This window comes from Microtus oregoni, unplaced genomic scaffold (assembly GCF_018167655.1).
Source record: "Microtus oregoni isolate MIOR12 unplaced genomic scaffold, Mior012 000043F_ref0000047, whole genome shotgun sequence".
NCBI lineage: Eukaryota > Metazoa > Chordata > Mammalia > Rodentia > Cricetidae > Microtus > Microtus oregoni.
Window position 1 is genome coordinate 1,139,849 of NW_024543210.1, and position 144,179 is coordinate 1,284,027.

The 144,179-nt window shown below is 44.9% G+C and overlaps 4 protein-coding genes across 4 annotated transcripts; 3 read left to right on the forward strand and 1 right to left on the reverse strand.

The window, feature by feature from the left end:
- Positions 1–4,568: 4,568 nt before the first annotated feature.
- On the reverse strand, positions 4,569–107,140 carry Tdrd9 (tudor domain containing 9). Its single transcript, XM_041633413.1, has 36 exons — positions 106,914–107,140; positions 92,447–92,553; positions 85,399–85,496; positions 83,915–84,136; positions 83,313–83,435; positions 73,985–74,065; positions 73,276–73,440; positions 68,226–68,329; positions 60,990–61,054; positions 57,001–57,055; positions 56,782–56,866; positions 55,839–55,896; positions 52,443–52,547; positions 50,394–50,491; positions 49,117–49,248; positions 48,199–48,364; positions 48,057–48,120; positions 47,920–47,983; positions 47,586–47,630; positions 46,898–46,951; positions 33,803–33,919; positions 32,303–32,410; positions 30,070–30,170; positions 28,726–28,899; positions 26,324–26,435; positions 25,036–25,248; positions 24,384–24,473; positions 22,955–23,215; positions 19,298–19,453; positions 18,015–18,085; positions 16,690–16,799; positions 15,892–15,988; positions 12,773–12,911; positions 10,608–10,726; positions 6,118–6,190; positions 4,569–4,670 (listed from the first exon to the last, which is right to left on the reverse strand). The coding sequence occupies exons 1-36, from the start codon at positions 107,138–107,140 to the stop codon at positions 4,569–4,571; spliced, it is 4,161 nt and encodes a 1,386-aa protein (XP_041489347.1).
- Rd3l (RD3 like) lies at positions 100,067–101,792 on the forward strand. The gene is made up of 3 exons (XM_041633414.1): positions 100,067–100,174; positions 100,523–100,828; positions 101,158–101,792. Exons 2-3 carry the CDS (start codon positions 100,530–100,532, stop codon positions 101,450–101,452), a joined length of 594 nt encoding a protein of 197 aa, XP_041489348.1. The 5' UTR covers positions 100,067–100,174; positions 100,523–100,529; the 3' UTR covers positions 101,453–101,792.
- A 5,244-nt stretch (positions 107,141–112,384) lies between the features above and the next one.
- On the forward strand, positions 112,385–118,860 carry Atp5mj (ATP synthase membrane subunit j). The gene is made up of 4 exons (XM_041633294.1): positions 112,385–112,541; positions 116,164–116,287; positions 117,712–117,735; positions 118,691–118,860. Exons 2-4 carry the CDS (start codon positions 116,164–116,166, stop codon positions 118,723–118,725), a joined length of 183 nt encoding a protein of 60 aa, XP_041489228.1. The 5' UTR covers positions 112,385–112,541; the 3' UTR covers positions 118,726–118,860.
- An 8,875-nt stretch (positions 118,861–127,735) lies between these two features.
- LOC121434395 (aldo-keto reductase family 1 member B1-like) lies at positions 127,736–128,963 on the forward strand. The gene has a single exon (XM_041633304.1). It carries the CDS (start codon positions 127,741–127,743, stop codon positions 128,689–128,691), a length of 951 nt encoding a protein of 316 aa, XP_041489238.1. The 5' UTR covers positions 127,736–127,740; the 3' UTR covers positions 128,692–128,963.
- Positions 128,964–144,179: the final 15,216 nt, after the last annotated feature.

Here is a 144,179-nt window from a genome sequence, read left to right on the forward strand (position 1 = left end):
CTGTCAAGCTTCTTTCTCCTGTAGTGGTGATTTACTGAGTTAATGGTTTCCTAATCCATGTTTGCTTGCCTACTCTTCTAAGTGATGTCCTTTCTTATATTCTCATATTTATCTTGCTCTCTCTTCTTGGTATAGAAGTCCTTTAATATCTTTTATAATGCGTCAATTCCACTGGCTTATATTTTTCATGGAAGATCTTTATTTCTCCTTTGATTTTGAAGAACAGCCTTACTGGACACAGTAGCCTGTATGTTGGCTGTAATTTTTAATGTTTTTTGTTTCGTTTATTTTTGTCTTTGACATGTCTATTTGAGGTGTCTACATCTTCCCCAACATTTAGGAAATTTTTTATTATTTTATCAAGTGGGTTTCCTAATGCCTTTATGCCTATAGCTCCTTGTCCCTCCTATTCTATGTGTACTTAAGTCTTTCGGTGACGTCTCATGGGCCATGCATGCTGTTCATTCCTATTATAATCTGAACGCTGAGGCTTCACCAGCTTGCCTTCGGGCTTGGTACTCATTCTTCTGGCTGCTCTGGCCTGTTGGCTTTCCACAGTCTTCTCACTGATGCAGCCTTTCGCAGACTCTTTAATTGCTCTCTCATATCCTGTACTTCCTAATTCATTTACCTGTTTTTATTTTTCTTTTTGATTTTTTTGCAACAGGGGTTGTCCGTGCAACAAACAGCTCTGCTGTTCTGGAACTAGTTTTGTAGACCAGGCTGCCCCCAAACTCACAGAGATTTGCCTTTTTTGTTTTTTGTTTTTTTTTTGTTTGTTTTTTTTTGTTTTTCGAGACAGGGTTTCTCTGTGGCTTTGGAGCCTGTCCTGGAACTAGCTCTGTAGACCAGGCTGGGCTCGAACTCACAGAGATCCGCCTGCCTCTGCCTCCCGAGTGCTGGGATTAAAGGCTTGTGCCGCCACCACCCTGACTCATTTAGCTATTTTGATTATATTCAAAAATAAATTTTAATAAAATCTTTCTTCTGAATACTTGTCCAGCATTTCACTTTAAAATCTTAGCAATCACATACTAGAGAATTATGAATATTCAAAGGATTCATGTTGCCTTTTTCCATACCTGTTTCTATGTTGAAATCTGTCTATGTCAGGATGCAAGCTCTCTCGATGTTATGGAAGGGCTTTCTTGGGGAGCCATCTTGTCAAGGGTGTGATTGTGGTTAGGTTGTGTCACAATGCATACCATGACAAAGTCTCCATGACACACTTTCTCCGTAGGTCTGACAGAAGTGGAGAACCTCTGAAAATCCATGAAGGTACGTTTGAAGTGTGAGATTATTTGGGGGTACCGTCCATGGCTACTCTTCTAGTCTTACCAGTAATGTGTGATCTGAAAGGGCCCAGAAGCAGCCTGTGCACGCTAAGATCTGTCTAGGTGCGGAAACCATGGGTGTTCCTCTCTATGGTTGTATGAGGGTGGATGGTGAGAAGCAGGACTTCAGGCCCCTCGACCATGCCTTGCTGTGGCCAGGCTGTGAGATGGCGGCTTTCCTCTTCATTGTTCTTCAAGTTGAAGTAGCTATCAGTGTTTGAGTGGATCAAGTTATGGCTGTGCAACTTCTCTCCGCCTGTCAGAAAGTGCGGCCCAGTGGGCGAGCATCTGTCTAAAACACCTGAGGCGCAAGGCTCGCTTCCTGCACTGCTCAGGAAGAAACAACCATGATACCAACCAACCAACCAAGATGCAGAAATACAACAACCACCAAATACAATCACTACAATATAACAAAAGGGCAAAAATAACTAGATAAACTGAAATGTTAATACAAGTAGAAAATTGTAAAGGGGGAGTGAAGAAGATTCAATTACAGAAAAGGAAAAGGGAAATGGAAAAGTATTAGGATAAAAGGGAAAGAAGGCGACAGAGACGGCTCAGCGGGTACAGGCAACTGCTGTCAAGCCCAACATGCTGAGTCCAGTCCCAGAAGCTACACGGTGGAAGGGACTGATCTCCACATGCGCATTGTGCACATGTGCGTACATACACAAAACAATGTGAAAATATCCAAAAAGGAAGAACTCAACTGTATATACATGCAAACAAAGCGGGCACGTTTCCTTACCAAGGAGACTGGCACGTCACCAGGTGCACTCTGTGCAGCCACCCGAGCTACACACTAGCAGGGAGCATGAGGCTGTGTTTTTATTCTTTCCCCTTTGCTCTGTGGTGTTTGCTAAGAACCAATGAGAGTACCCTGCATACCCCGCAGCAGGGCTGACACCAGTTGCTGCGGCTCAGGAGTCTCTGGCACATTCGTTGTGTGATGCTGCTGAGTTGTAGCCATCTGTACTGAGCTTCCTAAGCTGATGGCCCTCACAGGGAAGCAGCTTTTGTGTCACTTTGTGTTCTAGGCTGGCCTCCTACTATGTGACATTCTCACAGGCTTCATTTCAGAGTGGCTCTCCCCGCCGGGCGGTGGTGGCGCACGTCTTTAATCCCAGCACTTGGGAGGCAGAGGCAGGTGGATCTCTGTGAGTTTGAGGCCAGCCTGGTCTACAAGAGCTAGTTCCAGGACAGGAACCAAAAGCTACGGAGAAACCCTGTCTCGAAAATCAAAATAAATAAATAAATAAATAAATAAATAAATAGCAAACAGAGTGGCTCTCCTGGAATGACAAACGGTTTCTCAAGGCAGATACTGGCTGGCTCAGATACTTGCTGTAGGTTCTCTGGAGACAAGAAAACACCCTTGACTTCAAAGGCCGCAGGACCATCACGGCGAGTGTGTGCTGGTCGACTCTAGCCCTTCCCTTTACCTGCACTTCAGTTCTGTGCAGTGATGTGGGATTCCCCTCTGTATGCTGTGAATATGCTTTATTACCATTGGTTAATAAAGAAGCTGCTTTGGCCTATGGCAGGGCAAAATAGAACCAGGAGGGAAAACTAAACTGAATGCAGGGAGTAACAAGGCAGAGTCAGGCAAACACCATATAGCTGCCAAAGAAGAAAGATGCCAGAACCTTACTAGTATAGGCCACAGCCCCATGGTGATACAGATTAATAGAAATGGGTTAATTTACGATGTAAGTTAGTTAATAAGAAGCCTGAGCTAATAGGCCAAACAGTGTTGTAATTAATATAGTTTATGTGTGATTATTCGGGTCTGGGTGGCAGGGAATGAAAGCATAGTCTCCGCTTACACCGCAGTGCAGCTGGCATGGGCTACCCCATCTCACCATCCTTGTACACCATCTACAGACTGTTTTCTAAGTTTCCCTGCACAGCTGAACACCAGCATTCCCCAAGCCGCTCACCTCCCTGGGTAGTTCTTGGCCGTTTGGTAGGTTGATTTTGGCTCTTTGTTCTCAGGCAAGCATTGCTAAGCCTGTCCCTCTTGCCTTCTGCCTCTGCCCGTGTGCTGTGTTATAGCATGAGCCCTCACAGCTGCTTATCTCAACCTGTCTTCCTTCTGTCACAGAAAATGGCAACAGATGCTTCTAAAGTACATGTGCATCCTCCGAGAGAGGTCTGTGATCTCTTTACCAGTTTTATAAACAAATCTTTTCAGACTGAAGTACATAAGTGTGGTGGTCTGAGTAAGAATGCCCCCACAGGCGCATACATTCGAATGCTGAGTCACCAGGGAGTGGTGCCGCTTGAGAAGGACTGGAGGCTCAGGAGGCGTGGCCTTGCAGGAAGCTGCCACTGGGGGAGGGCTCGGAGGTTTCAAAAGCCCAAGTCAGACCCAGATTGCTCTCTCTGCCTGCAAATAAGGATGTAGCTCTCTCTCTCTCAGCTGCATCTCCAGCAACATGCCTGCCGTGTGTCACCATGCTCCCCTCCATGATTGACTAAACCACTGAAATGGTAAGCAAGTCCCCCAATTAAATGCTTTCTTTCTTATAAGAGTTGCCATGGTCACAGCAAAAGAACACCAACTAAGAAAATAATATGTCCTCTAACAAAAACTATCAGAAACAGAAACAGTGTCTAATGCTTTTATTGTTTCCTCAGCTATGCCAGTTGCCAGGTCACGTCTCTGATTTCCAGAGGCTTAACTTCACTACAAGTCCTAAATATACAAAACTGAAGTTGTACCAAAACCACATATTTTCATGAGGAAAAAAAAATCAGAAAATGCCACATGGTTTTTAGACACACACACACACATGCACATCTACATGTATTTGGGGGTGGGGGGGGTCCATGTGCTGCCCCATAGTTAAGCCATCAATCCAGCTCTCTCCAGCACCCCAAGCTAAGCCTGTGACAGACAGGCATACAAGCACATCTGGAACCTTGTTCCCTGGGACTGGCTACTCAGAAGTACCTGCATACATTTTAAGCAAAATACAGCTTTTTCACAAAACAAAATCTTCTTTCAGAACTATGCTTTCCAGAGTATTTAATACCATGACCCCATTCTAGAAAAGACTAGACTTTCCAATTTTCCCCACCCAAACAGAAACCCTGCTCTCCACTCTGAGCAAAAGTGGTGATAAGGAGAAACCTCTGGGCAGAATGGGCGGGGGGGGGGGGGGGGGCTGCAGGGGAGCCTCTAGCTGACCTCAGCCACCGCCCACAGGGCACACAGGCCCCAGCCAGTCAGGGACTGAGCACGACAGGCCTGTGGAGTTGGTACAGGAAAGTGTTCTTCCCTTGGCTGCCTTCCCTATCAGCCTGCTCCATGACCAGCTTTGGATCCACCTGGGAGGACAGAGAAGAGAACCAAGTCAGGCTCTTGGAGAGATCTGCCTAGACACCAAATCCATAAAATTATGTGCACACAGATGTGGACATGTGAGACAAAACTGTTTTTTCCATTTTACAAAACAATCTGCAGATGCTTCTTCATTTTCATAATTCACCCCATACACTGATCATCCATTCGAATAGGCACTGCAAGGGTTTTAAATCTCATTTATTTGTGTGTGTATGTGCATACATGCACAAATGCGCAGGTATGCATGCATGTGCCACAGCACGTGTGAGGTCTGAGGACGACCTGTGACAGCTGGTTCTCTCCTTCCACCATGTGGCTGCAAGGGGTCATCAAGCTAAACCATTTTGCTGGCCCTTGGCCCTGATCATACATTTTTAAACTGATGTTTAATAATAGGGTAAAATAGGAAACCTTTACTGAGAAATCTCCCATACACTCTGTGTATGTGGGAGCAGTGACTGGTATACTTATTTAAAAACATTTTCTCAAGCACACTACTTTCAAATACAACTCTACTTTCAATTGTTTCCCATTATTGTGCCAACTTGACGGACCCTGCTTGACAAACTTGGGGCTGCACACAGAAGTCTGGAATGGCGGCTGGCACAGTGATAGCCCTGAAGAAGCCACAGAGAAGCCATTCAGAGGAACATGGAGAGGCAGAATGTATTAAAATGGGAAAACCTTGATCTCAGGGTAGAAACAGAACATACTGAGGGGCACAGAGTGATCAAAGGACAAGGAAAGCCCTGCCCAGCTCACAGAGGCATCCCTGACCCTAGGGCTGAAACTGACAACTCCCTTCTGCTCCCCAGCCTCAAACAACTCACTCCGCCTTCTAAAGCTTGCAGAGATGGTAGGGACATGAGGGGCCACACCTGCTGCATAGCCGACTTGTGCCCTGGTGCTGGTCTTTAGAGTAACAGGACCAGGGGGTGGGGTCTCTAGAGTGGCTAGGGCTAGAGGAAGAGGACACTGGGGTCAGCACCCTTGTAAAAGACACCACGGAGCTCTCTGGGGTCTTTGTGCCGCGGAAGCACACAGCAAGGCAGTTATCCCCACAGAGGCACCAGATTCCACCCTGGGGCACACCAGCTCACAAGTCCAGTCCCCAGAACCAGGAGGCGTGTCACAGTTTCTGAGCCAGTCTCCTGCTATGCATTGCTCTAACTGTCTGGCAGACACAGGGCGCCCAGCCACCATGTCACCCTGCATGGCAGGCATGACAAAGTGACTTTCAACATTACCAAGTGCTGCAGGTCCCTTCCCAAGCTTCCTCCTCCAACGGCTGAGCAGACACGGCACTCAAACAGCTGTCTAGCCATCTACTTTGCCTGGAGATTCTTGCCCTGGGTCTGAGCCCATGCCCTTCCAGGTACTTTCCCCCCATCCAGCAGCAGCTGCTCCTCCAGGCATCCAGCGCCCACATACCTGGTTCCACTCATAGGGGTTTTCGTGCCATTTAGGAATAATCTTCTCTCGAGGCTTCAACCGGCAGAACAAGCTACAATTTTTAAAAAGCAAATCAAAGGTTTTACTGTTGGCTACTTTTGCTTTGTAGCTAAAGGATGGTTTCAGATTCACTATCTAGTCCAAGCTGGTTTCAAACTTCTGATCCCCTTGCCTCAGTAGTCTCCCGAGCTGGGGTTATATATGTGCCACCACATCCAGCAAATTATTTTAATTATTCATTAGCACGAAAAAATAGCCAGATGATCTTTTTTAAAAAATGTGTATGTGTGCTTAAAGTCTACAAATGTCCCAAAATTAGAACTGTGATAGGCTTTCAAAGTCTCAAAATGTATATAGTTATGATAATATTTTAATGTATAGTTCATTTAAAAATGAAGAAATAGAACACAATAGACTTTAGGGAGATTATTATATATATTACCTAAAATTTCCAAATTTTCAACAACAAAAATGATAAGACATGCCAATCAGGAGACAAGATCATGTGACTCTATTCAGGAAGAAGGAGCAGGGACAGAGGCTTAGTGAGCAGATGCAGATGAGGGATCAGTACACAGACTTCAAAGCAGGCATGACATATACACCCAGAATTACAGCACACTACACTGAAAGGCTTAAAGCATGACGGCAATACAATAGAAACCATACAGAGAAAAAAAATACATCAACCTTAAAACGGAAAACTATGTAAACATAGAAATTCTATAAGCAATAAGCAAAATAATTGAAATGGAAATTCCCCAGATGTTACTTTTGAAAGATCAAATACGATGTGAAAAGATACAATCTGAAAGAGAGTGGGGAAAAAGACTGAAGAAAAATGATCACGAGAGCAGAGCAGTAGCTGGACGAATGGGCCTCTGCTCAAAGACCGTGTGCAGGGCACGTGTACAAAAAGGTATGCAGTGTAATGCCCTCATGAGCAGAAACAGGTAGAGATGAGTGCCCTTCCTGAAACACCACATCTATACCACTACCTTCTAAGGCTCAGAAAATACTTGGAAGAGGGAACAGAAAGAGTGTATCAGTGGGAAACCAGGGAGAAGAGCTGTGAAATCTCCAGGGCATGACAGCTCTCCAGCATGATCCCACAGAAGTGGCAGCTGACTGTACCAGGCCTGCACAAGATGAAGCTGTCAACAGTCAATCTCGCGTGATCTTGGAGGGGCCACTGGCCCTACCCCTCCAGGACAGCGCTGTTTTCAGTTGTGTACTCAATGGGGAGCCCACCAGGCTCCAACGGACAGTTCCAAATGTGTAGTCACACAAAAAGCCCTGATTAAAATCACTGGGTCACAAAAGAAAGTGGCATAAATATGGGCTACAGGGTGGGGTGGGGAAACATGGCTGCAGTGGTGTATAAGTGTGAGGGTAAACAGAACATACTATACATTTTATCAAACTGTCAATGAGGAAACTTAATTGGTTAAAAAAAGATTAAGTTTTTTAAAAGCAATTTTAGGTTACAAGTAGAATAGAGAGTTACACTATGAAAATACCAGCCCAGGGGAGCAAGAGTAGCTGTATTAGCATCAGACAAAATAGACCTTAAAACACTCCTAACGCTGGAGACGAAAAGAGGTATTTCACAATAATGATAATGAACTTGCACACAGAAAATCCTGCAAACCTGCTAAAACTAACCAGTCATGTTAAGATCACAAGAGATCCACGTGTAATCACTCTTAAGAAATGAACAAATCATAATTAAAACTTTTATTCACAGTATCATCAAGGAACTAATACACTTAAAAATAATTATACAAAAGCCCAGGATTTGCTTACTAAAAACTAAAGCAGAGTTAGGAGAGGAAAGAGGGACAGGGAAGATGCCTCAGTGGATAAAGCACTTGCCATGCAAGCATGCAAACTGGATTTGAAATCCTCTGGACACACATAAAGCTGCATGTAATGGGCCCATGTCTGTAATCTAACAGGCCTATACTGAGCACGCAAGCCTGGCATGTGCAGGGTCAACAAGAGATTCTGCCTCGAATAAGATGGAAGATGAGTACCAACACTTGAGGCCATGCTCTGATCTCCATATGCACACCACGGTGCACACATACACCATGCCCCACTCACACCACAGCACACTCATGCACATGAACACACACATACAAGAAAGAAATGAAAGACCAGCCAATAGTCCTGCTTTTCTACTAACATGGCAAATTTCTGTCAGGTTGTGGTGGAGTACCATTAATCCCAGCACTAGGATCTCTGTGAGTTCAAGGCCAGCCTGGTCTACAGAGTGAGTTCCAGGACAGGCAGGGCTACACAGAGAAATCCTGTCTTGAACGCACACACACAAATGACAATTTCCCAAATTCATTAGAACACTGTCCCATTCTAGTGAGGCTTTCTGTGCAGACTGACTAACCATTGACGCCGATGTGGCCATGGGAGGCAAAGACTCTGGCCAGTAGACACAGCCAAAGGACACGAATGGGAAGACAAATGACGGCTGGTTTCAAACTTACTAGGTAGCCACAGCAAGACAGTGAGACTCATGAAATCTGCAGGCAAGTGGATGGAAGTAGAAAAAAAAAATCAGCCTGAGTATCCCAGACCCAGAAAGATAAATATGGTACGCACTTGCTTACATCTAGGTACAATAACAAAGTAACAATCCACAGAACTACAGAGGAAAGGTAGAGAGTCTGGGACTGGAGGGGACAGACACATCTTGTTAGGAAAGGGAGATAGATAGATAGATAGATAGATAGATAGATAGATAGATAAATGGTTGGAAGGGGGAGCCAGAATAGGAGGATCAAGTAGGGAGGGGCAGGGAATATGGAAAGACAGCTAAATCAAGGAGCATTTGATAGTATGGAAACCTAATTTAGTAGACACTTCTTACAATATGTACATATATGAAGCCGATCTGAATAAAATCACCAAATAATGGGGGAGACAGAATCCCAACTGGTCACCTCTGTCACACAATGAAGTTTCCAGTACCAGAATGGGGTTACATCTAATTGAGCTGTTGGCCAAAGGGGCCCCATGGGAGTCCCCAAACAATCCAGACTGTTGCCAAGACTATAGGTTGCTCTCCACAATCTGACAACAAGACTCCATTGCTGAACACAACATCTGGACTGAACATGGAGCTGTTGAGCTGGTGCCTACATGAAGCCTTCACCCTGTGTTCCAGCATCTTTGATACAGAAAGGTACTTCGCACACTATCAAAGGAGTAACAACACAAACCAGTCACAAACGCTTAATCTACCGTGGTGTCCTGCCTGCAAGATGTGCTAGGGCAATGGTGTTACAAAGCTTGTGGGAGGAACCAACCAATAACTTATCTGACTTAAGCCTATGCCATAAGGTGTAACCCCTATCTGACACTGCTTAGGTGACCAAGAACTGGAGACTAGATAACCCAAGGACCTAGGGGAAAACCAAGTAACACTGGCCTAAAAATGGGGGGATGTAGTGGTAAAATGACTTCACTATACTCATAGATCAGTGCCTTGCTCAGCCATCATCAGAGAAGCTTCCTCCTGCAGCAGATGAACAAATACAGAGACCTATGCCAGGCACTACACAGAGAAGGAGAGAGACCTTCAGTCCTAAATGGGATGTCTCCATCAAATCCCTCCCTTCAGAGCTCAGGGATCAATCCCCTCAGAAGAAGAGGTGGAAAGAGTGTAAGAACCAGAGAAGGAGGAGGACATCCTCTTATCAACATGACAAAGCTCATATATGAACTCACAGAGACTGAGGCTGCATGTTGTGTGTGGTTAACAGTGCCATAACGAAGCCACAGGAGATTACCAATACTCATTGTTCATGACCTGGATGCTGGCCCCATGGGCATATATTTATAAGTAATTTATGTATATAAAACCTCAACTCAAGCTTGACATACACACACTCAGCAGTAGGGAGAGAGAGGGAGGGAGAAAGAGAATACAAAAACCAGATGGTACGGTGGCACATTCCTATAATCCCAGCACTTGGGAGGCAGAGGTAACCCATTGAGGGCGCTAATACACACCCCTTGACCTCTGAACTCTGGTTGTGAATGGAGCTGCTAGTGAGAGATGAAAGGTACAAGGGAGGATTGGTCAAAGGACCACCTAGTCTCCAAGGCACAGACTCCACTTCTCTCCCCTGGGCCCCAATCTTTACCTAGTGATGGGGATATCGCACCACTCTGTGGTCCCTGTGTCCTGCCCTGCTACATAAAATAATTTCTTTACCATGATTTCCTTAAAGGTCACATGGATGATGATTATTCTGCCTTGTCTGAGTCCCCGACCCACAGACATGACACCCAGTACCTCCAGAGGTGCCTCAGCACTGGAATCCCACTTAAGTCTGTCATATCTCCTAAATAACTTGAAACATCCAAACAACAAAACAACACACATACACACACACAGGCTGTATACTGCCTAGCATACCTTACCAGTATGGTACCACATAACTTACCCTAGAAGTTTCTGACGTGCATTCTCCTGTAACTGTGCAATTCTTTCAGGCCCAAGATACTTGGATCCATTTGGCCCATCACATACTAGCTTGTTGATAGCAGCCCTGAGAATGTTAATCTGTAAAGGAACAGTGACAGACTATGTGGCTACATACAGCTGTATTTCATCCCACAGTAAACAGGTCACAACATTCAAAGCTGTGTTCTTCGACTCACATCAGTCAAGTTTAGAGGATTGGCAAAATGACAGAAATAACAGCAGAGAACAGACAGGACCCATCAGCTCATATCCAGCCTCTCTCACATTTGTCACAGCTGAGATGCCAGCCATGGATGTAGATTGGACCCATTTTCTATTAGCATCCCATTTCGTCTCCAGGACCCAGGCCCAAGAACCACTCTCAACTTCCCATGTCTTCTCTGGTGTAGGCTCATCAGGCTTGCCTGTCCTTAGAGATCCACATGGCCCACCTCAACTCCCAGTAACTTTATAAGAGCTAACTATTTTTCTCCCAATTGTCTATTTCTCTAACTAGACATGTGGCTATTTTATATTCCAGGTTATAATTCAATACATGTACTGTGTTGCTCAACACTGTTCTGCCCTCTCGCTGGCTCCTCTATCCTTGGATGTCCTACCCTGTGTGCTTCATGTGCTTCCTTCCTGGGCTATAAGATGCTCTGGGCACCGACATTTCCTGCTCCCTTCTTAGAGAAAGAAGTTTCTTCAAGGAGAAATCCAACCGGGTAATCCCATTAGAAACCAGACGCTGAGTGTCAGCTATGCTCCCAGAGCTGGACATCACACACTGACCTCTAACTGTTTCTCCACCCAGCTGCCCTACAGCACTAGCTAACCTTGAATCCACTCTGGTGTCTCTGGTTCTAATCCAGTACCCCAGAAGTCACACTGGCCTTTCTTACTCACTTTTAATTTCCGTTTAGTAACAACCATGGTCCCCAAATCCATTCCCTTATATTGTCACCCCAATAATATGGAAAACACCTTCAGACCCGCTGGTTTGTGCCTCCCTAACCCCCAAAGCTACCAATTACAGGGTAGTGTTCAAATAGAGCCTCCTTTTCCTCTCTTTCTTCCCCAAGCTCCTTTTCTCTTTACTCCTTCAATATAAGTACGTGTGACATTTGCCACAGCTACGCCTGCTGTTCCTTTCCACAGACGCATCCCATGCTGGGAGCCCTGATATCCCGTGTTGGGTGTGTGTCATACAATAAAAGCCCACTATCTGGAGACACCTAGAGGTGGGCAAGTGCACAGCCGTGTCCTCTACCTTCATCCCTTTTGTCTTCAAGATCCTAGATGCTCCCAGTGCATTTATTCACTTCCCTATCTCCTAGCAACTACGCATCTGCTTCTTGTACAGATGTCTTCCTAGCAGGTCCACACAGATGCACCCCTAATTGCTGTAGTAAATGCTTGTAGGATTTTATTCATACTCTTATATGAATCACTCATTTCTTTTTACTGTCAAATACTGCTCTGTTGTATTACCACAGCTTGCTTATACATTCCCCTGTCAAAAGACATCACTAACAGCAGCAGTTATGAATGAAGCTGCTGACACTCACATAGGCTCTCTGAGGACACACATTTTTTACATCTTTCAGCTTTTGAGTGGCATGAGTCAGCAGCTCCTTCCTTCCTTCCCTGCCCTCAGCTACACCGGGCACTTGTGAGAAGGAAAGGCACTCTGCAGTGGCATTTCTTCATGAATTTTAGAGAAGGGTCAGTTTTCAGGTATTTTGTAAAATGCAAAAAGACATGAATTACTAGAATAAGGAAATATGAAACAAAAAAAGAAAAACAAACATTTTTTCATTGGCATCTACCCACTTGCTGGGCATACTCTAAAAGCTGCCACAGAGCCTGATAGCTGCTCTCCAGGAAACCAGCACCCAGCCTGCAGCACCAAGGCCAGGTGCCAGGGCTTGTTTCTTTATCTCCCTGTGTGTACTAGCAGGAGGGGGACCACAGAGTCTATGCAAATGAGAGCCCGGAGGGCATCAAGAAGCCGCATGCACTGGTACAGCCCACGTGGGAAGCAGGCAAGCACATCTAGTAAAGCAGTGTGGCAGATGCTAAGTCACATGGGTGCAAAAGCAAGCAGCAGAGAATTGCTATCCATGACTATGCCACACGTACCTCAACAATGTCCTCCACGTTGAAGCACACGTCAAAGGCCAGCTCAATGTCGTGTTCTGGCAGTATAGGGGCCTCCGTAGTTGAATTCCATCCCAAACCACAAAGGACCCCAGTATAGCATTTGCCATCACGGTCAACTCTGAAAGGCATTTAGAGGAGTTCAGCTAGGCCACTGTTCCAAGGTTGGACATGTGACTGCTCAAGTGACCTGGTGTCTCCTAGCACTGTAATTAAATCATGTGACTCCTCAGTTTTTACACAGAAACACAGACTAAATATCACTAAGGGATGATCAGTTAAATATGCGCATTAACACAAGGTTGGGTTACTTATACACATTTTCAAAATTTTATGTGTATGGGTGTTTTGTCTGCATGAATTATGTATACCACATTCATGTTTAGTGCCCTCAGAAGTCAGAAGAAGGTGCTGGAGTAACAGATGGCTGTGAGCTGCCATGTGAGTGCTGGGAACCTCTGGAAGAGCAGTCAGTGCTCTTACTCTCTAAGTGATCTCTCCAGTACTTAACGCTGGGTTTTTAATTCTCTTTGTAACAAATGAGACATCTCCATCATCAGCCAATAAAAGCAAAAGGAGATCCTGTGTATAAGTAACCGTAGACGCTAAAAACAAGAGTTCAGACTTAGAGCCTGGGTTTTGAGTTAATCCCATTGTAAAGCCATCAGAAGTGTTTCTTAGGTCCAGCAGGAGACTCGGAATAAGGCACCTGCTGCCAAACCCAACAACCCGATTCAATCCCAGGGGCAAAAACAAACTCCTGCAAATTCTCCACTGACCTCCACATGCACACTGTGGCAAACACATGCAAAAATATGTAAATATATATATAAATAGAAGATGGGCTGGAGAGATGGCGCAGCAGTTAAGACCATCAACTGCTCTTGCGGAAGACCTGGGGTCTGTTCCTATCGCTCACATGGTGACGTCAAACAATCAGTAACTCTGGTTCCTGGGGAATCTTAAATCCCCCTTATTCTGACCTTGCCTGGCACCAGGAACGCATACGGTATACATACATGTGTACATACATGAACATGCATGCAAAACACTTATACACATAATATAAAATAAATAAATCTAAAATATTTTCTTAAATGCAATAAAATGTTTCTCTAAAATCTTCTATATTATTAATGTAATTTATCATTATTTCAATTTAAAACCTTTTTAGAACAGAGATAAGAAACACGTTTTATTAGATCATCATGGCCCCTCACCTGTTGTTCTCATGTAGAACACATACATTTCAGCTCATCTTCTTTTTTGTTTTTGAGACGGTCTGGCCCAGCAGCCCACATCCAGCCTTTAACTTACAGCCCATCATTCCCCACCCACTCTCAACCCTATGCTTTACAGGCACGTGTCACCACACCTGGGTTCTGCTTCATTTATGTCTTAATAGGTAAAGGAATGCAAGCAAGCAGTGCAGTGTGATCTGAGTCTCAGATCCTCCCCAAAGAGCACTGTAAAGTTTTAGTCTGCTGCCTGTGGTCCTTTGGGAGGAGGCGGGGTCTAGGAGAAATCTTGGAGAGAACCGAGACCCTGGCCCCTTCTCTCTCTCTCCCTACCTACTGCCTTGGGTGGCTTTGTTCCGCCACATGTCCCATCCTAATTTTCTGCCTTCCTATAGGCCCCAGACCACAGTCACATGCGTGTGTGCTGAAGCCTACGACACTGTGAACGGACACAAACCTTTTATCCTAAGTTGCTTTTCTCAGGCATATTGCCATAGTGATTGTCCTGGGTAGTGTTAGTGTCATCCAAAAGGAGGGACCTCAGCTGAGAAAACCGCCTCCCTAAGATCCAGCTGTAGGGCATTTTCTCAATTAGAGATCAACGGAGAAGAGCTCAGCCCATTGTGGGTGGGGCCATCCCTGGGCGGGTGGTCATGGGTTCCATAAGAAGCAGGCTGAGCAAGCCATAGGAAGCAAGCAGGTAAGCAGCACCCTGCATGGCCTTGCATCAGCTCCTGCCTCCAGGGTCCTGCCCTGACTTCCTGTGAACTGTGAAGCATAAGCAGAATAAACCGTTTCCTTCCCAAGTTACTTTGGTCATGGTGTTTCCTCACAGCAATCACAACCCTGACTAAGACAGCGACCAAAGTTAACTCTGTTTCTCCCTCCCACAGAGAATGTATGAAGCAGCAGAGTGACTTTCTCATCTCAGGGCTCTGGACTGAAGTCTGTGGGGAATCCGTGTTGGATATCTGCACAAGAGCTATGATCCAATTAGTGGTTCACTTCTTTACTCCCTCGTTCCCACGGGAAGAGAGGCTCACAGGATTCCTCACTGGCACTCGTAGACAACAGGATGCCACTTTTATCTACTATTCAATTTCTAACTCCATGTCATATTTCTTTTGTCTGATTTAAGTTCCCTGGAATGCTGCCTGCACTCTGACAAGCGTCTGAGCTGCTCTTTACAGAAGTCAAAACACAAGATGTCCTTCTCCTTCCAGAGGACCATCACAGTGATAACACCCGACAGGAGCAGCCTGAGTGCTGGCGTTTACTCTTGTTCGGTCTGGGGGTTCAGTCAACTGTGGTAGGAACAGGGTAGAGTGACAGCTGCTGGTTCACACTGTAGCAGGCAGGAACTAGAAGCAGAGGAAGCAGGCAAGAACTAGAAGCTGCTATGTCTTCCCACGCCTGGCTCCAGTGATCTAGGCCTCAAGTCCCAAAGGCTCCACAGTCGCCCAGGACAGTGCCATCCAAGACTCAAGCCACAACAACATGCAAGCCAAAAATACCCCAAGTGGAAAATGCATTGTTTACACTCAGCCTTCTGAATATCACAGCATACAGACATGTTGGCCATCATGCTACAACAGCAGCCTGGAGCTTGCTGGCATCACTAACCAGAGAGCCTAAACAAGTGTTACTTTGGTATCACCACAAAACTAAAACTTAAGAAGTCAAACTCTCCGAAGTCAAGGGTCATAAACAATAGCAAGACAGAATCATGCGGAAGCAGAGAAAACTGAACCAATACAAGATGGGTTGCAAACCAATTCCTCCGCAGATTCTGTCATTTTCTTTGTCCCGCCTAGACTCTGGCTGTGAAAGCTGCACACAGACCCAACTGAGGTCCACACCTACCTTAACTCCATCACTGGCGCGAACAGCATGCTGAGGAGCGCTGGGAGGCCTGGGATGTGAGGCATCAGGGACGTTTCTCTCAGGAGCATGGTAGACCCTGCCATACAGCAGACAGCCAGCGTCAGACCTGCATCACACACGGCTTAGGGTGTGACGGGGAGAGCCCTGCTGACCCCTCCTAATCCAGCTGGCTCCTCTTCTGTTGAGTCTGGCCACCTGGGTCCCCTCCAAGGAACATATGCCCTGCCTTTGCCTCCTACAGATAAACTCGTGGCCATGCTTAGGTATTTATCCCTGAAAAGAGTAACTCATTTAGTTACTGCTTTCTTTATTCTCTTGTGAGGCTATCTTATCAGGATTTTCAACAGCCAAGAACTCTGTAGAAAAACATGGAGGAACAAGAATCATTTAATTCCCACATCCTTCTATAAAATAAAAAGTAGAAATATTTCATTTATTAAATTTGCATTAGCCATTGCACTCAGAAGATAGTTTAATGGAGGTTAGAGATATGGCTCAGTGGTTCAGAGTGCTTAGCTCGGCAGAGGACCCAGGTTCAATTCCCAGCACCTACAAGATGGGGATCCGAAGCCTCTTCTGACTTCTATGGGCTCCTGTGTATATGTATAATACACACACTTATAGACACAAGCAAGTAAAACAAAACCTTTTTCTTAGAAAATATCTGAACAGTGTAATACATAAGCATAATTCACCCACTAATTACAGGTTATACTGCCCCAAGTAATGAAGCCAAGGACAGGAGAGAGCACACGGACAGCGGAAGTCATCTGTTACCAGTCTCATTAACGGAGAGTGAGGCCGCAACCAGCATCCTCTGGTGCAGGTCAGCAGGGCTGTCACTGATGACGACAGAGTTGATGCTCTCCTTCTCGATCCACACACATCTGGGAAGAAGCAGCAGGGCACAAGCTGTTGCCCCACTGGCCAGGTGGTGGGACATGCCAGCCTATAAGTGAACCTCAAAAGATGATTGCACAGGCAAAATGCCACATGCACAGGTCCTGGGCCCCTCCCTTGTGCCAGTTCTCCCCTTCCTCTAGGTACCACCCATACCCGAGTTCTCAAATCTCTTTTTGTTCCCTTGTTCCATCAGTAGCCACAGAAGTTACTGCCTGCCTTCCGGCAGAGTGGGCATGGTGTGGCCCACCATCTGCCCCACCACCCCACTTCCTCTGAGTAGAGATATCAAGCTTCTTGTCTGTCAGCACTGCCTTTAACTTTGTCCCATTTCTGAAAGTGCTCGTGAAGCTGCCGGTGTCCACACCTCTTCTCCGCTTCAGGTTACACTAGGGACCAGGCTCACAGGCCTGCTCTTGCCAAGAATTTAGAGTACGTCCCAGCCTTCACTGTGCACGAGGCCTTCTGGAGACAGGGCCTGCGCACCTGAACCTACTGCCAGTCCTCAGAAGCGCCTAGAGGAGCTAGTGTTGCCCAGAGCGGTCCTTAGAAAATGTACGTTTAAGCTTTTCAACTTTGTTCCGATACATCTGAAAAGAGACTTATGAAACTTGCTATCTGTCAGCAAGTCTGCACTCCCTTCTCCCTCCACCCAATTCTCTGGTTGTACTTAATTTACCCAAAGTTCTCACAGATACAAACTCTCAAATTTAGGTCTACACACTGTCACTAGGACCACCCCTCAACCCTCACCCTCTCCCCTACACTACATCATAGCAACACCTTGCAGTCTTTGAGATTCAGGAAGTTCTGGAAAACCTCAAGTGGCCTTCAAAGGGTAGCCAGGCCCCTGTGGCCCCACACTGCCACCAGTTTTCTGTCACCACTCAATCCACAGGATTATTGAAGATGACAACTGAATTTTATTCACCACTGTTTCCCAGATAAAAATGCTTCCAGAAACTCAACAGTCCTGGCACCTGCTGAGTGACAGCTATGACCAGAATAGAAGAAACTCAGAACTCCACTGTCGAGCTGTTTCCATTGTCAAGGGAAAGAATGTCTCAGATCTGATAGAGGAGGGACATCAGGGATGCGCTAAAACACTCTTGCAGCTTATATACAAAGTCAAATTCGTTCCTGATGAGGTCTACAGATAAGGAAATAAAAATATTTCATAGGAAAATTAATTTAAGTCATACCTGAATTTGGATATTCTGGTCAGACTATGGCATTTCAGCTCATAAGGGTTAAAGGGCCCATGGAGAACAGCCTGCACATACAAAATATATGTTACCATCAAACAATAAGCCACTAAATATAAATGGTGGCAGTCCCCAAGTTGGTTCATACTTAACAAGATTAGGATCTGGTGGAACAAACCAATCCTTTTCAGCACTAAGAAAACTGAGGCAGGAGGATTATGAGTTCAGGCCCACTTGAGCTAGCTGACATAACTCCCTCAGAAGAAAGAAGGGAAAAAGTAATTTGCATTGGGGAAACAGGCTCAGAGGCAGAATGCTTCTCTAGCACTGCAAAAGACCAAAAAGAAAAAGGGAGGAGGAGGAGAAGAGGAAGAAAGGAAAGGAAGAAAAGAGGAAAAAGGGAAAGAAGAAGAGGAGCAGGAAGAAGACGACAAAAGGAAGAAGAGGAGGAGGGGTTGGAGAGATCTTTCTTAGGAACACAGATCCCGCTGGGGAATACAGGTCCCGCTGGGGAAACCCAAAGCATTCAGATCATGGAAAGAGCAGCGGACTCGCACTGCTCAGCAGGTGAGGGTACCTGCTGCCAAGCTAAAGGACCTGAGTTCGAGTCCCAGCACCCACATGGAAGACAGAACTGACTCTCACACACAAACAACAACAACGATAACAAAGGTAAAAACCAAATAAGGAGAATGAGGTGTCGTGGCACAAGCTTATGATAGATGCAGCACTCAGACACTGAGGCCAGATGATCACCACTGCAAAGCAGCCTGGGATACATAGTGAAACCCTGTCTCAAAGAGTAAAAAGCAAGGCTGGGAGTTGTCCAGTGGGTAAAGACATTTGCTGCCAAGCCTAAGGACCTGAGTTCAATCCCCACACCCCACATGGTGGAATGAAAGAACCAATTCCACGGGCTGTCCTCTGACTTCCACAGGCACACCATGCCACATGTATGACCCCACAAATACATACAAAGAGACCCCAAAAAATGTAATTAAAAATTAAAATAGCCTGGCAGTGGTGGCGCACACATTTAATCCCAGCATTCAGGAGGCAGGCAGATCCCTGTGAGTTCAAGGCCAGGCTGGTGTACAAAATAAGTTCCAGTACAGGCTCCAAAGCTAAACAGAGAAACTTCGTCTCAAAAACAAAATAAAAAATGAAATAAAATACAACAGGAAGAAAGAAAACCCATCATAGGTATAGCCCAACCCTTGGCAAATAATGCAGAATGAATAAGTTTTAAGAGCACATTTTAAATAGGTCCTACGAATCACCTTGCAGTTTGGAGCACCCAGCCGATTGGAAGCAAAGCTCTCCAACAGAATCCGGATGAGATGCTTCTCGTCATCCTTCATAGGAGAGGACATAGAAGCATCTGGCATGGTTTCCACTGACTTAGCAAAGAAACTCTTGAGGACTTCATAGCTTTGCTGAATGGAACAAGAAATGTTTATTTTATTAAAGGCAAAATTGAAGGAAAAGAATGAATTTCATATAGATATAATCTTATTCTAATTTGAATGCCATGAATATACAGGGAAATAATTTTTATCAAGTTCATTTTTAAATTCAAACAAAAATAAAGACTTTAACTACATTTCTAACATGATAGAATTTTAGAGGATCAACCAGTTTTCAGAAAAGAACACACATTAAAAGCAGCTACCTAATAAGAGTGATTTATTTATGGGCTGGAGAGATGGCTCAGTAGTTAAGATACCAGCTGTTATTACAGAGGACCTGAGTTCAAGTCCCAGCACCCTCAAAGCAGCTCACAGCCATCTGTCACTCCAGTCCGAGGGGCTCTGTGGACACCAGGCATGTATGAGATACAGACACACATGCAGGTGAAACATCCATATGCATAGAATAATTTTTTTTAAAGACATGATCTCCTATAGCCCAAGGTAGCCTCAAACTTGACTATATAGTTGAGGATGGCCTTGAACTTCTGATCCTTCTGTCTTTATCTCTTGAGAGCTGGGATTTGAGGCCTGTTTCACGGGCCCAGTTTACAGATTCTTTTACTTTTTATTGTGTGCTTTATTTACAGACAATTTACTTCCCTATGCTGGAGTGGGAATGCCCCCTTCAAGAGCTACTGACTAATGAAAACCTCAGTCCCAGGTATAAGAAATCTCAGAGTTTTTGATCAAAGGAGTCCAAGAGACTCCCAAAACAATATAAGCTATTGCTGTTGGCTTTGGTTGCCTCCCAGAAGTTGAAGGTAAGTGTCACTGCTGAAGACACCAGGTACTTCAGACACGGGACTCAGGTGAATTGAACTGGATCTGACCTGAACTTCTCCTCCTGGAGGAGCAGCTTTCATAGTCCCAGAAGGTGCCATACAAGCTGCCAAGGTAGAAAAGCAATCACTAGTTCTGCCCAGCTGTGACGCCTGTGAGACACAATGACCAGCACAGCAGGACATTCCTAAAGGAGCAATAGTGGCACCCACATCTTAGTGGTAATTGGCAATCAGTAGTTAATTGGACTTGAGGCCCACTCAACAGGAAGGAACTTATGCCTGGTACTAGAAACTTATCCAAGTAAGTTCCTGTGGCTACTGAGGTCATGGATCAGAGAAGAACCTACTCCTAGCCTGGCGGTGGTGGCACACGCCTTTAACCCCAGCACTTGGGAGAAGGAGGCAGGTGGATCTCTCTGAGTTCAAGGCTAGAGAGAGTTGCAGGCTCCAAAGCTACAGAGAAACTCTATCTCGAAACAAAACAAAACCCAACAAACAAACAAACACAAGAACCGACTCCTGCCACTGTGGGCAGTAGAGGATGTCTTGAGTAAAGAGCAGATGAAGTCCTGAGTGAATGCATATTGTTGACATGGGCATGGCCTGAGACCAGTGAAAACTGGCAAAGTCTTCTTCTGCTCCAAGTCCCTAGTGCATACAAAGGATTGACAAGTGCACTTTCCTCTTCCTGGGACATTTGCAGCCTGAGACCTCTCACCTACAGACCTCCTACCGAGACTCTTAACTCCTCCCCAAAGTGCTGTACTTAACAAAAGTGCTGAGGGCCAGGTGGTGGTGCACACCTTTAATCCAAGCACTCTGGAGGCAAAGGCAGATGGATTTCTGTGAGCTCGAGGCCAACCTGGTCTACAGACTGAGTTCCAGAACAGGCTCCAAAGCTACAGAGAAATCTTTTTTATTTTATTTATTTATTTATTTTTATTTATTTATTAAAGATTTCTGCCTCCTCCCTGCCACCGCCTCCCATTTCCCTCCCCCTCCCCCAATCAAGTCCCCCTCCCTTGTCAGCCTGAAGAGCAATCAGGGTTCCCTGCCCTGTGGGAAGTTCAAGGACCACCCACCTCCATCCAGGTTGAAAAAAAACAGGTGCTGGGGGTCCCGGTTGTTGCTGTGATAGTTGGGGCCACTCCGCCACAGTGGGCACAGCCACCTGACCACCACTTTTCTGTGCATATGCATCTGTTCTTTTCTCATTTCCTCACCAGCCAGTCAGGTTTCCAGACCCAAGTCACAAGGAACACCATATGCCACTGTATAAAACTGGTATATCCCCTAAATTCATTCTAATACTTATGCCTACAGATAATTATAGCTCTCACACCTCATTAGCAAAGCACCTTTTGCAGCAGACAGAGATCATTTTAGAAAGCCACAACTGGATAAATGCAGAGGACAACTCCTCAGCCCCAACTGCTATGTCTATAACACAAGACCCACACCTAAGGCTCGGGGACCATTGTGGGAGCTGGGGTGGAAAGACTGTAAGAGCCAGAGGGCCTGTAATATGCTTCAAGGTAGCCACTCTAGAAACAAGAGGGAAGCTACAACCATAAAACCTCAACAATACAACTGCTTGAGCAGCCTGAAGACCTGAGTGATAGCCACACCGATAGACATGCTACCTTGGAAAGGGGAACCTCACAGGGCCCCACCTCCAGAGGAAGAGCGATAGGAAATCATTGACTCCAGAGGGAAAATTAGTCTTCATGGGGATGAGCCCCTAACTGACCATCTAATGCTAAGCAGCTAGCCCTGCAAACATACACGCACACAAGCAACACTACATGGACTCAGCGGGTTGTATTTACATGTGGACACACTTACTATATATGTAACAATAGCAGAGATAGAGGCTATGAATTCGAAAGGGAGGGAGGGGGAAGTAGGGGAGGAACTCCAAGGAGAAGGAAAGAAATGATGTAATTATATTGCAATTTTTGAAGATTTGTAAATAAAAATCTTAAAAAGAAGTTAAAAGAAAATTTGAAATGGTTAATATACATGAGATGCTCACTGACTACTTGCATTATGGAAATAATTTTTAGATTCCATTTAAAAAATAAATCTCAAATATAGAATAGTTTCAAATTAATTTCCACTTCTAAAAGAAAATAATTGATTAGGAAGCTGCCCAGAATAGCATGCATCCAGCATAGCACAGTCCTTAGGAAATGAAGAAGACACTTAGAACAGTGGGTCTTGACCCCTTTGGGGTCACTTATCAAATATTTACATTGTGATCCATAACAATAGCAAAATTACAGTTATGAAGTAACAATAAAAATAATTTTATGGCTGGGGTCACCATATGACAAATGACATTAAAAGTTCACAAAGTTAGGAAGGCTGAGAACTCCTGCTTTAGATGACTCCAAAAACTCAACAATCAACACCTCCATCATGACCTACTCTATTCCTCAGTGCTAGCTGACAAGAAGAAAGCATCCCATTCCCTCCCTCCCAACCTGCCCAGCCTCCCAGCATGCACTTGTGCTCTCACAAAGAAGAACCCCACCGTAGTGGCATGCGCCTTTAATCCCAGCACTCGGGAGGCAGTGCTCTCTGTGAGTTTAAGGCCAGCCCAGTCTACAGAGAAAGCTCCAGGACAGGCTCCCCAAACTACAGAGAAACCCTGTCTCGAAAAGCCAAAAAAGATGCATACTTTTGACTCATAGGACTCCTCTGCGAGCTCAGCGTGGCCCTCCCTGATGAGAACGTCCCTGATGTTGACAGCATCCTGGGCGCCCGAGTACCGGTACACGTCCACATGCAGGACACTGTGCACAACGGAGAACACCTTCACCAGGAGAGGACAGCCGCTGACCAGGGAAGTGAAGCGCCCATTGGCCCCACCACTCCAGTGCTCTCCACAGATCAGAGACTTTGCTGACGGCCGCATTTTGCAGATTTTGAATTCCAAAGCCTATAGAACAGAGAGAAGTTTTACAAGTGAACAGAATGCAAGCACTAGAGTCTACAGAAATGTGACTGTTAGTCATCCCAAGAACAGTCTGAAAACTACGAGGACTGAGGGTTCCCACTAAGTAAACGTGACGGCTTCATTTTTTTTTTTTTAAATTTATTGTGGAGAGAGTCTCACTATGGCTAGCTTGGGACACAGTATGTAGACCAGGCTATAATGAATTCACAGAGATCCGCTTGCCTCTGCTGCTCTAGTACTAGGATTGTGTATGTGTCAGCACACCAAGCTGGCTTCACTTTTCTTTCTTTTCTTTTTTTTTTTTTTTTTTTTTGAGACAGGGTTTCTCTGTCTGACTGTCCTGGAACTCGTGCTATAGGCCAGACCAGGCTGGCCTTGAACCCACAGAGATCCACCTGCCTCTGCCTCCCAAGTGCTGGGATTAAGGTCGCGCACCACCACCGCCACCTTGCCTGGCTACATTTTTATCCGTAGCATTAGTTTAAATAAATTTGAGTGTGTTCTTGCTGGGAAAAGAGCATGTGAGACCAGTCCCCAAACTACTACACCCAGAGCCAACAGAGCCTGAGCAAACAGCACCAGAAGACACCAGCAGTGGTTTGAGTACAAATGGTCCCCCGTAGGTTCATAGTTTGAATGCTTAGTCATCAGGGAGTGGAACTTTTTGAGAGGAGTAGAAAGATTTCTAGGAAGTATGGTTTCAAAACCCCATGCCAGGTTCTGTCTGTCTCTGTTTGCAAATCAGGATATAACTCTCAGCTATGACTCCAATCTGCCTGCCACCACACTCTCTACCATGATGACAATGGACCGTGCCTCTGAAACTGTCAACAAGCCCCCAATTGCATGATTTCTTTTATAACAGCGGCCTTGGTCATGGTCTCACAGCAGTGGAACAGTGACTAAGACGACACCACTGATTATAAAGTTTCTCTTGCTCAAAGTCAGAGCCTCTGTACATTCTGATTTCCTCCAGGGCTAATACTGGCAGCAATACTCTGGCACTGTAATTTTTAAGAGGAGACGCCAAGTTTGGCTAGTGTAACCAGTCCTTCTCTGTTATGGACGTCAGCTGTGACGGCCAAGGTGACCTCTGGCAAATTTTCTTCTGGTATTCACCACTCACTCCACAGAGTCTTCTCTACCTTACCTGAAATGGAAGCTCCAGAAACTGGCAGGGGATCTCCCTCAGCAGATCTAGGTCGACATGAGACCTATTCCCGTAGTCTACAAAGAACACCTATAAGACAAAGAAAACAAATACTCAGACTCTGCAGAGAGGATCTCAACCTGGCTCTCTTTGGACAGTGGGAACGCAGTGGCCTTCGCTGCTCCTGCAGCTGCACAGATGGTGCTTTTCAGCCCCATTCTTTATTTGCTTTTTTAAGAGACGGTATCTCTATGTATATAGCCTTGACTATTTCGGAACACACTATGTAGATCAGACTGGCCTTGAATTCACAGAGGCCTGCCTCTACCTCCCAAGTGTCGGATTTAAAGGTGTGAAACACTGCATCCGACTGTTAATTTATGTCATTTCATTCCTACCTTTAACAACGAAAGATTTTATACTTTTAATATGTGTGTGCGCTACATGTATGCAGTGCCCATGAAGGCCAGAAGAGGGTATTAGATCCCCAGGTTGTTAGCCTCCATATGAGTACTGGAAATTGAACCTGGGTCCTCTGGAAGAGCAGCTAGTGCTCTTAACCACTAAGCCATCTCTCCAGTCCCAAGATTTTCTATAAATTTCTAGGCATATTTCCTTACTTGCTCAGTGATCTGTTAACAGAAAAACATACCTCAGCAGAATGTCCAGAAACATAAAGGATTTGAGCTCTAAAGTAGTAGTTCTTGTTGTGGTCAGTAAAAGGTGCCAGGCAGACCAAGTCTGGATGTGGGTGGACAGGCAGAGGGACTAGTTCTAGCCGGTTTATCTCAGCAGTCAGTTTTTTCAGAAGCTCTGCATTCCTTTCATCAATCCTGTACCCCCAGAAGTGCCCGACTTCTACCACCTGGAAGGGAAGAGGATGCACAGATATAGGCTCCAAGTGGGTCTGCACAGCCCTTTGAGCAGGCTCCTCCCTGCATCCACCTGTGCTCACAGGTTTCCAACAGTCTTGATGAAGGAAGGAGGGGCTTCTTGCGATCAAGAGCAACAAGTGTATGCACCATGCCCTGTCCTCGGAGGTGGACTCAGCAGGTCCAAGTCCTGAAGGCTTTGAGAGGTCTGGATTTAGCCCAGATAAGTCAATACCACAGAGACTCTGGTGCCCTCTGAGCTGCTGAGTCCATGAATAAGAACAGCATGTGAGTCTGGAGAGAAACCCAACACTGCATTAAGACCCCCACCCCTGGGACAGCTTCCCCATGGCTGCCTCAGGCCACAAGGGCCACAGTCACCAGTTCCCACCTGTTTGGATTCCAGATTTCTACATGAGATTTCCCAAAGAAGTACAGCTGTAGATTTACTGGAAAGAGTACATACTTGCTTATTTTTTTGTGCTTGAGTTTAAACCCAGGACCTCATATATACTAGACAGGAGTTTCACTTCTGAGATTCATCCCCCAGCTCAATGCAAGGCATTTTATTTTAAAGAAATAAAAAACATACCCAAATAATACTTTCAATACTAGTTTTGTTGATGCAAACAATTATGCAGCATGTATCATGTCAACTAATTTTTTAAGTTTTATCTTGTCCAATGTTTAGGGTTTTTGTTTGTTGCGGTTGTTGTTGAGGTAGGGTCTCAGTGTGTAGCTCTGGCTTGCTTAGAACTCTCTCTAAAGACCAAGCTAGCCTTCACAGCAACCTGCCTCTGCCACCTAAGTACTGGGATTAAAGGTGTGTACCACCACAGTGGGCTAGTTTAGCATTATTTAAACCTCGACATTCTAAAAATTAACTTTTATTCAAGAATAACTTCTTGCCTTCCATTTTGTCCACATTCTAATTTCACAAGCACAGTCATTCATATTCGACCGCATGCACCAGTCAGCGCACAGGTGCACACACATGAACCTGCTTCATAACCAGTTTCTACAGATGTGGGGGTGGGAAGCGCTCTAGGGACCCAGTGGCACTCTCACCTCAGTGACATCAACTGTCAGGAGGAGATCAGCAACTGTCCGAGGTCTGTCCAAGGTGTTGAACGAGACTTGCATGGGATCTACAGTCTGCTTCTGGAAGTCCACATTCACCCTGAGTAACGAGTTGGAAAAAAGAAGATAGATATTAAGTCTGTAAGAAACACACATGTGAATTTCCACCTGACCTGCTCTAATACTTCCAGCACTACAGTCTGGTTCTTCATCCTCCCGAGGCCCTGCCTGTGGGGCTACTGGCAGGTGGTAGAAGCTTTGAGAGGTAGGGTCCAGGCCCCAGCTAACAAGACCAACCAACCATGGACTAAAACGTCCAAAGCCATGAGCCAAAATAACTGTTCCTCTTGCAAGCTGATCATCTCAGCTATTTGTCACAGAAATGGAAAACTGACATAACCAGAAACATTAAGTTTGATCTCACTTCAAAAGGGAATTTTTGGCGATTTCTTGGGTTGTCCTAGAAGCGGTGCATACCTAATAGTAACCATTCCCCTCCAGGGATACATTCTAAAAGATACACTCTATTTTCAAAAATATAAATTCTAAATCTAGGGCCTGCAATCATTTTTCATTTCAGAAAACTAACTAGAAAATGAAGTTTGTAACTCAGTTGGTAGAGGGCTTGCTTGCCTGGGTGTACCCCCAGTATAGCATAAAACTGGGGGAGGGGGCATGCTGTGATCCCAGGAGGCATAGCTGGAAGAAGGGGCTAGGGGGAAGGTTAGTGGTTAGGAGTGGCACTGTTCTTTCAGAGGACGGCACTCACTGCTGCCTACAACTCCAGCTCCAGGAGGACCTACAGCCTCTGATCTTCACAGGCACCCACAAATAGACACATAAATATGCATAATTAAAAACAACAGGTAAGCCAGGCAGTGGCAGTGCATGCCTTTAATCTCAGCACTCAGAAGGCAGAGGCAGGTGGATCCCCGAGTTCAAAGCCAGCCTGATCTACAGAGTGAGTTCCAGGATAGCCAGGGATACATTGAGAAACTCTGTCTCAGAAAACAAACAAAAGGAATAAATGTTTGTTTGTTTGTTTGTTTTTATAAGGTGGAAGCAGAAAGAACAGAAGTAGTTCAAGATCATCCTCAGCTACAGAAGTTTTTGAGACCAGCCTAGGCTTGACTTTAAAAAGAGCCCACACTTGGCTCAATATTATGTTACTATAAAATACATGATTATCTAACAAGCACTAGAAATATCATTCACCTCTTAGAGCAGTAAGACAGCAAATGTTACAAGATAGGAAAAACAACTTTAATAAACATAAAATTTTCCTCTTGACACTTTTATCCTAAACTACAGGGAAAGAATGGCAGGAGAGAGCTGAGCCAGTGCCCCCCGTTCTGGTAAGTAGGCTGGCATCACCTAGCATCAGGCACAAACGTCAGCCGTCTGGCTTTGACAAGGACAGACAGGTCTTGGAAGACTAAACCTACCCTTCTCCCAAATGATCAGAAGCCTACACCTGGGCTCAGGCATGGCTCCGCTGGTAAAGTATGAGGATCTGAGTTCTCATGGATCCCCAAACCCATGTAAAAACCCAGAAGTACCGCTTATAACCTCAGCATTGGTTGAGGCACAGAGACAGGCAGGCCCCTGAAGTCCATTGGTCAGACAGTCCAGCCAAATGAATGAGCTTCAATCTCACTGAGTGACCTTGTCTCAAACAGTTAAAAAGACAGTTCACTGCCCCCTGTCCTCCACACCCTGGTGTGAGACAAATGTCAATTATATTTTAAATAAACACTGATTGGCCAGTAGCCAGGCAGAAAGTATAGGTGGAACAATCAGACAGGAAGTAGAGGTGGGTCAATGAGAGCAGGAGAATTCTGGGAAGGAGGAAGCCCATTCCTCTGCAGTCTTTGCCCAGCCACAGAAGCAGCAAGATGTGACTGCTTTGCTGAAAAAGGTACTGAGCCACGAGGCTAACACAGATAAGAATAATGGGCTAATGTAAGTTATAAGAGTTAATAAGAAGCCTGAGCTAAGGAGCTAATCAGTTTATAACTAATGTAGACCTCTGTGTGATTTCTTTGGGACTTAACAACTGCAGGAACTGGGTAGGACAGAAACCTCAACAACACCCATACACTAATAACACATAACCACATACACCAAATAAGCAAAAACCCAAAACTCCACATACTGGGTGGACCTAGAGTAGTTAGATGAAGGCACCCTCTCCTTCACCAGCTGCTCATATGCATTCAAGAGCCTTCCTCCTAGATTTACAAAGATTATACAGACGAAGGATAAATTAGACTTTGAAAAAGCAATAAATAAAGCTAGGCATGGGATCTCTGTGAGTCTGAGCCCAACCTGGACTACATAGTAAGACCTAGTCCAGCAGTCATGTGGTCCCAGTGGAACGCTGTGAACACCTTGTGTTCCTGAGCTTCGACACCGACCCGCCCTGCACTTTCCCTTCGATCTCCTCTGCAGCATGGACACTGAGCTCAAGAGGCAGCTTTAGTTGGGACATCTTGACTGCCAAGTTCACGGCAGGGAGGGTCTTGAATCTCTCTGTCGGATTCCGTGAAAACTCCACAAAGGCTCTGCTCCGTAAATAGGAATTAAAACATAAATTTATCAGATATCTAGTAAATAAGAATCATATACTAATTTCTCTCAAGGTTAGGCAGAAATTTCTCAGTGAATACTCCTCAAAAAGCTAATAACTCTTCATCTTAATTAATCAATAGAAATATTAGTTGGATTAAAGACAGATTATTTGCTGAGAGAAATTATTTACAGTAATAAGTCATTGAAGCCAGGCCTCAGTATACCACAATGCAGAAAGGACACAGTCACATGGGAGTTTCAGTGAGGGAATCTTAGCTTTCACAACTTCAGGGCAAGACCTATTTCCTGTTTTAAGACTTAAAACATGGATGTACAGCCCAGTGAGTTTGGCAAGACCATTTTAAATAACTACTAGTTAGTAATGTCAGCAAAACATCCCACCCCTTACCACACTCCCCAGGGACAGCCTGTGCCTCCACAGCACAGCTTCTGCAGAGCAGGCTGCTATATGGGGGGAGGACCGCCATCTTTATTCTCTGATTGCCGCTTTATGTCTCTAACTGGTCCCAGCATAACCAAACAGAACACAATGGCTTTCCCTGAAATACTGGTGTGAAGTTTCTATCGTGACTAAACAGCCAAAACCACGGGGAATGCACAGGGCTCTGGGGTCAGTCCTCAGCTCTGGGGGGGGACAAAAACAAAAAACAACTTTTTTCTATTCAATTTAAAAACTGTAATCTTAGGCACATAAGCATGTCCTTTTGGAAACAAAAGCTTCTGGTGACTCTTTTAACTAACCATTTGTTACTGACCTGCTAATAAAATAGGGTCAAATTAACTTCTGCCCTCTGTGTCTCCCAAAGTTACTCATGACAAATATGTGTTTAAAAAGCGCATAGATAAAAGGTATCCTTTGAGGCATCCCCCATGGCTACAGAGAACTAGATTAGTGATTTGGCATGAAAGTCTGGGGATGGGCACTAAAGAGAAGACCCCTGTGGAGAAGCAGGACCTGTCACAGTGTTACAGACAGACAGGCCACCAGCAGAGTTCCTTTAGGACACCCAGCTGGAAAGAATGCTAACTGACAACAGGACAAACCAAAGTCCCCTAGGGAGACCCACCCTGCACACACCCAGCCCTAAGAAGAGACCTCATTCACAGGTAAAACAGAGCTGTGACAGTCACTGGCTACTCACTTAGTGCCATCAAATACAATGGATTTGACTTGCCCACACTGTCTGAAGAGAGACTGCAGTTGTTTGTAGTAAAGAAATCCGTAGGGAGGAATGTGCTTCAGCTGTAAGACAGAACACAGTGCACGTCAGAGCCATTAGCAAGGACTCCTGAACAGTCCTGACACCAGGGGCAGAAGGGCTACTCACTGCTCTTCTTTGCAAGCTCAGCGTATACAGAACACACTCAGCCCATCAGTTACCTAACAACTGCATGTCTTTAAATCATAACACAGTTTTAAGCAAAAAATATGTAAAATAAAGGCTGGTTTTTCTCTTGCTAAAACAGTTCAAAAGTCAAATGCAGTAAAAGTTGCTCAGTTTTGGTTTTTTTTTTTTTTTTTTTTTGCTTTCATGTTATTTTAAAATAATCGCACTAACTACAGCTTCCTGACACATCACACTTCTGATAAAGAGTGACAGGAAAGTAATGAAAGAAGAAGGTTGCTCATCACCAAAGGCTGTTCCCTCCTCATGGCAGCAGAGCCAGGCTCCTACCCAGCAGTCTCAAGTCCATCTACTTCAAAGCACTGCCTGTAGGCAGTGACTGCTCTTTTGTTCCAGGCTGCCCAGACCTGAATAATGGCACAGAAACTACATTAATTAATAGACCCTGCGTGGTTAATAGCTTAGGCGTATTCCTAGCTAGCTCTTACATCTTAAATTAACCCATTTATATTAATCTGTGTATCACCACAAGGCTGTGGCCTATTGGTAAGGGTTCTGATGCCTGTCTCCTTTGGCAGCTACTTCGCATCTCTCTGACTCCACCTATTCTTTCTCTTCCAGCCTGGCTATATGTTCTGCCCTGCTATAGGCCGATGCAGCTTCTTTATTGAACAACGGTAATAAAATATATTCACAGCATGGCAAGGGGAAATCCCCCATCTCTGCCAGTGCTCTTGGCCCTCCGCAGGCATTATGGTCTCCCATGTTCTAAGCTCTGGTTCCACTGAGGTATACACTGCCAGTCCCTGAGGAGTCAAAGTCTCTACCAGCTGCAGGTGGAGCAGGAAGTAAGAGCACAGCCTGCACCCAAGTCCAAGTCCATGGAGTTGCTACCTCACAATGCTAGGATGATAGTTAAGCTTAATTTTAAAGGTCAATGTGAAGCTCAGAGAAAAATAAATATAAAAGCACCTGGCTTCTCACAAAAGTGCTAAAGCAAACTAGCTATGATTTAGTTTATATGACACATGATCAGTCCTGTGTCAGGTGACTGGACTGGTTGGCACCGGTAGTGTGTCTGAAGTAGGGTCCTGTGGGCCTTTCCACTGCACACAGCTGAAGAACAGACCCAGAAGGACGACTGCAAAAGAAGCTAATCAAAGCGCTTTCTCCACAGAGAGCCACAGAGGCTAAGGGCGGCCTTGGAGGGGCATGAGCTGTGCTTCTGCCCCCTTCTCACTTGTAGTGCTCTTCAAAGACTTGCACTTGAAATGTTCCAGAATCTCTGGCTCTCCACAGTTGCAAAGGTAGTGGTTATAGCAGAATCCAGAATTAAAACAAGCAATGGTTGAGCACTTACTATAAGCCAGGAACTAACTTCACCAAGTGCTTTTCATCAAAAAAAAAAAAAAAAAAGTCCCCCAGTCAACCAAGGAGTCTAAGGAAAGCCCAGTTCTAAAGAGTATGTAGTTCTAGTGGTCACATGCTATTGCTGTGCAAACAAATGGCCTTTACAAATCCAGCGGTCAGTGCCCAGGGCTCATCATCAGATCCTCCCACTCTGCCTCCCAGTTCATGCTACTTACATGCTATCCCTAGGCCATACCCTCTAGTGCAGACTTGGAGGGTCCTCAGATCCGAACTTTACATTCTCTAAGTAGTCTGTTGGGCATCAGGGCGGGGCCGCTGCTATTTAAGTCACAATACTAAGCCCCCAAGCAGTAGCATTTACTTTGTGTACCATTGTTGTTAATTAACAAAATGCTCTTAAGGGCCTCACATCACTGAAATGGCACATGATCAAATCAGCACTCACCCTGAATATATAATTTATCAAGGCCTTTCTGTAAAATGGGAGTCTATAAAAATGAAGAAGAGCTGATAAGGAAGTAGCGGTCTCTGAGGGGCTAAGCAGTCCCAGCATTCACACAGCATTTACTAGGATACAGTAGCCCTTGACGGCTGCGCCATAGGCGGTCCACCTGGAAACCTACATTCACACTCTTGCACGGCGTCCCATGTCACCTACCACAACTGTTGTCTTCGGGTCTTTGCCAGCCAATTCCCTCACTGCCATCTCCTCATCTGGCTGTCCAAAAGTAAAGTAATTTGGATAAAAGGCGCCTGCCAGTACAACCTGAAAAAGAAGCGTGTATTCAGTTCTTCATACCATGTCCTCATCTCGCACCAGAGCGCCAGCACAGCTTGGAACACACAGCACATGAAAGCTGTATCCCTCACACATCCTGTTATTCCCCGTGACAGACATTCTACCTGGACCTTCTCCTCAGAATAGCTGGACTGCTTCAGAGAGTGAAGCAAATGAGAACTAACCAACAGTACACTAGGCCCCTTTTCCACCCTCACTCAACAACAGTTCCAACAAGCCAAGCATCCTCCCAGGTGTACAGACATAACTGCAGCCGGAACTCTCCAGCTGGGCAGCAAGTTGGCATCTAATGTTCACATCTAAAAGGTACTCTTCAGCAGAACCCTTTCTTCAGGAAGAGTCTGCCGAGATGAAGCACACGCACAGAAGGTTCTCCCTGGCCATATGGCAATTTTGCATCCTCAAAAGAACTAATATTCCCACCGTATCCACCTCAAACCCTTCTCCAATGCATGTGGTGGTTTGAATGAGAATGGCTTCCATAGGCTCATATATTTGAATGCTTGGTCCCCAGCTGGTGGAACTCTTTGGGAAGGATTAGGAGGTGTGGCCTCTGAGAGGAAGTGTGTCAATGTGGGTGGGCTTTGAGCTTTCAAAAGGCCCATATCATTCACTCTTTCTGTCTCACACTTGTGGATCAGATGTACGCTCCCAGCTGCTGCTCAGACACCATGCCTGCAGGTCTTCCTGCTTCCATGCTCCCAACCATGATCTATGGTCACAGGACTCACCCTCTGAACTGTAAGCCTTCAATAAACTTTCTTCTATAAGTTGCCTTGGTCTTGGTGTCTCTTCACAGCAATAGAGCAGTAACTAAAGCAATGTATTGCCAACCCTATGACAGAAGCATTGTTCATATGCAAGAGATACATCTCTCTAAGGTTCGTGGAAGGCTTTACCCCACAGCTAGGCACTGCTTCATGATCCAGACTTCAAAGAGCTTTCTCAATGTCAGAGAGCAGTAGTGTGTGGATCTTACAGCAAGAGGCCTGTCACTGACGCTCCATGACAGCAAGAGCTCACTGGGGAAAAGAAGCAAGCTGAGGTCATACCACTACCAGGAAGGGGTGTAAACAAGGAAGGTAAGAATAGCTCTGGGTTAAACACATAAGACCACTATGGTATCAAAATCTCAGAGGCACAGCTGGCACTAACTAGCATATCTCAACTACAACATGAATAATATCAACACCAGTATGGTGGCCACACCTTTTATCCCAGTAATCAGAGGCAGAGGCAGGAAGATCTCTGTTAAACCAAGGCCAATCTGGTGAGTTCCTGGTCATCCAAGGTTACATAGTAAGATCTTATCTCAGAGTGAAAGAGAGTGGGGGGGCATTAAAAGGAAGTCCCACACACCTGTAGGATGAAGCGCTGCTTGTATGGATACTCTTGGTCCAAGACAGGATGGCGAGGATCCACAAACATGTTGAACTGTGAGATTCTATTCTTCAATTCTTCATATAATTCAGCCACCTGGAGTGCACATTGAAATATGATGTCTCAAAGCACAGACATACTCAGAACAGTGAAAACAGACGCACACAATGGGGAAGGTTAAATTAGCATATCCACGGGGTTACACATTATAACTACCAGGAGTCATCTCATTCAACACTAGTGAGGAATGAAAACGACATTCCAGAGAGTCAACAGAGCGGTCAGAGGGCACGGCTGCCCCAGAACCTCAGCTTATGCATGGGATTCAACCTACAATCACAAACACAACCTGCAGCTGGTTTCTTGGACCACCAGCTCCCAAACCATGACACAGAGATTTACTGTTAATTATGAATGCTCAGCCTTAGCTTGAACTTGTTTCTAGCTTTTTTTTTTTAACCTTAAATTAACTTAAATTTCTATTCATGTGCTGCCCCAAGGCTTGTTGGCCTCATCTATGTTCTGTCCTGCTTCCTCTGTGCCTGCCTGGCTTGGTGGCCCCGGTTGGCTGGGCCCCAGCTGTCTGGCCAGCTCCCCTTTTCTCTCTGCCCTCCAGACCCACTTATCCCTCCTCTGCCTAGCTATTGTTCATTCAGCTTTTTGTTAGATAAATCAGGTGCCTTAGGCAGGCAAGGTAAAACAGCAGCACATCTTTACATAGCTAAACAAACATGCTATTCCACCACAACTATCTTATATCCTTCAGACTCTTTACCTTCTTCCCTGAACACGGTCTGCTTTTGTAACTGGAAATCTAGAATGTGCAGACATGATGACACACATCCGTAATCCCAATTTATTAAGATGAGGCAGGAGGATCTCAAGCTGAAGACCAGTCCTGACTCACAGTTCAAGGCCAGTGTGGTAAGACCTTGTCTCAAAAAAATTTTTTTTTCAAAGAAAGAGAAACAAGGTATGTTTCAGAGTTCCCCCTAAATGAAAAAAAAAAAAACTAAATAAACATCAGGTTAAAATAAAACCTTTCAGTTGAGGCATAGTAGTGCATCTGGGAGGTACAGCCAGGATGGTCAGGAACTCAAGGCCAGCCTCATCTACATAGCCTGAGTCACATGAGGTTCTCTGTTGTGGGATAATTTTTTTGTAGACTGTGAAGATGTGTCTCTGCGTCTTACCTCATTTACCTAAGGCACCTCTGATTGGTTTAATAAAAAGCTGAACAGCCAGTAGCTAGGCAGAAGAGGCTAGGTGAGACTTCCAGGGAGAAAAAGAAACTTGAGGGAAGAATCTGAGAAGTGGGGCTGGATAGATGGCTCAGAGGTTAAGAGCACTGACTGCTCTTCCAAAGGTCCTGAGTTCAATTCCCAGCAACCACATGGTGGCTCACAACCATCTGTAATGGAGTCTGGTGCCCTCTTCTGGCCTGCAGGCATACACACAGACAGAATATTGTATACATAATAAATAAATATTTAATTTTTTTTTTTTAAAAATCTGAGAAGTGGATTCTCACCAGTCAGATGCAGAGGAAGTTGGATGTATAGTTCTGAGGAGAGGTAACGAGTCATGTAGCTCATTATAAATGGGTTAATGTAAGTTTTAAGAGTTAATCAGTAACAAGTCTAAGCTAAGGTCAAGCTTTTATAATAAAAAGTCTCCATGTCATTATTCAGGAGCTGGCAGTCCAAAGAAAGTCCAACTATAGTTCTATCTCAATAGTTTTTCATACAAAATGTCTGTTTTAAATATATACATATATATGAAAACAAACAACTTTAAGTCACCACAAAATTATCTAAATAAAGTTTTAAAAGCAAAAATCATGCAATAACAAAGGATAAAATACCATGATAAACTGAAAGGGGACAGGAAGACATATTAACATATGACGTGAGTGCTTACTATGTTCAAACCCCTAAGCTAAATCTCTAGTCAGTGTGTGTGAGTGCTTGCACATGCCAGTTCCCAACAGACACGCGGCAACTTATAGCCACCTGCAACTCCAGTTCCAGAGGAGCCAACTGATGGGTAGTGAAAATGTGGTACATTTACATAGTAGACTATTATTATTCAACAAAATATAATTCGGCAGCTAAAAAAAAATGAAATTTTCAGGCAGATGGACAGAGCTAGAAGCAATTACCCAGAGTAAGGTAACCTTGACCCAGAAAGACAACACTGCATGGTTTCTCTTAAAAGCTTTTAAGCTTTAGATATGTGTGCTTCATCTAGAACACCCAGTCCCTGGGAACCTCATTAGACAGGGGAAGGAGGAGACCTTCCAAGGAAATGGGATAGAACACAGCGTCATAAATGGGTGAAGAAGAAACTGGAACAGGAGGATTAAGTAAGGATGGAGAGAGGGGCAGGGTAAGAGGGAATGAAGGGAGGAGTAACTAAATCTCCTATTCTAGAAGCTCTCGAAAATATATAAAAGGAATTTAAATGGAGTTACCATATGAAACAATGTCGCAACTAAACATCATGTGCTACCACGTAAAATCCCCAGGACAGGAAACGGGTTACATTTTGTTTAGCTGTTGGTCAAAGTGGCCCCACAGCCACCACCCCAAAACCATCACCACAGGCTATTTCTTTTTTTTGAAAAATGATTTATTTAACTTTATTTGTATATGCATTGGTATGAAGATGTCAGATCCTCCGGAACTGAAGTTATAGACAGGTGTGAGCTGCCATGTGGGTGCTGGGAATTGAACCAGGTTCTCTGAAGAGCAGCAGTGCTCCTAAGCACTGAGCCACCTCTCTCCACCCCATCATCACGGGCTATTTCTAAGGCTACTGGTCCCTTCACAACACGACACATGGAAAAATAAGAGATAGTGACTAGCTGGAAGTTTCACCCTTACTCACTTACTTTCACCTTACTCAAGAACCCGAGACAACATAGGTCATGGGCCTAAGAGAAAACCTACTACTATTATTCTGCTAAATCTGTGGTTCTCAACCTGTGGGTCTCAGGTCGAATGTACTGCATATCACATATTCATCATTAATAGCAAAATTACAGTAATGAAGTAATTTTATGGTTGGGGGTTACTAAAACATGAGGAAGTGTATTAAAGGGTTGCAGCATTAGGAAGGTTGAGAACAATGTGCTAAGTGAACCTAGAATGACTCCTAATGACATATGGTTATTCCATATATCACTGCCTTGCTCAACCCCATCAGAGAAGCTGCTTCTTGCAGTAGATGGTAATTAGCAGAGACCCATGGCTGGATGGGTGCAGACAGTGAGAGGCCTTGAACACTCAGTCCTACATGGGCTGTCTTTCAGGGGATGTTGTGGAAGAGGAGATGGAAAGATTTTTAAGAGCCAAAGTAGCGGATGACTAAGAAAACGGCATCTTTCAGACTCAGCAGGGCTGAAGCTGTATCCAGTCACATGCCCTGCACAAATAAATGCAAGGCACACCAAATCCCAGCATAGAGAAAGGGTGGCAGGTTCAAAGTCGCACTCCTAACCAAGAAACTATTTGCAACTGATACCTGCTGAGAGAAGAAAAACATCTGTTTTTTCCTATGGAGTAACACTGGGTACATCAATCACACTCCAGGACAGGCTTATGCTCAGGTGTAGTTGACAAACACAAAACAGACCGCAAGCCAGGTGCAATGGCGTACCCCTTTAATCCCAGCTCTTGGGGGGCAGAGACAGGAGGGTCTGAGAGTTCAAAGCCAGCCTGGCCAAGCAAGCTCTTGGCCAGCAGGGGCTACACAGAGAAACCCTATCTAAAAACAAACAAACAAAAAACAGACTCCATGTTTTTCTGTGTGCTTTTTGTTATTATTGTGATTTGGTGGATTTTGTCTTTGGGGGGTTGCTTGCTTTTTGTTCTCTTTCTCTTTTTTTCCTTAAGAGAGAACGAAGAAGTTGGGTGGGTAGGGAGATGGGGAGGATCTTGGATATATTGTATGCAATTTTTAAAAAACTAACTCAGTAAATTAATTCCCCTTAAGTTTATTATTGATTTTGTCAAAAAAAAATCCTGCTTTTTCCAGTATTATATGGTGACCCACTGAGACACCCCAAGATGCCCAGTAACACTTCTTTCCTGCCCTTTAACTCTTTAACTAGTGGAGAAAATGAACCCAGTCCTGTACCCCTAGCTGGCATCAGTGGTACCTGTAACCCTAGTGAGGCAGGAGATGTAGATCTCGGAAGTTCAATGATCAGCCAATCTAGCCAGATCAATGAGCTTTAGATTCTCCAGGAGACACTGCCTCAAAAAGTAAGTAAAATAAAGGTAGAACGTAACACTGCCTAATCAACCTCTGCATACACACAACCAAGCACATACAACACACACACAAACGTACACGCATTTATACTCATATGTATTTACATTCACAAACAAACACACATACACACACCTTAACTGGTTATGGTGGCATAGGAGACTGAGGTTTAGGGACTCTAAGTTCCAGGCTAGCCAAGGCTAATAGGGAGAGCCTGCAATGCAGGAAAAATCCCCCAAAGCCACTGGTGATAAGTGGTTTTTCGTTATCTGTTTCTGTGTTTTGTTTTGCTTTTGTTTTTTCGAGACAGGGTTTCTCTGTGTAGCCTTGGTTGTCCTGGAACTTCCTCTGTAGGTTAGCTGGCCTCAAACCAAGAAATCTGCCTGCCTCTGCCTCTAGAATGCTGGGATTAAAGGTGTGAGCCACCATCGCTGACTATGATAAATGACTTTATTCGTGAAGTATACCAAGATCAAAAAACACTGTTTTCAATTATTAAATTATTATGAGAACACAGCATGCTCCAATACTGAGGGGGCTTAAGAGGTGAGTGAACAGCCATACATCAGGATGCCCCACTTTCTAGGACCTCCCTAGTGGGACAAAACCACGGATCCCTCCCCCAGCTCCCTCTGCTTTTCTAGCCAGCCAGTAAGAAGTTTCCTACGGCTAGGATCCCCCAAACCCAAACCCATCCAGTCACCATCCAAACTACTAGCCACACCCCACCCCCAAACCTGCCTATCCTCCAGCAACCTTGGTGGAACTCTGAAACACAGCTTGCTCCAATACTGAGGGGAGTTAAGAGGGACTAGAGCTTGCTTCAACATTGAGGGGATTAAGAGAGAACCAAGAGAGCAAACCAGGAGAGAAGACCAAGAGGGCAGGCACATAGAGACCTTAGAGGCTTTCTGAGACAGACATTTACAGTACAGAACAGACCAAGAAAAACTCCCAAACACTCAGACAAACCACAGCAAGGATTGGGCCAAGATACAAAGATGCTGCCGTCCTCATTTGAAGGAAGAGATGGGTAGGCGCCAATGCAAGAATTCCTACAACAACCTAAAAAAAAACATGGTACCACCAGAACCCAACGGTCACATAACAGGAAGACTTAATCATCCTAACCCAGAAGTAGTAGAAAAAAATGATTTTAAACATAACTTTATGAAAATAATGGAGACCTTTAAAGAGGAAATGAAAAACTCCCTTAAATAAATGGAGAAGACTAACAAAAAATTGGAAGAAATTAATAAATCCCTCAAAGAAAACCAAGAAAAAACAAACAGATGAAGGAAACAGTTCAAGACTTGAAGACTGAAATAGAGGTAATAAAGAAAACACAAACCAAGGGAATTCTGGATGTGGAAAATCTGGGTAAACAAACAGGAACTACAGAGACAAGTATAACCAACAAAATACAAGAGATAGAAGAAAGAATCTTAGGTGCTGAAGATATAGAGGAAACAGACTCTATTGGTCAAAGAAAACATTACATCCAACAAATTTTTAACACAAACATTCAGGAAATCTGGGTCAGCATGAAAAGACCAAACCTAAGAATAATAGGGTTAGAAGAGGGAGAAGAATTCCAGGTCAAAGACACAGAAAATATATTCAACAAAATCATAGAAGAAAACTTTCCCAACCTAAAAAAGGATATCCCTATGAAGGTGTAAGAAGCTTACAGAACACCAAATAGATTGGATCTAAAAAAAAAATTCCCCTCACCATATAATAATCAACACACAAAACATACAGAATAAAGAAAGATTATTAAGAGCTGCAAAGGAAAAAGGTCAAGTAACATATAAAGGTAAACCTATCAGAATTACACTGACTTCTCAATGGAAACCATAAAAGCCAGAAAGTCCTGGATAGATGTGCTGCAGACACTAAGAGATCATGGATGCAAGCCCAGACTACTATACCCAGCAAAGCTTTCATTCACCATCAATGGAGAAAACAAGATATTCCATGACAAAAACAGATTTAAACATTATGTATCCACAAACACAGCCTTACAGAAAGAACTAGAAGGAAAACCCCAACCCAAGGAAGCTAACTGCACCCATAAAAACACAGGCATCTGATAACCCCTCACCAACATAAGCCAAAGAAGGGAAACACACCAACACCACTACTGAAAAATAACCGGAGATAACAACCACTGGTCATTAATATCACTTAATATCAATGGATTCAATTCACCTATAAAAAGACACAGGCTAATGAATGCATACAAAGAATCCAGCCCTCTGCTGTATACAAGAAACGCACCTCAACCTCAAAGACAGACAATACCTCAGAGTAAAGGGTTGGGAAAAGGTTTTCCAATCAAATGGACCTAAGTAACAAGCAGGTGTAGCTATCCTAATATCTAACAAAATTGATTTCAAACTAAAATCAGTCAGAAGAAATGGAGGACACTTTATACTCATAACAGGAACAATTCATCAAGATGCAGTCTCAATCCTGAACATCTATGCCCCTAATGCAAGAGCACCCACATATGTAAAAGAAACATTACTAAAACTCAAATCACACATCAAACCCACACACCAGTTGTAGGAGACTTATACACTCCACTCTCATCAATAGACAGGTCAACCAGACAGAAATTTAGCAGAGAAATAAGAGAACTAACAGATGTCATGAATCAAATGAACTTAACAGACCTATCTAACATTCCACCCAAACACAAAAGAATATACCTTCTTCTCAGTACCTCATGGAACCTTCTCTAAAATTGATCACATACTTAGTAACAAAGCAAACCTTCACAGATTAAAAAAAAAATGGAGTAACCCCCAGTGTCTTATTGGATCACCATGGATAAAAGTTAGAATTTAACAGCAATACTACTCTCAGAAAGCCTACAAACTCATAGAAATTGAACAGTGAACTACTGAACTTCCATGGGTCAAGGAAGAAATAAAGAAATTAAAGACTTCCTTGAATTCAACGAAAATGAAGGCACAACATATCCAAACCTATGAGACACTATAAAAGCAGTGCTAAGAGGAAAGTTCATAGCACTAAGTGCCCACATAAAGAAAACAGAGTAAGCTCACATTAGAGACAAACACACCTGAAAGCTCTAGAACAAAAAGAAGAAGACTCACTCAGGAGGAGGAGAAGACAGGAAATAATCGAATTGAGGGCTGAAATCAACAAAATAGAAACACAGAAAACCATACAAAGAATCAGTGAAAATAAGAGGAGGTTCTTTGAGAAAATCAACAAGATAGACAAACCCTTATACAAACTAATCAAAAGGCAGAGAGAGAACATCCAAATTAACAAAATCAGAAATAAAAAAGGGGAGAAAACAACAGACACTGAGGAGATTCATAGAATCATTGGGTCATACTACAAAAACCTATACTACACAAAATTGGAAAATGTTTAAAAAAATTTAGATAGAAACCATATACCAAAATTAAATCAAGAGACCAGGTGAGCAATTTAAATAGACCTAAAAGCTGCAAGGAAATAGAAGCTGTCATCAAAAACCTCCCAACCAAAACAAGTCCAGGGCTGGATGGGTTTAGTACAGAATTCTACCAGAACTTCCAAGATGAGCTAATACCTATCCTCCTCAAAGCGTTCCACATAATAGAAACAGAAGGGACATTACCAAACTCTTTTTATGTGGCTATAGTTACCAATACCAAAACCACACAAAGACTCAACCAAGGAAGAGAATTACAGACCAGTCTCATTCATGAAAAAATACTCAATAAAATTCTGGCAAACCTAATTCAAAACTTTAAAAAAAATCATCCACCATGATCAAGTCAGCTTTATCCCAGAGATGCAGGGCTGGTTCAACATACGAAAATCTATCAATGTAATCCATCATATAAATAAACTGAAAGAAAAAAAATCATATGATCATTTCATTAGATGCTGAAAAAGATTTGACAAAACAAACACCCTTCATGATAAAGGCCTTGGAGAGATCAGAGATACAAGGAACATATCTAAATATAGTAAAAGCAATATACAGCAAGCCAACAGCCAACATCAAATTAAATGGAGAGAAACTCAAAGCCATTCCACTAAAATCAGGAACAAGACAAGGCTGTCCACTCTCTCCATATCTCTTCAACACAGTTCTTGAAGTTTTAGCAATAGCAATAAGACAACAAAAAGAGATCAAGGAGATTCAAACTGGAAAGGAGTCAAACTTTCATTATTTGCAGATGATATAATAGTGTATGTAACTAACCCCAAAAACTCTACCAGAGAACTCCTACAGTTGATAAATACCTTCAGTGATGTGGCAGGATACAAGATCAACTCAAAACAGTAGCCCTCCTATACACAAAGGATAAAGAAGCTGAGAGGGAAATCATAGAAACATCACCTTTCACAATAGCCACAAATAGCATAAAATATCTTGGGGAAACACTAACCAAGGAGGGGAAAGACCTACTTGACAAGAACTTTAAGTCTTTGAAGAAAGAAATTGAAGAAGATGCCAGAAAATGGAAAGATCACCCATGCTCTTGGATAGGTAGGATCAACATAGTAAAAATAGCAATCCTACCAAAAGTAATCTATAGATTTAATACAACCCCCATCAAAAGCCCAATGCAATTCTTCACAGACCTTTAAAGAACATTAATCAACTTCATATAGAAAAACAAAAAACCTGGGATAGCCAAAACAATCTTATACAATAAAGGAACTTCCAGAGGCATCGCCATCTCTGACATCAAGCTCTATTACAGAGCTACAGTAATGAAAACAGCTTGGTTTAGACATAAAAAACAGAGAGGCTGACCAATGGAATCAAAGACCCAGATATTAATTCACACACCTATGAACATCTGATTTCTGACAAAGAAGCTAAAATTATACAATGGAAGAAAGAAAGCATCTTCAGCAAATGGTGCTGGCATAACTGGATGTCAACCTGCAGAAGAATGAAAATAGATCCATATCTATTGCCATGCACAAAACTCAAGTCCAAATGGATTAAAGACGTCAATATAAATCCGACTACACTGAACCTGACAGAAGAGGAAGTGGGAAGTAGTCTTCAATGCACGAGTACAGGAGACCACTTCCTACATATAAGCCCAGTAACACAGACACTGAGAGCAACAATAAATAAATGGTACCTCCTGAAACTGAGAAGCTTCTGTAAAGCAAAGGACACAGTTATTAAGACAAAAAGGCAGCCTACTGAATGGGAAAAGATCTTCATCAATCCCACATCAGACAAAGGACTGCTCTCCAAAATATATAAAGAACTCAGGAAATTAGACATTAAAATTCTAAATAATCCAATTAAAAAATAGGGTACTGAACTAAAGAGAGAATTCTCAACAGAATGGCCAAAAGATACTTAAGGAAATGTTCAACATCTTTAGCTATCAGGGAAATGCAAATCAAAACAACTCTGAGATACCATTTTACGCCTGTCAGAATGGCTAAGATCAAAATCACTAATGATAGCTTAATGCTGGAGAGAATGTGGAATGCTAGAGAGGTAAGGGGAACACTTATCCATTGCTGGTGGGAATGCAAACTCGTACAACTACTTTGGAAATCAGTATGGCAGTTTCTCAGAAAATTGGGAATCAACTTACCTCAGGATCCAGTGGTAACTTTTGGGCATGTAAAGATGCTCAATCATACCACAAAAGCATTTGTTCAACTATGTTTATAGCAGCATATTTGTAATAGACAGAACCTAGAAACAACCTAGATGCCCCCAACTGAAGAATGGATAAAGAAAACGTGGCACATTTACACATTAGAGTACTACTCAGTGGTAAAAAACCAAAAAACAAAAACAATGACATCTTGAATTTTGCATGAAAATGGATAGAATTAGAAAACACTATCCTGAGTGAGGTAACCCAGACCCAAAAAGATGAATATGGTATGTACTCACTCATAAGTGGATACTAGCTATAAACAAAAGACATTCAGCCTATATAAGGTGAATCCAAAGAAAATATATATAGACCTACCTGGAAATTAGAAATGGACAGGACTGACTGTCAGGGTTGGGAGCAAGAGGGTGAGGGTAGAGAGAAGGGTAGGAGGAGAAGAGGAGAGGAGAGGTGGAAGGGAGAGTAGAACTTGAGGGAATAAGATGGTCAAGATGGAGGAAGGGCAGAGATGAGAACAAGGAGAGATATCTTGATTGAGGGAGCCATTATAGGATTAGCATAAACCTGGATCTAGAGAAAGTCTCAGGAATCCAAAAGGATGACACCACCTAGGACCCTGGGCAATAGAGGAGAGGGGGCTCGATCTTGACTTGCCCTGAAGTCAGACTGATGATTATCTTAAATATCACCATAGAGCCTTCATCCAGCAACTGATGTAGGCAGAGGCAGAGACCCACATCGGAGCACTGGGCTGAGCTCCCAAAGTCCAGTTGAAGAGTGGAAGGAATGAGAATATGAGCAAGGAGGTCAAGACCATGATGGGTTCACCCACTGAAACAGTTTGCCTGAGCTAATGGGAGCTCACCAACTCCAGCCAAACTGGGAAGGAACAAGCATAGGACCAAACTAGTTCCTTTGATGTGGTTGACAGTTGCATGGCTGGGGCAGGCTGAGAGGCCTCTGGCAGTGGCACCAGGATTTATCCCTACTGCATGTACTGGCTTTTCTGGGATCCTATTCTCTTTGGATGTATACCTTTCTCATCCTAGATATAGTAGAGAGGGGCTTGGACCTTCCTCAAGGCAATGTGCCCTAGTCTCTGAATATTAGATGGGGGTGGGATGGGAGGGTGTGTGGAGGGAATGGGAGGAGGGGAGGGAGTGGGAACTTGGATTGGTATTTTTTTTAAAAATCTAATAAATTAAAACAGAGGCAGACGGATCTCTGTGGGTTCAAGGTGTGGTGGCACACACCTTTAATCCCAGCATTTGGGAGGTAAAGGTAGGCAGATCTTTGTGAGTTCAAGGACAACTTGGTCTACAGAGTGAGTTCCAGGGCAGCCATAGATACACAGAGAAATCCTGTCTCAAAAAGTCAAAAATTAAAAATAAAAGAAACAGAGTTTAAAATAAAGCCATGTAAAGATGAAATATATACGGAGTCTGGATATTGTATGCTATTGTGTTGTCTTTAAATTGTTTTATGACTGAGGAAGGAGCAAAAACCACTAAATCATATTTGATTATAAATGCTGCTGGATTAATCCAACATATATATTTTGAAAATGCCTTGGAGAAGAGGTTTTGTTTTTGTTTCCAAAGGAAATGAAAGGCTGTGGATTCATTCTGGGCTGAGAAAAAGCAGGTTTGATCGATGAAAACATCCTGAAGAAACTCCGGTAGGAGCAGATGGTCCAGATGATCCAACATTTCAAAGGACCTCTGTTGGAGTTTCCTCTGAATTCTACATCCAGAACAGTTTCAAGACTGCTGGCTGAGATATCAAGCCTCACAGAATTTTCCAGTCAGGACTTGACCATAATCCTAAATTTTCTTTAGGTCCCCATAAGATTATCGGTGCCCCCAATCAGCAGGAAGTAGCCTAGAAAAACTACGCCCACATTCCCAAAAAATAGATTATGGGTGTTTGCCTTTCTTTATAATGTTGGTTACAAGTTGTTATGGGCAATGGTCAGAAGAAAAGCCAAAGAAAATTCTATTTGGGGGAAAAAGACTGTTATGAAAGTTCTTCCTGGACCTGGGAAGACGCTCATCCTACGACTGCAGTCTAATTTAGTGCCAAGGTCTGACATGGGTGTGTGACGGCTGTTCTTCGTGGTCACCTTGACTACATCTGGAATTGACTAAAACCCAAATAACTGGGCATGCCTATCAGGGATTGTTTTTTCTTAATTAAATAATTTAAAGTGGGAAGACCCACTTCTAACAAGATCTTTGAGTTAAGAAGATAAACTTTAATCAAACTTATTTTTTGAGGTGGGAAGACCTACCTTTAATCTGGGCCACACTGTCTGCTGGTGCCCCACACAAAGGGCATGGAAGAAAGAAGCTGTTCCTTCTCTGCCTGCTCGCTCTTGCTCTCACTAGCTAGTCTCTTCCTTCACTGGCATTAGAGTAAATGCACTTCCTCAGGATTCCAGTGTATACTGAAGACCAGCTGAGACATCCAGCCTTGGGGACTGAATAACTACTGGATTGCTGGACCTCTGTTTGTAGGTAGCCACTGTTGGATTATCTGGACCACACACTAATAAATCCCATAGATAGGTAGGTAAGTAGACAGATACATAGATAAAGGTAAGTAGGTAGGTAGATAGACAGCTATAGATAGGAATGGAGGTAGATCTGTAGATGTCTGTTAACTCTGAGTTCTGTTCCTCCAGAGAACAGGCTAATACAAGCATGTGTGTGGATGTACGCCCACAAATACCCACAAGCCTCAGGGCAGTCTCACTATAAAGCTACTGCAGCATTTCCAGAGAAAGCACTGGCAATCAGAACGCAGCCATGTTAAAATGTCATCAAGGAGGCTTACTGCAAGAATACAAATTGGGATCAACAGCACAAAACCCATAATGTGTTTACTTATGTTAATTAGTTAATAATGAAAAGATCACATGCTTATCTTAAGAAATACGAAAAATATAGCTGCCAAGTTTACACGTGTTCATTTACATATGACACTTGGTGAGGATTTCTGGAGCCAAGCAATTATCACTGCAGGTGTCTTTACCCTCAAGGCCTCCTGCTAATGATGGGAACAGACAGAATTTGCTCCTACACCCTGTGCACTGCTGGTGTGTCAGGACCAAATTTTAAGTTAGTTTATTTGCATTAACCAAGTCAAAGAACTTATAGCTTACCTCTCTGATCCTCTTTATCTGAATGTAATTTAGCCGTCCCCAGTCAAGTTCATCCTTAAACACAGAAGAGCATGAGGCAGTAAGGCAGAGGTTAACTGCTCCTACAATTCACACATCTCATCCAGATCCTCAACAAGGGCTAAGCTTCGGCCATGGTCGACAATACACTTGAATGACCACATACAGGACGTCCTCCACAAGAGCTTCCAACATCAGACCAAAGCCCCAAACCACAAACACGACACAGGGAGGACTCTCCTTATGAGTCTACCTGTCCCCAAAATCAAAGGCACAGTGTGCTTCAACTGGAAAGACTTGTCACACTGTAGCAACAGGGAAGATTAGAGAGCCACTGTGGCCCAGCAAAACTACACAGACACGTCTACCAACGGCTCTGGAGCCGAGCTGCCTTAGGATAAACAGCCTCATCTAGAGAAAGATGAAATACAGGCTCCTGTGTAACCAGTGTCATAAGTTCTGAGCCACCTGTTGAGCAGCCTGCAGCAGGACCTGGTCACTAATGTCCTGACCTGCCCCTCCCAGAGGACAGCACATAGTAACTACCTTCAATGACCTCGGGTCTTACTGCCACCACAATGCACAGGCAGTGACCAGACTGAGACAGGCTTGCAGGAAAGCTGACCATTGCCAGCCATCAGAAAGGTGACAAGAAGGAAATGTGACCAACCTTGGGATGCCGCAGCTCTCCTCGCTGTCTGCAAGCCTGCCAGGCCTAAAACGACACAATCACAGCTTCAGAATAACTCACTAGTTAGCTGGATTTAATTCCAATGTCAACACATGGTTGAACACACAACGTCTACAAATTACTTTTTAATCAACTCTGGGAAATTGTCTGGTCCACTGGTCCTTCCAGCACTTGTTACTTTGTACTGGCCATCAGAAGCCCTTACCAACACCATGTTCAGAAGAGAGCACTCTCCACTCTCATAGGCAGGGTGTGAAAACACACTGGTGGTGTGGGTGACCACCTCTGCCTCCAGAGGATGAGACAGACTCACCTTGAATGCCTCCACGAGGGCCAGGCAGTCACTCTTACTGCTACCTGAGAAGTGCACTTTGTTCCTGAAAACAGGTTAATGAAGTGTCATCTGGTGCCATTAGTAAGGTGGCCCTACACAGTAAGAATGTTAAATACCTATATCCATCCAGATGCTGCCGGAAAGGCATCGTGAAAAAGTTCTTCAGAGAAAGAGCTGCCGCTAGAGAGAGAAACCAGAGGATGAGGACCGACTGGCTGCACAAGCCAAAACACTTTCCCCACACCGGCCCACACTTACCTATGATAAGACACTCATCCAGGCACCCAAATACATGTCCCAGCACAATGAGTTTACCCAGCTGCTGACTGACAGGGAGCTGTGCCAGCACTCTTCCTAAGAAGGTCAATTCGCCATCGTGGGGGTTCTCATCTTCCCTCTGTCCACTAACTGCCAGAGCGCCAACCTTATGAAGGAAGTTAGTGTATTAACGAGCGCTGACACAGCCCCACTCCCCACATCCTTACTGCAGAACTGCAAGACAGGCAATGCATACCAACTTCTAAGGAGTTAGGTTCTGGAGAGTTCGGCTAACTGTAAAGGGCTACTGGCTCCAATGTGCTCACTGAGCTCACCCCTTCAGTGTTTCTAGAAAGCACGCTATGTCACTAGAGACTTCCCCAAGTCTACCTAGTCCCAAGTTTCACAAACGGGACACAACACAGAGAAAAACAGGGTCCAGTGGCATGGTCACTCACCACAGCACTCGGTATTCTAACAAACCATTTCTGAGGGGAGAACACTGGTATCACAGGTTTTGAGGGTCAGAAGCAGAATATCCCTGGCCCCCAGAAAACAGTGTGTGGACTGTTTCAACTGATTTCGGGGCCAGTGGGGGCAAAGTCACAAGAGCAGAGCTTCAGTCAAGAGTGGTCCAAGGAGAGAAAATGGGAAGAAAGTGCCAAGCAGTGGGTGGGCAGGAGGGTTGGGCTGAAGGCACATAGCAGAGAGATAACACAGACAGACTAGCAGCGGCCAGTGAGTGCTGACGCTCCTCGGGGTGGGGCCACAGGATGGAGACGTGCGTAGTAGGCTTCAGAAACACCACACACTGAGCACTTTCAACAACCAAGCTACTTTAAGAATTATGAGATTTGGGCTCCCCCACAAAGAAAAGGTCTTAGCTTTCCCATCACTGAGTAATCCCACAAGTCCCACCTCCTTTAACAGAAGAATGGTTCGCTCAATGTCACTCAGACTGGGTGGAGACAGGGCAGTTGCCAGCAGAGCTCTTGGTTCACCCATGTCAAGTAACTTCACTTTTAATACTGTGCTTCCCAATGGACAACGCTGAAAATAACAGAATTTCAGTTCAGAGATGATAAGGTAACTAAACCAATTAACCTGCTCATATGTCTTGTGCTCCAAAGAGAAGATGCAAAGGAGAAGATGGGAATAGAGAAGAACAGCAGAGGAGGGAAGGGAAGATAAGGCAGAAGGAAGCTGGGCTTGGCTGCACACCTGTAATCCCAGCCCCTGGGAGACAGAGCCAGGAGGAACAGGGTTTGAGAACAGTGGTATAAGAGTGACTCTAAACAGAGCAGAAAGCGGGGAAGGAGAGAGAAGTCGGGCATGGCACAATGGCACATGCTTGTCATCCCATTACTTAGAAAAACAGGCAAAAGGATGCTGAGTTTGAAACCAATCTGGGCTATACAGCAAAACTCTTTTTCAAAAAAGAGGGAAAGGGGAAAGGTTAAAAGTAGAAGAAAAAGAAGGGAGCAAAAAGACATAAAAGGAAAAGAGGGACGTTAAGAGAGTAGAAAGAGAAAGGAGAGAGAAAAGCAAAAAAGAGGAGAGGTCAATCCATAATTACTCATTATAAAAGGAACAGACTACACTGACATTCCACAGGGGATGGTATTATAGGGCCAACAGATACTAGGCAACATAAGCCTCACTGTCAATTAAGAACAGGGTAGCTGCAGAGGTAGCTTGGTGGTTAAGAGCACTGGCTGCTCTCCCAGGATTGGGGTTTGGTTTCCAGCACTGATCTGATGGATTAATACCATCTCCACAAGGCCCAGCACCCTCCTCTGACCTCTACAGGTACTGCATGCCCTAGTGCACAGACATACACTCAGGGAAAGCACCCATACACATAAAAAATATTTTTATTTAAAAATACAAACATTGCTGTCCTGTGAGCTGGTTTAACAGGGGAATGGCCCTGCCATCTAATAACCACACCACAACCCCAACCTACACAGTTTAAACCCAGTCTCCCAGAGCTGTTCTAATTTTAATTATGAACTGTACCATGTTCTTGGCATGCATGCAGAGACAAGTAAATCCCTGGGGCTCCCTAGTCAGCCACCCTAGCCTACTAAGAGCACCAGTAATATAAGGACCAGAACAGAGTGCAGAATGCTGAGTAAACAATAAAACGACATATACACACAAAGCCGACACTAACAATGAATGAAATTCATTACCAACATCTCGGGAACGACATGATCCGGAATAGAGCTGTCCCAGAAGTCCCTGTGGATCAGCCTGTAACAGTATCCTTTGGACACCCGTCCAGCCCGGCCTGCAAAAAGATGCTCAACCCAATGTGGCATTGATCACGTTAACATCAATGTGGAGAGGACTGTAAAACAGCCACTAAACACTGATCAGGAAAAACCTAATTTTCTACCACACTAGGCCAGTAAAAACAAATTATCTTTATTCTAATGCTATCGCAAGTAAAATTATCCTAAAAAGTCAGAATAAGTTAAATTAAGATTAAGTGCTCCTTTAATGTTTTAAAATCTAGTACAAGTTTCGAAAGAAAACAAGTTAGCCAAAATACAATAGAACCCAGAACACTTTGAATGACACATTTCCTAGAAGATTTAGCTCAGGCTAGTAAAACAGAGCTCATCACAGAAAAGCCATGTAGCTGGCGACAGAAATGTGACTCACCTAGTGCAAATATCTGTATCTGTCAGAGGGTTGAGGAGCAGTCTTGTCTGCTCAGGTTGTCCCTGCTTCTGTGTGTCCGTCTGTCCTACTATTCCTACAAGCATCCTTCAGCTTTTTCATATTAGATAAGCGAGAACTGAGCATGCACAGAGCTCAGAGCCACGGTCACCCCAAGAGGACGACAAACTGCTACGTTTGGTGTGACAATTACTATTTGTGGAGCGAAAGCAAATCTTACAAGCAAGAAAAGGGTGAGGAGGGTCCTTAATAGATACACAACTTAAATAAAATAAATAAGCCAAGTGTAGTGGTGCAAGCCTTTAATCCCAGCACTCAGAAGCCAGGAAGATCTCTGTGAGTTCAAAGCCAGCCTGTTCTACACCGTGAGTTCCATGCCAGCCAGCGCTACATGGTAAGAGACCCTGACTCAAAGATGAATTAAGCAAATAAATAAATAAATGTAAATAAATCCTAAAAAGGTAAGAGATGGAGACAAGCATTCATTGAGGAGTAGACAATAGCCAGCAAAGAAAAAAGCTACTTAACCTTATGAACGATTATGGAATCAGAAGTCAAAAATCAAACAGGGTGGAATAGGCATCCAACGATGGCTGAAATGGAAACCCAGTGATGTCATCTGCTAGCAAGGATGTTGGGGGCAGGGGGCTCAGACATTGTGGAGGTGCAGAAAATGGCCACTAAGGAAGCCTTTCACACTGATGAAACTCTTGGCAGCCAGGCTGCAATGGCGCCTTCAACATCTCCTAGCTCTCTCCGCAAAGGGCACTTCAGGAAAGTGGATAGAGCACAGCAGTCAAGAAATGGGCCTGAAGCCAGATTTCTGGGTCAATATAGCCCTACCTGAGGAAAACCTTGTGCAGTTGCTATGTCCCCGAGTCTCAGGACACAACATGCTCACCTCACATTTCTTACAAAGACTAAGAAAGAAAGAGAATACCAAAACCAGAATCTACATGAAGGTAAGAATGCATATGTACTTTGTTCGTGCATATAACATGTTCGATTCTGAGGCAGTAATTTCCCGGAAGAAATTCTTTGGCCCTCTGCCTACCTCCCTTGGTGGGGGGGTCCCTATAAAACAGACTCATCTCTCAGTACACACCACAGATGCTGTCCCGCTAAAGCCAGCTCCTGCTACAGAAGGCAACATTTGGGCTAAGCAGGTTACAGACTCACTTCTGTGGCCAAAGGCCCTGCCCAGCAGCTCTGTCCAGGAAGTGTGTGGGTGGTACACCAAACCTTGATCCCTGTGTGGAACTCTCTAGGAAAAAGATCCTAGAAACAGCAGGATGTAGAGGTGGTCCAAGGGAAGCCAGTCAAAATCATCAGAGTGATCCACTTGGCTTCCATAGCTACTAAATATATTTTTCTTAAAATTTCACACTGAAAATGCAAAGTGTTGAGATATTAAAGGCCACCTGTTCCTTAGGAGCTGACCCTAAAACACTGAGGAGAAAAACAAGGAGGAACAGTGACTGAGACCAGTCCCAACACAGGAGGTGCCTGATGAGCAAAAACGCTAAAGCAAAGCTACTTAACCACAGACGCCTTACCTTTTCTCTGGTCACAGCTGGTCTTCGAGGCCCAGCTCAGCCGCAGACTCTGATAATTTGTATCTTCGTCACAAACCAGAGTTCTGGTCAGACAAAAATCTATAACTGCCATTAGGGAAAAAAAACGTAAGCACCAAAGCTAACATGGGTTATGACAGCCCACAGCGCCTGGGTATAATGGAGTTGGCATGCTTGCAGAAACTTCTGGAAATGTGCTGACTACTCATGCTCCTATCCTTGGAAACCAAGGTCTCTCTATATCACAACAGAAGTCTTTGGGTCTTTGTAAGGCCCAGATTATAATAAAGGCCTGCCTGGGTGCACCCAAAAAATTAGAATTACTCCAAAACCTCATTACACCAGAGCTAGGGGAGGCAGGCTAATGTTCTGGATCTAGATTCAGATCCTGTGTGCCCGTCTCTGTGCCCGTCTACATTCTCTGTGCTTCAAGATGTTCATCTATCAAAGCCCAGGTAAAGGAACCCTTCAGCAGTCGGTCCCCGCCCCCCGCCCCAAGCACCTCCTGTCCTGTGTATGGACGAGCTGTGCTTTGGAGAAACAGTAGGCAGACTCCTGCCCTGCCTCCCATGCAGAGTGTGCCTCCTCAGACTGTACCAGACAACTCTCACCACACCTGACTCCCCAGTCATCTCATACCACCAGTCCTAACACAACTTTTGGTGACTTCAAGTCCAGCAAAAGCAGTGCTGACCATTCTCGCCTCTCAGGGTCTTGATGCCTCCCTCTCAACCTTACTTTCCACCTTGACATCTTCCTATAACCACACCCCCTATCCTGTCAGGCCACAGCCCTGCCTCCATCCAAATGACACTAAACACCTATCTTCTTTCTTCCCTAAGCACCTTTATCCTCACTGGAACTGTGATCTGCACTCCTACCACCTTCGGTTGTCTTAGCATCTGCCCAGCCTGCTCCTGTCAATCTACACCATCTGGCTACCTCTGCTCAGACCACACATCACAATCCCTTGTAAGGCCCCTCAGCAAATCTCTGTTCTCCAACATGCCTGTCTTCAGGATCCAATCAGAACTGGATGTGTCTACCCCCTCAGGTGCAGTCCATTATGTCCATCAGCACTCACCCCTTAGCTTTATCCCCCTCTCTCCTCTCATTTGCCTCCTTTGGGTCTACACCCAGAACCCCTCTTCTCCACCTCGCTCAGCAAAGCGGTCCTGTGAGGCCCTGCATCTGTGGCCCAGGATTTCCCTGCTTTCCTCCATTTGATACTGGTCTGGAAGCCCTGACCTCTGTGGTTTTATGACTAGAATTAGACTTGATTTTTATGTCCTTTTCTTACCACTCCTACTAAAACATCATGGCCCCTCCCCAAATTTCTCTCCTGTCTTTTCCTGACCTTTTCTTCTTATGCTCACAAATTTTTGACTCCTGTGTTATCTCTTTAAGAATCACCTGACTGCATCATGAAAACAGAGATTGGCACAGAAACAAACACCTATTTGCTTCCCTTCCCTTGACTTATACAATTTTCCTTCTTGGTCTCCTGAACTCTATTCCTTATGTCTGAGTCACATTTTTGCACAGTTCACTTCTCACTCAGTTTAGGCCTTTGTTCAAGCACCACTTCCTCATAGGAGTTCCATGTCATCCAATGGTAGGCCAAACGAGATGTCCCCCATAAGTCTTGCACGCATAAATACTTGACCCCCAGTTGGAGGCTGTTTGGGAAGGATTAGGAGAAGGTGTGGACTTGTTGGAGGAGGCGTGTCACTGGGAATTAGCTTGAGGTTTCAAAAGTTTCCCACTCTCCACAGTGTGCTCTCTCAAACTGTTTCCTACTAGTGGTTCAAGATGTGAGCTCTTAGCTGCTGCTACAGCTGCCTCCTGCCTGCTATCTTGGGTCCACCATGATGGACTATTACCTTCTTTGATCATGGTGTTTTAGCACAGCAATATAAAATTAACTGATACCACCCTGTGCTGGACAGCTTTACATCAACTTGACACAAGCTAAAATCATATGACAGGAAGGACCCTCAATCAAGAAAATACCTCCATAAATCAGGTTGGTGGATTTCTAAATTAGTGATTAATGGGGGAGGGCTCATCTCATTGTGGGTGGACCCATTCCTGGGTTGATGGTCCTGGGTTCTAAAAGATGGCAGGCTGACAAAGCCATGGGGAGCAAGCCAGTAAGCAGCACCCCCTCCATGGCCTCTGTTGTCAGCTCCTGCCTCAAGGTTCCTGCCCTGTTCAAGTTCCTATCCTGACTTCCTTCCATGATGGACTACAATGTTTAAGTGTAGAACAAAAAACAAAACAACAACACCACAAAACCTTTCCTCCCTATTGGTGAATATTATTTTCAGGAGTGTTGCTTTTGTTTATGCTGCATTTGATTAACTGAAGCTGTGATTCTTTGTCTGTCTAAAACACCTGATGGTACAATAAAGGCCTGGACAGCCAAAAGCGAGGCAGGAGCAAGGATAGGTGGGGCTGGCAGGCAGAGTATAAATAGGAGGAGAACTCTGGGAGGATGGAGAAAAGAGGAACAAGAGAACAAGGAGAGGAGGACACAAGGAGCCCCCCAGGCAGGCACAGAGTAAGAGTGAAGGTAAGATATACAGAAGAAAGAAGGATAAAAGCCCAGAGGCAAAAGGTAGTGGGGATAATTTAAGATAAGCTAAGCTGGCTACCAAAAAGTCATGCTAAGGCCAGGCATTTCATAACTAAAAATAAGCTTCCATGTATGAAGTAAATAGTAAAACCTCACACACCTCCCTAAGTTGATTTTGGTCACAGTGTGTAATCACAGCCATAGTCGCCTAAGACACACCCTATCTAAAATATCTTTTTCCTCCAAAACTGGAGCTCTTTCCCATGTTTCTTTTCCTACATAGCTGTCTCTACATGAAACTGTAGTTCACCTGTTAACTGTATGTGATAACACAGTCCTCCTCGGCATGGTACTGTACCCTGACTACATGCACTGGTCCCTCAAATATGACTGATGAACACAACAAACTCAGGAGTGAGTAAGGGTACAAGTGTGTGTGTGCGTGTGTGTGTGTACAATGCAGCTTTCCACCATGGCTTCCATCTAAGCTACCTTCAGAAAACAGCTCCCAGCTCCTCCCTAACGCTTACCTACCTTTCTATCACAGGACTACACCAGGGAAGCCCCAAAATTCTGCTTCCTACAGATCCCTTAAAATGGCCTGGCATCCCCAAGAGCAGCCCTACCTGAAGGAAAGGAAAGGGTTTGCTCAGAGGTAACAGTGATGAGCCAAGAATACAAGGAACTGGACCTTTGTGAGCCTCTCTCTGAGTCTCCCAAACAGAGGAACAGCTCCCGTGGCACAGGAGAGCCTAAGGATGCCACCTTTCACATAGGACATGCGCAGAAAAATGCCTTACCATATTTGACGTCTGGAACTGTGACGGAACTCTCTGCAATGTTCGTGGACAGAATAATCTGTGGAGCATTAAACACAACAGGTGGACATTTTCCCTCTGCTCAGGACACTGTCCAACAGTTAGGAAAAGGTCTTCATCTTGAATATTAGTGTAAATACTAAGTTAGAAATTAGAAATTAGCCATCTTCATAGTTTTTCAGGTCACAACTATCAAGAAGCCCCAATGTATAGAAAATCAGATACACACAACACAGGGGCTTTACAAAGGCAGGCGTGGCATGGCCAAGGATCTGCTCATGGGCCTATCTACTGTAAGAGCTTCAGCAGAGGGCTGTGGGATTGCCAGGAACCAAAAGCACAATCAGGCTAAATCCAGAGCAAACACTGCCACGTGGAGCACTGTGGAGTTACATCCAGAATCTACTTTGCTTTAAGATCCAAACATCCTCAAGAATATCAAAATTTGAGCCAAAAGCTCAAATCTCAGACCCTGGTCATCCCAGGCAGCTGTAAGAAGTAGTGGCTAAAAACAAACAAAACAGCCAACAACCTCCGGAGGACTTAGACCACAGCTTCTGACAATGCCCCCACTCCTAAGACAGCAAATCCCCAGCCCTTAATTCAGAAAAAAAAATAGATATACTGTTTGCCAGTATATATCCTATAACCTCAGAACTTCAAAAGATGGTACAAGGTGATCTCAAATTCAAGGCCAGCCTTGACAACATAGCAAAACCCTGTCTCAAGACAAACAAAAGGATCTTAGTTTTTCATAAAACCGATTTACAAAATAACGTACAACAAGAAAGTGTACAAATTCTCATCAATACGATTTGCCTGAGTGACTCAACAGCAGTGTGGGACACACTGGGAAGGAGCCAAGGCACCGCAGTTCTCCACTAAGAACAATTATGTCTCACGCTTCATCTTCCCAGCCTCCTACCTTTCTGTACCCAGGGACTGGACTTAAAAATACGTTATTCTGTTCTTCTAAAGTCACACTGGAATGGAGTGGATAGACCTGCAACCTAAAAAACAGAAGTAAAATAAAATATCACACGATACGCAGCAGACACAGTAACTACTCGGTGAGGAAATTAAGATTATGTAAGGCATAAGCTATACAACACTCTAAAAGGCAAAAGTCAGCATTTAGACACACCTTTTGTGAATCATGTTTGTGAGAAGTTCATGCATATAATTGATCTCACCCAGACCTAGGGAGAAAGCAGAGAAGGCAAATGTGAATTTATTGCTAAAACATAACCTTCATATTAAAATGACAACTTACTGTCAGACTCTTTACGTCTTTATGTTATACGTACTATGCCAGGCTCTGCAGATGTACAGTCAACAGAACAAAGTTCCCTGCTCCCCAAGAGCTATGTTCTAGAGCAAATGTACAGATAACAAGAGATTTACCAATGCTACAGAGGCTTCTGAGAAACCACCACACTGATTTCTACAGTGGGTGCACCAGTTTGCACTCCCACTAACAAGAAATAAGTGTTTTCCCTGGCCCAAGTCCATCCAGCACTTGCCACTGTTGGTTCATTGTAGCCACTCTGGCTGTGTGATAGGAAATCTCAAGTAGTTTTAATGTGAGTTTCCCTGAGAAGTAAAAATGTTCAATATTTTAAGAATATTTATCAGTTGGGGCTGGAGAGATGGCTCAGCAGTTAAGACACTTGCTGTTCTTCCAAATGACAGAAGTTCAGTACCCAGTACCAATATAGTGACTTAGAACCATGTGTGACTCCAATTCCAGGGCATTTAGCACCCTCTCTAGTCTCCTGGCACCAGGAAATGCACATAGTGCACAGACATTCATGCAGGAAAACACTTACATACATAAAAATAAGTAACTCTGAAAATGTTTCTCAGCCATTGTCTTACTTTGAGAATGCAGTTTAATTCCTTGCTGCAATTTTTAATTGGGTTGTTTTCTTATTTTTGTGTGTGTATATATCCTTTATATATATTGTAGGTACCAACCCTTGATCAGATGCATTTTTTTTTCTCATTTTATAATTCATTTGAACAATGGCATCCCATTTGTCATTGTTAGCCTTAATGCCTGCGCTACTGGGGTCCTGTTCAGAAAATTCTTCCTGTGCCTGGAAGCTGAGTGTATTCCTTGCCTTCTCTATCAAATATGCTGCGGTCTTTGATCCACTGGAATTGAGTTGTGTACAGGACGGGAGGTAAGATCTAGCTTCATTCTTTACCTGAGCATCTAATTTGACCAGACTACTCACTGAAGATGCTGTCTTCCCTCCAATGTGCATTTCCTGCTTCTTGTCAAAATCCAGGTGGCAGTAGGAGTGTGGGTTCTTAAGTGGGTCCTCTGTGTATCATTTTATATACTGTTTTTATTAGTATGATTCTATAACATAACTGAACATCAGGAATAGTGCTTCCTAAAGTAATGTGGTTTTTATGGATTTTTGAGACACAGTTTCTCTGTGTAGCCCTGGCTGTCCTGGAACTCATTCTGTAGACCAGGCTGGCCTTGAACTCAGATCCATTTGCCTCTGGCTTCTGAGTGCTGGGATTAGTGGCATGTGCCACCACACCTGGCTCTACAGCAATGTATTTATTTATTTTATTATTGTTTTTGCTATCCTGGGTCTTTGTGCTTCCATATGAACTTTGAAACTATTTAATTTCTGTGAAGAACAACATTGCAGTTTTGATGAGGATTGCACTAAATTGCTTTGGGTTGGATGGCCATTCTCACAATATTAATCCTACCAATCCTTGAGCAGGGGAGGCCTTTGCATCTTCTATTACCTTCTTGCTTCAGAGTTGTAAAGTTTTCAATGAGCAAGTCTGTTTATTAGATTTATCTCAAGATAAAATGATAACTTTTTCAAAGACACTGCCAGTTCAATTTGACTCCTTAGCCTTTTGTACCAGAACTACAAACAAATGTATCATGACACTAACTAGTAACAACTTATTTTAAAATATATACATTCTATCAGTCTCTTCCTTGCCAGATCAGTGACTACTGATGAGTGCTGGCTATATAAGCAATTTCTTTTCTTCCCTCATGTTTTCCGAATTTCCTCTGGTGAGCACACAAAATGTTTCCTATCAAAAGCAATTTGTAAGCCGGGCGGTGGTGGCGCACGCCTTTAATCCCAGCACTCGGGAGGCAGAGGCAGGCGGATCGCTGTGAGTTCGAGGCCAGGCCAGCCTGGTCTACAAGAGCTAGTTCCAGGACAGGCTCCAAAACCACAGAGAAACCCTGTCTCGAAAAACCAAAAAAAAAAAAAAAAAAAAAAAAAAAAAAAAAAAAAAAAAAAAAAAAAAAAAGCAATTTGTAAAGCCAGATATGGAAACTCCTGTCTGGAATCCCAGCAATCGAGAGGTAAAAGGTAATCTCCAGTTCAAAGGTAGACTGGGTTACACAGTAAGTTCCACTTCAGCCAGGGCTACACTAAAATCCTGTCTCAAAAGAAAAAATGGACTGGAGTGTAACTCAGTGGCAGAGTTCTGTATAACATGAGAGGCAGTGGGTTTGATCCCAAGTAACAACACTTCAGAAGATTCGGTCCTTTGGAGTAGGTTCCCAAGTGTCTGCTGACTTATAGCACCTGAATATACATTCTGCCTCATCTGAATTATCAGTATTCAGGTCTTTTACAGGTTCAACAGTGTCTCTCAAAAAATATTGTGCATATAACTAGCTATGACAAGGTCTGGGCAATATTCTGAGACCTTCATCTCCCAGCACTGTGAGCCTCATGAGGAGGAGAGCGCCAGATGCACAGAGAAGGCCACATGGCAGCAGAGACGAGAGTGCAACTGTTTCAAGACAAAAGAACACCACGTAGGCCTGATACCCACGTGGAGCTAGAAGAGCCTGGAGCCTGCCAAGGAGTGTGCCTACTGACAACCTGTTTAGAATGCCTAGCTCCCATAACAAAGGGGAAATAGACGACCTTTTGGTTTAAAACATCCAATTTACAGTACCTTATTAGCACAGCCCTGAAAAGCTAGTACAGAGCTGCTAGAAAATAAGTCAATTAATGAAACACAGAAACATATACTATGCCAGACTTGGATTTACATTAGCATATAATAGAAAGTCACACACCTGAAGGTAAAATATCACCTGTGAACATCTTTCTGGGGTAGTGTTTTATAGCAATATTTCATTTGTATTTGAATAAATAAAGCTTGCCTGATGGTCACAGAGTGGTCAGCCTTACAGACAAGACAGTGGTAACACACGCCTTTAATCCCAGCATTAAAGAGGGATGTAACACGGGAGGAGAAGCTCTCAGACAATCTTATTCTGAGATTCCTGGAGGCAGCATCGCCATTTTTGTGAGGTCGAGGTAAGAGCCAGTGGTTGACTACTTTGCTTTTCTGGTCTTCAGGTTGAACCCCAATATCAGTCTCTGTGTTTTTATTAATTTTGTTACAGTGTTTACCACATGCTAGGTACTGAGTGGTGACATAGCTCTGTTGTTGCTTTTCCCTTACGTAGTATGCACACACACGAGTCACTTGATATATACGCACAGATACGAACTATACAGACCTATGGTTCTTTCTGTACATAAAATGAGTCCATTTAGTAAATAAAATGTGATAGATTTGGAATTCACATGTTACATTCCAAAATTAAATTTCTCTTGTTGTGTGCTTTTGTTCCCATCACTAGGTACACAAATACTCATATGATCTGTATATTACCTTTCAACAACAAATATGTGGATTATTTTAATTTGATCAAACTAAACTCTTTGGGAAGTCATCTTGATGAAGTACTGTTAGACACGACGCATCTTTTCAGAAAGCTGCAGTGGGAGCCTGTTTTCGTAAGCACTGAGCAGGGCTCCGTGCTGTTTCATGCTTTGCTCTCATTAAGCATGCTGCACTGTGAACTGACGACAATCACCTCAGTCATGACCACACAGGGATGCTCTTAACAAAGCAAACATCCTACCAGAAACTGTGACGCTGGCAAGACAGCCTTGAAAAAGTTAGTCTTTATTATCAATATGAACTCTGCGATAACTCAAAGGCTATGGGAACAGGCCAAGCTGAGTCACAGTCGTCCGCGTGAACCCCATTTTCACTACCTGTGCTGTCTGGAACATTAAAACCCCAGTCACAAAATGATGACATTCACACCTGGCAGAAACACCAGCACGCTGCTCCGCTCCGACACAAACTGGGCCCCCGACCAGGTCTTGTTCCTGTCAAAATGTGAAGTGAACAAGTTTGAATCAAGTCCCTGCTGCGTGAGACCCCGACACTACTGGCTTTGTCCATGAAAGCTCTTGCAGATTGTGTCAGGTAATGTTCTTCCGTTCTGACAAACAAGACAGAAGCATACAGAGAGGCCAGCCAGGCAATAAGCTAGGGCTCTTGCCTTCCATTGCATCTGCCTGTAAGACACACTATCTGCAAAAGTTCTCCTGGAAATTTAAACACTGATAATCTAGAACCCCAACATATAAACCTTAGAATAACTACAAGTAAGCTTCACTAAAGCCCAGATTATTACAAAGTGTGTGCATAGATGCGGATCCCAGATAACCACCCCCTCACTACCACAGTTTTTTCTCTATGAAATACAATTTCCAGTTTTCCACAGACCTGTGGGCCCTTCACTGTATTTCACGCCTTCCTCTATGTAGTTTAGGGGCAGCAGTAACAGACAGAAAGGCCCTACATTGCTCTGGAGCTTACTCCCAGTATAGAAACAGAGGAGAAATAATAACTTAGCAATAAGACTGAAAGAAAATAAATGAACATAGGATAAGGGTTATAAGCTGGGGCTGGAGTGATGGCTCAACTATTAAAAGTACTGGTTGCTCTTCTAGAGGATCCAGGTTCAATTTCTAGCACCAACATGGTTACTCGTAACAATCTGTAACTCCAGTTCCGGGGGATCTGATGTCCCAATTTGACCTCCAAAGATACTAAGGCACACACATGGTATACAGACAGATGTGCAGGCAAAACACACATAAAGAGTTGCAAACCTGCATATGAAATGACTGCTCAGAGAGACAATAAGGGGCAAGAAGGAGGCAGCCATATAAAAGCCCAAGAAGGACAAGACACACTGTCACCTAGACTAGCAACCACAATAGAGAATAAGGGAACATGTAACCCACATGGAAAGGCTGGGCGCAGTGCCACATCCTTATCATCCCAGTATTGGAAGAGACACACCGATCTCTGGGACTTGCTGGCCACCCAGCCTAGCCTAATTAGTGGGTTTTCTAGCCCAGCAAAAGACCTTGCTCCAAATAGTGAACAGTGTCCAAGAAACAGCACCCAAGGCATGCAATTAGCCCAGGCATGAACATACGCACAAGTGTATGTACATGCATGCACACACTCACACCCCCAAGATAGGTAGGATTCTAGGTTCATCGAGCTGCAGGATTTAAGATCAATACCAATGTGTAAAACGGGCTGGAGGCCCAGCACAGTGGGGTAAGGCTTATGCTTAGCGTGTGCAAAAACCTGGGTTCACTAACTGATCAAAGAGAAAATGCTAAATAAAAACCAAGTTATCAAAAATACTAATAAAAACACTGCATATATAAAGTTTATGAAGATTCAATCACAAAGTGACCAAGTGAAAATTTATGGAGTTCAAGACTAGACTGTGCTAAATAGGGAGACTAGCTCTAAAATTACATTCCCAAGGAGCGAGGGAGATGGTTCAGCCAATAAAGCACCTGCCTTGCAATCTTGAAGACCCAAGTTCAATCCCCAGTACTTGCACAAACACAAGTGTGGTGTCATCTGTGTACAATCCCAGCACTGGGGAGGCAGAGACAGAAGGGTCCCCAGGACTCCTGGCCTTGCATAACTGACAAGTTATAGGTCAGAGTGGACCCCTTCTTCAAAGGAGGTGATGTTCCCAATGACATACAAAGTTGTCCTCTGGCCTCCAAATACATATATACATGTACACAACACACACACAAAGAGTACAATAATTAAAAATAAATAAGTAAATAAAATAAAAAATCTCCAAGCCTCATATGGTGGTATATACCTGTAGTGTCAAATACCTGGGAAGCTGAGGCAGAAAATTAATTGAGCCCATAAGTTCAAAATCAGTCTAATCCCATTTCAAAAATTAAGGGCTTGTGCTTTGGGGACCCTTTCTCCCTACTTGGCTACCTCATTCAGCCTTACTAGAAGAGGGGGTACTAGTGTCATGGAGAGCTGATTCACAGCAGGCTGGCCCTTTTCTAGGGAGAAATGGAGGGGGAAGAGTGGGAGGTGGGAGGGAGCAGTGAGGGACTGGAAGGTGAGGAGGGAAGGGAAAGTTTGTCCAGATGTAAAAACAAGGAAACAAAAAGAAAAGAAAATTAAGGGCTTAGGCCAGCAAGATAGCTCAGTGGGTAAAGGTGCTGGACATGCAAGCCTGGCAACAGCCCTGGAACACATAAATGTAGGACAACTCTTCAAAGTTGTCCTCTGACTGTGACATGTGCACTGTGACACATGAACACACACAAACATGATAATAATAACTTTTTATTAATTAAAAAGTAAAGACCAAGGAGATAGTTCAGTTGATAAAGTGCTCACGGTGCCTCACAAGCACGAAGAACTGAGTCCAGCCATCAGAAGCTAGGTAAAAAATGCTGGACGCACATGATCGTAATTCATCTCTGCGGAGGCAGAGACAGGAACACAGCTCAGGCTCCATCGCCAAGTAATCTAGTCCACTGTGTGAGCTCCAGGCCAATGAGAACCTGCCCAGCGGAGCTGGATGGCAACCCTGAGGCTGTCGCCCATCACATGCACATACACACATGTCCCCCCAGCCACAGAGGTACATGAGACTCATTCATTCAATCATTTCCAGCTTTGACCACTGAAAACACCTACAAATAGTAACAAACCAGTAGTGAAGCGCAGAGCTGGATCTGGGTGTCCTGCAAGCCAGACTCGTATCACTCACTGCGAGAGCTTGACTCCCCGAAGAACGGGGTGGCTGGTATGGAGAGGGTCAGAACTGGTGAATGGCCAAAAACATCTCAAGCCAGAAATCAAACAAGTGCCCAAGGAAGGGGCGAGTCAAACCCAAGGATGTGGCAGTCACCCCAAAGCGGCTCCAACTCTGTTTAGGACAACTGGGGTGCAAAAATTTTTTGACTAAAATTAACTGTATATTTCAACAAAAATCCATCAATTTTTTAAAAATAAGACCAGCCTCAAAAATGAGAAAATATTTGCATTTTTCTGATATAAAGAACTATTATCCAAAATACATAAAGAACACTTAAACTCAGCATATATATACATACACATACATACATACACACATACATACATGCAAAAGCCAGCTATGGTGGCATACACCTTTAATCTCAGCATTAAGGAGACAAAGGCAGGCAGATCTATGAGTTCTAGGCCACCCTAGTCTACATATCAAGTTCCAGGCCAACCAGAGTTGTATAGTGACACCTTGTCTCAAACAAAATAAAACAGAAAAATATTGACTGAAAAATGGACAAAAGAAAACCATTAGGCAGAGCCCAGGGAATCCTCCAGAAGAGAAGAATGAAGAATTATAGGAGCCAGAGGGACCAAGGACACCAGAAGAAATAGCACAGAATCAACTAACCTGGGGTCATAGGGCTCACAGCCTACATAAGACTGACCTAGGCCCTCTGCATACATGTTATGGTTGTGTAGCTTGGTCTTCATGTAGGACTCCTAACAGTGGAAGCAGGGGCTGTCTCTGACTCTGCTGCCTGCTTTGGGGATCCTCTCCTCCTACTGGGGTTGCCTCAGCCAGTCTTAATAGGAAAGAAAGTGCCTAGTCTCACTGCAACTTGACATGCCATTGCTGGTTGAAATCCATGAAGGCCTGCCCCTTTCTGAAGATAAATAGTGGAGGAGTGGATGGGGGTGGGGGGAGAGTGGAGGAGGGACTAGGAGGAGAGGATAGATAGGAAACTGCAGTTGGAATGAAAAATGAACAAATAAATGCAAAAAAGAAAGAATTGGTAAAAGACATGAACAAGCACTTCATGAAAGAAGAAACAGTGAGACAACATTCATACCCACTTTGACAACCAACACCCACACCACAGACACACAGAGAGCTAGCAAAGCACATCAAGCTACAGAACTCTGCCACTTGTGGGTGGCTGTGCAACACGGTGCAGCTACACTGCAAATGAGTGAATGGGACCTTACAACACATGGTTATGTTCTTGCCATAGGAGACAGCAATGGTGCTCCTTGTAAGTATCTAGATGAACTGGAGTCTGTCTGCATACACCTGCATGCAGGTGAACTGGATGTCTGTGTCTGCATGCACCTCCATGTAGGCGAACTGGATGTCTGTGTCTACATGAACCTGCATGCACGTGAACTGGATGTCTGTGTCTGCATGCACCTGCATGCACGTGAACTGGATGTCTGTGTCTGCATGCACCTGCATGCACATGAACTGGATGTCTGTGTCTGCATGCACCTCCATGTAGGTGAACTGGATGTCTGTGTCTACATGCACCTGCATGCACGTGAACTGGATTTCTGTGTCTACATGCACCTACATGCAGGGTTTTGCAGCAGCTCTACTCATAGTTTGAGACCTAAAGGACAATTAAGATATAATCTAGTTAATAGATAATTGTAGTCAGTACAAATATTGAATACTACCGAGTATTTAAAAAGTTAGGGCAGATGAGATAGCTTGGTGGATGAAATACTTAACGAGTAAGAGGCAGCTTTTGCCTATAATCCCTGTGCGATGGAAACAACAAAGATGTTCAACATCAGTCTCTAGTCCACTGTGTACGCACACATGTGCATTCGCCACACGTACATGCATTTGCTACACACACACACACAAAGAATTATAATTACATAAAATAAAAACTGGCTTATTGCTAGTCACACACCTTTAATCCCAGACTTAGGAGCCAAAGGAAGGTGGATCTCTGTGAGTTCAAGGCCAGCCTGGTCAACATAGTGAGCTCCAAGAAAGCCAGGGCTACAAAGAGAGATGCTGCCTCAAAACAACAATAAAAATTTGCCTATGACAAGATAAGCAAAAATCTTAAATGCCTTTAAAATTATATTTCCTGATTTTATTTAAATATTTATTCAATGTATGTTTGTATGTATATACATGCCTGAGTATGTGTATTGCACCATGTGTGTTCAACAGTTACAAATAACTTTAAGCCACCATGTGTGTACTGGGAACTGAATCTGGGTCATATACAAGAGCAATAACCACTCTTAATTATTGATAATTAAGGGCTCAGACAAGAAGTCCAGTGGATGCTAAAGCCGACAGATTCAAGGCTTCTGGGCAGCATTCAGGTACCTGTGTGGAGACTCAATGAGTCTACTCAATCACAAGCAAAGAAATACTCCTAGCTGAGGCCCTGGGTCATCAAAGATAAAGAGCGTATCTCAAGGTTAGCCAGCGTGAAGAGGCACATTTATGTACAGGGAGCAATGAGAGAAAAAGGAACTTTATCTCTAGCAACACAAGCCAGAAGATTATACGAAAATAGAATCAAAACTTAGAAAGAGTGCTAAAAAATGCATTTTGTTAATGCTTATCTCAATGTTATTATGTATATAAAATTAGAAAAATAAAATGTAAGAAGCATCTAATAATTTAGAATTTCATACAAACTAGCCGGGCGGTGGTGGCGCACACTTTTAATCCCAGCACTCGGGAGGCAGAGGCAGGTGGATCTCTGTGAGTTCGAGGCCAGCCTGATCTACAGGAGCTAGTTCCAGGACAGGAACCAAAAACTACGGAGAAACCCTGTCTCGAAAAATCAAAAAAAAAAAACAAAAAAACAGAATTTCATACAAACTGAGAATTTCTACTCTGAAAATCCAAACTCTGAAATGCTCCAAAGTCTGATACTTGACTTTGCTCCTCAAAATGATTTTGAGTTTAGAGTATTTGGGTTCAGCCACTGCAGTCTGTGAAAACACTCCACAAACAAACAATTCTGACTCCAAACATTTCTGGTGCAAGAAGTTGAACCTACACTTAAGCACTGTACACACATCAAAGACATGAGCCAGGGCGAGTTCAGACTAGACTGAACTGGTCCACACTGTCTGCACACTTCCAAAGTCATGCTAGTCACAGTAAAGACATGAGAGTTTTTAATTCATGCATGTGTGTGGTGTGTGTACATGAGTGTGGGTATATGTGCATACATGTGCATGCAGAAGTAGGGAAGAGAGGAAGTGGGGAGCAAAGAAGGGAATGAGAAAGGGAGGAAGGGGGAGTTGGAGCAGTGAGATAGAAAAATGTCAGTGTCACTTTGAGTGTCATCCTCAAGAACTCTGCCCATCTTCTTGGAGACAGGAACTCTCACTGGCCTCAATCTTACCACTGGGCTAAACTGTGGTGGACCCAGTCTGGAATTACAAGCACACACTACCATGCCTGGGGTTTCCCCTGCAGTTCTGGGAATCTAACTAAACTCAGGAGCTCATGTTTGCAAACCAAGCACTTCACCAACTGAGCCATCTTCTCAGCTTGAGTTTTTTATCTGTTGATATAGATTTTTTTTCAAACAAAGGATGAAACTGAAATAAAATAATGTTTTACCCAAATAAAAGCTAAGAACATTTACCAACAAAGTCTTTGGAGGTTGTCATCTGGGAAAAATATAAGGAAACCAAGAAAAGAAGTCCAAATTTGACAAACAAGGGTTAATTCAGAGGTCTATAGGGAAAAAGTCACCCCAGCAATCTAGTTTTGTTTACTAAGAGAGGGAAAATATCCATTATCATTATTTGTTTCTAAAATAATAAGTGCTATTTATGTGATGCAATAAAACTAGGACCACAGAGTTTCAACAACTGAGTACTTTTAAATTCTAGACCCAAACCAGCACTTAGAACCTAAACTGTCCTTAAAGGAAGAAAGTCTCAGGTTTTGTTTTGTTTTGTTTTTAAACAAAAACTAAAAGAATGAACAACTGGATTGCATGCTGAGTGTCAGGAAATGTCTCAGAAACAAAAACAGAGGCAGAGGAAGCCATGTGATTGCTGTGTCTGGAAAGGCCATCCTCACCCCACTTTCTGGCTCCAGTACTAGCTTTAAAAAAAAAAAAAAAAGTACTAAAGCTGCACTCAGCTCGACTTTGACTCTGGTAAGTAGAAACCTGCAGAGTGACCAGTGACTGCTGACGACTGAAAAGGTCCCTACAGCTTGGGTGTGAAAGCACACACCCAAAATCCCAGCACGCAAGAGCAAGAAGGCCACAACCTTGTCATCAGATAGCTAGACTCTGTCTCAAAACAAGCCCAATGTCTACAGCTATTATCTTACTATGCAAAAACACAAGCATGTGTCTGACACACACACAGAAGTGCAGCTGGAGGGGCTCTTACCCACTCTCGTTCATGTCCAGGTCATCAAACATCTGAATGAGAGAGACAGCAACTTCATAAACATCCTTTGTTATCACTGGCTCCTCCAAACGGTAGGGAGGGAGCTGAAAAAAATTAAAAATAGAATCTCTAAATGGAGCTAAAGGAAAAAATGCTGGTTTAATATGCGCTCACCCCTTCATCCACCAATCTACAACAAAAGACTTTGAGGCACCTTAGCACTACTGCACCCCCCTTCCTGGGAACCAGGAACCCTGGTAACCAACCGCACATGCACGGGAGCTTTGGGTACTTTCCATCCCCATTGTAGTCTTTCTTCAATAGACCCGGACCCTGGAACTGGGGTGAGATGACCTGCAGGTGTTCCTCCTTGTAACCGCCATAACATTGATCAAGTAGAGTTAGCTGACCATTGTATGAACTAGTCAAAATAGTTGACAAATGATTTTTGGACTTTCCCTTTGATTCTGTACTACCCCCTCCCTGATTTTGTGGGTTTTTTCCTTTAAAAGAGCTTGTAATAGACAAAGCAGGCGTCCTTCTCCTCTCGAGGCTGAGGGACCTCTGCCGTCGCAGAATAAAAATTCCTCTTGCTATTGCATCAACCATGCTGTGGGTGTCTCTTGGGGCGACCTCCTCCTTGGTGGGACTTTAGGGCCCAACAGTATAATTAATAACAACAGTGACGCCATTACAGCCACTCTTGAAGATCTGGGATGGCAAGTGCTGCCTGGGATACTGGAGATACATGGTGTTAAAGTCAGTGCCAACACAGATGGAATCAGAGAGTCCAAGAAGAGACTACCTTTAAGGCACAAGGATAAATTGCATCAAAGGCCTAGGGAACTTGGGAGGTTTCCTACCTCCAAATCAGTGCTCTTCCAGGGTATCAAATCCCCGCCTCCTAAGAACCCCAACATCTACACACAGCAACTATCTGCAAAGGGTAGAACCACATCTATCTCCCAGTGTGCCCTAAGAATACCACGTGACATGGCTGCTGTCTGCTAAGACTTAGAGATTGACAGACTACTTTTAACTGAACATTAAAACAAACTCAAATGGAGCCTAATGACTTAGAATCGTCCCGGGTTCCTCCACAGAACACTGGGCTCCAGGCTGGAAGGACGGTCTGTGGGTCTGTGCACAGAGCTCTGCAGGCGGCGAGGCCACAGTGTTCTCCAGCTTCCCATACAACTGCTACAGCACGGTTCTCACAGTCTGCTTTATATCTTGTCTGTTTTCCACCAAGAGTAAGGAGGCATTTTGTTTAATAATTGGATCAACTATTGTCTATAATACCTTACAAATAATATTGTGATGGACACACCAAAAGGAGTCTTCAGGTAGTCAAAAGTTAGTCATATAGAAGTGTTACAGATAATGTCTAAACCATTTCCCAATATTACTACAACTCTAGTAATTTGATTATGGCAAGTTTACTTTCATTTAATAACAAAGCTCAACTAATACATTCATCACTGACATGCCTTAATTTCTTACCCTATCCTAACAGTGACCAATAGTCCATAATGTGACTTTTCAAAACAGAAATAGGAAAACGTGCATGTTCCACAAAGCCAAACTCACCTAGAAGCCTGCTATTGACAAACCATGTAGAAAAGGCACGAGACTGAATCACAAGTAACTCCATTGAATTCTAGAACCCAAGCCCTGAAATTGCTGCTCTTGTTACTGGTGTTGTAATGCAGGGTCTCACCTTCAACTTGCTATGTATTCTAGGCCGCCTTTGAACTCTTGATACTTCTTACCACTACCTCCAGAGGAATGGAATTACAGGTGTGTGCCAATACCTGACCTTTTGGGTATTTTATTATTAATTTTTTTCATTTATTTTGCATCTCAACTGCAGTTTCTCCTCCCTCCTTTCCTCTCATTCCCTCCCCCTGACCCCCGCCCCACTTTCCCTCTACAGTGCCCACCTACTCCTCCTCCCCATACAGAGAGGGGCAGGCCTCCCACAGGTGTCAACAAAGCATGGCACATCGGGTTGAGGCAGAACCAAGTTCCTCCCCCTGCATCAAGGCTAGGAGAGGCAACCCAGCAACCCAACCAAAGGTCAGCTCAAGTGCCAGGTACTCTCTAGTAAGATATCAAATATAGCTAGCTTGAGAGCATACATGCACAAACATGTTCATGTGTGCTGTCATGTGAAGGCATTCCTCAGTCACCATCTACCTTTTTCAGATTTCTTTATTATGTACGGATGCATGCCTGCACGCCAGAAGCAGGCACCAGATCTCATGACAGATGGTTGTGAGCCACCATGTGGTTGCTGGACATTGAACTCAAGACCTCTGGAAGAGCAATCAGTGTTCTTTACCGCTGAGCCATCTTCTCTACAGCCCACACCATCTTTTTTTGAGATGTTTTCCTCCCAGTGGCCTGGAGCTCAATAAGAAGGCTAGACTGACTGGCCAAGAATCCCTAGGGTCCCACCTCTCTCCACCTCCCCAGTGTTGAGAATTACAAAAATAAACCACCATGCCTGGCTTTTAAAAATGAGAAGAAAACTCTAAAGAGAGTGTATAAAGATTGGGCTGTTAGCCATGCATAGTGTTACACACTATCCTGGCACTTGAGAAAGTAGAGGCAGACAGAGCAGACATTCAGGGTCATCCCTGCCCACACAGCAAGAGTGAGACCAACCTGGCTACATGAGGTTCTGCCTCAAACAAAACATAACAGCATAGTCTGTACTGGGGCAAGGTACCACACAGACGGATAGCGGGGAGCCACACAATTCCATCAGAGTGTACATTTACACTGTATAGACCTTTCCTAAGATATTCTTGCAAAAGAAAACAAGTTGAAAGTAAGAGATGAAGATTTTTCTAAGGGCCTTGAAAGGCAACACCTGAAGTTGGCATCAGAAAAACCAGGTGGTTTTTTTTTTTTTTAAATAGACCAGAGTGGTCAACAGGGTCATTATTCTCAAAAAGCCCAGTAAGCTTAAGGCTGACCTTGCTATATGGTAACTGGACCAAAAGGAGCCTGGCAAATACAGCTTGGGTAGGTGGGGTCAGTAGAGTCACAATGGAAAGAGACAAGAGAACTTGGAACTAGAGAAGCACAGATCATACTCCCAACCCTGACAGAAGTCAGGAAGGTTTGCAGAGAAACCTGGGACTAAGAGAGGTGCTTCTGAAGAAAAGAAATACTCGGTTATGTCTAAACATGGTAAGAAAAGATGAGCAGAGGGAGACAGCACAGGCAGAGGGCCGAGCTCCACAGAAGGCCCCACTGGACGGCATGAGACGGCACTAAGAGAACACGAGGATAATGATGAAATCGAACTTGAAAACACATCCTCTAGTGTTGAAAGTTGTAGAACAGAATAAACACAAAACACCACCTTCATAGCTTACAGGTATGGACAGGATCTGGGGGGATCTAGCTTAGCTAGACAGGGCCTGAATTCCAACCTTGGCACACAAATCAGTACACAGTGAAGTCTGTTTGACCATGGACTGAAATATTTACAATGTGCCTTCTAGGCACCAAGGATAGGCTGTGGTGAGCAATGGTAAAGCTAGGTGCCCTTCAAACAGCTGAACACAACCCAGAGTCAGCCAAAGGGCCGTAGCTTCTAGAAGTTGGCCTGGTCCAACCACAGGGCCCCACAGAATAGATGCCCACAGTTGACTTTACCCCCTTTTCAATGTTTCCACAAAATATTGTCTTACGTTGATATCTGACGAAACCTAACTGGCAGCTCATTCTAGCAGAGCCCACTGTTCAACACTGCAGAGATCTTTAACAGAAAGAAGTTCAACTCCTGCTGCAGCCATCAAACTGCAAGCACATATATTCTTTGTCACAGCAATCTCTTCTGGGCTCATGGGCTCCAGGAAGGCATGGTCTGGGGACATTTTTGGTTGTGATAATAGAGAGGTGTGCTACTTGCATCTGCTGGATCAAGGGCAAGAAGAAACATCCTGCAGTGCTGAGGGTCCCCTGCCACACAGAACTCTCTGGCCCAAAATACCAGTAATCCTGAGGCTGAGAAACCACACACTACAAGACATGCTATCTATCCTGTGTGCATGACAACACGCGGCAGCGTTAGTCACTGCAGCGCTACTGCAGTAAGAGGGGAGGCACTAGAGACTACATGGAGGAACAGCATGCAACTCTAAAAGAAAAACAGGAAAAAATATTTGCTGATATAAAAAGGAGATCTAGGCAAAAATTGTATGCAGAGAGTATACCATCTCTGAAAAAGAAGAAATGGTGCCGTATTTGCTTAGCAGGCCCAAGTGTGTGAGGAGGATCCTAGGGCCCTGCAGGAGCAGGCCCAGGTGTGTGAGGAGGATCTAGGGCCCTGCAGGAGCAGGCCCAGGTGTGTGAGGAGGATCCTAGGGCCCTGCAGGAGCAGGCCTGACGGTAAACAGACAAGAAGACAGGAGGAGTAAGGCAACCTTTAACTCCTTTAGACTTTTTGTCCATGAGCTGGGAACGGAGCCACCAGTCTCACACAGCTGCACAAAGCACTCTCTCACTGAGCACACTCAGAAGGATGAGAGAGGAAGTGTGTCATGCCTGCTTCTACTTTAAACTTCTGAGACCTCTAATGTACCGCACGTGTGTGAAAGCAACTGCACATCAGCCTCTTATGAGAATGTGTGCCCAAGTCTTCGCTGTTACAGTACAATTCCAGGTTCAACTCAAGTCACCTTATACCAGAAATTTTTAACCAGAATTCTATCTCAAGTAAATTTACCCATCAAATAAATTTACAGTTTTATAAATTTACAGTTTTATAATCACTAAAATCGTATTTTTTTCAATATCAGTGATGCATGAAGTCTCAGTAACTTTCATGAGGATGTGTGATACGAATATTTACTATGCTCCATCTTATAGAAAAGCCCAGTAGCTTCCTCCCTTTGTCTCCACCCTTCCTCCCACGTGTCAGCTGACAGGTTCTAAAAGGCCACATGACCCTTTTAGAACTAGCAGGGAAATTCACGGTTTAGTCAAAAACCAAACTCCACTCACTATAAAAGAAGAAATGCACCGGACGTACCCCACTATGATAGATGTGCCCCAAATCATTAAGGTAATACTCCTCAATAGTGTGGGGCTTTCCTTCCACCTCAAAAACATATGCAGGATTCATCTTGTTCTGAACAGGAACAGCAAAGTAGTCTGCAAATTCCTTGCAGTTGATGGTGGCAGACATGAGGATCACCTGGAGTGAAGAGAGCCCTGTCCATGAGTAACGTGAGCCCCTCAGAACCAGACCCACCTTCTCATCCTCTCACCATTTAGAAACTACTAAGTTTTAAACAGAATACCTTGATTTTTTTCTTGTGTATTATACAAATTAAACAGTATAAAGAGTACTCAAGACTTTACTGTTACTCTAAAGCTATTTTTTTCAAATGAGGAACTGTTCAGTCCCTGAAATCCACAGTGGAGGAGAGAACTCCTAGAAGCTGACCTCTGACCTCCACATGCCCCACACATGGCACACATAACACACAAGAATAAATAACAAACTTTTACAAATATTAAGATGAGAGATGCCACCTCCCACAGTGGGCAGAATATGTCCAAATGAATCATTTAAAAAATGTCCTACAGATTTTCCTACAGGCCAATATTATGAAGGCATTTTCTCAGTTAAGAATCACTTTGCCAGATATATCTAGGTTTATATAATATTGATGAAACCAATTAGCATAGTACCAAATTGTTAAAATGGGAGAAATAGAATGAAATATAAAATTTACCTTCACAAAACGTGAATTTGTCCTCAAAAGCTTACGGACGACCAACAGCAGGAAATCCATTTCCTCGGTTCGTTCGTGCACCTACAAAATAAAGAGGGCACCCTCCCCTGGCATCAGGAATGCACACACCAGGGCTGGGGAGACTGCTCAGTGGCTAAATAATTTTTTGCACAAGCATAAGAACCAGAGTTCTGATTCCCAGAATCCAGGTAAACACTAGATAAACATAAAGCCTATAATCCCAGCATCAGATGGTGGGATCCTCAGAGGAAGCTGGCTAGTCATACAGGCAGGCTCTGGGTCTCACTGAACAAGGCAGAGAGTGGGCAGAATGACTACAAATATGAGCAAGCACATGTACCCACACATACGTGTGCCAGCACATGCAAACATGCACATCACACACATGAAAAAATTTTTACAAAGGATACTCATGTCACTTGATGAGAGGGTAAAGAGGGCTTCCCTGCCCCAGCAGATGTTCAGCTAAACCAGGTTGCTCAGGTCAGTACAGCTTTCTGGGTTACTCACGAACACCTGCCCACAATCAAAGGCTAGCACGTGGGTCACTGTCACCCTCCCTGCCGGGATTAGGGTAGAGCAATGTTGAGCCCCCCTGGGCCCTGCCCACTTCCCAGCAACACTGCCTGATGAGTCCCTGCTGACCCCTCTGCCATGGTTGGTTATTCTAACAAGTGTGGAGCTGAATATGCTCCAGTCTAATGCTGAGCGGGGAGCAGCAAGTCGTGTTCAATGATAAAAAGAACCGAAGCTCACAGGATAGACTGGAGGTTGGCCCTGGAAAAGAGAGGCCAGTCAGAAGCTGGTAAATAATCACACAAGGTCAGAGTGTAGGGCAAGGAGGCAGAACTTCATCATGACCACAAAGGAGCACTACTCCAGTCCTACTCAGAGACCCAAACTGCTCCATCCATACTACCCTGCCCCACCTAAAGCTGCAGGGACAAGGGACCTTTTTCCAAAAGAAGCCCAATTATTTGTTTATGCTGTGGAGCATTTGTTTAATGATGCAAAGATGTGTTGCATTCTTTTATGTTACATTTGTTTAACTCAGAAGTTGTGTTACTTTGCCTGTCTAAAACACCTGATGGTCTAATAAAGAGCTGAACAGCCAATAGCAAGGCAGAAGGAAGGATAGGCAGGGCAGGCAGACAGAGAGAATAGGAAAGAGAAGGCAAGGAAGAGGCAAGGTGCCAGCCACCTAGGCACACAGCCAGCTATGAAGTGAGTGTGAAAGAAAGGTATATAGAATAGAGAAAGATAAAAGCCCACAGGCAAAAGGTAGGATAATTTAAGTTAGAAAGGCTGGCTAGAAATCAGCCAAGCTAAGGGCAGGCATTTATAAGAAAGAATAGGCCTCTGTGTGTATTATTCAGGAGCTGAGTTGTGGGCCCCCAAAAGAGCCAAAGAATAAAAAAATAACCAACTACAAAGGCCAGTACATAAGGACAGTAAGATTATTTCCAGATAATTCCCTGCAAATAGAGAGAAACAGCCACTAAATCCGAAGGATGAACAAGACTTCATTCTACAGCCAGTTTTCCTCTTGGCCCTGTTGTCTTGTGCCTCACTTTCTACTGAGCAGAAATCCAGAAGGCAAAAGCTAGAAGCTATTTACTGATTATGGACAATGGCTGGAAATCTTCACAGAACACCATAAATTTTCTTGAATAAGATATTTCACCCTATCACCAAATCCAGAACACCTCCAACACAAGCCCCACCTCCTTTAGTTAGAAAAACCAAAGCTACTGCCAATGAAGGGCCCCCAAGCTGCACACTCAGATAACAGGTCCCAACCCTAAACTTAAGAGTTAACAACTTAGCCAACCATGGTGGCACACACTTGAGAGGATCAGGAATTAAGGACAGTGGGGGCCACATGAGACCTTGTCTCAAACAACAGTGATAACACTGTACTTGGACCCATCTTCTCTGGTCCTCCAGGGCAGCTCTTTCCAGCCTTCTGCATGCAGGACTTGGTCCACTGCCCCAGAACACTTATGCATCACCTCTGGCCTTTCCTTAACACAATACACAGCTCAGCCTCCTGGGACAGTGAGGGCTGAGAAGAGAAACCAGGACTTGTCTTCTACAACAGTGTAAAAACTGCTCACTGGAAGATGTGCTCAGAGCTGGCTCATTCTTCTTCAAGAGCCAAGAAGCCAGAAATAATATCATCCCATTTCAAACTGTCTGGGTCCTTCAAATATTCTAAATTTTTGTTTCTCTTGAAATTCAAATTATCACAGAGAATATACTTAGTACTGTATGTAGACTAAAGCTTCAAGTATATCCATCACTCATTCCCAGGTTGGGGAGTAGACAATCCAGTGGTGAGGGCAGGGACTATATTGTTCCCCATTGCTCCCTGGTGATTGTTCTTGCAGAGTAACCCACTTCTGTTACCTTCTAGGAGTGAGTGTTGTTAACAATATGACATTGGTAGGTTTGCCTGTCATTTACATACGTGCAAAGCAGACAAATCACCAAACAGACAGATTAGATTGGTGGGGATTAGCCCTACAGGCTCAAGGAGCAGTCCCTGGCACGTGCAGCAATCCCACTCACAGTAGGTGGCCTGACCACAGAGTTGCATGAAGCTTCAGTTTCCTTCATGTAAAGTGGTCCAACCACAGTGACAGGCTCAGGCTCGACAGGTGGCAGTCACTGTGAACGCTAGCGTCTTCTGCTACACAGCCTACTAGGTCTAACTTTTAGTTCTACGTAAAGACTTGCTAAACTGTCGAGTGATAAAATTATGAACTTCATTGTCCATGATGTTGAAAGAAATTACATTTCCTATCCTCCCCTCAAACCCCTGCAGTGCCGCACAGTTAGGGAAATGTTTGAGGTCACACTACATCCACAAAGCTTCACCGGGACACACAGCACAGGAGCCAGCCAAGACCTCTCCCTCAAAAACAGGTTTCAGAATCTGCTAATCACCCCACCCCCACTCACATCTTTCCAACACCTCTATAATGAGTTAGATTTCTTAGGACAGCATGATTTTACAGAAATTGGGGTGGGGAGCAGGAGCACAGTATGGGCCATTTCCAAACCCTCTGAGGAAGCTGTAACAGAGGACATCCTATGTCTAGGAACACTCATTGAAAATATGAACAGTATGAAATGTGCACTCATCATGGTGGTTCACGCCCTTAATCTCCAAGATCTGAGGGCCAGCCTGGTTACCTAACAAGTTCCAGGCCAGCCAGGGATACATAGTGTGTCAATGTCTCAAAAAAAAAAAAAATGGAGACAATGAAAGCCAGAAAGTCATGGTCAAGCATTATGCAGATATTAAGAGACCACGGTTGCCAGGCCAAACTACAATGTCCAGCAAAACTTTCAATCACCATAGACAGACAAAACAACATATTCCATGACAGAACCAGATTTAACCAATACCTAACCACAAACCCAGCCATACACAAAGTACTAGAAGGAAAACTCCAACCCAAGGAAGTTAGCTACATCCACAAAAACACAGACAATAAATGATCTCACAGCAGCAAATCCCAAAGGGAAAAACAGACACAATAATATCACCAACGATGAAAACTAAAATAACAGAAACTAGCAATCACTGATCATTAATATCCTTAATATAAACTCAGCTCACCAAGACACAGACTAACACACTGGATATAAAAACAGAATCCATACTTCTGTTGAGCACAAGAAACACCTCAACCTCAAATACAGACAGAGCCTCAGAGTAAATAAAGGATTATGAAAAAAAATTCTAATCAAATGGACCTGGGAAACAAGCTGGTGTAGCTATTCTAATATATCTAACAAAATAGACTTCAAACTAAAATCAAAAGAGCCAAAGAAGGACATTTCACATTAGTCACAAGAAAAATCCATGAAAAGGAAATCTCAACACTGAACGTCTATGCCCCAAATACAAGGGCACCCTCATATGTAAAAGAAACACTTCTAAAGCTGAAATCACACATTAAACCACACACTAATAGTGGGAGACTTCATCACCACACTCTCACCACTGGACAGGTCAGTCAGACAGAAAAGAATGACAGAGAAATAAGAGAACTAACAGATGTTATGACTCGAATGGACTTAACAGACATACATAGAATATTCCCTCCAAACAGAAAAGAATATACCTTCTTTTCAGCACTTCATAGAACTGTCCCAAAAATTGATCACATACTATGAAACAAAGCAAACCTCAACAGGTACAAAAAATTGAAATAACCCCATGTATCTTATCGGATCACCTTGGCTGAAAATTAGAATTCAACAGCAACACTAATTTCAGAAAGCCCACAAACATATCAAAATTAAATAATGTTCACCTGAATCATCAATGGATCAAGGAAGAAATAAAGAAAGAAATTAAAGACTCCCTAAAATTCAATGAAAATGACCACACAATATACCCATGGGACACAATGAAAGCAGTATTAAGAGGCAAGTTCATAGCACTAAATGCCTATATAAAGAAGCTGTAAAAATCACACACTAGTGAGTTAACAGAGTATTTGAAAACTTTAGAAGAAAAAGTAACAAAATCACTCAGGATGACTAGATGGCAGGAAATAATCAAATTGAGAGCTTGATTTCAGCTCTTCAAAATAGAAACAAAGAAAACAATACAAAGAATCAATGAGACAAAGAGTTGGTTCTTTGAGAAAAATCAACAAAATAGACAAACCTTTATCCAAACTAACCAAAAGGCAGAGAGAGAGAGAGAGAATCCAAATTAACAAAATCAGAAATTAAAAGGGGGACATAACAGACACGGAGGAAATACAGAGGATCATCAGGTCATATTTTGAAAACCTTTACTCCACAAAATTGAAAAACTGAAAGGAAATGAACAATTTTCTGGATAAATACCACTTACCAAAGTTAAATCAAGACCAGATAAGCAAATTAAACAGACCTATAACTGCTGAAGAAATAGAAACAGTCATCAAAAGTCTCCCAACCACAAAAAGCCCAGGACCAGATGGTTTCAGCATAGAATTCTAGAAGATTTTCAAAGAAGGACTAATACCAATACTTCTCAAATTGTTCCACACAACAGAAACAGAAGGAACATTGTCAAACTCTTTTTATGAGGCTACAATTACCCTGATACCCAAACTGCACAAAGACATTACTAAGAAAGAGAATTAAAGACCAATTTCACTCATGAACATTGATGCAAAAATATTCAATAAAATACTGGCAAACCAAATCCAAGAACACATCAGAAAAATCATCCACCATGATCAAGTAGGCTTCCTCCCAGAGATGCAGGGATGGTTCAACATACAAAAATCTGTCAATGTAATCCACCATATAAACAAACTGAGAAAAAAACCCACATGATCATCTCGTTAGATACTGAAAAACCTTTCGAAAAAATACAACATCATTTGCATTTTTCATGATAAAGGTCTTAGAGCAGGGAGACAAGAATTATACCTAAACATAATAAAGGCTATATACAGCAAGCCAACAGTCAACATCAAACTAAATAGAGAGAAATTCAAAGCAATGCTAATGAAATCAGGAACAAGACAAGGTTGTCCACTCTATATATATTCAATATAGTACTTGAGGTTCTAGCTAGAGCAATAAGACAACAAAAGGAGATCAAGGGGATACAAGTAAAAAAAAAAAAAAAAAGAAGTCAAACTCTCACTATTTGCTAATGATATGACAGTTTACATAAGCAATCCCAAAAATTCTACCAAGAAACTTCTACAACTTATAAACACCTTCAGTAATGTAACAGTATACAAGATTAACTTGGAAAAAAATCAGTAGTCCTCCTTTACACAGATGATAAATGGGCTGAGAAAGAAATCAGAGAAACATAACTCTTCACAATAGCCACAAATATCATAAAAATATCTTGGAGTAACTCTAACCAAACAAGTGAAAGACCTGTATGACAAGAACTTCAAATCTTTGAAGAAAGATATTGAAGAAGATACCAGAAAATGGAAAGATCTCCCATGCACTTGGGTAGGTAGAATTAATATAGTAAAAATGGCAATCTTACCAAAAGCAATCTACAGAGACTAATAATACTCAACTTCATATGGAAAAGCAAAAAACCCAGGACAGTCAAAACAACCCTGTACAATAAAGGAACTTCTGGAGGCATCACATCCCTGTATTACAGAACTACAGTACTGAAAACAGTCTGGTATTGGCATAAAAACAGACAGGAGGACCAATGGAAGAAAATCCAAGACCCAGTTATCAATCCATACACCTATTAACACCTGATTTTTGACAAAGAAGAAAAAATATATATAAAACGGAAAAAAGAAAGTATATTCAACAAACGGTGCTGGCATAACCGGATATCAACATGTAGAAGAATGAAAATAGATCCATATCTATCGCCATGCATAAAACTCAAGTCTGTATGGATCAAAGACCTCAACATAAAACCAACCACACTGAACCTTACAGAAGAGAAAGTGGGAAGTACACTTGAATGCATTGGCATAGGAGACCACTTCCTAAATATAACCCCAGTAGCACAAACACCGAGAGAAACAGTTAATAAATGGGACCTCCTGAAACTGAGAAGCTTCTGTAAAGCAAAGGACAAGGTCAACAAGACAAAATGGCAGCCTACAGAATAGGAAAAGATCTTCACTAACCCCACATCAGACAGAGGTCTAATCTTTAAAATATACAAAGAACTCAAGAAATTGGTCATCAAAAGAACAAATAATCCAATTAAAAAAATGAAGTACAGACCTAAATAGAGAAATCTATTATGGCTGAAAGACACTTAAGGAAATGTTCAACATCCTTAGTCATCAGAGAAATGCAAATCAAAACAACTCTGAGATTCCATCTTACACCTGAAAGAATGGCCAAGATCAAAAACACTGATGACGGGATCAACCTACCCCTGGACCCAGCAATACCACTCTTGGGGATATACCCAAGAGAGGCCCTATCATAGAACAAAAGTATATGCTCAACTATGTTCATAGCAGCATTGTTTGTAATAGCCAGAACCTGGAAACAACCTAGATGCCTTTCAATGGAAGAATGGATGAAGAAAGTATGGAATATATACATATTAGAGTACTACTCAGCAGTAAAAAACAAGGTCTTCTTGAATTTTGCATACAAATGGACGGAAATAGAAAACACTATCCTGAGTGAGGTAAGCCAGACCCAAAAAGAGGAACATGGGATGTACTCACTCATATTTGGTTTCTAGCCACAAATAAAGAACATTGAGCCTATAATTCATGATCCTAGAGAAGCTAAATAAGAAGGTGAACCCAAAGAAAAACATATAAGCATCCTCCTGAATATTAACCTTCATCAGGCGATGAAAGGAGACAGAGACAGAGACCCACATTGGAGCACCAGACTGAAATCTCAAGGTCCAAATCAGGAGCAGAAGGAGAGAGAGCACGAGCAAGGAACTCAGGACCGCGAGGGGTGCACCCACACACTGAGACAATGGGGATGTTCTATCGGGAACTCACCAAGGCCAGCTGGCCTGGGTCTGAAAAAGCATGGGATAAAACCGGACTCGCTGAACATAGCTGATAATGAGGACTGCTGAGAACTCAAGAACAATGGCAATGGGTTTTTGATCCTACTGCACGTACTGGCTTTGTGGGAGCCTAGGCAGTTTAGATGCTCATCTTACTAGACCTGGATGGAGGTAGGTGGTCCTTGAACTTCCCACAGGGCAGGGAACCCTGATTGCTCTTCGGGCTGATGAGGGAGGGGGACTTGATCGGGGGAGGGGGAGGGAAATGGGAGGCGGGTGGCGGGGAGGAGGCAGAAATCTTTAATAAATAAAAATAAATTTAAAAAAAACACTGATGACAACTTATGCTGGAGAGAGTGTGGGATAAAGGGAACACTCCTGCATTACTGGTGGGAATGCAAGCTGGTACAACCCCTTTGAATATTAGTGTGGGGATTTCTCAGAAAATTAGGAACAACCTTCCTCAAGACCCAGCAATACCACTTTTGGGTATATATCCAAAGGATGCTCAATCATACCACAAGGACATGTGTTCAACAATGTTCATAGCAGCATTGTTTGTCATAGCCAGAACCTGGAGACAACCTAAATGTCTCTCGACCGAAGAATGGATAAGGAAAATGTGGTAAATTTACACAATGGAGTACTACACAGCAGAAAAAAATAATGACATCTTGAATTTCGCAGGAAAATGGATGGATCTAGAAAACATCATATTGAGTGAGGTAACCCAGACCCAGAAAGACAAATACAATGCGTACTCCCTCATAAGTGGCTTTAAGACATAAAGCAAGGAAAACCAGCCTACAATTCACAATCCCAGAGAACCTAGACAACAATGAGAACCATAAGAGAGACATACATGGATCTAATCTACATGGGAATTAGAAAAAGACAAGATCTCCTGAGTAACTTGGGAGCATGGGGATCATGGAAGTGGGGCAGAAGGGGAGGGGAGAGGAAGGGAGAGGAGCAGAGAAAAATATACAGCTCAATAAAAACAATTTTTTTTATTTTTATCAGTTTTAAAAAGTCCCTGTCTCAAAAACAGAAGAAGAAGAGGAAGAGGAGGAGGAGGAGGAGGAGGAGGAGGAGGAGGAGGAGGAGGGAGAGGAGGAGGAGGAGGAGGAGGAGGAGGAGGATGTGTGGGTAAAGGTGACAGCCTGGTAACCCGAGACCCATCCTCAGAACCCATAGAAGGAGAACAACTTCAAAAAATTGTGTACATGGCACAGCAGAACACAAGTACAAATTTTAAAGTTAAAAAAAGAACATTAAAGCAGGCACAAAAATAGAGTTCACAATACTTTATTATAACTATAAAAAAAACCTAAGCATTTTTTCAGAGTAGATTAATATGTGTTGCCTTTATTGAAGGGTTTCCTGCAGTGCTGGGTTTAAATCAGGGCCTCTCCTATGCTAGTAAGTACTCTACCACTGAACTACACCGTCAACCCAACTTTTTAAAACTACTGTCCTCCTTGATTAGGCAGAAAGTCCACCTCCACGTGTGGGCTGAAGCCAGCACTCTCCCCAGTGTGGCCAGCAGTGCAGCTGCTGCACTCTCTTGAGATGCAGGCCTAGGCAACTCAGACCCCACGAGAAAAAGGGACGGTAAATGCTCCAGGAAACCTCATTCACGAGAAGCAGGTGCGAGATCCCACCTGCAGCTATACTGCCTATGCAGTAGGCTCTAAAAGGCCATCTTTGTCCTGGTCCACATCCACCTACATTCTCAAAGACCAAGAGAAATGGCAGCCTGCGCTGCTCTGGGAAGAGGGACCGCCCAAACGGGGGAGCACTCACTTCGTCAATGAAGACATGCGTGAACTCCATCAGACTCTTGGCGCTCACGATTTTCTGGAGTAGGACTCCCGTGGTCATATAAATTAACCTAGTATCTTCTGTTGCTATTTTCTCCAGCCCTACCTAAAGGCGAGGAAGGAAAAGAGAGGGAAAGAAAAACACAGATTCCAATGGCTCCCCATTTACCTACTCAAACAAGCTCTATCTGTTGTACCTAAGGAAGGGAATAAAAATTACTGTATTTCAGAAGCTATTTGGGTCCAAATGAAAGTCATGTTCTCAAACTGATTTTTTTTTCTTCCATTTTGGGCAGGGATTAGCTTATCCAGTGATGCTGCCTATACTTTCATGTGACAATATTTTACAGACTATAGAGGTCTAATTAAAATATTAAAAATTAAAAAGCATAATTTTGAGAATTCTCCATTCTCTCATACTCAACTGGGAAAGAGATTCAAATTTAAGAATTTTACTTCCACTGTTCTTAATTATACAATTCTGCTCTTTAATTTCCAGTAGAAAATAGTTACACGCTGACATCAACTTATATAGAGTAAAAAGAATAACAAGAAGAGAAAGTCCCCTTACTCTCTGTGTCTCACCTGGTAGCCCACCAATCCACCCAGAGTCCAGGAGCGCTCCTTGCTGATCCACCTGGCAATGCTGCTGGCCCCTATCTTCCGAGGCTGCGTGACCACTATGTTGCAGAAGGCAGAGCGCTGGGTGTAGTGGTCCAGGATATACTGGGGGAGCTGAGTGCTCTTACCACTCCCTGTGGCTCCGTGAATGATCACCACGGAATTGCTTTCTATCAAAGAAATAACCTGGAATTTGAAAAAAGCGACCTTCCATAATCAGCACAGGTTAGACAGCAACATGAAATACTGTCCGTCTTAAGAAGGCACAGTCAACCTCAACACCACAAAAGAACAAGAGTACTAAAAATGGTTACCTTTCAAATCAGTTCTACAACCAATAACTGGCTGGCTGGCTGGATATGACACAAGGCCACACTATGCAGCCCAGTGGTCCTCTGCCTCCCAAGGACTAGACTTACAAGTGGGACCACCACACCCAGTGCATAACTGTAGAGAGCTGTGGAACCCAGGTCAAAGTAACCCGGGTTATAGTTCTCAATGTACAGTCTTCTTCCTCTTCCTTCTTTTTCTTTCTTTCTTTCTTTTTTTTCTTTTTTCTTTTTGTGAAGAGGTGTTGGGGGTTTGTTTCTGAGACAGGATTTCTCTGTGCAACCCTGGCCTGGCTATCCTGGAACTCACTCTGTAGACCAGGCTGGCCTCAAACTCAAAGATCCGCCTGCCTCTGCCTCCCAGGTGCTGGAATTAAAGGCGTGCACCACTAGGGCCTGGCTTCTTCAGATGAATTTTAAACAATTAACTCCACTTTCCCTTTAAGAGTATGAGCATTATCATAAGATCTTAATCATCCTTTCTAACACTCAGTGATGGTCAGCAAGTACAAATTAATTTGAATTTCAGAATCTAAAATTAATAAAGTATAACTACTCAATAAAGCATTATTCAATCTTCATCAAAATAAAAATGAAATTTGGAACATTTCCTATTTTATCTAAAATTTCTTTTTTCACTAAAATAACTAATAATGGTTCAAATATACTTAATTTTAACCATGCTTAATAACATATAACTACTCAAAAACCTAAGCATTCTACTGCTAGAGGTGGCTTGCACTGCTAACAGAAGGATGTGTGCCTGTCTGATTAAATCAACCAGTACACAGGAAAGGGAGAGCAGACCACAGGAAACCCCCGTGCAGATGCTAGGGTATGTGCCTTCTCCATAGCAAGACTTGCTGTGTGCGGCTTCATCAAAGAGCTCCACCAGGGAAGTGAGGGGATAGTGCTGGTGGCTCTCAGTGTGGCAAATCACAGGTGAGCAGGCACAGACAAGCTTGGCCTGGGTGTGTGATGGATGCTGCTGACTTTTCTTCTGGCTGTGCACACTGAGCCCTCCCCCCCCCCCCACACACACACACACAGTACCAGCAGTGTAATGCTTCAGGCGTTTATTCAAGCAGCAAAAATCACATTAGCAAAAAGTAAATTTACCTCTTCTTTGCACCGATTTATAGGCAAATCAGGATATTTATAAGTTGCCTCCAAGATGCATGTCACATTGCTTAACTTAGTCAGTGATGACTGGAGACCTGTATTCAGACAAAACAGTCATTTCTTAGCTGAAAAGAGAAATTACACAAGCCAATGAGCTATCTAATCTGTGTATATGGCCTGTGGACACACACATCCACAGTCCTCCGCCCCCCCCCCCCCCCCGTGAGCCCACCGGTAATGATGCAGACTTCCATCCCAGTCACCAACACACTGGCCTACACTGCCCCTAAGTTAACAAATCTGACACACACAGCATTCTGCACCTGATTCAATAGTGCCTCACTGACATGGGATTCTGGTGGTGTGCACAGTGGTGAAATGTACAATCCTTGCTACAAAATGATAAACACAATTTACAAGCTAAATGTGTGCGCCTGTGCTGGCTGTCCTACAATCCTAAACTGCCTCTGGTCACCACTGCCAAGAACAAAACACTGGAGTTCATGCACAGACCGTCCACAGATAACCATGTTTTACTTTCAAAACAAGCTCATGAGCCTTTCTGCCCCTCTCCCAGATCGCCCTGAGAACCCTTCTCCCTCTACGGTCCCCTTCTCTCCCCCCTCTCATCCCTTCCTGCATACAAGCTCCTTTCTGTCCTCACCTTAAAAACATCTTTTTCACAATCAATCTAATAACGTGTGATTAACTTGTTTTTTATTTTGTGGTGCTGGGGTCAAACCCCAGGCCTTGTATTCCAACCCCTATTTTATATATAGACACATATTTAAAATTTTTGGGGTGACATTAACGATCAAACCCAGGTCTTCCCACACTTTTCTCTGGCCCAATCTTTTCCTGGCTCTGGATCCAAGTGTGTGGTAGTTGTTTTTCACTTCATAGCCAGCAAATTGAGATCTGTTACAATCTCTCAAGGAAAATCTAATCCTTCCTGGGAAAGAATCTCTCTCTAAGCCATCCCTAGTAACTGGTCTTTGCAGGCTCTGACAGCCTTTCACACTGACAAGCTCACTGAAATGGAAGCTCTCCATTGTTGTGTCTTGCTTTCTCTCACTGTGGCTCCCAACTTTTCTGGTTTGGTTGGTGTGTGTGTGTGAGTGTATCTGTCTGTCTGCCTGTGAGATCGTATGTTTGATTTTTTTTTTTGAGATAGGATCTCACTAAACTGGCCTTGAACTCTCTACATAGAGCCAGGGATGACCTTGAACCCCACTCTCCTGCCTCTGTCCTCTGAATACTGGAATTACAGGCATGAACTACCACACACAGCTTTTCTCTGAATCTTTTTTATATGTTAAACCATTATATTTGAAAAATAAGGATAATTGAATTCTGCCATCCTCACAGCCCAGGTAGCCTCCAGTTCTGGGGGACACCCACATGCCCTGACTCCACTTTGGGAGATACCCACATGTCCTGACCCTACTCTCAGGGACACCCGCATGCCCTGACTCCACTCTCAGGGACACCCACGTGTCCTGACCCCACTCTCAGGGACACCCACGTGTCCTGACCCCACTCTCAGGGACACCCACGTGTCCTGACCCCACTCTCGGGGACACCCATGTGCCCTGACCCCGCTCTGGGGGACACCCAAGTGTCCGGAAGCTTAAGATGGAGTTGTTCTCGCTTTCCTGTGCTCAGGAGAGGGAGATACCAGCACAGCTGTGAGGACAGACACAGCAGGGACAGAGGACCAGGCAAGCACCAGGAACGGTGAGAATGAGGCTGAGGACCAACCAGTCAAGGACAGAGAGCAAGGATGATTCTTAGGACGATAAAAAGGCCACAAGTTTGTATTTTATATTTTTGCTAAAAACCCTTGAGCCTGTTCATGGTGCTACTAAAGGAGCCCTGCTGCCATCAACATGGCTCACTTGACTGCATCTGTTTGAAGGTTGCTACTTAAAGACAGGACATTTATAAGCAAACAAACAAAAGCCCTTGCCACACTAACTACAACCCTTCTCCATGTAGCACAAGATATCACCCGACATTTTTAGGTCATGGCTGAAGCAGACCCAACACAGATCAAGCCTTCCTTCACTGACATCCCCCAGGGTGGACAGGAAACCAAGGAGCAGAAATGTTCACAGCCATGTGGCTGTTGGCTTTGTATAAACAAAGTAAAAAGAAAGACATCAATGATAATTTAAGGAAAATCAACAAATTACATGTGACAAACTGAAGTCTGGAAGTAGACGGGAAATACTTCAACCTCAAAGTAGGCTGATCTCATTTTTCCGTTTTTCTTTATTCTAAGTTATTAAAATATTTTAAATATTGTTATATAAAGTGGGAAATACAAAAACTATTAAAACTGCTGTTCTTTTCATTTATCTGCCTAATCATATCATCAAACAAACCTAAAATCTAACAGATATCCAGAGGTTCACAAGGTCTAACGAACAGACTTCCACAGCAAACATCAGTGACAACTGGCTGACATGGAGAGTCCAGACTATCCAGCCAGGTGCAGTGGTGCACTGCGAGACAGAGACAGGTGGGTCTCTAGGAGTTTGAGGCAGCCTGATCTATATAGTGAGTTCAGGCTAGCCAGTTACATGGCAAGATGTTCTCTTAAAATAACCCTCCACCAAAAAAAAAAAAAGAAAAGAAAAAAACCTAGATACTATCCATACAAAAAAAGCTTGGACTTATACCTTAACTAGAAAATTAAATCTTCAAAATAAGTAATAATACATTACTTTCTCCAGGATGGAGTAATGTTTTATATTCAAACTAAGCTCAAATAGGAAAAGGAGGCCCGTTTTCCTTCTCAGGCATCTCCTCCTCAGCACTCCACAAAAGTAACTCTCTTACAGGCTCAGAAGAAAAGCTTATAGTGTATGAAACAACCATGAAAAATATCCTCACACTACAAGCTAGAAAGGCAGCTCAGTGGTTGAGAGTGTCCACTGCTCCTGCAGAGGACCCCAATTCAACCCCCAGTATCCACATGGGGTGGCTCACACTGTAAAATAAAATTAAATATGTTTTAAATACTTGCACATTAATAACAAGAGATCACTGTGGCTTTTGTCAACTACCCAAAGACACCATCTAGGACAACTGAATATGGCCGTGTGAAAGCAAAGACCATGAAAGTCCACAACCTGAAGCCAGACCCATCCTGTCAGAAAAGACCCCACCTACCTATTCAGTTTCCATCTTTAGGAATTTACTTTTAAATATGAAGAATTATTCTAATGTAATATATGGAACTCTATCTGTATCCTTGAATTTCTACATAGGAACAAGTTTTTGAATATTTACAAGTGAAATAAGATTAATACCACACCAAACTCAATGGTATTTTATGAAAGTATTAAGTTATAACTGGATATAACACGGTATTTGTATTAAAATCTGTGGTCCTGAACTAGAAACAGAAGTGCCAGTGAGACTTCATGATTTCACTGTAAGCAGACACTGAACTAGGTATAGCTGTGTCATCACATAGGCATCCGTACTTAAGCATCCACAGGGTCTCACCTAGGCCAGGGGAGCTCTACCCAGATTTCTCCTCAGATCCACGCTGCTCCCTTGCCTTCATTCTTGAAACACTACCCCGAACTATTTTTAAACACTAATGCAGACTCCCATTTCCCTTCACCTTCATCCCAGAAGCCATAAGTATGGCCATTCTATTAGATGAATCCCTGGGGTTGACTCCTTCCTATTTTATCCAATTTACCTGCCAAATCAGAGGCCATCATGAAAGATACTTCCTGAATGTCTAGTTCCCATTGTAATTTCTCCCTTAAGAAAGCCAAGTTCCTCTAAATAGGGTTCCTCAGCCTCAGTTGCATGCCTTATCCTCCACACTAAGGGCCACACAGTGGTCACTGTGCTAGGAGCATGCCATCCCATGCTACTCAGAAGACACCCACCAGCCACACCCTCAGGCACTCCACCTTGACTTTGCAACTCAACCTCAGATACCACACAGCAAGAAGGCCCACATCAAATTGCAGGAGGCGAACAGTCACTTTAGGAGTCCCCACACACATCATGAATTCTTCACCCCACTCAGTTTCTGCTTCTTTACACCTTGTTCAGGAGCAACGTACCAGGTGACTTCCACTAAGAAGCATCTGCTCTCCCAAGGCAGGAAGGGCACAGCCAGCCAACCTACAGCTTTGTGAGAACTCCATGAAGGCGGTAAGCCTCACCATCCTCTCCTCTCGAGCAAGAGAGCATGCTAACAGACCTGACTTGTGAGGTTTCCAGGACATCACAACTCCTCTGGTGAACACAGAAATAATCATATTTGTGACAGGAAGTTCTAAATGTCAACCTACCACAACCTAGAATCACCTGAGGAGGGGGTCTCAACCAAGGGACTATCTAGATCAGGTTGACTACGGGCACGTCTGTGGGGGGTTGTCTGGACTGTTGACTGAGGTGGGAAGACCCACACATTGATGTGGGCAGCCCGGGACTGTGACGACAGCTAGCTGAGCAGGCAGCTGGTGCGTTCCTGTTCACTGCTCTCAACAGTGGATGTGATTAACTAGTTCCTGAGTTCCTGCCTTGTTTCCCCTTGAATAAAAAAAAATAATCAACTTTAACACTAGTATTATAGATAAGTATTATTGTAGATAAGTATATAGATAAGATTACCAATAAGCTTGCTTAGAAAACTAAGTTACACAGAGAGAATTTAGCTGAAAGGCACTGTCTCAAACGGAACTTTAAAACAGGTAGCATACTAACCAGACTTCTAGAACTGTACGAGTTCTATGAAGTGGAGTTGGACTCTAACCTAATTAGAATGCAGGTTTGCTGAAGATGTATTTTCTGGAATTTGTTCATCAGAATGTCTGTTTTTAAGCCCCTTCCCCTTATCACCTTAACTGTGAGCTACTCAGAGGGGCAGCTCTGGTCTGTGTCAAAGTTCCCTGTGCTTGTGAAGTCCCTTAATTGCCTGAGAGAACCACGCTTGCAGTTTGTTTCTGTCTTGCTTGCTTAGCTGCTCAATGCACCGTGCTGTGGGGACCTCCAGGACACCTGGAAATGAAAGCCATGCAAAACCGCAAGGTGGCGGATAGAAATCTATGGAAGCTGCACAGGATTCTTAGTTGTACCATCAACTCCCTGAGCAAGAAGGTTACAGTTGGGTGCTCAGCAGGTTATCTCCTTTTCAGTCTGAGTGCATGGAGCAAGTTCTTCCTGGAAAAGTCAATCCGCCATTACACTCTCAATAAAGGACAGAAACCCTTCCCAATCCTGTAGGTTTTTTTATAAAGGTTTTGTCACAGCAACAGAAATGCAACTAGAACAGCACCCAACCCAATGGCAACTGCAACACTAGCATCTCACAGGCTCTCGAGAGCAGAACACAGGCAGATGACGCCACTGAAGCAAGAACTCAGAGAAAAAAGCAAAGCACCAAAGGCTGTTTCTGCCTTGAGGTAAATAAGAATACACACACACACACACACATATATATATGCACGTATGTCACAGTGACCAAAAAAGTTAAAACACAAAACTAAGTGAAAGAAAAAGCAATAGAACATACCAATCTGTATTATTAAGAAGCTCATATAAATGCTAAGATTGGGTGTGAATTGTACGTGCTAACTATGTCAAAGGCTAAAGTGAAGTGTGAAGTGTTTCCATAACTCAATCACACCCTTCGTGAGAGCACAGGCCATCAGGACAGGAGCAGCAAACAGAGCTTCTTGGCTAGGTGGGTCCAAGGCAAAGCTCTCAGAGGAGTCTGTCACAACAGGGCACAGCGCTAACAATTAAAACAGCTGGAGCCACTGAGCCCATCCTCTCAGCAGCGCACCTGCCAAGGGAAGTTAAGAACATCTCCAGCAGGTGTACGCCAGCACATCTTCAGTCCACACTCACTCCGGAGCGAGTGGACCTGTGACTCCAAGGCCAGTCCAACCTGCACAGGGAGTTTCAGGCCAGCCAGGGCAACATAGCTGACCCCATCTCAAAAAAAAGGGGAAAAAAAAACTTTTGCTTTTTATTTCATATATTCCTACTCTTTAAAATTCTGTTTTAATGTTTACTATTAAAAATGCCAGTCTTTGCATGTGTGTGTGTGCTATATTTACATCCACCTGTTCTTGTGGGTGTGTTCACGTATGATTATGAGTGCTCATGTTCAAGTGTTCACATGCATGTGAAGGCCAGAGATCAAGAACAGGTGCTTCCATCAATCACTCCCCACCTTTGTTTTTGAGACAGATCCTCTCCGAGAGGCTGGAGCTCATCTATTCTCTGGGCTGCAGGGACCCGGCCACCCCTGCACTCCCAGCTGTGGTATCAAGAGCATACACCATCCAAGCTTCCCAGCTCAGGTCTTCACGCTTGTGCAGCAGGCACTGTGCCAGCTACACATCTCCTAGCTCCCCTTCAGCTATGTCGGTTCACTTTAGACATGGGAATCTCACTGTGCAGCCCTGGCTGACCTGGAACTCCATCTGCAGAGCAGGCTGCCCTCAAAATCAAGAGAGATCTATCTGCCTCAGCCTCACAAGTGCTGAGATTGAAGGTGAGCACTGCCACTAAAGAAATATTTTAATTTTATTCTTTTTTAAGTGATTTTTTCTTTTTTTATATTTATTTATTATGTATACAATATTCTGTCTGTGTGTATGCTTGTAGGCCAGAAAAGGGCACCAGACCTCATTACAGATGGTTGTGAGCCACCATGTGGTTGCTGAGAATTGAACTCAGGACCTTTGGAAGAGCAGGCAATGCTCTTAACCTCTGAGCCATCTCTCCAGACCCCTTAATTTTATTTGTAATTAAATAGGTAAAGGACCATTGTTTAACCTTCCAAAGAATGGGTTATTTAGATTTTATATTTAATTAAAAAATAATAATACTTTATAATATACAATACACTCATCCTGCCAAAATGTAAATCAAGAAGTCATATTAAGTTTTTTATTACTTTGACCAAAATACTATATTCCTTAAACTTCTGGGAAGATGATGTTTTAATGCATGAATTATCCACACATCATACATAAGATATTTAAGGGCACTTGCTTACCTGGCCCACTGGGTGGTTGATCCTTGCCATACATATCAAGTTCTTGTGCTTCAAGTTGTCTGTATTTGTTAATATATTCCATTTCTGAGCTCCTCTGACTGAGAGACCTGAAAAGGACAGTTTAAAAAAAATCACCAATCTTCTATGCCAGAGGGAGTTCTTGAATAGCTGTTTTATGTAAATCATGGGAAAGTGCAAATAGTCAAAAAACAATTTTAAATGCTCAAATTCAGTTATCAAATGAAGGCATGAAAATCATAAATGTGGTGCAGTTAAGAGACCTGGCTCTTCTCCCAGAGGAGCTGGGTTCAGTTCCCAACCCCACACGGTGGCTTCTCAAGGATCTATAACTCCAGTTCCATGGGCTCTGACGGCCTCTTATGGCCTCCATAGACACAAGGCATGACAAGTGGTGCACAGATATACATACAAGCAAAACTCCCATATACATACAAATTAAAATTGAAAAGTAATATGAATAGATTTTTTTCATCAACTAAGCTGACAAAAATACAAATCATCTCAGAATACTGAGGAGGAGATGTGTGATCCGACTGTGCATGATGACAGGCAATCTGCAGACATACCAAGACCGAAAGCACGTTTGTCCTATAGTCTCACCATCTTCCCCAGAACCGTGCAACTCTGCACATGTAAACAAAGTCACATGTGCAAGCATGAATGGATAAACATTTATGGAGCACTGCTACACTGTCTTAGACAGTGGAGAAAGCACAGCAAGCCAAGCTAAGTCCTTGCCCTTGTGAAAACACCATTCCAGTAAACAAAGCATATGCCATGCTGAGGGACACAGAGCAAAGAATTCCAGGGAATTCTGTAATCTTAGCATTCAGAAGGCTAAGGCAGGAGGCTGCTACAAGTTCAAGCCAGCTTGGGCCACACAGTGAGCTCCATTCTAATGAACACAATCCCAGGGCTGAAGAGGTGGTTCAGCAGTTAACATACAGTTCTCACAGGTGATAGACCGGGTTCAGCTGCCAGCATCCACACTGGGCAGCTCACAACCGCCTGTGACTCCAACTCCCGTGCATCTGAAGCCTCCGTCCTCCTCAGGCACAGGCACTCATGTGCACACACCCACACACGTGTATAATTAAAAACACAATAAAAGTACTTTTTAAATCCAAAAGTAAAATAAGAATTCCAGGATAAAAGGGTAACTTTTCATAAAATTCATACTTAATACCCATAAAATATCTCTAGCTGGGTAAATTCAAGGTCGGCCTAGTCTACACAGGCCAACCAGGGCTGCAGAGTGGAGGCCTGTCTCAAAAAAGAAAAATCAGAGTAGGGGTATGGAGGAATGTCGAGGAATGGAGATTTTGGCAGAGGAACTGGAGAGCATGTTCTGGGGAGCCCAGGAAGAGACTGGGAGTTTGTGCACAGCTGGGGCTCCAGGTGGCTCTGTGACCAGGACCATTCTGGAAAAAACATCTTCAATGAGTCATTGCTTAATGATTAAGAATTTCTATTAAAGATGATTTTTTTTAAAGGCTTGAGCGACGGAGTCCATGGTGACAAAATATTGTAAATGTAATTTGTGCCAATTAACTGTTTGGCTAAAATGGCAAATTTTGAGTTGTATATACTTATGCCACAATAAAAATTTTCCAAGCCATCATAATGTAAGAAGATGAAAAGGGAGAACGTATCTCCAGCTGTTTTCAGAAGACAGTATTGGAGCGAACTGACAGTGTAAAGATGTCCCACACTTCCAAGTGTGGGCAGAAAGGCACCCGTCCCACTGAAAGCCTACGCAACAAGAGTGACTAGGGAGACAAAGGGTCTCTCTCCCTTGCTGACCTGGAACGTCATTTTCCCTGACCTCGGGTATTTGAGGCACTTGGCTCTATATTTGGTATTCACCCCATCAGCTCCACCACCCTAGGCTCTCAAGCCTTCGCACTGTGAATTACATTACACCTGGTTCCCTAATGTGATGTGGCATGTTGTGGGACTCCCTGGCCCATGGGGAAGACAGCTTCCTAGTCATCCTCCTCCTGGCTCGCTTCTCTGGAAAACACTAGCACACTCTAGTGAGCTGTGAGCTGTGCTGGCCTACTTCTGCTTGATACGAAGCTATCCACGTTCTTCCGTTCCTGATGCTCACTCACAAATAACAGAGGTCCAGTTCCACATGCGGCATCTTCTGGACATCCAGGAGGGAGCAGTCCCCACTCCAGACTGTCCTCACAGGAGGGAAAGAGAATTAAATGAGTGAAATGGGTGAGAGGATGATTAAGAGCACTTGTTACTTACTAGAGAGGACCTGGGTTCAGTTCCCAGCCCCCATATGATGGTTCACAACTGACTAACTCCAGTTTCAGATCTAGCCCCACAGCACCAAGCATAGTGTACATACCATGCAGACACTCAAATGCATACATGTAAAAATTTTTTTTTAATGAGTGGAATAAGGTGCATGGGGAAAGCAATGTCAAATATGGGGCAATGACAGTTACATTGTTAGCCAAGGTCATTGGTGACATTTGGGGAAAGGTCTGAAAAAGGTAGAATCCATGTTAGACATTTAGGGGGAAGGCAGTCCAAAAATCGTTCTGAGGTCCCAGAATGTACCTGGAGCTTTGAGCGGGAGGAGTTGGGGTTGAGGTGAGACAGGAAGAAACTGCTGACCTGAGAAAGATGGGTTTTGGTCAGAAAAAGGAAAATGTTTAACACCAGACACCATTTGAACAGTGACAAAGGAAAGGGAGTAGTAAGCCCAGCAGGAGCCTGGAGACCACGTACCAGATCAGCATCCCCAAGGCCGGAGCAACTGAGCCACGGGCATGAGCAGCACAGGGCCAGAGCAGCTGAGCCACGGGCATGAGCAACACAGTAAGCAGCAGAGTGAGCACTGTGGACACACTGAGCAGCACGCAGCCAGAGCACACAGGTAAGGCTCTGAGGACTCTTGAGACACACAGCAGCAAGGAGGCTGGTGAGAATGCCAAGATACAAGGCACACCAAGCCAAGATTTTCCTTTTATTTCTTCTACCATCTCCAACCACATCTCATCCCAGTGCTAAGGGCTAGGCATGGGAACCAGCTCTGCCTTAAGAGCAGCCAGGGAGCCGCCAATCAACCACTTTCTCTTTTCATCATTCACACCCTGACGCACAAGTGTCACTATGGCTGGGAGAGCTTGGCATCTGTGGGGTGGTGGACTCCCCCGAGGAGCTCAGCATGGACTGCCCATCAAGCCAGACCATGACTACTGAGTGAACCGACAGAGACCATCCAGGCAGGTGTCTCGCTCACTTGGATTCGCACCATCTGAACTGAGGTCTGGAAAGACCTAGGGAGAGCTGTTGCAGGTTTGTGCATGTAATGCCCTCTGGCAGTGCTTGCAATGCTTCTCAATAGGTACCCTGTTAAGGCGCTTAATCCTCCCTGCACAACGGCCTGACTCTGTTCTGTTGAGTTTAACAGTGACTCCATCTTGGTACTGACAACTTTTCTGATTTTTTCTTCCCTAATTGCTCTGGGTAGGACTTTTAATACCATAGAATACAAGTGGGAAAATGGGGTCCTTACTTTGCTCAGGTCAGTAGAGGACTTTTATAGAGGCATTTATCAGAGCAACAGTTTACCCCTGCTCATAATTTGTCAAGTATTTTTAATATTTTTTGAAGTATTTTTAATATTTAAACATGTTCATAGAACTGCAATTTTTAACTTTAATAAAATGAACCATTAACCCTGATTTTTAACTTCACAGCAAAAGAATTAAAACAAAATATTAACTTTCCCACAAGGAAAAAAATTTGTAATTGCAACCTAATGCTGTTACCTACACCCAGTGGCCTCAAGAGTAATGTGACAAAGGCACCCTGTCCCTTAGCAGCCTTTCGAGGTCCCTGATTCTATTTCTAGACTTCTCTTTTTGTGCACTTTGTCATGCAACTTAAGAGTTGTACAGATGTGCATACTGGGAACACCACGGCACCATTTCGAGTCATTGAAGACTCTGAACTATTTAATCAGATATAGCCTAGAAAAACCAAGATAACTGGGACTGGAGAGGTGGCTCAGCAGTTAACAGCACTGGCTGCTCTTCCAGAGGATGAGGGTTTGATTCCTAGCACCCACATGGTGGCTAACAACCATTTGTAACTCCAGTTCCAGAAGATCTGATGCCCTCTTCTGGCCTTTGCAAGCACTGCACACAGCTGCACAGACATAAAAGTAGGCAAATGTCCATCCACATAAAAATAAAAAAACAAGCAAACAAGACAAACAGAAAATGACTCAACTGTTGCATGTCTTCCATATAAAATAGCTTAATAATGTTCTCATGCATAAGTGAACCATTTATGAACTTACAACATTAGTTGATAAACTCATGCTAATCTGTTTTTACCCTGATAAACAGAAAAAATAATTTTTAAAAGGGAATTGCCTTATCTTGCCTACGAATACATTCTCTAACTGCATGGGAGTAGGACAGATATTACAGAGAATGGTATTTGGCCTCTGCTTCAGTCTTAACAATTTCATCAGAAAGGAGGAAAATTAAACTTAGTACATTATAAGTAGCACAAACTAAACACTAGAAAATATGTTCTGAACAAGTAAGCTCAAAGGAATGAGTACTTGGTGTGACCTGAGGAGGTAATTAGAGCTCTGTGAAGATCAGACATGAGTAACGTCTAGACAGATGCCCAGTAAGCCAGGCAGAGAAGAAAGACGGCTCTCAAGAATTCCTCCAAGGTTATTTTAGTCTCTGTTCAAAGAGCAAGTGTTGCGGCTTATGCCAGTGATCTGTTTAAGAGGCTGGGGCAGCGGTACAGTGAATCTGAGATCAGCTTCAAAGAGACCCTGGTTCAGGAATCAATAAATAAATCCCTGTTCAAAACAATTATCCCCAGATGGAGAGAGGGCCCAGTGGTTGAGAGCACTGGCTGCTCTTCCAGAGGAACCGGGTTAAATTCCCAGCACCCACATGGCAGCTCACAAGTGTCTGGAATTCTAGTTCCAAGGTATCTGACACCCTCACATAGGCAGGATAGACACCAATGCAAATAAATCTTAAAAAATAATTTTTAAAACTATCCCAAGCAGAAAGTCCTTCCTTGGCTGTAGCGAGCAGCACAGAGCCACACCTGATGGAGATGTATAATCAACTCCTGAGATGGCTAAGGCCTGACCTATGCTATGATCACGCAATGATTATCAGCTGCCTGCATATGCATGAACCTATGGGCAGTGCCCACCTGGCAGTTCGGGGTTGGCAGCCCATGCCTACTTAAGGGCTGGGAGAGGTTTGCCCAGGGAGAGAGGGGAGAGAGAGGAAGAGAAGAGAGAGGGGAGCGAGAGAAAGAGAAGGAGAAGGAGATAGATTGCTGTGAATAAAGTCCTGGAATAAACTGCAGTGAGAAGAGCTCCGGTGTGTCGCGCGTCATCCTTGCTGGACGAGGTGGGGCGTGACACTTGGCCACTACAAAAACATTAAACAACACAGACAACCCATACTACCTTACCCACACATGTGTCTCTCCCTTAGAAGGGCCACCTGACGAAAGCAGGAACTAGACCCATGTAGTGAACTAGGTCCTAACCCTCCAGACCATAAGAGACATCATATCTGTTACACAACTGAACCCCAGCAAATACAGGGAACTGAATTTCATAAGAAAGCATTTAAAAACTGGGAATAAAAGGAAAAATTAGAATAAGTTCAAAGAAGAGTAAAACCAAGGAAAAATGTTGAAGAAAAAAAGTGAGTTGAACTAAAACAGAATTGGATAGCAGCTACAAATAACAGAGAAAGCTTTGAGAAGTCGATGTATCTAAATCTGGGGGCAGTGTGGTGATCCATGTCTTTAATCCCAGCACTCAGGAGGCAGAGGCAGGTAGATCTCTACGAATTTGACATCAGCCTAATCTACATAGTGAGTTCCAAGGCAGCCAGGACTACATTGTGAGACTGTCTCAAAACCAACAAACACACACAAAAATGATGGGCAGGAAAGGAGACTGCAGTGATGGACAGGTGTGGTCAGCGAGAAAGCTGAGTAGGGGCAGTGATGGACAGATGTGGTCAGCACTGGAGTGGTCAGTGGGGAAGCTGGACAGGGGCAGGGATGGAGAAGAAATCAGGCTTGTTTTCCTTCGTCAATATATGTTATATTTTTGTTAGCACTTCAGAGGAAGGAAATTTTTTAATTTTGATTTTACTGGGCTATACATCTTTCTTCACTCCCCTCCCTTCCAGAGGAAGGAAATTTTTAAATAATGAAGTTTCAAAGTTGCATGATTCGGTACAGTTCTGGCTTTTAATTTGCAAGGACATTCTGTCACCACACACTTCCCTCCTTCCCCTCTCCTGCTGTCACAGGCAATATGATGTAAAAGCTTCTCATTGAGGACAATGAACCCTGACATCTGGTCTTTTCCAGACATAATAGGCACTGTAGCATGACCACACATGTCACTCTTGATCACATGTCACACAGGTCTGATTTGAACAATGCCTATTATTCTTGGTTCACTGGGAAGAAAAGCAACAGAAGAAATAAAAATTATTAGAAGAAAAGCTGCAAAGTCATCACTTAACAGAAAGCGAAGAAGCAAAGACCTTTTATACTCTAGCCACTGTTTCACAGGGCAAGCACCTAAACCGAAAAAATGCACAACAAAGCCCAAAGCACACCAGTGTTCGCATAAGCAGTGGTTATCAAAGCTCTGAAACTTGACCTCTATGTACAGCCATGTGTGACCTTCAACTTCTGATACTCCTTCCTCCATATAATACTACCACCTGACTATATATGGTGCTAGAGACGGGCCTCAGGTCACACATGCCAGGGAAGCACTCTCCCCAATAAGCCACACCACACCATGTATAATTCTACCGAAGTTTGTAGATGTTCATGCCTCACCACCGTGAACACAGGGATTATCAAATATATCCTACATTTATCTACCCATGTGATTTGGTGTCCTCTAGCATTTCAACTTCAATACACAGAATTTGCTATTTTACAAGCAATACATGATGTAGCATTTGCTAGCGCCCCACACACTGATGTCCGCACGCTTTGCCCACTTTACCCAGTCACCATAAGCTTTCACAGAGCATTGTCGTGCATATATAGTCAAGTCTGATCTATTTTTCATGCTTTCATTAGAAGGGACAGTGACCTGGCTTCCAAATGACCTGAAAGTTAAGCTGAAGAATAAAAGCAGTGTGGTTATTTTTAGAGCTCTACAGGCATAAAAATACAGCATGGAGCTGTGACCCACGGCTACGCACAGCAAAGCAGCACCCATGCGACAATCTTCACCTCAGCTGGGAGAGCATCTGTAGTGCCTCACGCCTGCTCTTCACTCCCTTTCCAGAGACATGCAGCATGCATCTGGGACCAGCATCCATAGATGCCGGCATCTTTTGCAAACAAAATAAGCTACGCTCCAAAGGTAGACAGTTATATAATTTGTGAAGATGAAAGGTGTATATATATTTCTCTTAGCTTAGAGACAAGTGTATTAGTTAGCATTCTCTCGAAATGAAAACAGCAGAACTTCATTCCTAACACAGAAAAGTTGTTTGTTTCAAACACAGCTCCAGTGGGTAAATGAGGAGACACGTTCTTCACCGGAGGACTCCTCCAAGAGAATGAGACCCGCCTGAGTGAAACACAGCTTCATCTCCGGCTCCAGCAAAGTCTCTGGCAGCATTCCCACAACAGATCACTCGGCAGGTAAGCTTTATGCTTTCTGTACAGAGAGCAAGTCAAAGTCTACATTTGCAAGACTGATATTTTAAAGCCTCCTAAGAACTTCTAATAGCAAGAGTTATTTTCAAAAATTGTAGCTTGTATTATTATCTTTGGTTTTATTTAATTTCTGCTTAGTTATATCTAAGTATTTTCAAAGCTTGGGTTTAGCACTGACCTAGTTAGAAATTGAAAGACTTTAATCCTAATGTTCTAATCTTATTTTGACCTGCATGTCTAACCAGTGAAAGATTCATGAATTTTTCTGGCAATTTTAAATTTTTAAAAAAGTCATAAAAATGTTATGCAAGTAAACATTTAACATCTCCACAGCCTAAAAATGCCACTTTTCAGCTGGATGAAGTGGCCGGGAAATAATTCCTACAAGCAAACACACTGCGCTGGCTCAGATATGGTGACAAAGACCCTGCTTCGGGAATTAAAATGGCATCTAAAAGAGCGTGAGAGATTAATACAAGAGATCGAAAATGAACAGAAAGTGAAAAAAACAGGTGTGGATTACAACTGGCTGCGAAACTACCAGAATCCTCAGGCAACCATCCCAGCTACCGAACAAAGACAGCTTGAAGTTCTTTGTTCCCAAGTGCACCCTTGTCAAACCGGAACTATTCTCAGCAGGTAATGTGCTGCATTCGTGTGTGTGTGTGTGTGTGTGTGTGTGTGTGTGAGCTGTTCCACCTTCAGACTAGAAACTGCCCCATTCTGTCAGTGTTTTAATCACACGCACTAGATACTTGTCTGTAAAACTCTATAGACTTCATAGCTTACTGGTATAAATTTATTTTAATTACAATCAAAATTTCTTCACTGGAAGCTTTAATTACAAAGTTTTTCTGATTATTCAAAAGGTAAGTACCTAGCACACAACTACATTATGTAAGCTGCATTTGGGAGGCGGATGGAGTACAAGAGAAATTTCTAAACATTCATCCCTGCATCCCCCTTAGATTCCGAGAACTTCTGGCAGAAAACGATGTACTTCCCTGGGAAATCGTCTACATCTTCAAGCAAGTTCTGAGAGACTTCCTCAGCAGTCCTGACAGAGGGGGTCGGCACGCTGGCCCATGGGACTCCGCCGCCAGCTGTTCCCCGGCCCCTGTGTTCTCGGGCGAAAGCTCCCAGAGGCCCCACAAAGAAGAAATACCCACGATTTCAAGTTATGTAGACAGACACGCCAACAGCAGGCTTCTGTCATGTTCACACAGAGTGTGGAACCGGCCGCACTACTACCCATCGAGTTAAGAACACCGAGGGCACCTTACCATCGCAGCTCAGAGCACCAGCCAGGACAGTGATGTGACCTCATGTTTCTCTGTTACAAGGTCAGAAGTTAAAATTCCTGTCACCAACCTGTTTTAGCAGTGTTTTTAACCACTCTAAATATTCAATATTTTCATTGATTAGTATGCTTTTAACTAAAATGTTGCCTAAATGTTTGAAGTATTTTCTTACACCTCAAATGTCACAGAACTAAGCAAATTTAATATGAAGTTTGACTATTTTTTGTGAAACTTAACCTTGACTTTTATTCTGAGAGCCCATGTGTAGAATAAATGATTAATATGAACTTCTTACACTGCAATACTGAAATGAAGTCAGATCCATTATATGATGTCACCCTCCATGGGAACAAGAGGAAGGGGCCATGAATGTGGAAGCAATATTCAATTTAAAATACAGCTTTCCCTGTTTCTGAGAAGAGTTCACTATAATCATGGGTAGGAGACAGCAAAATCACGCCATTTGAGCTAGGCATAGAGGTCAGCCATGATGCAGGCAAGATGCCGCATGACAAAGGGGGACAAAGAGGCCCAGAGAACCAAGAAAGGTAGACTTCGATTCTGGCTAGCATCCAAAAGGAAGGAGAAAGAAAATATCACTCCCTTTCTGAGTTCTGACTCAGACCCAACAGAACCTCATAGCAGCTCATGGGGACTGCTATCTGATTTCTAATCATGGTTAACAGAGCCAGGTGTTTATACTTCAAGCTATTTACTTAAATCTGGTGATGGAATTAAGGTTGAATCTGTGCACACGTGTGTGTATGCATATGTGTATTAAGTATTTAGGATGCCTGGGGTGCTTCAGGTACATTTTATTGAAAATTATATGGGCACGATAGCTAAAATTTTTAGCTAGGGAATAGATAAAATGAGTTCATCTGCAGAAAACCAGCTGTTACAGTATTCACAAAACACACCAGTACGTTGTCATTATTAGCCAGATCAATCTGTTTAGCAATGTTTAAATACTACATTCTGGGTACTGTGCACAATTTCTCATTTAATCCAAACCTTGTACATCTCACTCGACAAAGGAATAGCTCAGACAAGTTCAGTGCCAGGTTCAAGGTAACTAGCAGAGCTGGAATCACACTCGGCCTGTCCGACCCCAGCCTCATCTGCTTTCTGCAGTCCAGACACAAATAACAGCCGCCTGTGGACACCTCCTCTTAGATGCTTAAAGGAAGTGTCAAGTCCGCACGCTCAAAACCCAAGTCTCAGCAGGTTTGTTTCCTAAAGGATAGAGAGATGCTCTGAAGGCCACAATTAAGAATTCAAATTGAGGCAGAGGCAGGTAGATCTCTGTGAATTTGAGGCCAGCCTGTCTACTACCGATTGAGTTCCAGGACAGGTTCCAAAGCAAAGAAACCCTGTCTCAAAAACAAAACAAAAAACAAAAGAATTCAAATTCAAATTTCTCCAATAGCAATATTCCCACAGAAAGTCGCTTGGTATACTCAGCCTTAGGTGCAAGTGTTGTGCGAGCTGCTCCTTCTGTAAATAGTAGCTGAGCACTGGCCTCATGCCAGACACTCTTCTTGGTGCTGTAGCAGAGAACCATGAAAAGCCAGCTCAAAGATGGGAGGTGCTTACAGTAACACAGCAAGAGATATGCTTTCTTCCAGGCTGGTCATGTGTGAACTGTGAGCCACTCTCTTACTCTGGAAATACATATAGTGCAGTTGCTGTAAATAAATACCCTCAAAACCATCCTTCAGGAAAATCAGCCATATTTCATGTATCAGACAACGTACATCTTTTGAGTCAGTCCAAGCAGGAGCGAGTCAGAAAGTTACAAAGGAAACTCTACTCCCCATTCTGGCACCCATTCCCCCCTATCAAGGGAGTCAGCACTCATCACTGTCAGAGGGACAAATAGCTATCTACCGTGCCTGTTAGCACATCAAAGAGCAGGCCAGCCTCCAGGCTCACTGAGTGCCAGTGGCTCTTCTCACTCCACCCCTACCCTAAACCTCTCCAGATCCTGGGCTTCCCCTGCCCCAGCTTCTCTCTAGGTAACCCTGCCTTTTCAGCCACATGCTTCTCTTGGCTCTCTCTCCCCCTCTCTCTTCTCTCATGGTCTGGTCCAATCTGCTGGCCATGTGTAGTCTACTACTTTCTCTTCCTGCTTCTTCCAGGGCTCTTCCAGATGGCTCTGGCTATACTTTCCTCATCTCTACAATATAAACCTTCCTCCTCAAACATACCTTGGAGTGGCCATGTCCAGAATAAAGAGCAGGCATAGAGTACCCAACTTGACAACTGGGATCTAGACATTGCATTCAAATACCCAAGTGTCTACTGTATATCAGCGGCTGCAGTAACTAGCGGGAATTCTGTGATAATTTCCACAATCAGTAAGGTGTTCTGTTGGAAGCAATACAACTCCAAAAATATGCAAAGAGATGCATAAGCAGAGTGCTGAGTGAGCCCCTTCTGCTCAGATGGCCCCACTCCATGGCCTCCCTTGATCCTTCCACCCCCTCTGACCCCACCCCAATCTCTCCATGCCTTCCCTTGATCCTTCCCCTCCCCCTGCAAAAAAAAATTTAAAAAAAAAACTCTCCTTACTCAATCCAATAATGTCAGTGTTGGTGTAAGGATTAACGTAGCTGCAATCAGAGTGCTTACTACACGCTAGGATGCTACACACCGGATGTACATGTGTTCAGAGTCCAGGAAGGCACCGAAGAGAAATGCCACTAGCACTATTCAGAAAAGCGTCACCAGTAACTCATCAGGCAGGCAATTAAAGTGGTCTGGAGCGCTGACAAAGTATCGGAATGTATGCCAATCTAGTTTTTTAATGGCACACTCACCTTCTGTCGGCTCACTGTTCTGCAGACTCACCTTTGATTAACACGTCTCAGTCCATAAAGACTTGAAGAGTTTAAAAATTGCTCCTTAGAAATTAAAATGACAAATGAATCTATACTTTTAGTTTCTGACAAGGTCAATAAATTCTAGTTCCGGTATCAAAATAAATGAATGAAAACATTATATTCCTCCAGGGAAGCCTAAGGCAGTTGCAGAGCCTTAAGTGGAGCTCTGACACAAAATCATCACCACAGTAATTCAAGGAAATAAAGTCTGAAAAATCAAACAAATTAGCCACTCTATGTCCCCGGGGTTCCTCCAAAAAACAAACTCAACCAAGATCTAAAGGTTGTATTCGACTCTACAAAAGACGGAAGCAGTGCTAACAAGAATCACTTTTAAAAGCTAAAACACTGCCAGCAAGACTGAGAGCAAGTAAGGACACTGCCACACAAGCCTGACACCTGAGTTCCGTCCTTAGAACCCAGCACTCCTGTGGTGAGGTGGGCGGCAGACAGGAGGAAACACAGTCAAGAGAAACCCCGACCCAACAAGGGAACAGGCAAGAAGCGCTGCTGAAAGCTCCCTCCGCCCTCCACACACAGATCCTAACTTGTTTATATGCTTACACACACCCTGTATCTTCCCTGTAGTATTCCGAAGCAAGCACACACATCAATATAGCCCAGAAACACAGAATAATAAATTTTTGAAAATTAAAGAGACAGAGTTGGTGGTGCATACCTGTAATCCCAATGCCTTGGAGATTAACGCAGGAGGACCACTTATGCTCAGTTTCAAGATTAAATTGGGCAAAATAGTAAAACACTGTCTTGAAATAGTTTTTCATTAACAAACGGCTCTCAACAACTGCCAAGAGCGCTGGGTTTCAGGTGGGAGTAACAGAGGTACCAAGCTAGGGTACTACCATGCTGGCTTCTACTCGCCACCTCCAGTCTCTCCTAAACAGGTGTCCTTCTGCCTGGCTCCCACCACATCCACCCATCACTCGAGGCAGACACTTAACCCAAGGAGAGTGATGAGAGGTAAAAAGGTTAAAGAAACCGAACAAGGACTGAAGAGATGGCCCGGTGGTTAAAAGCACTTGCTGCTCTTCCAAAGAACCAGAGTTCAGTTCCCAGCACCCACATTAAGTAGCTTAGAACTGCCTGCCACTCCCGAGTCCAGGGATCTGACACCCTCTTCTGGCCTCTACGGGCACCTGCACTCATACTCAGTACATCCACAATGACACTAAATTTAAAACAATAAAGTGAAATTGAACAAAGAATTAGCATCAAACTCTTTGCTAGTTACCTACTGAAATGTACAAATGTACTGAAAACTTTTGTCTCTATAGAAACCTGCACAAATGCAAACAGCTTCATTTGTTAACTTCCAGAACTGGGAAACAACCAAGATATGTGTCCGCAGATAAGTATGTTGAACCTCAAATGCAATTACTAAGTGAAAGCAGCCAGTCTCAGAGGGCTGAGATTGTGTGATTTCAACCACACAGAACTCTGCAGAAGAAAAACATGGAAACAAACAAAAATTACCCTTAGTTGTCAAAGGTTAAGGAGCAGTAAAACCAGGTGGACCACGTTGATTTTTTACTGCTAACGATACCGGGATGGCAACAGATGTGCAACATCACGAATCCAAAGCCATGCCGTGTTTGCAACACCACAAAAACCTCAAGCATCACTTGAGGAGTCTGGAAAATTATTCTTCACCACACCAGCGTGTGTGCATTAACAAGCAACAGTGGGAAGCGCAGAAGGGAAGCGGACATTTTGGTAACTCTGCACAAGGTTTCTGGAAACGGGCAACCAACTTCAAAACCAGTGTCTGGGGACTCTAGAGAGAGGAACCGGGAATTAAAAGTATAGAATGGTTTTGCAGAAGACCTGAGTTTCATTCCCAGCACCCAGGCAGGTCAGGGGGCTCACAATGACTTCACGCCTTTAATCCCAGGAGGCAGAGGCAGGCGGATCTCTGTGAGTTCGAGGCCAGCCTGGTCTACAGAGCGAGTTCCAGGACAGGCTCCAAAGCAACAGAGAAACCCTGTCTCAAAAAACCAAGCCAAACAAACAAATATAAAATAACCCTTCAGGAAGGAAGGTAGATAGCATCTGGGGCAGTGAGATGCCTCAGCTGGGAAAGGGCACCTGCCAGCAATCCCAGTGACCAGAGTTCAATCCCCAGGAGCCAACACAGGTGGACCTACTCTAACAAGGTATCCTGGCACAAGTATACACACACACAATCTCACCCACAATGAATCCTTGCAGTGAAAATTTTTAAAGCAGTCTATGAACTTGGGGCTGGTGGAATAAACCTGTAATCAAGACTTGGGGAGGTGGAGGGCAGAGAATTGAGAAATTCAAGGTTATCCATGGAGGCATAATAAGTTGAAGCCAGGATAGTCTACACAAGACCCTATTTCAAAACAATAGGCAGGAAATTAAAACAAACAAGTCACCAAATTCTTGGGAGGTTCAGCTTCTTGCTGGAAAACCTGGGAAGGCACCTGTGTGCTGAGGGCTGGGGCTACAGTCACCGGCTTGAGGGCCCAACCTAACCCCTCGCAGGCTCCCTACCTCCCAAAGGTGGAAGATGGCCGGGCAGGGGCTGTGGCCACAGCTGGACCTGGATCCTGGGCCTGGATGGCAGGGGCCTCGCTGGGGGCTGCAGCTGGGCGCTGGACCTCCTCCCGGGCTGCCTCGGCAGGGAAGGCGGGCGGCAAGCCCAGCAGCTCCACATTGGTCACAGTCTTGCCTATGGTGAACCAGTCATTGATTTGGTCGACTGTGAGCTTGCGCAACATCCTCGGCACCCAGGAGCTGCCTCAACTGCCCAGCTCCAAAGATGGCAAAAGCCTCAAGTGAAGCTCCCTGCCCAGTGCCACAACGACCGACCGTTCTAGAAGGCCGCCCCTCCCCCCTCTGAGGCCATCCAATCAGACTGTGCCACGCAAGAGGGTGGGGCGTCCCTGCACGTGCTGGCCCACGCCACTACCGCACGTGGGATCTGTGCGCAGCCACTGCCTCCCCATAAGGCCTGCTGGGATAGTTGGAGTCAGGTGACCTGGGCAGGCAAGTGATTAACTGAGACCGCCTTTAAGTGGTTCTGACGATGGCCGCTGCACAGTTCCAGCAGAGGCTGATAATATTTACAGCACTCCTGCCGCTAACTCGGCCTAGAGCCCTCCAAGGAAGGACGGACCTCAGCCTGAGCCGGGCCACAAACCTCAGAGATTATAAGAAATTGTAGTTTTCTGCTCTAGGGGCACCAGACCGGTAGTTGAACAAGGGTCTCATTGGCCCTAACTAGGTGGGATAGTTTTTGGTGTTCCCTTCTCACATGACTCAAAGATCAAAGCTAACCAGGACCACTTGTTATCAGGCAATTCTTAAAGGGCTTGTAGGCTCCAGATCATCAGATCTCACGTGAAGACTGAGTAGCTCACGGCCTTGGCCTTTGGGGCAGATTTGGTTTATTCGCAGAACAGCTTGAGGGTCTGCAGAACAGGGATGCAAACAGGTGTCAGCATTTAGCCACGAAGGCTCTATTAACAGCACTCTCCATAAAACAGCAGTGAACAGTTTAAGTTTGTTCTCCTTTCAGCCTCAGAACGCACGCAGCATTAGGCGTTTTGAATGACTCTGCTGGAATCGCCCGTAAACATGTTCAAACGTTTAAAGATGTGATACAGTGTTTTGGACTTGAAATTACATTAAAGCCTGTTGTCTGGTTTGAAGCTTTGTCTTCAAAGAGCTGTGATGGATGCTCTTCCTGTTAGCTCATAACGGTAATCCTTAATACTAGCACTTCAGAGACCGGGACAGAATTGCTGGGCGTTTGCCGCCGGAGCAACAGCGTAAGAGTTTATCTCAAAAAATAAATAAATAAATAAATAATAATAATAATAATAAAATATATTCTTTTTGAACTACATCTTAAACCTGATTCAGGTCCCAAGACTCTCTTTGCACTCCTCATAGTGACTTGAGACCCTAAAGAGCTTTTGTTTATGGTTTATATCTGTCTATGGAGGATTACAACCAAGGAAGGTTATACGCCCTTGTCCAAATGATCTTCAGTTCAGCACAGCCTACTGAGGAGTCTTAGTTGAGGGACTACTCAGATGGGATTGTCTTGATTGATGAGTGATGTGTGAGGGCCCAGGCCGCTGAACAGTGAGCCAGTAAGCTGCCTTTCTCCATGGTTCCTGCCTCTACTTTGCCTAAAGTCCCCGCCTTTGTCTTCCCTCAAGGATAGACTGTGACTTTTAAGTGCAATCTGAAATAAACCCTTTCCTCCCCAAATTGCTTGAGTTAGAATGTTTTATTGCAGGAACAGAAATCAAAGTAAAACATTATTGATTAATTTAAAATAGCAATTAAAAACTCATTACATATCAAGCCATATTATTTATGAAAATCACTATTTTCCTGAAAGCTCATATGTAGGAGTGACACATTTTTAAATTTTATTTTATTTTTATTTACATATATGGGTGCATATATGCTATGTGTGAGTGGCCAGAAGAGAGCATTAGATGATTAGCTGGAGATACAAGCAACTTGGAAGCTGCTCATGTTCTGAGAATCATATTCTGGGAGTCTTCCAGAACAGCCCCTGCCCTTAACGGCTGAGTCATCTCTCCAGCCCAAGTGACACTTAGAAATTTTCACCAGTCCCTTAGTGTCGAACTGAATGAAAAACAGCAACTTTTCTGTCTCTGTGATGCTATATGATATCACAAGTCCCAGGGCCTCTGGAACATTCTGTTGTGCACATAAGAGAATTCTAGCAAGAAAAGACAAACCTTATTGTGGTGGGAAGAGTTTTGGTCCTCAGAAGCCCTAGAAACACTGAACCTGGAGCATCACTACCCTAGAATAACAAGCTTTCCAAGCTTCCATGCAACTTCATTTGAGCCAAAGCCCCTTTTCCCTTAAAGCAGGATGATGGCCATTTCTCTGCATCCTCTCTGCATCCCCACCCTCCCATCTGAGCTTGTTTCTCTCTTGTCTGAATGACTTTACTATAGACCCGTTAGTAATTATCCCTTCGTTTTTAATTTGTCCAAAACAGTATTTTGCCTTTACTAAATGTTAATTTTTAGATAAATAGAATTCTAGATGGGCAGCTATTTAACATCATTCTTAGGTATTAGCATCTTTTGTTTGGTGGTGCTGGGAATGAACCCAAGGGTCCTCACACATGCTAAACACCCTTCCACTGAGCTACAACCCTAGCCCTAGTCTTTAGTTTTATTGTGTGGCTTCTAGACTTTTCATTTCTCTGTCTGCTTGGTTTCAGTAAGACTTTTTGAGCCCTTTATTGTTTTTTAAATCCCTTTTGGGAAATTCTCAATCAGCTATTAGCTCTTCAAATATTTCTACCCTACGCCCCATTGCGCTCTGAGATCTAGTTTGCTGTATGGTTGAAAGTTAAGCTCAGTTGTAGAGCTCATATGTTGTCCAATGCCCCAGGTTCATCCCCAGCTTCATGAGAGAAAAAGGCTGGACATAGTGCTCACCCCTGTAGTTACAGCATTTGAAAGACTGAGGCAGGAGAATTGCCGTGAGTTTGAGACTACACATATATGCAGGCAAAACACCCATATCCAAAAAATAATAGTGATTTTTAAATTTAAAAAACAATAACAAGCCGGGCAGTGGTGGCACACACCTTTTATCCCAGCACTTGGGAGGCAGGGGCAGGTGGATCTCCGTGAATTCGAGGCCAACCTGGTCTACAAGAACTAGTTCCAGGACAGCTAGGACTGTTACACAGAGAAACCCTGTCTCGAGAAAAAAAACAAAACAAAACAACAACAACAAAGGAAGACTAGCTAGATGGGTCAATGGGTAAAGGTGTCTGACCACTTGAGTGTGATGCCTGGGACTTCCACATGGATTTCCTATCACTCTACATGGATACCGTGGCACTTTGATTTACACACACACACTCACATCCACATAGTAAAAAATTTTAAGGGAAAAAATGAAAGAGGAAAGGAGGAGGAATCCCAGCTGCACTGGACAGGCTGCTGCAGGCTTTCTTTCTATAAGGTATCTTTGTCTTCTCTTGTTTGTCTGTGTTCCTTATCATTTCTCCTGGCTTCTGTTTTGGTAATTGTTAAACATACCAAATTTGGTTTGTTTTTTTTTTTTAGTTTTGTTTTTTGTTTGTTTGTTTGATTGGTTCTGTTTGGTTTTTCAAAACAGAGTTTCTCCGTGTAAGAGCCCTGGCTGTCCTGGGACTCTCTTTATAGACCAGGAGCCTCCAACTCACAGATCTGCCCGCCTCTGCCTCTCAAGTGCTGGGATTAAGGGTTCCACCACCACTGCTGGAACCTTTTTTTTTTCTTTTTTTGTTATTTTGAGTCACCTACCCACTCACCCATCCCCAGTTGAAGACTAAACCCAGGGCCTTATGCTTGAGCAAGCTCTACCACTGAGCTAAATCCCCAAGCCCTAATTTGTTTTAATTCAATAGATAGATTTGTTTTTCCACTTTCTGCTGATGTTTTAGTGGTTCCTTAAACAAAGGTATGGGCCTGGAGATATGCCTAGGTGATTCAGAGCACTTAGTGCTCTTCCAAAAGACCAAGGTTCAATTCCCAGCACCGAATGGTAGATCACAGCCATCCATTATTACAGTTGCAGGGTATCCAATGCCCTTTTCTGACCTCTGAGGATACCAGGCACAAACTTGGTACACAGATATAGATGTGAACAAAACACAATAAAATTAAGCCTTTTTTTAAAGGCTAAAATAAAGCAAGAACAATGTTTGGTTGGTTGGTTGGTTGGTTGATTTTTCAAGACAGGGTTTCTTCATATCTTTGGAGCATGATGTGGAACCCCCTCTGTACACCAGAATGACCTCAAAGTCATAGAGATCCGCCTGCCTCTGCCTCCCAAGTGCTGGGATTAAAGGCACGCGCCACTACCACCGGGCTAGTTTTTGTTTAGAAACAGGGTCTCATGTAGCCCAGGATGGTCGTAAAATCCTGATCATCCTCTGCTTTCCAAGTGCAAGGATTATATGCACACCACACACAGCTAGCGTATTTATTTAAAAAAAAAAAAAAAAAAAAAAAAACCCAACAAACTATTAGGTCCAGTCCCTGGAGTTCCTGCAGAAGTCTTTAAATCACTTTCCAACATCTTTTAAGGATAATTGCTATGCTCAGAATGGCTGCTTATTCAAATATGTAGCACAAAAATGAGCAATACTGGGGGAAATGGTAATTAACAAAAAAAGCTTGGAGTAATGGTGCAGGCCTTTAATCCCAGTATTCAGAAGGCAGAGGCAGGCAAATTTCTGAATTTGAGGCCAGCCTGGTTTACACAGCGAGTTCCAGGCAACATAGAAAAAAAAATCAAGTAAAGAGGGTTTCTTTTTTCTATATTGCTTTGGTGTTTTGTTTGGGAAGGTGGGAATGTAACAGTCCCGACCAGAATTGCTATATAGAACACCCTAGTGTCTCACTCAAGAAAAACATCCCCTTACTCATCACCCTCCCACCCCTTCACCTCACCCCTTACTCCACCCCCACCCTGGTGCCTCTGCCTCCCAAGTGCTAGGATTAAGGACCTGTGCCACTAAGACCTGCCTTTGCTTTGTTTTGGTTTTTTGTTTTTTGTTTTTGGAGACTCGGCCACTCTGTGTAGCTCTGGCTGTCCTGAAACTCACTACTTGGACCAGGTTGGCCTTGAACTCACAGAGATCTGCCTGCCTCTGCTTCCTTGGTGCTGAGATTAAAGATATGCGCCACCACACCCGATTTTTGGTTTATGAGGCAGTCTCACGCTGTAGCCCAGGCCTGCTACCTCAGCTTCTCGAGTGCTGGGGTTAAAGGTTTAAGCCCTGCTAAAAGGGCTTTTTGTTTGCTTTAAGGTCAATTTATCTAGCCTATCTACTGTGTTGGGTTCGGTACTTAAAGCCCAGTGTTTCCGGAAACCCACGTCAGTGTTAAGACACTATAGAGACACAGTAGACTCCATCTCCCAGCAACTCCTGGTTGCTTGCAGCACCCGGGTGACCACCGGGGGCGCTGTGGTGCGCAGGCGCAGAAGGCCCGGCAGCCCGCTCCAGGAGCCTCCGTTCCTTCCGCTTTCCCGACTGGCCCCGCGCAGCGCTTGCGTGTTCAGTGACCTTTCCCAGGCTTGTGGAAATCTGGTGTGGCCTGTGGCCTTGGTCCCGCTGAGGTGAGAGCCGGGCCGGGGCTTTTTCCTGTGTTCCCAACAGCGGGAACTGGAGAGGGACCGGGACGAGGTGCGGTGGGGCTGAAGTAGGTCGGGAGCGCAGGCCAGGGACTCTGCGGTCCACGCTGACCTTGGATCAGCCCCTGCGCCGTCCGCGGACTGTGAGGAGGGTCCACGGGGTTCCCACGACTGCGGCCGAGGAGTGCCCGGGGGTCAGTCACGCCGACTGCGGGAATGTGCTCGGCGGTCAGTTCTCCAGACCTGCAAGGGTGTTCCTGGAGTCAGGCTCCCCGATTGTCCGGGCGAGGGGTTGTTGCCAGTCCTTGGCGTTAACAAGGGTCTGGGAGGGTGTGCTCTGAGATCATTTCTCTATACTGATAGAGGGGTTATTCCTCAAGACTTCAACGGGAAGCCGGGCGGTGGTGGCGCACGCCTTTAATCCCAGCACTCGGGAGGCAGAGGCAGGCGAATCTCTGTGAGTTCGAGACCAGCCTGGTCTACAAGAAGCCTGTTCCAGGACAGGCTCCAAAGCTACAGAGAAACCCTGTCTCGGAAAAAAAAAAAAAAAAGACTTCAACGGGAGGCACCTAGGATCATCACAGAGAAGGTGTTGTCCAGGGGCTAGATTCTGGTGAAGGCCCACCTCAGGCAGCATTATGGACACATAGGCTTTGGCAAAGGAGCATGGCACCATCAACTGTGAGCGTCCTGTTACCTACCCTGTTACCGATGCAGCTAGATCCCAAACCAAGAAGCATCTCTCCAAAGTTACTGCCTTCTTTCCTTTATGCCGCAGGCTTCTTCCAAGTTAGGCGTCGGCAAGGGAGATGTTCGAAATTGTATCAAACCACATTATTAACCTTAGCCTGTCAAGTGCCCTCTCTTTCCAGTGTATTGCACGCTTGCTGTTACTTTAATTTTCAAAACCTTTACAGGCATAGGAAGTCTCCGTAGAATAAAACAGTGCCAGGGTCCCCAGATCCTGAGCAAAATCCCGAGGTAATCAAAGTCCCTTTCTATCCTTCTAGTTTACTTTCTCCTTCTAGGCCCTCGTGTGATAAATAGCACTTCCCTTTTGGGGGCAGGGGGCGTTGAGACAGGGTTTCTCTGTAACAGCCCTGGCTATCCTGGAACTTGCTTTGTAGACCAGGCTGGCCTAGAGCTAAGAAAGGTTCATCTGCCTCACAGGTGCACACGCCCTTACCCTGGGCTGTGTAAGTCCCACTCCTTTTTTATTTTGTTTTCTAAGACAGGGTTTCTCTGCCAGGCATGATGGTGAATGCCTTTAATCCCAGCACTTGGGAGGCAGAGGCAGGCAGATCTCTGTGAGTTCGAGGCCAGTCTGGTCTACAGAGCGAGTTCCAGGATAGGTTCCAAAGCTACAGAGAAACCCTGTCTCGGAAGGAAAAAAAAAGAATTTTTCTATGTAGACCAAGCTGGACTTGAACTCACAGAGATACACCTGTTGCAGCCTCCCAAGTGCTGGGATCAAAGGCGCGCATGCACCACCACCGCCTGTTCTTGATGTCAGGCGTACATGCACCACCACCGCCTGTTCTTGATATTAGGCACGCATGCACCACCACCGCCTGTTCTTGATATCAGGTCTCAACACTTGCGCTTAGCCTGCTAGAGGAAAAGAGGAATCCCTTTCAGGTCCCCCTAGAGTCTCAGTGGCCTAGCAATTGTACTCAGCCTGCTAGAGGAAAAGAAATCCTTTCAGGTCCCCCTTGGAGTCCCAGTGGCCTAGGGATTGCTGCTTTCTGTTGAGTTTTTGTAGCAATTCCTTGTTACAGGTTTGATCATTTACTGCTTGCTTACTCTGCAGTAGGTCCTAGGCTGGACCCTTTATATTTCAAGAGCTCTGTGGAGCAAGTAGAAGGTCCTTGACACAGGAGATTTAGGGAGTTCCTAAAGTTGAACACAGCTGGAATTTCTAACCCACTGGTCCTTTGCAATACTTTGAGTCCTTGTCTGTCACTCAGTAGCTTGGGATTCTTCAGCTTTCCAAAGGCCACCTCCGAAGGTAGGACTATCGTGTTAGAGCATCTGAATACAAATATTAGGAATTTAGGGACTGATACAGTCCAGGAGAAGATAATAGTCACACCCTATGAGTTAACTCTCTGGGCTAGCTAACTTTCAGGCCATTCTTCAATTTAAGTTCATTCCCATAGGAGAGAGCAGGAAGCAAGACCATAGGGATAGATTGCTACAGTAACCAGGAGTATAGACCAGGTTTGGTGTGCTCTCATGTAGTTTGGGTCATGGGTAGCTTTGGGAGGCGGTAGTATAGGAGATTGTCAAGCAGTAAATGGTGCTGTTTGGGGCTTTTGTTTTGTTTTAGATTTATGTATGTGTTTTGCCTGTATGTATGTATATGTACTCTGTATGTGCCCTTGGAGGGTCTAAAGGCAGTGTCAGACCCCCTGAAACTAGAGTTACATTGCAGATGGTTGTGAGCCACCATGTAGATTCTGGGACCAGAACCGGCTGAGCCATTTCCACCCCCTGGAGGACATCCTTAGATTAGAATCTAAACTCAAGGACCTAATTGGTGTGCACATGTTCCCTGGTTCAACAATAACATTCTGTATAACAGGTACTTTCGAAATGGTGCCAGGTGCTGTATGAATTCTACATATACTAACTCACTTAAAGATTACAGCAATCCCTTCGGGTAGAACTATTTTACTATCCCTGTCATACAAGCAAGACATCTAAATTAGTGGGTTTGTGTCTGGCAGCCACATTCCTCCCTGATCTTCAAGTTCATTATGAGTGCTTCTGCCAAAGTCACTTCTCCAGATGGCCTGGCTCTTCCTCTTTCCTCCCACAGCACATGTCCCCTTCCCTTCTGCTGAGTCAGTATGGTCCAGGTCTCAGGAATTCAAGGGCAGCCACTGGCCTTTACCCAGACTGAACTTCTGACAGATCTGTACTATAGGTTGACAAACGGTTGTGGAAAGCCAGAGAACGCTGAGAGGTACAACTCTCTGCAGTAGTGGTGCAGAGCAGGCCTTCAAGGTAAGGGGTTTCCAAGTCAAATGAGAAGGGCTCTGAGATGGATGTTCCTGGTGCTGTTGGAGTCATCGGATGTCTCACAACTGCGGGTTGAGAATGAGAGTATCTGGTTTGGAATCTGTGGTAAATTGTAAAGAAACAGGAAACATTACTTTGAGAGCGATCATAGTTGGTTCATCATGTATTGTTCTGTATTCATCCATCAATCTCAGCACTGAGCAACTGGAGGTGAAAGTGTACCAATGTACCAGGCTTGGGTGTTGGTTTCCCACAGAAATGACCATGCCTAACCCTGGTTGTTTTTTGGTTTGGTTTGGTTTGGTTGGTTCCATTTGGTTGGGTTGGGTCCCGCCCCCCCCCCCCCCAATTTGAAATGCTAATAATGCTGAAAGGAGTGTTTCCACCCAAAGGTCAAAAAAGTGGCATGTGACTGGGGGCTAGCATTAGTGGCAGAGAGGCTTACGGGGAGCCTTCTGGAGGGGTGTCAGCTCAGAGAGCTCCACAGAGCCTGTGGGGCTAGAACACTGTCGGGTGAAATAATGAAAGTATCCTGCCAATTGGGTATGCGCTAGCAGTAATCTTAATGTTCGTTCTTTTTCAGATGCTTCAAAGCCTTATTAAGAATGTCTGGGTCCCCATGAAACCCTACTATACCCAGGTTTACCAGGAAATTTGGGTAGGAATGGGGTTGATGACCTTCATCCTTTATAAAATCAGGAGTGCTGGTAGGTTTATGTTTTTATGTAATTCTTCAAAGTTGGCAGGGGTGGTGTTTCAGATAAAAAAAAAATCTGGTGTTGGTTGTTTACTCTTAAGCTCTTTACTCTTTGGTCTTTAGGGGGACCTGCCACCCAACTCTCTTACAAGCCCAGCCTTAGCTTGGCTTGTTTCTAGGTAGCTCTATCTCATCTATCTTTTGCCTCTGGGCTTTTTCCTTTCTCCACTCCGAGGCTAGCTGGGTGGTTGGCCCCTAGTGTCTTCCTCTCCTTGTTCTATTGCTCCTTCCTCTGCCTACATTTCTTCTAATTGCACTCTACCTGCCAGCCCTGCCTATCCTTTCTCCTGCCTCACTATTGGCTGTTTAGCTCTTTATTAAACCATCAGGTGTTTTAGACAGGCAAAGAATCACAGCTTCACAGAGTTAAACAAATGCAGCATAAACAAAAATAACACACCTTAAAATAATTTCCTACAATAAAAAAAATCACAATTAGGGAACTATGACTTTTAAAAATATTTCTATCCTGCTGGACGGTGGTGGTGCACATCTTTAATCCCAGCACTCGGGAGGCAGAGGCAGGTGGATCTCTGAGTTCGAGGCCAGCCTGGTCTACAAGAGCTAGTTCCAGGACAGGCTCCAAAGTTACTGAGAAATCCTGTCTCAAAAAAACAAAAACAAAAAAATTATTAACCTGTACGTGTAGATGCACGTGATGTGTGGGGTACATGTGTGCAGAGGGATGCAGTTGGTTCTCCCCTTCACACCTGTATGTGGGTCCCAGGGATTGAACTCAGGTCACCAGGCTTGTGCAGCAAGTGCCTTTACCTACTGAGCCATCTGGCTGGTCCAGAACTATGATCTTGGATACCCATCAACAAATGAATAAATTTTAAAAAATGGAATAAAGTAGCTGAAATAGCCCTTGTTGGGAGAGCTTAGACTGAGAAAAAAAAAAACTATAATAGATATGCACAATGGAACTTTATTCAGCTATAAAAGAAAAAATGTTATTTGTGGGAAAATGAATAGAAGCAAAGATTGTCCTGCTAATGACATGTCAGACTCAGAAAGACAAATGTTACACGTCTTCCCTCCGTCTGCTTACACATGAACACCTGCCATGAAAGTAAAAAGGGGCTGTTGTGTGCAGGAGACAGCCGACGGCAGAGGAGAGCAAGTGAGGGCGGAGGGGAGAGGGAACAGGACATGAATGGCTGTGTACATGCTGTCTTGAAACCTCCTACTGTGTATGCCAGTTTTCCTACTTTGGAAAAAGAAATGACTGTGACACGCAGCCATAACTGTTTCTGAAAGCATGCTGTATGCCTTACCCAACGTGTGACGCCTGCAGTCACGTTGATTTTTGACCGTTATTGACGGGGCACTTTTGTAGGGCATTATTGTAACTGATTTTCTCTTCTGTTTTAGATAAAAGAAGTAAAGCTTTGAAAGGTAAGAGTTGTGCTTCTTGGATGGTTGGGGATGGTAAGGCCATCATAGCTTTTCAAAACAAGTTATATGAGTCCTGAATTGAAACGGATGCCTGGTTCAGCGATTCTATAAGATACTGTGGAAATACTAAAGATCAAGACATAAGCAGTTAAATGTTACAGCGAGCACCCTTTGGGCCAAGTAACACTTCCTGCAGTGACAGACAGAGCGGGTAGCTAACGCCACCAGTGGAAGGCACAGGCTAGCTGGGTGAGCTTGCTACTGAAGCTCCCGTTTTATTTGGAGGAAAGTATGTGATAAGTTTGTGCCCCGGCACTGACACTGTGGTCATCTGAGACTTACACGAACCCAGGACTGGTTTCCTGAGCTTCCGCAGGGGAGACCTTTCTCTGCTCCCAAGGGTGGACTGCGGCATCAGCATCGCTTGCACAGATGTGGAGCTGTGCTGCGTGTATCACATAGAAGTGGCTCCCACCCCCATTCAGGGTGGGGTTTTATATATTATGTTTGCAGTGTTCTGCCTGCATGTCAGAAGAGGGCATTAGATCCTATTGTGAGTGGTTGTGAGCCCCCATGTGGTTGCTGGGAATTGAAATCAGGACCTTTGGAAAAGCAGCCAGTGAGCGCTCTTAACCTCCCAGCCGCTCTACAGCCCCCTAGGTGGGATTTTTGTTTGTATTTTTGGTTGGATTAGAGCAGGGATTTTTGCTTTTTGAGGCAAAGTCTCACTGTGTCAGCTTAGCTGACCTGGAACTTACTATGTAAACCAGGCTAGGCCTTGAAATTAGAGATCCTCTGGCCTCTGCCCCCAGAGTGTTGGGATTAACGGTGTGTACACCATACCCTGCCCCCATTCTGTTTTGTAGTGTTGAAGATGAATTGTCTTAACTTGATACTTTAAACAGTAAATTATATTCTTGCTTCTACTGAATCACTTTGTTCCTCTACTTGGAAGGCTCCAGTCCTGCACCTGCCCATGGTCATCACTAATGGCTCCGAGTCCACTCAAGATGAATCCTGTCGGCTAAACTTAAGCAAGCTGTGTTAGATGGGAACATGGAACATCGCTGTACACTTCCCTAAGTACCATTTACAATGTGGCATTAATAAATGTGTCTGATCAGCCCTCCCTGTGGATACTACTTTCTGCTTCCCCTGAATAATTCCTCCATCAGAACCTCTGAACCACCTTCCTTAGGAAACCTGAAGAATGAGAAGCAATGTGTGCTACCGTAGAGATTGATCACTAGTCTCTAGATAAGAACTCCGACTCCAGTATTCTATAATTATTCGTTAAATCGTTTTGTCTCTGCCTATCTGACTTCTCTGATCTTGGTTTCATATTTTGGGAAAGAAGATGTTAATTATTTTAAGAGTTAACTTAAATTTTTTATAAGGGTCAATAAGAAGATAAAGGGGAAACAAAACATTATCTTGTGATGTGGTGAAATAAGATAGCATAAAACAAGCATGGTGGCACACACCACTAACTCCAGACAGCGCAGCGAGGAGTTAGGAGCTAGCCTGAGCTACTGAAACCCTGTCTCAAAAAAGCTATTTAGAAGACAAGTGGAAGGAGCTGGAAGCTGGGATGGTCCACATCAAGCAGCTTAAATACTTGCTGATTCTGGCGCCAGAGGATCCAACACCCTGTTTGGGTATCCGTATACATATAACACGCATACATACTTATTAATAAAACATGTTAATGGATAGAAGGCTGGTACGATGGCTCATGTAGAGGTACTTGTCCACTGATAACTTGAGTTTGAGCCACAGGGCCTTTGTAGTGAAAGGAGAAAGCCACCTCTTAGAAGTTCGCTGACCTCCACCTGTGCACAAACACCTGTTTGCACAGATTTTTGTGGGACTTCATCCTCGGAGCACATGGTTGACATGAGCTCTGGGGCAAATTTATGTCCGCATAATCAATCAGAGTAAAGTAAGCAATAAAAAAAGCCAATGGGGACCTGTGTGTGGATACGGACTTATAACCCAGTGTTTGGGAAGGTGAGACAGGACCACAAGTTCTAAAATGGCCTTGGCTCTCAAACAAGCCAGGTGTACCAGGCTTTCTCTCTGAGCCATCAACCAGCTCGGAGATTTATTATGAATGCTCAGCCTAGCTTTTCTTTCCTTCTGTAGTATATCTTACTTTCACTGCCCCTTGTGTCTGGCCTGTGGGGCTGCCTGGCTTCTTGCTCTGAGGGTCTCCCTCATTCTCTCCTCCCACTCCGGCGCCTCCTCTCTCCAGCCTAGATTTCTCTCCCTGCTTATTCTCCCTGCATGCCAGCCTTACCTGTCCCTCTTCTGCCTAACTCGTGGCCATTAAGCTCTATTAGACCAATCAGGTGCCTTCAGCAGGCAAAGTGGAACACACAACACACCTTTACATAGTTAAACAGATGAGCATAGACAAAAGTAACACACCTGTACACAGTTACAGCAATAGTCTGCAGCATAAACAAATGTTACACGTTTTTGCCTAGTTAAAATAATATTCCACAACAGCCAGGTGTGATGCCTTATACCTGTGATCTTAGCTCTTGAGAAGTTGAGGCAAGAGAATAAAAAGTTCTGAGTGAGGCTAAATTGGGCTACAGGATAGATGACAGAGAGATGGTGGTGCATACCTCTTAATTCCGTAGCTCTTGTCAGGGCTAGTTGCTGTGATGAAACACCATGACCAAAAGCAACTTGGGGAGGAAAAGGTTTGACTTACATTCTGAGAAACAGTCCATTGAGGGGAGCCAAGGCAGGGACTAAAACCAAATGAGAGCAGGAATCTGGAGGCAGGAGCTGATGCAAAGGCCATGAAGGGATGTTGCTTACTGACTTGCTCAACCTACCTTAAAGCACCTTAGGACCACCAGCCAAGGGGTGGCACCACGCACCATGGGTTGAGCCTTGCTACATCAGTCGCTAAGATGCCCTACAGGCTGCCTACAGAAGGAGGCATTTTTTTCAACTGAGTTTCACTCCTCTCAGATGACTGTAGCTTCTGGCAAGTTGAGAAAACTAGCCACCACAGCTGTGGAGACAGATCTCGAGTTCAGTCTCTCATACTGAATTTAAAGTCAGCCAGCATTTCATGGTGAGACTGACTTGAAACAGGAATATATATATATATATATATATATATATATATATATATATATATAGTAGTCTGCACCAGCTCTTCTCAGTCGTGCATTAAAATCAACAAGGCTGTAGGCGTGGATTTGGGCCTCCATGTGTCTCCTTCCACTAGTCTGGGGAAGAACTCGACCAGTCACTATTTCTAGGTTCCCCAGATATGCTTGATGCCCAAGACCAGGTCTTAGAAATGGCCAGTCCACTAAGGATAGGCCGGGCAGTTGCTTAGTTCCCAGTTACTAAGTAGTATTCCTGCAGTTCTGGAGATCAGAACTGGTCGGTTCTCCATGTGGGCTGCTGTGACCCGTGTCTCTGATCTCAGCATTCGTGCGGCAGAGGCAGGAAGATTACATGTTGGAAACTAGCTCTGTTTATACAGCGAGAGCATGTTTTTTTTCTTTGTTTATTTTTGGTTTTTCAAGACAGGGTTTCTCTATAGCTTTGTAGCCTTTTCTGGAACTAGCTCTTGTAGACAGGCTGGTCTCATATTCAGAGATCCACCTGATTCTGCCTCCCGAGTGCTGGGATTAAAGGTGTGCACCACCACTGCCCAGCAAGAGCATGGTTTTAAAAATGAATAACAGCAATAAAAAAGAAAACCTGTCTGTAAGTGTCCGTGCTACTACGTGTGCTACCTGTAGCGTACTCCCTGCACTATGGATGGTCTGCCAGTCTCGGGCAAGGGCCTGGAGATTTAAACACAGAGACACGGGTCATCCTTGAATTCCCCAAGAATGCCCTCTTTATTGTGTTCCAGGGCAGCTTATAGAGGGATCCGTTATTAATAGCCACACCCCAGCCGAACCCACCAGAAACACTCCCCCGCCATCAGGAACTCCTGAGCAGCTGCAAACACGGGAAAACAAGGAAATTCAGGGTCTGGGGGTCCACAGCCCCCAATACCTGTCCAGACCCCACTTGCTATCTGTAAGTGGAGAGACTACTTTCTGAACCCGCCAGGATTTTGGAAACAGCAAGTCTTGTACTGAAAGTGACCTGTAGGTGGAGCCAAAATCTGGGCAAACAGCGGTCACCCTAGTGGCCTTGTGGGCTGAGAGCATAGGTGTGCTGTTGGCACTCTACTGGGCTCTGGGGAACAGTAAGCAGGTTCATTTGGTTTGCTCTTTTTGAGGCGGTCTCACTGTAAATCAGGGTGGTCTGGCACTATGTATCCTAGGATGGCTTCAAATTTAATGACAGTCCTTCTGCCTCAGCCTCCTGAGTGCTGGGGTTACAGATGTGAGCCATGACTCTTAGTTACTGTTCTTATGTCTGATCTAACATCAAACCAGGCATTTACAGTAGAATTCTGAGGGGGTTTATTTTATTGATTTGGGTGAGACAGGGTCTCACTGTGTAGCTCGTGCTGGCCTCAAACTCATTATTCTGCCCCAGCTTCTCAAGATCTAGGATAATAGGGGTGCATTTGCATTTTAAAACACTTATTTTTTTAGTGTGTATGTATTTGAGTGCATGCCATGTGTGTTCAGGTGCCCTCAGGGCAGAAGAGGACATGGAACTGGACTTGGAAGCATGGATGGCAGTTGTGAGCTACTCAGGGTGAGTCCTGGAACCTCTAAAGAAGCAGTAAGCACTCATCTGAGCAATCTCCTAGCCCCACATTCTGGATTTCTGCTGAGTTTAACTGTACGGGAATGGCAGCCAAGTAGAACCATCGTCAAGTGTGATGTGCATCTGTAGCCCCAACCAGTTGCTTGAGAGACTTCGCAAGGGAGATCCTTGCCGGTCTGAGGCCAGCCTGAGCAATCCAACCGGACCTATCTTTATTTATTTGTTTACTTAGTACATTTTCTAGCTCCTGCTAAGACAGAACAAGGAATATTAGTGAGCATATAAAAATTCCCCCTTGGTGACAAGGGAGTGAGACTGGGTCTTCTCACTTCACAGGCCAGGCCATGCACAAGAATGGCCTAGCATAGCAGTAAAGGTCCAGGGATATGGGCTTTTCTGCTGACAAGGCAGAAACTATTTAATTTGTACTTCAGGCCTAAGCAGTCTAGAGGCAACAAGTCTCAGAGTTGAACCCCAGCACTGCTGATTAACCCAAACTCCACAGAAAGTGAGAAAATAAAATAACTGCCAGGACAGCTAGAGATTGAAACAGAAACTGAGAGCCTTGTATAAAAACTATATAAGCAAATAAAGATACTATAGAGCTAGGTATAGCGATGCCCACCTTTCATCCCAGCACTGGAGAGGCAGAGGCGAGCAAATCTGTGAGTCTGAGGACAGCCTCATCTAAGTATTACGTTCTAGGGCACTCAGGGCTAAACAGTGAGACCCTGTTTCAAAAAAGAAAAAAACAATAGAAAATGCCGGGCAGTGGTGGCGCACACCTTTAATCCCAGCACTTGGGAGGCAGAGGCAGGCGGATCTCTGTGAGTTCGAGACCAGCCTGGTCTACAAGAGCTAGTTCCAGGACAGGCTCCAAAACCACATAGAAACCCTGCCTCGAAAAAACCAAAAAAAAAAAAAAAAAAAAAAAAAAACAATAGAAAATGAGTTGGCAGACTATTCACCTGTCTATATGAGGTCCTAGATCCAGTCCCTAGCGATGGGAAGAAGGGGGCACTGGAAAAAGAAAAGGTACAGCCAGGTGGTGGTAGCACAGGCCTTTAATACCAGCACTCGGAAGGCAGAAGCAGATGAATCTCTGACTATGACTTGCCATGTGGGAATCTCTGTCCAATGGCCCACCCTAGAGCCCTGGATGCCTTCGGAATGAAGAAGACGGAATCAGAGGACTGGAGAACACTTGTCTACACAGAGGTTCACTAGTCCCTTCCCACCCACCTGTCGTCAGGTGACCTGATAGCCCCAAACCAAGGCTTGGGAACATCATGATGGACTACTGGTGTCCTCAGGTATCCAGGAGACTGGCAGGAGGCCACCATCTCTCCTGCCCACAAAGGGACTGCTGTGGGGACAGTAAGGAGCCACACAGAGACACCACCTGTCCTGACAGGCTCAGGTTCTTAGAGCCACAATGACTTCTCTCTGCTATAGAAATGCAGGCTTTTTTCTCTTTTGAAAAGGGACAGAGTGAGAGCTTGTTTTTTCGTTCCCGCCCTGGCCTTGTAGCCAAATGGTTATTCAACTGAAACCGGCACCAAAGATCCCCCATGCATCTACCCAGGCAGCCAGAGTGGCTCTAAAGCTCACCCCATCTGCAGAGGCACCGCTGCCTCACAGCCTGTGTGGTTTGCCTGCATCCATCACCTAGAAGGGCTCCCAGGACCACTGCACAGCTCGTGCCAGCTCGTGCCAGCTCACGGCACTTGAGGCTTCTCCCCGTTCCACACAGAGGGCCTGCCCCTCCAGCCGCAGGATCCCACAGAGAAGAGAGGGTTGTTTTCTTCACATTACCTGTAGACTGGATGCTCAGTAGCAGCTCCCAGGCTCTCCAAGTTTGTCCTGGGGCAGGGCAGACCTACTGCATCAGCCTGAGAGGGCCAAGCACCTCCAAAAGATGGAGGAAGAGGGATGGAGACTGAACCTGGCATGGGCTTTTGAGACATCAAATCCCACCCCCTGTGGCATATCTCCTCCAACAAGACCACATTCAAATAGATGAGCCTGGAGGGGGCATTCTCATTCAAACCACCCTGTCTGTCTTCCTCCATCTTTTGGCTAAGATACAAGCTCTTAGGAACTGCTCAAAAAAAAAAAAAAAAAAAAAAAAAAGGAACTGCTCCAACACTCCAACACCATGTCTGCCTGCTACCATACCCCCTCAGCATCATGGTCATGAGCTCACCCTCTGACTGTAAGCAAGCCCAATTCAATACTTTCTTCTAAAGGTTATCTTGGTCGTGGTGTCTTTTTACATAACTCTCTGTTGCTCTGAGGCCTTCTGGTGGGCTCCTTGCACACCTCTTTCTAGTGTCTGTCCTCTGCTGCCCTCCTGTGCATGCCCATAGAAGCTGGCATAGCGCAGAGGCCTCCATGACACCCACATGACATCTTCCCACATTGGCCTCCTGCAAAGTGATTCCCTCCTCTCTTTCTGGTCCCAATAACCTGCACAGGGTCAAGTCAATAGCCTTGCTCATCTTTTTGTGCCAGGCTATGGGTATCTAGCAAGTCATGAACAAGGTGCTCTGGGGTAGTGGTGTTCCATGGTCCTATCAGAGGCGGAGGCAGGGAGAGAGATGCCTTCCTATCCCCCACATGGCTCCCTTCAACATCTCAGCCCAACATCCTCGTCTAGAGTTTTAAAGGTTGGCATGTAAATCTTTCTGCAATACCTGATCATTTATTTTTGTAGTGTCTGAGATGGAACCCATAGCCTGCACGTGCGAGGCAAGGACTCTGCCAGTAATTGCCACCCCTCACCCCCATGTGGTTTTATTTAATCTCTAAAGATGGACAGATAATGGCGTGCCAGCCACTGACCCCGATCTAGAAGTCCATGTTTGGGTGGCTTGGGGCATGGGCGTCCATGGTATTGGACAGCCTATCCCCACCCAAAACCCATGCTTACTGGTTTCTCCCAAAGTAGCTGATGTGGGTGCAGGGTGAATGGACAGACAGAATAAATGTGCCCTTTGTTGGGCCTCCATTTCCCTCACCTTCTCCCCTACCTCTTGGGGAAGACTGACTGCAGTGGCCGCTGTGTCTGATTCTCAGGGTCGGAGCTGCTCCTGAGTCACTGACAGTGTGGCGGCTGGTCATTCATCAACTGAGTGGCTGTGGCCATCCCTTCCCACCAAGAAATTAGTTCAGAACTCAACAGCCAGTATCCAATTGCCTGTTAAAGAGTAACTTACCCCCTTATTACATTTGAGCCTGGGAGTAAATACCCAGGGGAAGTGTTTATTCTGCGCATGAACAAAGCATCCTTTGTCCCGGCTACACCAGCACCAGGCTCTTGCTTGACAGGATCCAGCCGGTTGAGCCCTAAGGAATGCTTAGCCCCACGGCCTTGCAGTTAATCATTGCAGATGGGCTCATCCCACGGGCCTTTTCTCTCACTGGAGTGGGGGTTGATCACTTCATCAAGGAGAAAGAGAGGTGTTTCTCTCTCCCTGCCACATCCGTATGGTGGGGGGTAACACAGTGGAGGTGGGGGCAACCCACCTAGCAACAGCTGTTTATCTGGAAGGAATCTGGAGGAAAGACACTGGTGACCCTTAAGTAGGCCCAGGTAAGCCCATCTCTTCCACCTCCCTTGGGGTCTTTCCACATCCCAGAGCTCAGCCCTGGCTGCTTCTCCAAGTCTCTGAGAGAACTCTGGCCAAGCACACCTATTCTGGGCCCCAGCCTGGAGTTCAATTCCTGGAGTGAACCTGGTCCACATTGCCAACCGAAAGCCCCTTGGGTAGCTTCAAAGTAATGGGGCAGAAGGGAGGCTACACGGAGGATACAGAAGACAAGATGGGCTACCAGCTGATAAGTGATGGCCATGCGAAGACTCTACAAGTTCTCTTCCTTCTCTGGGCTCAGCAGCGTTTGACTTCTTCCCAAAGCACAGGGTTTCAAACACTCCCTCAAAGGCTGCTGCAAAGGCTGAGAAGGCTGCTCGTAAGATCTGATTGGAGCTGAGGCTATGCAGATAGGGATGCAGGCCCAGGCAGCAAGACAGACCCACAGTTGTTCCTTGACTGTGCAGACAGGGATGCAGGCCCAGACTGCAAAAAAGACACACCAGTGTTCCTTCCTCTGGGACTGAGGACTGACCCAGGCAGCAGCGCATGCAGCGGAACTCAGGGTCTTTGTCACACTAGGAAGTCTCTGGGGTTACTGGAAAAATCTCAGTGGTTAAGAGCATTTGTTCTTGCAGAGGACCCAGTTCTCAGAAATCACATGGCAGCTCACAACCATCCATAACTCCAGTCCAGAAGGATCAGACTTCTGATCTCTGTAGGCATCACGTACATGGGAGCAAAACACTCCTGGGGATAAAATTAATATTCTTTAATTTTTTTAAATGAAGCTTTGGGAGATGCTTATTTATCCATGTTCATTTCTGTTCTAGTCACTGTAGCTGGGAAGTGGAGTCAGCCTAGATATCTAACAGATACGTGGATAACGAAAAATATGGTCATATGTACAGTGCTATTTTATTCAGCCAAAGAAAAGGGAACTTATAAGATTTGCAGGAAAAATGAATGGACTGGAAAAAAAACATTATATTGAGATAACCCAAGCTCAAAAGGGCAGATACCATATGTTCTTTCTCAAATGTAGAACCTAAGTTCTAATTTATTTTTTTTTTTTGAGACAGAGTTTCTCTGTGTAGCCCCCCTGGCTGTCCTGAAACTTGCTCTGTAGCCCAGGCTGGCCTTGAACTCACAGAGATCCACCTGCCTCTACCTCCCAAGTGCTGGGATTAAAGGTGTGCACTACCACTGCACAGCCTAACTTCTAATTTTTATGGACAAGTGTTTCCAGGAAGCTGGAAGGGGCTATGAGAATGGGGAGGTAGTTCTAGGGGGGGCAGGTGGATGATAGAATACATGTGATATGAAAATAATAAAAGAATGGAAATTCTGGGGAAAGGTTTGAGTGAAGACTGGGTAGAGGATGGTGGTGGAAGGGGGAGTCAACCAAAACTAAGGATGTATTAAAAATAATAAAACCGGGCTGGAGAGATGGCTCAATGGTTAAGAGTATTGCCTGCTCTTCCAAAGGTACTGAGGTTCAATTCCCAGCAACCACATGGTGGCTCACAACCATCTGTAATGAGATCTGGTGTCCTCTTCTGGCCTGCAGACATACATGCAGACAGAATATTGAGAATACTATATGCATAATAAACAAATAAATCTAAAAAAAAAAGAAACCCTGTCTCAAAAAACAAAACAATAGGCACAGTTGTCCGTTAGGGTGTGTAAGTGCATAGCGGTCATGGCCAGCCATCTGGAGCTCAACAACGGCGCCAAGATGCCCACCCTGGGCCTGGGCACTTGGAAGTCCCCTCCTGGCCAGGTGACCGAGGCCGTGAAGGTTGCCATTGACCTTGGGTACCGCCACATTGACTGTGCCCAGGTGTACCAGAATGAGAAGGAGGTGGGAGTGGCCCTCCAGGAGAAGCTCAAGGAGCAGGTGGTGAAGCACCAGGATCTCTTCATTGTCAGTAAGCTGTGGTGCACGTTCCACGACAAGAGCATGGTGAAAGGAGCCTGCCAGAAGATGCTCGGCGACCTGCAGCTGGACTACCTGGATCTCTACCTGATTCACTGGCCAACAGGCTTCAAGCCTGGGCCTGATTATTTCCCACTGGATGCATCAGGAAATGTGATTCCCAGTGACACCGATTTTGTGGACACTTGGACGGCCATGGAACAGCTGGTGGATGAAGGTTTGGTGAAATCGATTGGTGTCTCCAACTTCAACCCTCTTCAGATTGAGAGGATCTTAAACAAACCTGGCTTAAAATACAAGCCTGCAGTTAATCAGATCGAGTGTCACCCGTACCTAACTCAAGAGAAGCTGATTGAATACTGCCATTCCAAAGGCATCGTGGTGACTGCATACATTCCCCTTGGCTCTCCTGACAGGCCCTGGGCCAAGCCCGAAGACCCTTCTCTCCTGGAGGATCCCAGGATTAAGGAAATTGCATCCAAGTACAATAAAACTACAGCCCAGGTGCTGATCCGCCTCCCCATACAAAGGAACTTGGTGGTGATCCCCAAGTCTGTGACTCCAGTACGAATTGCTGAGAACCTGAAGGTCTTTGACTTCGAGCTGAGCAAGGAGGATGTGGCCACTCTACTCAGCTACAACCGGAACTGGAGGGTGTGTGCCTTGATGAGCTGTGCTAAACACAAGGATTACCCGTTCCATGCCGAAGTCTGAAGCTGTGGATGCCTGCTCTCCCCCAGCGACTTGTACCTGTTCTTCCTGCTTCATCTGTCCTTGCAGGTGTAGTGTGGCCTGTGTCCTCTGCACTGGGTGAAACCTTGAGGTTCAGACAACGAGGGTCTGTTAGTCTGACATAGGCCCTGGAGAGCATTCTCAATAGCTGAGGGGTTTCCTTCAGCCGTTCTTACACCTCCTCCCCACCCCCCGAGAACGTTTAACACAAGAACCCTTTCCAACCAAAGAGAAGCAAGATTTATAGTCCAAGTAGTGCTACTAACAGTTAAGTGCTCAGAACTGTAGTCCTTTGGGTCAGACTTCTTGCCTCAAATAAAAAATGCTTTTGTGGAAAAAAAAACAATAAAACAACAAACAAAATTTAAAAAAATAGTAAAACCTCTTTTTAAATTAATTAAAAAATAAGGTGGGAGCCAGACATGGTGGTACAGGTCTTTAATTGCATGGCGGTGTACCCGAGAGGCAGAAGACAGGCAGGTCTCATGACTTGAGGCCATCCTCATCTACACAGCAAATTCCAGGCCAACTGAAGTGACATTGTGAGACCCTGCCTCGATGCATAGATAGATAGATAGATAGATAGATAGATAGATAGATAGATGATAGATGGATGGATAGATGATAGATAGATAGATAGATAGATAGATAGATAGATAGATAGAATAAGATATGAAGTAGGAGGGGCAGTGCGGGATAGATCACTTAGTGACTAAGAGTGAGTACTGCTGTTCTAGACCTCGGTTTGATTCCCTGCACCACGTCAGACAGCTGTGAGCTACCTGTAATTCCAGCTCCAGGGGATCCGACACCTTCAGGCCTTTTAAAGAACATGGCATACACATATATACATGAGTAAACACCAAAATGATAGAAAAAGGAAAGAAGAAGAGTGACTAGCTAATCAGGTGGCTGTGTCTTTAATTAAACGCCTTTAATTCCAGCACTCGGGGAGGCAGAGGCAGGTGGAGCTCTAGGAGTTCAAGGCCAGCCTGGTCTACATAGTGAGTTCCAGGACGGCCAGGGGTACACAGAGAAACCCTGTTTTGAGAGAGAGAGAGAGAGAGAGAGAGAGAGAGAGAGAGAGAGAGGGAGAGCGCTCTGTGAGACCAGGCTCTCTGGGTCATCTCAACAAGCACACAGCTAACATGTTAACACAGCAAACAGGTCCACATCCTCAGTTGCCGCTGCAGCAGCTACTCCTGCAGTTCCCCACTATCAATGCACTGAAGAGTCTAACATACCCGGAAACATTTTAATGCATAGCCACAAGCTACCATGAAATGGCCCATTGTTCACATATGAAGTCAGAAAAACCTCTGGCTTCCATGTCGGCTTCTTCCTCCAAACAAAAGCAAACATTGGGAGGACAGCTGTTGCCTCTTTTTCAAGCCGCATACCCTGATGTTGCTGGCAAAACCACAGCCATGTTGGAGGCTGGTATCTCAGACCCCCTTCGTGTGGTTCACTCTCCAGGCTCTTTGCTCTAGGCTGATGGAACTGTAACTGTGCTGCAAGCCCACCAGCTGAACAGCTGCCAGGATCGCAGCTAACAGCACAGAGCTCCGACTCTTTAAAATGATCATGCATGCTTCACCAAAGGAAAATGTCTAAACATTTAAAAGGGTTAATATTGTAAAAAAAAATACAAAATAAAAAAGAAAAATAAACCTTGAGTCCTATTTATGTACTGAGCAAATGCCAGATCTAGTGAACAATGCTGACCCTAAATTACTAGATTTAAAACAACAAACGGCTGGGGAGATGGCTCAGCAGGTAAGGGCACCCGCTACCAACTCTGACAACCTGAGATTGAGCCTGGGGGTTCACAAGGTGGAAGGAGAGAGCCAGTCCCCAAAAGGTGTGCTCTGAGCTTCAGGACATTGGCATGAAAATAAAATCATGTATACAAATAGTGAAATATAGTAGCAAATTAATGTTTTGCAGACCCTGGGAAGAATTTTTAGCAAAATATAAAATGAAAGCATCCTTCTCTTGAGTCATAAAATTCTTTGCCGTGAAATGACTTAGGCTGTCAGTTCTCTTTTAAGTAATAGAATTGACAGCTGAGAGAGGAAATGTAATTTGGGTTATAAAAATTCTTGCTTTAACAAAAATTTCTTAAATAGTGAAGAAAAGAACTTTGTGGAATTACAGCTAGCCTGGCCAGCTGAGCGGCAGACCAGGGTTAAAAGGAACCCTAGACCAACCTCAGAGCTCTGAGGGAGGGGCCGCCCCTTCTCGGAGACCCACCAGTGTGTGAATGTCTGAAGGAGAGAGGAGGTTGGGCCTGCTGGCATCGGTACCCTTACCCATTGAGCACCTGTGGTTCTGTGGTCTCCAGTAACACTGAAACAAGGTAGCCACATGGGGACTGTCCTGGGGAACCAGCTAAGGGCATTGTCCAGTCCTGGAAATGGCTTTAGCCTGGGCCAGCCAAACACCAGAAATGGAGACAAGTCAGCTGAGGGAGGCACATTTCAGGAAACTGGAGTGAGACCCATGATCGAGCAGATGCCCCTGAGTTCAGGGCTTTTAGTCTTTTCAGACTGGCATAGACTAGCCGGCCTTGAATTAGGGTGACCTTGAAGCAGGTGAGCACCACCAGCCCTTGTTCGCCTGCTCTGGGGTGGATGCCTGCCCTAATTAGCACCTTGGCCCCTTTGACCATGGAAGGAAACCCTGCATGTCACACCCTCACCTAGCAAGCTTGCCCTTTCTGTAACAGCATGTGCCTCTGACCTATGTCCTGGGGAGCAGACACCCAGTAGAGGCCACTCTAAGCTGGCAAGGTGGGAGGATTGGCATTCCCCAGTAGGAGTAGGGGTGGAAGCTCCTGGGTATAGAAATGGGTCAGAGTGGATTCTTAAGGGCAGGGCCAGCTGGATAATTGCCCAGCTTTGCAAATCTAGCCCAGGCCAGCAGAGGCGCCTGGTGCCTGGGAGGGAGAACATGTGGCTGGATGTCATACCTCAACAACCCCTTCAGGTGCCAGAGTGTGTCGTCATCAACCCCCAGACCCCAAACCCAACAACAGCGGAATCAAAGCAGTTCCCAACATCCCTAGCCGTCCTCTGTCTGGGGCCCTGACTGCCACTCCTTGCTGGTCAGTCAAGCCTGCTCCTCCTCGTCCTCTCCTAGACCCCGAGCAAGTCACTCAACCTCCCAGAACCCCAACCTTCTTGTCAATGAGACAGGGTCGTCATTGCTGTGGAGGAAAAGGCTGCAGATGAGGCCCTTTGCAGCAGGGCAGGTTCTACATCGGTTCCATGTGTTAATACAAGAGCTCCAAGAGGGATCTGCAGAGGGGGACCATACACACAGCTATACCATTTCATTTAAAACCTGCGAATATTACCAGGCATCGTGGTGCACTCTCATCCCAGCCCTAGGGAGGTAGATGCAGGGAATCTCTGTGAGTTCAAATCCAGATTTGTCTCCATAGTAATTCCAGGCCAGCCAGAACTACACAGTGAGAACCTGTCTCAAAACAAATAACACCAACAAAAACCCATGTGGGTATGTAAGTGATAAAAAATGAACCCCGAAACAGAATAGTGAGTACACCTTGATGCTATACCCAAATGAACCTTAAATTTGTGGGCAATGCTTCAATGAATTACTGTGTGACTTTGTTTCTTCATTTCATTTACTTTTTGTTATTACTATTTTCAGATAGGGTCTTACTATGAGTAGCCTGGGTATTTGCTATGTGCCCTAGGCTAGCCTTAAATTCATGGCAGTCCTCCTGCCTCAACATTCCCAGTGCTGACATTATGGGTATGCAACCATCATGTCCAGCTACCTTGTGATTTTAACTAAATAAAATGTAAACAGCATATACCTGTTGAGAGAGTGACAGCTGTGGAGTCAGATAACGGCCACCTCACTGCTACCCCAGCCCCTCTTGTCTCTAAACCTCCAGTCAAGGTCATTCATCTATTTAAGAAACACGCACAGCACCGCCAGTACGCTGACCTCAGGCTGGCCTCGGTCAAGGACGATTCCTCCCCAGCTGGGTCGGGAGGGACTCTGGCCCCATAGGAGTTTTTGGAAGATCCAGATACCAGGGACTAGCTCCAGCAAGTATTTCTCCTACATTAGGAAGGCCCCAAACCAGCTCTCATGTTTTCCTATGGAAAACACTATGGAAGTTTCCTTCAAGCGAGAGGATGAATCAGGTCAAAGTGAACAAGATGGTAAAATCCACAACAAAACCAAAAGGGGTCGAGTAAATTGATTCCCAGTAGCAAAGAGCTAACAGAAGGCTGGTAACTCCAAGTGTCTTTCTGGATACCTGCCCACACTCACGGCCTCAGCCCTATGCGACCCTTCCTGCATGCCGTGCTGGTTGTAGTGCCTGTGTGAGGCCTGCAGGTAGACCTCCCTCAATGGAGAGCCAGGCTTTCCAGGGTGCTTTCCCCAACCCTCTCCTCAGGCCCAATCTCTCAGGACTCTAGGTGAGCCAAGTGCATCCACATCCACCATCTACCCCTTTCCTGTAGGCAGAACCAGCAAACACGCCCAGGCCAGACCCCACAAGCCAGGTCCCTCACTCTGCATGGGCTCTGGTGGCCTCCCCAGACCTTCGTCCTAAAGATCCCACTGTGACTGAGAGGATGTGTGACTGTGCACCAGTCTATGGCATGTCGTGCCCAGGAGAGCTCCAGACAAAACAAATTCCAGGGCCACCCTCCCAGGAAGCCTCACTTGCTGCCCAGTGACCACTGGACTGGGATGGCGCTGGAGAAAGCTGAGGAGAACATGGAAATGGACAACAGCATGGTCACAGGTGAGGGAGGTGGCCAAGGTGGCTGGGGGGGGGGGGAGTGCGTGAAGCCAGTTCACGGCCTGCAATGGCCCCATGATAGGGCATAGGTTTAAGAGGCTGCCTGGAAGGTGGGGGATACAAGCAGTAGGCAAGTGGAGCCTGAGAGCAGAGATGTCCCCAAGAGGGCAGTAGAACGCCAATGCCAAGGCCAGAGCCTGCCTAAGAACCAGCCAGGAGAAAAGGCTCTGGATCCCACAGAGCAGCCTCACAGCAGGTGGCCCCGGCTCCTGAGTCAGGCTAAAAGTCCTGGGGTTGCTTCCACCTTCCAGTCAGGGCCTCCCAGCGTGGCCTGGGACCCTGGGACCCTGGGACCCTGGGACCCTGGGTCCCAGGGTCCCAGGGTCTATGTTAGCCATGTGGCTTGGTACTGTTATTAGTGAGGCATTCTCGTTTTGCTTCCTCTATGTCTGATTTCCTCTGTGACAGTGCAGACCGTTTTTCCTCTTCCCACAATTCTCATGTTCCTGTTGCCCTGCTTCTATTTCCTGCCTGATTGCCCCACTAACATAGGTAATGAATCAAATGGACTTAGCAGGCATCTATAGAAAATTTCACCCAAATAGAAAAGAATATACCTCCTCGGTATCTCACGTAACCTTCTCGAAAATTGATCACATACTTGGTAACAAAGCAAACTTCCACAGATATAAAAAAAAAAAGTTTAGTAACCACCTGTGTCTTATCGAATCACCATGGAATAAAGTTAGAATATAACAACAATTCAACCCCCAGAAAACCTACAAACTCATGGAAACTGAACAGTCAACTACTGAACCACCCCTGGGTCAGGGAAGAAATAAAGAAAGAAATTAAAGTCTTCCTTAAATTCAATGAAAATAAAGATACAAAATACCCAATCCTATAGGACACTATGAAAGCAGTGCTAAGAAAAAAGTTCATAGCGCTAAATTCACAAATTAAAAAAAGATGGAGAAAACTCACATTAGAGACTTAACAGCACAGGAAAAAGCTCTAAAAAAAGAAGAAGAAGAAGAAGAAGAAGAAGAAGAAGAAGAAGAAGAAGAAGAAGAAGCTGACTCACCAAGGAGGAGAAGAAGACTGGAAAAATCAAATTGAGGGTTGAAATCAACAAAATAGAAACATGGAAAACAATCCAAAGAATCAATGAAGGAAACAGTGCTAGTTCTTTGAGTAAAATCAACAAAATTGACAAACCCCTATCCAAACTAGTTAAAAGGAAGAGAGAGAACACGCAAAATAATGAGATCAGAAATGAAAACGGAGCCATAACAACAGACACTGAGGAAATTCAGAGAATCATTGGGTCTTGTTAAAAAGCCTATATGTGACAAAGTTGGAAAATGTAAAAGAGATGGACTTGTTTTTAGATAAAATCCAAATACCCAAATTAAATCAAGACCAGGTGAGCAGCACATAATGCCTGTCTGCACTCTATGTGCTACCATACAGTTTGTGAGCTAGGAGCAAGGGGCTAGAGGTTAAAATACACAAACACACAGACAGAGAGACAGAGATATGCACCTCTACTCACTGGTAAGAAGCCCTTTATACAATAGCACCCTGGAGGCTTAGCACCCAACAGTCAAGTGGGCCAACAGGTGAAAACCTTATCCTCTGATCCTCAAGGCCAAGGCAACCTCTTTTGGCTACAGAAAGAAGAGCCGGAGAGATAGCTAAGTGGTTAAGAGCATTGGCTGCCCTTCCAAAGGTCAGAAGTTCGATTCCTGACAACCACATAATGGCTCACAACCATCTGCAGTGAGGTCTGGTGCCCTCTACTGACAACAGAAGGGAAAGGCAGGAGAGATAGCTCAGTGGTTAAGAGCATTGCGGGACCCTGGGCTGGACCCAGGGTCCCAGGGTCCCAGGGTCCCAGGGTCCCAGGGTCCCAGGGTCCCAGGGTCCCAGGGTCCCAGGGTGGGAGAAAGGTAAGTGAGAGCACACTATACTGGGTACAGCCGAGGGAGAACTGTACTTCTCTTCTAAAACTGTCCTTGACTGCAGAGCAGTATGCAAGGCCGTGTAGGACCATATAGCCATGAACCTAGGTGACCCATGTCCATCAGTACACAAGGGTCTGAGATAGGTGAGGAGCAGGAGTGGGAAGTGGGAAGTTCAACTTAAAATCAGGAACAGAGAAAGGGCTACTGTCTCCTGGCTGCCCTGCTGCCCTGGCCATTGCAGAAGAGAGAATGGGGAGCCAGGATGGCACACCATGGAGGGTTCCACTCAGCAGGAAGAAGGCCTCCCTGTGAGCCAGCAGCAGAGGCCCCGGCCACTCTCGACAGCCTGCCCTGACCATGGTCACCTACTGCTGGCAGGTACTCATGGAGTCCTTCCTCTCCCAGCCCCACCCAGGTGGGGCTAAAGGTGAGCCAGGCTCAGTGATGACCCAGGAGCAGAAGGAAGTCCTGAGTCACCCTTGCTGGGAGCAGGAAGTGGTTATCACCAGAACCAGCACTACCAAAGCCTAGAAAGCCAGAGTGTGACATCACAGTGATGAGCTCCCCAGCAGGGATAGGATGCTTCTGCAAGCTCCCCAGCAGCCAGCCCTGGGCTTCTGTCCCTCTGCCAACCCTCTGTGTTGTGCTCTACCCTGAGCACCATGGCCGAGAATAGCTGGGGGGCAGAGGGGGGACCTTGTCTAGTCTAACAGGAGTCCCAGTGTGTGGTTCAGAGCTGGCAGCAGGGCCTGGATGACCAGGGGGTGGGGCCATGCTTGGGACTGCCCTCAGGAAAGGCCTCACTGAGCTCCTGGTGATGTCTGCATAGGGGCTTTGCGCGGCTCTGGGCCAGAAAAGATTCCATTACAAACTGCCAGCTTTTGTGAATGTGCAAGGTTTGTAACTAGTTTGGCATTCTTTTCCTTTTATTTATATTTTTTTCCTACCCAGCTACACACACAATAGAAGTGTGCTCAACCCCAGCCCTGGGCTTGAGAAGCCAGGCTCCCAGCCCAGGGCTGGGGTTGAGCAAACAAGTTCCAGGGACACGAGGAAAGAGGAGCTGCTAAGAGCCTAGCAGCACCCATGGGCATAGAATCAGTCCTTTCCATGCAGTTCTCAGACACGCCACAGTTGCACCCCGATCCACCCCTGCAAGCCCCTGTGTTCGGAGGAGAGGGGAGGAGGCCAATGCCACCTGGCTAAGGAGGAGTAGTCAGGGGTGCCACTTAGTGGAGCTTGGTATGAGGGCTGCCCTGAGGCCTGACCCACTTCCATGGCTGGGGCACACCAAGAACAGCACAGGAAGCAGGCTTTGCCCTTCCTACTGGGCAGAGACAGCCTCCTACAGCCTCATCGTGAGTGAGGACACCTCACAGGATGGTAAGAAGGGACTGAGGGTCCCCTCAGTCGCTCCCTCAAGGCCCACGTGCAAGCTATCAGAAGCCTTCATCCCATTGTTCGGCTTTAGGACGCATCATGTCTCCAGAGTAACCGAGGCACCGGGGATCTGGAAGTGTGCCCAGCCTTGTTCCCACCCCCAGATCCTATACAGGAAGCATCTGGGCAAACAAGATAGGCAACACACCAGGTCATCAGAGCAGCCTGTGTGGCGGGGGATGGGGAAGTAGGGGGGTTGAGGGGGAGCCGAGAGGGGGTAGAAGCCAGCTGGGTCAGCAGCTCACACTGAGGCTCCCAAGAACATGGTGTTGTGACTTTAGTTGGGGAAGGACTGGGGTTCATAGCATCTGTCTCTGTCACGGTCTTAGATGAGTTGTGATTCTGGTGAATGGTGATCAGGCAAGTCATCCCGTCACGAGGTGGGGCTGACAACAACATCCACCCACGCACACTCGTGCTTAAAGGACTTTATCACGAGCCCTCATCACCTCTATAATCAGAAAATAATAACAGGACACTTCAAAACCAATAAAGTGACAGTCCCCAAGCCCAGCGGGCTGCAGATGGTATCGCAGCAGGGCAGAGTTGAACTCCCAGTCAGGTCAGTGTCCAGATGCTCCAGGCCACCAGCCTGACAAGTGTTGTGACCTTGGTGACCAAGTCTCCTGGGCCTCCAGTGACTCAACCTCTTCCTGCAGCCCTGTGGAGAGCCTGATTCCATCCACACAGAGGCTGTGGGAACTGCCTCTGCCATGAAGGGCGGTTAACTGGCCCAGAGCCGCGCAAAGCCCCTATGCAGACATCACCAGGAGCTCAGTGAGGCCTTTCCTGAGGGCAGTCCCAAGCATGGCCCCACCCCCTGGTCATCCAGGCCCTGCTGCCAGCTCTGAACCACACACTGGGACTCCTGTTAGACTAGACAAGGTCCCCCCTCTGCCCCCCAGCTATTCTCGGCCATGGTGCTCAGGGTAGAGCACAACACAGAGGGTTGGCAGAGGGACAGAAGCCCAGGGCTGGCTGCTGGGGAGCTTGCAGAAGCATCCTATCCCTGCTGGGGAGCTCATCACTGTGATGTCACACTCTGGCTTTCTAGGCTTTGGTAGTGCTGGTTCTGGTGATAACCACTTCCTGCTCCCAGCAAGGGTGACTCAGGACTTCCTTCTGCTCCTGGGTCATCACTGAGCCTGGCTCACCTTTAGCCCCACCTGGGTGGGGCTGGGAGAGGAAGGACTCCATGAGTACCTGCCAGCAGTAGGTGACCATGGCCAGGGCAGGCTGTCGAGAGTGGCCGGGGCCTCTGCTGCTGGCACACAGGGAGGCCTTCTTCCTGCTGAGTGGAACCCTCCATGGTGTGCACATTCTGGCTCCCCATTCTCTCATGAAGGTAGGGTAGGAACTGGGTTTCCCAGTGAGTGACCAGGAAAACAGAACATTGCAGGGGCATATCTGTTTAATAAGGAATCAGCCTGCATAGCACACAACTCAATTCCTTCCCAGACAGGCAGGAAAACCTGAGTTCCTGATGGACCAAAAGAGCAGTGCGGCTTCAGTTTGGGGAGGGGTCACAGGCACTGGTGTAGATACAGTGTCTGTGAGCTTCCTCTCCCACCCTGTAACCCACCTGGTAGAAAAGAAATGGCAGATGGGTTGGACAAAAGGAAGGAAGGACACCTCCAGCCAACGAGGGCAGGAAGGGACTGGAGCAGCAATTGTGCTCCGTGTCTCCAACAGCCCTGGTTTGTAGCTTCATACAGATGGAGGCACAGGATCAACTTGCTATGCTGGGACTGACTGACTGGTGGACTTGCTGGCCTCATGAATCACCATGGAAGCCAGCCCGGAAGGTCCTTGTGGCCCAAAAGCAGAGGAAAGGAGGCTCAGCAGAGTTGAAGAAGATGGTGAGGGGAATATGCAAGTCCAGCCCCCTAAGTGGAGACCCTGGAGCTGTTTATACCGGCGGGAGATTCTATTTTTACACGCACACTTCCCGCTTCTTTTCCAGTTCTAGGTAAAAGTTGATGTCATGAATCCTGGAGTTATTCTGAGAAGCCAGAGGCAGCAGGCAGCATTCTTGTCTTCTCATCTAAGATTGCTTCTCCTCTCTGGACAGAACCACATGTGTGTGGTTCCTGCTTGGTCCCAGAGGGGTTTGTCTGGCTGCAGTGGAGCCTTGGGGCATCACTGCTGCCAGGACTGAGGAGGAAGCACTGCATCTTCCTCCCATGTCCAGCTCATTGTCTGACACCCAACCTTACCAGAAGGAACTAGGGAAGGCCAGAGAGTTAGGAGGAAGCTGCTTAGCTTTTCCTATAGAATGTTCTAGAGCACCTATAATTTAAGCACTCAGCAAACAGAGGCAAGGAAAGTTACATTGATTTCAAGACCACCCTGGGCTGCATGGTGAGGTCTGGGCCTGCGGGGCTATAAGAATGTAATGTCACACTGAAAAACAAGCAAACAGACAAACCACCAAAGCTGGAGAAATGGTTCAACACTTCAGGATAAGTACTGCTCTTGGAGAGGACCCATGTTCAGCTTCCAGCACCCACACTGAGTGGCTCACAACCACACACAGCTCTGAGGAATATGACAATTTCTTTTGGCCTCTACAAGCACCACCCCCCCCCACACACACACACTAATAAGTAATTGATAATTCTTAAGTCCTAGTCTTTGGGTTCAGAACCCATGTTTACATCCCGGCTGGCTGTCCCTCACTTCTGATCTGGGGAAGGTATCAAACTCTCACAGTCTCAGTGTCTTCACCAGGGAAGCAGAATTTTGGAAAGAGCCTCCTCAAATGGGCTATGGTCATGGTAGAAGGTAATTATGGCGGCTTCAGACACCAGCACTGACCCCAACTCTGGAAATTTCCACCCAAAGAAGGTGAGGGGTCATCAGGTTCAGGGGTCACCTTAAGGAGGCAGGACAACTCCCCAGAGGCACAACAGGCCCATTGCACAGTTCAGAGATGCATTTTTACTTCTCATGAATCAGAAGGAGATAGATTGTTAAGCTGAGGAAAATGTTTTAATGTGTTTAATTTTTCAGTTGACATATTTGTCTTTCTATTATTTTATTTATTTATTTATTTATTTTAGTTTTTCAAGACAGGGTTTCTCTGTAGCTTTGGAGCCTGTCTTGGAACTAGTTCTTGTAGACCAGGCTAACCTCAAACTCACAGAGATTCGCCTGCCTCTGCCTCCCGAGTGCTGGGATTAAAGGCGTGCACCACCACTGCCTGGCTCTATTTTTTTTTTTTTTTTTTTTTTTTTTTTTTTTGTGGTTTTTCGAGACAGGGTTTCTCTGTGGCTTTGGAGCCTGTCCTGGAACTAGCTCTCTAGACCAGGCTGGTCTCGAACTCACAGAGATCCGACCACCTCTGCCTCCCGAGTGCTGGGATTAAAGGCGTGCGCCACCATCGCCCGGCCTGGCTCTATTTTTTTAAAAGATTTATTATGAATAGAGTTCTGTCTGCATGTATGCCTACATGGCAGAGGAGGGCATCAGATTTCATTATAGGTGGTTGTGAGCCACCATGTGGTTGCTGGGAATCGAACTCAGAACCTCTGGAAGAGCAGTCAGTGCTCTTAACATCTGAGCCATCTCTCCAGCCTCCTGTCTTTCTATTGTTAAATACAAAGTCTAAGAAGCCATTGGAAAGCAGAATAAAAATCACAAGGGAGGTAGTCACCCATGTTACTCATTACCAAACCTGTTATCTGGTCTGAGTGACTGGATCTTGAGCAGTCAGTTATGTCTCCATTGCTCCCTGTCCCTGTCCCTTTACAGGACAAGTAACTTCGAAAGAAGCACTCTGATTTTCGGGTTGTTTCTGCTCTGCCAACCTTTTTCTGTTCATGGTGGCGCACGCCTTTAATCCCAGCACTCGGGAGGCAGAGGTAGGCGGATCTCTGTGAGTTCGAGACCAGCCTGGTCTACAGAGCTAGTTCCAGGACAGGCTCCAAAGCCACAGAGAAACCCTGTCTCGAAAAACAAAACAAAAAAAAATTCAAAAACTCAGGGCACTGGCACACTTACAAGATTTATTTTATAAAATAAATGTATTCTATAATGGAAAATAGAGCCAGTTAAGATCTTGACACTTAAATTTGCTGAAACTTTGGATTTTGGCACTATCAGTACAGATGACCCTGTCTCCGGTAAGGTCCCTGGGGCTCCCAGCCCACACAGGAACTAGTTAACTGAACCTAGTGGGGAAGGCTGCCCTGCCCTGCCCTGATCTGGTCATTGATCCACCTCATGTGGGAAGAATGGGGATGTCTGGGAGCCACAAATGGGGAACCCAGAGTAACATAAGGATCTCTTCTCTCCACACCAAGCACCAAGCACTGTCAAAGACGAGCAGTTAAAGGTGTACAGAAACAGCAGCACTGTAGCTCAGAGGCAAGGTTACAGACAGGCTACCTCCATCTTGGATACCCCACCCTCATGGAAGCCACACAGGGAACACTGTGACCAAGACCATTTCAAGGCCAGCATTGTCAGCCACAGACTTGATCGTGGGAAACCTCAAGGTGCTCCTGGGAACCTCGTGGTAGGATGGAGAACCACCAGAGTGAGGCTGTCCCTGGGTCCTGACAGCCTCAGGATGAGAGGAGAAGTTGGGGTGGGTGGTGGAATATGTTACGAGATGGCGTCTCCTCACTGGCCCTTTCTTCGGTGCCCTGTGTGTCGCTGTGATAAACTCCATCAGGCAAAGTAGGCTCTAGAATGGTAGCACATAAGCATCTCCTGGGACCCCTGTCTCGATTGTTCTGAATGCAGGTTTGCTACTCCAGGCCTGGGGGAAGGGTATGAGAGTCGCAGATTGAGATGGTATGAAGACATTCCACACTAGCTACACGGGGGTGCTGAGTAGCAACCCTCTGAATCTGGAACAGAACCTTGTTTGCAGGACCCTGGGGACCCCACCCAGGCCGATCCATCCTACTACAGGACCCAGACATCACCATTTGGCATTTAAAGTATGCAGGAGGAGCTTGGTCTAAGCCAGGCTGGGGGTGGGAGGCTCCTGGGACATCTGGAAACCATCACCTGCCTCCCCCATGCATACTGGAGATAACACAGCCTATTGGTTGGGAAGATGTGCGTCTAAGCTGTGTTCTCAATGATGACTCTGGGAGGAGGCAGTGGTGCCTGTCCACCCCCTCACCACTCCCCAGCCCGACACAGACGCCATCCTCTGGAGACCACACTTAGCTTATTCTGGAGCCTGCGGAGTTGCTTGTTTGTGCTAGAATGTACCTCTGTGGTTTGTGTGAAATATAGCTCTGAAATACCCAGCTCAATTTAAAACAAACCTTATTTTCAGAACAATGTACCTTTCTTCTCAAATGTGGACGATAGCTCTCAAAGGATCAGGTCCACTAAGGTCTTAAGATGGAAGCTGGAGGTGGTGGCTCATGCCTGTAATCCCAATACTTGGGAAGTGAAGGCAGGAAGGTCAGAAATTTAGGCCCTCTTTGTTGACATAGAGAGTGCCCAGGATGGCCTGGGCTTCATGAAACCCATGTCAAAAAAGCAAAGAGCCAGGGAGACCATCTGGGCAACCACTATCCTGTCACCCTCCCCGGGAATGTGGAGGTGGCAGCAGGGCAAAGGGGGGCAGGAGAGAAGGACTCCGAAGGCCTACTCCCAAAGAAGCCGTCTCCCCCGAACACCATGCAGGCAGCATCCACCCTAGGTCAATGGGGCTGGGTTTCTTAGCAGGGCCCCAAACAGACCCAGGATCTGTACAGGGTGGAGATGGGATTGCCAGATCCCTAGGGTCCTCTGTCTTAGTCTCCCGCAGTTTCCTGGATTCTGAGAAGATCCAGGGGGTAGCAGTGGGCAAGCTCCAAACAGAGGCATGCCCATCCAGGACCTGTGGTCAAGTTGTCCCCTGAGGCATAGTCACACAAAGGTGGTTGGAGTTCCTGGGACTGTATCTGGCCATGGGGGAATGGGAGGAGCTAGCAGGCCCCAGAGATCACATAGGCCTGAGCCTACGTTAAAACATCAGGAAATGAGGCTCAGTTACAGAATCACCACAAAGGGAGGGCCTGGAGCTATTGAGGAAAAACAGGCAGTAGTTGGCTGAAGCCCAGGTCCTCGGCCTCTCTGTGTGGCTTTGGCCTTTTCCTGTCTGAGCACTCTAGGCTGAGCCGCCTCCAAGCTGGACCACCACTGACTGGCTCTCATGAGCTCCAGGAATGGTGTACTGCAATTATCCTGGAACAAGTCTGCTCTGCAGTGGAGACTCTCGGACACAGAGAAAGCTCTGGGGAGGACACGCTCTGATGTGCCATCCTCTGCCTGAGGAGCAGGGCTGGGGACAGAAGACAGCGGCAGTAGATGCATGTCTCAGTGCTCTGTGATGCTGGGCAGTCAGCATCGCAGCTGAGTCACAGAGGACAGACAGCTCAAAGGAGTAGGGGCTGATCTAAGAGAATGTGAAGAAAGGACCCTAGGAACCCGGGATGGAGGGAAAGAGGTCGCAGAAAGAAGCAGGCATACCACCATCCCCCTTCCATGAGAGTCTCTCTGTGCACCCCACCCAAAATATTAGAGCAGCAAAAACAGCTGTGGTGGCTAGGCCTAATGGGGCTGTCCTGTGGGATAGGGGGGCCAGCAGCCTTAAAGAGCAGGGGAAGGCGAAGGGAAACGGGAGTGGAGAAGACACAGCTCTGGGCACCTGCAGTAAGGACAGGAAAGCTGCTAAGGCAAAGCCACCTCTAGCAATGCAGGTAAACAATGTAGCTGAGGGAACCAACTCAGACACCCCCCTCCGGTTAGTGCCTGGACCTAGACAAGGCTCGGAGAGTAGGGGAGCACACAGCTTTCATTCAGGACCCCAGAATGCGATGGGGGAGGTGATCATTATTTTTCCCCAGCCCCAGATAGATCTGCACAAAGTGGGCATCCCTCCAGGACACTCTGCCAAGCACCCAAACCCCAGATGGCAGGTGACACGTGGAAGGTTTAAAGCACACGGAGCTGCCATTGTGCTTGGCCAGCTTTCAAGAGTGTTTACTAGACGTTTTCTCACGGCTCCTAAAGGCTGGCTCCTGGGTGATGGTCTAGGGAGCCCCAGACACCAAGAGGCCAGCACTGGTTAATAGACCCCTTTTTGTTTCAGCTTTATCAGCTAAAAGTGATTTTACACAAAATAATGTGTCAGAGATAATTGCTCCTGGGAACAGATCCCAATTCCAGCCACAACCAAAGGTAAATGTTCCCATTAATGATTAAACCTCTAATGTCTCCCAAGGAACAGCGCTCTGCAGCCGCCCAGAAAGGAGACCCCTCCC

Coding starts and splice junctions, on each gene's coding strand:
- Rd3l (XM_041633414.1), top strand. CDS start 100,530: ATGCCACTTTTCAGCTGGATGAAGTGGCCGGGAAATAATTCCTACAAG. Junction 100,829..101,157: donor ACCGGAACTATTCTCAGCAG/GTAATGTGCTGC, acceptor CATCCCCCTTAG/ATTCCGAGAACTTCTGGCAG.
- Tdrd9 (XM_041633413.1), bottom strand. CDS start 107,140: ATGTTGCGCAAGCTCACAGTCGACCAAATCAATGACTGGTTCACCATA. Junction 92,554..106,913: donor CCATCTTCCACCTTTGGGAG/GTAGGGAGCCTG, acceptor TGTCCTTTTCAG/GTCTCTCAGTCAGAGGAGCT. Junction 24,474..25,035: donor TTTCTGGACATTCTGCTGAG/GTATGTTTTTCT, acceptor TTTGTCTTATAG/GTGTTCTTTGTAGACTACGG.
- Atp5mj (XM_041633294.1), top strand. CDS start 116,164: ATGCTTCAAAGCCTTATTAAGAATGTCTGGGTCCCCATGAAACCCTAC. Junction 116,288..117,711: donor TTATAAAATCAGGAGTGCTG/GTAGGTTTATGT, acceptor CTTCTGTTTTAG/ATAAAAGAAGTAAAGCTTTG. Junction 117,736..118,690: donor AAGAAGTAAAGCTTTGAAAG/GTAAGAGTTGTG, acceptor TCTACTTGGAAG/GCTCCAGTCCTGCACCTGCC.
- LOC121434395 (XM_041633304.1), top strand. CDS start 127,741: ATGGCCAGCCATCTGGAGCTCAACAACGGCGCCAAGATGCCCACCCTG.